At 45.5% G+C, this 144,179-nt stretch overlaps 1 protein-coding gene across 4 annotated transcripts; it reads right to left on the bottom strand.

The window, feature by feature from the left end:
• Positions 1-28,171: 28,171 nt before the first annotated feature.
• LOC147634879 (PROTEIN TARGETING TO STARCH (PTST)) lies at positions 28,172-140,681 on the bottom strand. Of its 4 annotated transcripts, XM_086804093.1 has the most exons (8): positions 140,499-140,678; positions 112,427-112,807; positions 96,371-96,460; positions 95,960-96,028; positions 91,321-91,426; positions 91,109-91,197; positions 28,618-28,730; positions 28,172-28,509 (listed from the first exon to the last, which is right to left on the bottom strand). In XM_086804093.1, the coding sequence occupies exons 2-8, from the start codon at positions 112,787-112,789 to the stop codon at positions 28,407-28,409; spliced, it is 933 nt and encodes a 310-aa protein (XP_086660219.1). In that variant the 5' UTR covers positions 112,790-112,807; positions 140,499-140,678; the 3' UTR covers positions 28,172-28,406. The 4 variants fall into 4 exon arrangements, with proteins under 4 accessions (XP_086660219.1, XP_086660220.1, XP_086660222.1 ...); XM_086804094.1 differs by lacking the exon at positions 95,960-96,028 and having other exon boundaries at positions 140,499-140,679; XM_086804095.1 differs by lacking the exons at positions 28,172-28,509; positions 28,618-28,730 and adding an exon at positions 37,217-37,672 and having other exon boundaries at positions 140,499-140,681.
• Between the last annotated feature and the right edge of the window lie 3,498 nt (positions 140,682-144,179).

The following is a 144,179-nucleotide window of genomic DNA, read 5'->3' as shown; positions in this document are numbered from 1 at the left end:
GTGAGCATACATTCTGTTATTTTTTGCAGGAAAGCATGGGATGAACTGAGTTTTCAACAAAAACAACATCTCTACTTACAAAAATCCGCTTTGAGGTCGAATGGTAGAGTTTATATCCCTTGCTTTCTGAACCGTATCCCACAAATATGCATTTAACTACCTTATCATCAAGCTTACTGTGTTGTTTCTTAGGCACAAGAGCATAAGCAAGACAACCAAAAACATGCAACTAAGCCACAGAAGGCTTCTTGCCATGCTAAGCTTCATAAGGAGTTTTAGACTGCAAGACCTTGGTAGGGCATTTGTTCAAGACATAGTTTACGCACATAGTTGCCTCTAACCAAAAACCATGAGGTAAATCTTGGGCTTTCACCATGATCCATGAGAGACATGTTCTTCCTCCATGAGAGACATGTTCTTCCTCCACCACACCATTTTGCTGAGGTGTGTATGGCATTGTACATTGATGCCTTATGCCTTTTTCAACCATATATGCATGAAATTCCTTGGACATATACTCCCCCCCTCGATCTGAATGAAGGGTGCCAACTTTACATTCACATACATTTTCGGCCTAAAGCACATAAAAACCTCTGACTTCTGCTTTAATGGATACACCCAGCTATATCGGGAGTAATCATCAACAAAAGAGATATCCCCTAATAGATGGTGTCCTCATAGGACCACATCCTCATAGGACCACATACATCACTATGTATAAGCTATAATTTCTTAACAGCTCTCACAGATCCACCCTTTGAAAATGATGCCCGATGCATTTTACCAAGACTACACCCCTCACATACATGTCTAGTAGGGGTCTCAAGAGTTGGCAACTCAGACACCATATCATGCCTTTGAAGGTGTAACAAACTGCCATAATTCAGATGGCCAAATCGTGCATACCATAATTCTGCATCACTCATAGCACGAGTCATAGATGTTGAGATATCGAGCTCATCTAGTGAGGCAGTGGACACTGATGACCCGCCTGGGGGATAGGCCCCACACTTACACCACTGATGACCCGCCTGGGGGATAGGCCCCACACTTACACCATTGGGGGATAGGCCCCACACTTATACCACTGGCATGGTTGGTGAGATCATGGGTGATATGCGGCCAGTGGGATGACAGGCTGTGTGGTGACAGCCATTTTAGAGACTGGCATAGTTATAGCACCAGCTCATTTAGTCGGGTTCACACTATAGAAAACCCTAGTATGTATTTGGTTGAGTACCTTTTCATATTTGGTGTACTCTTATCTTTGTATATGGTGTGTTGAGTGTTGTGTGAAGAAGAAGAAAATTTTCAGCTTCTCACCTTGTGTGTTCTCTTTTAGGGTTTTGTGAGTGTGTGTGTGCTTGCAAGAGCTCAAGCTCTCTTCTCCCCTGCATCTTTTCTTGGTATTAGAGCCTGGTTCATGCTAAGGGCTGAGCTGCAAGCAAGAGAAGCACAGGAAGCGGTACGAGGGTAAGAGCTTCATCTACTCTTCTCCCTATTTGTGTTGGCAACTACACCCTTGTCGCGAGCTCTACGGGAGGCATCGACAAACAATCTCTGATTGAGGAGCTTTCTTCGCGGGAGTAAAGCTATAGGGCAGCTATTCTATCCTATTGGACTAATTTTTTTGGGCCGAAAACGCATTTCGGGTGCGTTAGGACCTCCGTTTTTCAGAAAGCAGCAGGCGATTTCGAGCACTGCGGGGGTAAGTCATTCGATTCTATGCAGAACTCTGTTTTCAGAACTGTAGGAAGACAGATTGGTTGTGCAGACATTGTGTGTGCTGCTGCAAGGAGGTCAACAGTTGCCATTGGGTGTATGTATGCACATTGAGGTCACTAGTTGTGACATTTGAGTGTAGTACAGTACCGCTGCAGAAAATACAGCAGTTTGTGCAAGACAAACCAGAGTGCTGCTTCTGGCAAATTTGTGTGTCTGGCAAGATGTCAAATGATGGCATAAACTAGATTGTTGCTGAGAAGCTTGACAAGAACAACTTCCATGCTTCTTGGAGGTTCAGGTTGACGAATTTCCTGATGGGAAAGGGTTATTGGGACTACATAGAAGGTGAGCATGAAGACGCGCTGGAGATACCGGAGATCAATCCGACTGCTACTGCAGATGTGAAAGACTTCAACGATTGGAACCAAGGAGCTAGAAAGGTTATGTATTGGCTCTCTATTAGTATACAGGACATCATGATTGGGCACATACAGGATGCCAAGTCCCCCAAGGAGGCGTGGGACACCCTGGTAAAACTCTATGAAACGAATACCAAGGCACGAAAGATACACTTGAAGAATGAACTTTATACTGTGGAGAAAAAGAGTATGTATGTGAATGACTATGCATTGAAGATCAAGGGTACTGTGGAATCCCTTGCATCTATTGTTGGCGTTTCAGTAGATGGTGATGATAAGGTGGAAGTCTGTCTACATGGTCTCGGACCACAATACAAGGCATTCAAGACGTCTATTCAGACTTGGGAAAACATTCCCAACTTCACAGATTTGGTGTCTATGTTGATTATAGAAGAGAAGAGCTTGGGTGAAGACCAACAGTCTTCACAAAACAAAAATAGCTCAGAGCAATAGACCTTCTACACAAGTTCAGGAAGAGGACGAGGTACAGGAGGCCGTGGACGCGCCCAAGGAGGTGGCTGAACAGGTAATCAGAAATATGGCCAGCAGCAACAACAACAATAGTCCCAGAATTCACAACAACAATAACACGCAAGTGGAAGAGGCCAATTCACAGGCAGGGGAAGAGGCCAATTCACAGGCAGGGGAAGTCAAAGAGGTCGTGGAAATTGGCAAAGACAGTATAATGATACACGTGGATGCTTTTATTGTGGGGTAAGCCTGGACATGTGCAGGCAGATTGTTATAAGAGGTCGTGGAAATTGGCAAAGACAGTATAATGATACACGTGGATGCTTTTATTGTGGGGTAAGCCTGGACATGTGCAGGCAGATTGTTATAAGAAGTAGAGGCTAACATGCAAAATGGAAAATTGCAGTAAAACAACTATGCATCCTCGAGCAGAAACAATGAGGATAATGAAAGGTTGTTTGTTATGCAGCATGTCGTTAATGCCATGTCTGAAAATGTTGAAGCAGCACATAAAGATGATGTACGTTGACTTCAGGTGCTTCGAACCACATGATAACTCATGGGGAGTGGTTCAAGGAGATGAAAAACCTTGAAAGACCAGGTTTTGTGGAAACAAGGGATGACACTGCTCATCCAATTACCCATGTTGGAGATGTGCCATTGTCTATGCAAGATGGCAAAGTGAAGTACCTTGCAGATGTACTTCATGTTCCGAATATAACAAAGAATCTGGTTTCAGTTGGCCAGATGATTGAGCAGGGTTTGCAGGTTCGGTTTAACCCTGATGGTTGTTATGTTGAAGACTTTAAAGACAAGTACAGGTTGGTTGCAAAAGGCAATAGAGTGGGCAGAATGTTTACATTGAATGTAAACATGCTTGAAGTGAGTGCTGCGATGTTTGCAAATGGGTCACGAATTGTTGCAGACACAAACATTTGGCATAAAAGAATTGGACATGTGAATGTGCAGAGAATGAAGTCTATGCAGACTAAAGGAATTGTGACAGGGTTGCCAAAGTTTAAAGTTGAAGGTATGCAGAAAATATGTGAAGCATGCCAATTTGGAAAGCAAACAAAGCATGTATTTCCACGTGACAAAAATGTGAGCAGAAATGCACTAGATGTTGTGCATTCAGATGTATGGGGTCCGAAGACCATGTCTATGGGAGGCTACAGGTATTATGTGCATTTATTGATGACCACACAAGGAAAGTGTGGGTATACTTCATGAAGGAGAAGGGTGAGGTGTTCACTCATTTTCAGAATTTCAGAGTTATGGTTGAAAAGCAAATAGGGAAATATGTAAAGTGCCTAAGGTCAGATGGAGGGGGAGAGTACTTCTCCAATGAGTTCTTTGAATTTTTGAAGAAGAATGGTATTCGGAGACAGTTTACATGTAGATACACTCCGCAGCAAAATGGAGTTGTTGAGCGAAAAAACAGGCACATTGCTGAGATTGCGCGAGCATTGATGGGAGAGAAGAATATGCCGCATAGCTATTGGGCTGAAGCTGTTTCTACAGCAGTTTACATCATGAACAGGACTCCAACTGCAACTATACATGATGTAACTCCAGAGGAGAGGTTTACTGGCAGAAAACTTGATTTGTCTCATCTGAAAGTCTTTGGATGCATTGCATATGTGCATGTGCCAGATGAGCTGAGAACTAAGCTGGATCCAAAAGCTGAAAAATGTGTGTTTATTGGGTATTCCCTTGAGCAAAAGGGATATAGGTGTTATAACCCTGCTACACATGAGTTGAGGGTAAGCAGGGATGTTGTTTTTGATGAGATGAGCAGCTGGTATGCTGGTGAAAAAGAAGTTGTTGGGGCTGATGTGAGTGGAAATGTGGTTGCACAGAATGCAAGTCAACAATCACAGTCTTTGAGTGGACCAGGAGAGTCCTCATCTAGTGGTTCAGTTGATAGACCATGGAGTGGCAGGTTGCGTCATAATACCAGTCCTGCAAATGTGATTATTCTTTGGATTTATCTTATCCCAACACTTGGATTAATCTTATTGGTCCATAGGAACCTTAATCCAAAATTTTTAGAAAATCTTGACCCCTTAGGCTAAGGTCTTCTAAATCATTTTTAATTAATTCCAATTGCACCTTGGAAAATCTATTTTGATTTTTTGTTTGAGGAAAACATTTTTTTTATATTTGTAGAATTTATTTATCCAAAAATATCCCAATATTGATTTACCACTCTCTAGAAATTTTTATCTCACTAGGCCAAACAAGGAAAAATAATATTTTCTTGCATTCAGAAACATAGAATGATTACAAGGGTTTGAAGTAGAGGCTTAATTGTTATTCAGGTTGAGGAGGAATCTTACATTCTCTTCCACTTGAAAAACGCGAGATGTCCTCATCTCGCAAAGTGGGGGTAATCCTTCGCCAACTCTTCTTCTTTCTCAGGTGGCGTCTTCTCGAGGGAAGAACTTTCACTTTACTAAGAATTCTCTGAGGACTCTGCTCCTGAGAATCTTCTCCCGAACGTCAAGGATTTCCTCAGGTTGGAGTACCATCTGGCTTTGAGTCGGAGAGATCAATTGTTCATCATCAAGCATGTGACTCGGGCTAGGTACATACTTCTTAAGCAAATTGACATGGAATACATCATGTACCTTGAGATGGGGAGGCAGAAGAAGTTTGTAGGCTAGATCGTCCACTTTCTTTATGACAGCATACGGCCCACAATATCTGGGAGAGGGCTTCTTGTACTTCCCTAAGGATAAGGAATTTCTTTTTGGTCATACTCGAATGAAGACCATATCTGACTCTTCAAACTCTCTCTCTGACCTCTTTTTATTTGCATAATGCTTTTGTCTGTCTTGGGCTGCCTTTATATCTTTATGGATTGATTGCATCTGCTGGTCCATGTCATCAAGCATTTGTCTGAACATTTCGGCTCTGATCAATGGGTCAGACCAGGTCAACGGGGTAAGGCAATCTTATCCATACAAAGCTTTAAAAGGACTCATCCCAATGCTCCAATGATAAGAAGCATTGTAAGCAAATTCGACCAGATGTAGATGACTTAACCACTTCTTGGGTTCCCTACCGCAGCATGACCGAAGGATATCTTCTATTACCTGATTCACCCTTTTTGTCTAGCCATCAGTTTTGGGGTGATAGGCTGTGCTAAGATCCAAGAAAGTTCCTACTGCTTCAAAGAACGCAGTCCAAAATTTCGATGTGAATTTGGGATCTCTGTCACTTACTATCCTCCTGGGTAAACCATGCAATCTGAAGATCTCCTTAAGGAAAACTCTGGCAACATCCACTGCAGAGTATGTTTCTTTCACTGGCATCAGATGGGCAACTTTGGTTAGCCTGTCAACTACCACAAAAATGGAGTTATAACCTGATTGCACTGAAGGTAATCCAATGACAAAGTCCATACTGATGCATTCCCACTTCATCTGTGGAATGTCTAGAGGCTGCAGTTTCCCTGGCATCTTGACTCTCTCTGCCTTGACTCTTTGGCACATCAAGCATTTTCGCACATGATCAAGTACATCCTTTTTGAGTCCTGGCCAGAAGAAGCTTTTCTTCACAGACGTATAGGTTTTTATAAACCCTGGATGTCCAGGTATCAGGCTATCATGGGCTTCTCTCAGAATTCTTTCCTTTATTCTCGCATTATTGGGGATACATAGCCAATTATTATAATACATGCATCCTTCATCCAGTTTGTATCCAAGAACTCGACTCATTTCCTGAGAAGTCTTGCTTTCCTGCATCAGAAGGGTAGCAATAGGAGCAAAGAATTTGTCCTGCAAGATTTTCTCCTTTGCTTCATTGATCAATGGACTTGACACCACTGTTATTGCAAGCAAGGAGGCTTTTCTGCTGAGCGCATCAGCAACCACATTTTCTTTCCCCGACCGATACTTTATTTCAAAATCAAATTCCTACAGGGTTTGCATCCATCTCCTTTGACGCATGTTGAGATCCCTTTGGGTGAAGATCCACTTCAGACTTTGATGATCTGTCATCAAGGTGAACCTTTGTCCCAAAAGATAATGTCTCCACAACTTCAGAGCATACACTACTACTACTGAGAGTAACTCCAAGTCATGGACGGCATAATTTCTCTCATGTGTTTTGAGTTTTCTGATTCATAGGCCACTGCATGACCTTCCTGCATCAGAGCACCACCTAAAGCAAACCCACTGGCATCAGTAACTACCTCAAAGGGTTTGGTAAAATCTGGCAATTTAAGGACAGGGTTGGTTACTAAGGCTGTCTTTAGCTTGTCAAAGGCACTCTGACACATTGTAGTCTGTTGAAAAAGTGTACTCCTCTTGAGAAGGTTAGTAGTTAAGGGGGATGCTATCTGAGCATACCTAGGTATAAAGATCCTATACCATCTGGTTAACCCTAGGAATCCTCTGACTTTCTTTACTGACTTGGGTTTTGGCCATTCTACAATTGCTTGGATCTTTGCGGGGTCAAGAGAAATCCCATCCTTTGACACTATGAATTCCAAATATTCCACCTGGTCAACAGAGAAAGAACATTTGCTCTTCTTTGCAAAGAGTTGGTGTTTCCTTAGGATTTCCAGGGCCTTGCGCACATGATCTTCATGGTCTGCAGCATTCTTGGAGTATAGCAAGATATCATCAAAGAAGACAAGAACAAAATCATCCAAGTATTCTTTAAGAATATCTTGCATAAGACGATTGAATGTCGTCGGGGAATTAGTCAATCCAAACGACATGACTGTGAACTCATAATGCCCATAGCGAGTATTGAATGTTGTCTTTAGGATGTCCTGCTCCTTGATTTTGATCTGGTAGTACTCGGATTTGAGATCTATCTTTGTGAACATTTAGGTCCCACTTAACTGATCCACAAGTTCATTAATCCTACAAATAGGATACTTATTTTTAATTGTTAATTGATTCAGTCCTCTGTAGTCAATACAGAGTCTTAACGTTCCATCTTTCTTTTTTTGAAAGAGAACGGGCGCACCCCAAGGTGAGACACTGGGTCTGACAAATCCCTATTCTAACAGTTGTCTTAATTGTTCCTTAAGTTCTATGGCTTCAGGAATTGGCATTTTGTATGCATGCTGGGCTACGCTGAGCTCCAGGGGTTAATTCGATCTCATGATCTACTTCACGAGATGGAGGCATCTCAGTCAGCTCTTCAGGAAACACATTTGCATACTCATAACCACTCTGGTTCTTTAGCCTTGTATTTTATGTCTATTGGAATCGTTTTAACGACATACACAGCTTGCCTCTTTCTGACTAATTTATGCAGACAGGGAAATAAAAGAATGATTACTGCCTAAATCAATCAAAAGTTTGAATTGCCTACCCTGGTACTCTGCTGGAGTCTAGAGGACTGAGAATTGACGGTTATTCCCCTGATGCTCTATTGCTGCATAGATCTATACTTTCTCTTTCGCTACTTCCTCAGCTATGGTGACTGCTTATTGAAATTAGGGTTGCAGGAAAGCACATAAAGCTTGGAGAAGAAGAAGCAAGAATGCACACAACACACTGTGTATTAGATTGTGTCAATGTACAAAAGATAAGTTAGCCCTAGAATGATGGGTGTATATACAAGCCGGGGGAAAAAACCTCCTAAGGAGGGAAAAAGTGCCCCGGTGGTCCTAAGTGTGTTCACACACATCACTGCCTATATATATGGCAATAAATCCTCCCTGGGAGTGATGGTGTGAACGAGAGTTGTCACTCATGTATAGGGAAGTGCCATGCCCGAAGTAGATCAGTCCACAAAGGGGAGCAAGCCCAAAGCTTTGCGAAAAGCTAAAGATCGGCGAGGTTGTCCTATGCTGGCACATATGCCAAGTTGATCTCTCCTGCTAAGAGTCTCTCCGTGACGTAGTGATAATTCACCTCAATGTGCTTTATGCGAGCATGAAAAACTGGGTTTCTCGCAACTGCCAATGTGCTCTGAGTGTCAGTGTAGATAGAGGTGACAGACTCCTGTCCAACACCCAAGTCAGCCACATAAGCCGTCTGAGCCACACACACTCAACCATAGCTGTGAAAGCTGCCCTCCTGTACTCAGCTTCACAACTAGAAGTGGTCACAGTAGGTTGCTTCTTGCTCAACCAATAGTATGCATGAGCTACCAAGCATGAAACAAAAACCACTTGTGGGGACACTCTTGTGTCATAGCAACCAGCCCAATCTGAGTCCAAAAAAGCATGTAAATCTGGCGGCAACGATCCCCCCTTGGGATAAAACAACCCAAGATGTATGGTGCCACTCAAGTAGCGAAAGATGCGTTTAACTGCCTTCTAATGCTGAGACCCTGGGGGCTATGCATAAACCTGCTCACCTGTGAGACTGCAAACTGAATGTCCGGCCTCGTAATGCATACACAAATGAGGCAACCAACAGGTGTCTGATAGAGTGTGACACCAAAGTGATCTCCAGCATCATGAAGACTCAACTTCAAACCTGTCTCCATTGGAGTAGCAATAGGCTTGCAGTCTTCAAGGCCAAATCTCTGCAACAATGTCTCAATAACTTTGTTTAACACAAAGCAATACCTCCATCACACTGCTTAAATTGTATCCCCAAATAATGATGCAAATGCCCCAAATCTGACATCTCAAAAGAGGCATTCAAATCAGCCTTAAAATCAGCAATATGACTCTCATTTGGTCCTGTGAGCAGCATGTCATCGACATAGAGAGCAATGATTAGATGTACATCATTTAACATACAAAGTGCTTTTTGTCGGACTATTATGAAAACCATGTGCAATCAAATATGCATGTATCTTTCCATACCAAGCTCGTGGAGCTTGCTTTAAACCATACAAAGCCTTTTTCAACCTGCACACTTTGTTTTCCTGCCCTCTTTGAACAAAACCACGAGGCTGCGATACATACACCTCCTCATGCAAATCTCCATTCAAGAACGCAGTCTTTATATTCAACTGATGTACATTCCAACCATTATGAGCTACCAAAGCACAAATGCTACGAATGGTAGTCATACGACAAGTGGGAGCAAAGGTCTCATCAAAATCAATGCCCTTTTCTTGAGCATAACCCTTTGCAACAAGTCTAGCCTTATAGCGATCAAAACTGCCATCTGGCTTTTGTTTCAACTTAAAAACCCACTTACATCCAATGATCTTTTTGCCAATAGGCAAATCACACAAAGACCATGTACCATTCTTCATTATAGCATCATATTCACTTTGCATTGCAGCCAACCAATTTTCTGATTTTTATGTCTCATCAAATGAAAGAGGTTCTTCCTCTTCACACATACTAGACATAGCCAAAGCATAACAATCTGATGCATAAGAGGCATGCTGAAAACCTAAACGAGTACGACTAGACATAGGTGCATCAATTTTACTATCACGCAAGGTTTGCACCAGCCATTTGGGCATACCTCTAGCCTACTCATTTTCAGCCCTATGCTCATAAATTACATCCTGTAAATCTACATCAGAAATAGGCTGATCTATGATGTCATTTGAAATCTGCATAGGCTGAATATTTGCCTCATTAGGACTTACATTTGAATTCCCACCTGTAAACAGAGGCAACAACGTATCAAATACATCCCGTGAGCTCACACCTGTCTGTTTGGTACATGATAACAAAGGCTGCATAGCATCTTCCACAAATACATCCCGTGAGCTCACACCTGTCTCTTTGGTACATGATAACAAAGGCTGCATAGCATCTTCCACAAAAACAACATCTCGACTAAGGCAACAACGTATCAAATACATCCCGTGAGCTCACACCTGTCTCTTTGGTACATGATAACAAAGGCTACATAGCATCTTCCACAAAAACAACATCTCGACTAATCAAGATACGCTTTGACTGTGGATGATACAATCTCTAACCCTTGCCCTCAGCACTGTAACTAACAAAAATGCATTTGACAGCCTTATCATCCAATTTTCTACGTTGTTGCACAGGCACTAAAGCATAGGCCAAGCAACCAAAGACACGCAAGTGACCAATAGAAGGCTTCCTGCCATGCCAAGCTTCGTATGGAGTAACAGACTACAAGGCCTTAGTGGGACACCTGTTGAGTACATATGCAGCACACATGACAGCCTCAAGCCAAAACGCATATGGCAAAGCTTGGCTCTTGACCATACATCGTGCCATCTCCATAAGTGACCTATTTTTCCTCTCAGCAACACCATTTTGCTGAGGGGTATACGGCACTGTACATTGGTGTTTTATCCCACGACTAGCCAAAAATGCATCAAACTCTTTAGACGTACTCCCCCCCGATCAGAACGGAGGGTGCCCACAGTACAATTGGATATATTTTCAACCATAAGCAAAAACTGTTTGAAGCACAAAAACACTTCAGACTTTGCCTTCAGTGGATATACCCATGCATGCCTTGAGTAATCATCAATGAAAGTCACGAAGTACAAGTGTTTACCAAATGACGGAGTTTGCATAGGCCCACATACATCACTATGTACAAGTTGCAATTTGCGAGTGGTCCGCATAGAACCATCCTTTGGAAATGCAGAACGCTGCATTTTGCCCAAAATACAGCCTTCACAAACATGTTTCAATGGTGCCTCAAGAGGGGGCAATGAAGCAACCATATCAAATTTCTGCAAACGCAGCAAACTAGCAAAGTTCAGATGAACAAAACGAGCATGCCATAGTTTTGCATCTGAAACTGCCTTTTCATCAAAAACTGCATTTGCTGAATCTTCCACACACTTGTCATAAGAATTGAGCCTATACAGCCCAGGAAACAAGGTGCTAGATGCAATAATCGTATCACCAAAAGTTAAATCATGAACAATACATCTGTCATCCATAAATTTGACTACAAGTCCAAGTCTAGCAAGCGCAGAGACAGACAATAGATTCTTCTTTATTTCTGGCACATACAAAGCATCTGAAAGTGTGAAAGCGCTGCCATTTGTAGAAGTAAGCATAATTTTACCAACGCCCTTCACTGGGTAAGAAGCATTATTGGCACATGTGACAGTATTCCCATTAGAGATAGCCTCAAGACAAGTGAACATATCATGATGCGAGGTAATGTGCTTTGTAGCACCACTGTCAAAATACCATACATCAGAGTCAACAGAAACTGCCAAACATGCATCATGTACAGATGGGTCATACTGGCAATACACGCTAAATGCCCATTCTGTATTCTGCACAACATTTGCAGAATCTGCATTTGTAGAAGCATCTGCTATTGTGGCTGCATTTGATTCTTTCTTCTTTGCCTCTTTAGCCTTTAGCTTAGGGCAATTCTTAATGACATGATCAGTTGCCTTCTTACAATAGTTGCACCTGATCTTTTTCTTGCCTTTATCAAGAGCCTTCTCAGACCTATTGTTTGCTACCTGTGGAAGGAGAAGAAGTTGCAGACCTACTAATAGGAGAAGAAACAATGGAAGGGGCTGCCTTACCACTTCTTCTCTGCTGGGCAGCAAAACAACAAATGCCTGATCAACAACTGCACGCTGCCTAGCCCTATTTTGCCTGGACACTGCGCTTCTTGCAAGAGCTTGTTGACTAAAGTATCATACTTGATAACATCAAGTCTGTCCTCAGTAAAAACAAGTCTCCACGTGGAAGCAAAAGTCTGATATGACTCGAGTAAAACATCAAGAACAGTCTGCACAAGAGAATGATCAGGAATAATCTCACCTGCAGAAAGCAACTGTTCCTTGAGATCTTTAATCTCAGCAAGAAAAACATTCATGTCATCATCTTCTTGCATAATCTTTGATTCTAGCTCTTTACGCAGGTAAGAGATTTTTGCCTCGTTACGACCTGCATACAAACCAGCTAGAATATCCCAAGCCTGTTTTGCTGTTTTAGCTGAACGAATATGTGGAGTGATGTTACGTTTGACAGAAAGTGCAATCAAGGCATGAGCTTGCGCATCTTTACCATCCCAAACGAGCTTGTTTAGCAGTGAGTAAAACAGCAGCAAACAACAGGAGAGCTGCTAAAACTTGCAACATCCCCAACAGATCCTACATCCACAGAATCTGGACGTACATCCATACCCTGCACAATGTTCCACACTCCTTTTGCAACCAAAACATGCTGCATCATGTATGCCCAAAGTGGGTAGTTGCTGTCTCCATCCAATTTGTCTCATCAGCAGAGCAGACAACATGTGAAATACATCATTGTTGTTATCAGCCATGGCCACTGACTGAAGCTGATGCAAAAGCTACTTGTAATGAAGCAAAGATTGAACAAAAAACAACTCGTGCTATGTAGCACGGTCCACAATAGAATACGTATGCCTATTTTGCAGAAAATTACACTGTCAAAATTTCTGCACAAAATGACGAAAACACCTGTACAGAACTTGTAATGCAAAAACGAAGCCCGAAACGACCTCAGATGCAATTTTCGAGAACGCAAAGCCCTATGGGTCTATCTGCAGAGTATAGGGACCTACAAGCGCTCGTGAAAGCTCACCTCAATCAGAGAACGTGAGTCGAAGGGTGCTAGCGACGTAGCCCTGGGAGCTGATGCCTGCTCTGATACCAATTGTTGGAATTAGGGTTACAGGAAAGCACACAAAGCTTGGAGAAGAAGAAGCAAGAATGCACACAACACATTGTGTATTAGATTGTGTCAATGTACAAAAGATAAGTTAGTCCTAGATTGATGGGTGTATATACAAGCCAGGGGAAAAAACCTCCTAAGGAGGGAAGAAGTGCCCCGGCGGTCCTAAGTGTGTTTACACACATCACTGCCTATATATATGGCAACACTGCTCTGGCTGCTGCAGTCTGAGGCGAAACTCTCTCTCTTTGGTTATTCCAATTCTAGGAGGGAGTTCGGAGACTGCTTTGCATGGAGGCTACAGGCTAAGCTGGCACTCTTCTTGGGTTACCTTGATTCTGGCGCGGGGGACCCTAATTGGACTGATAAGAAGGAGTCGGTCTCTGAACTCTGGGACCCTGGCTTCCTTGGCCCATTGAAGGAGATGGGCAATCCTTGAGCTAGTGCCCAAATCCCTGACATCCGAAGCATTTGTTCTCGCTTCGAAGCTCTTCCCTTTACATTCTGGAGAGAGCCGGAGTTCCTAAGAATGTACTTCGAGGGAAAGGTCTTCCTTCATTTCTGAAGCTTCCTGTCTCCACATTCTGGTTAGGACTGTGTGCATTTATCAACTACACAAGAAGCTGTGGGATTTTTAAACGTTAATATTTCTATAAAAAATAATCCCTTGGTGGGAAAGGTGTTTGTTATGCCTGCAGGAACCATGGAAGAAGAGATGATTCTTGGATGATCATGGATCTACGCAGTAATTGTCATATCCAATGGGAAGAGAGGGAAGCACAACTCAATGATGGCAAGGATACCATCACTATGCCATTATGGAGCCCCATAAACAAAGGAAAATAGGCAATGATAGGTGACATGGAACCACAGACACCATAGAAAGTAGCGGTCATACCAATGAAAGCGTCCACGTCAACCCCATCTCCATACAAGAAAGCCACAAAAACAGCAGCAAAAGTGTCCAGTACATCAACAATGGGTTCCCAAAGCCCAACTTCAAGCACAAGAATACTATGATACAAACAAGGTCTCATGGGGATTAAAGCAAAAAAGTCAGGCTATAGGCATGTAACCAAGAAAGTTAACCAAAGACAAGAAGCAGTATTCCAAGCAGAACCGCCATGCTCAAAGTATTCAAAAGCAATGGGTTCAAAAGTATTTACTAGTTGCACAAGGCTATTATCAAGGTAATACAGCAGTATGGGTACCCAAGTTCAACCCAAGATCCAATACTGCATGCACTTCCAGGAGAACTGGAAAGGACCATAAACATAAACAGGACCAATTCCCAGTTAAATCAAGTGATAAGATGATACAAAATTTGGTATGGAGAAAGAGTCATGTTCAGCCAAGTGAATAGAACAGTGCGACATTTCCAATGTTATCCACCAAGGTGAAAAAGCTAAACAAAGTTGTGGATAAGGGAAAGGAAGGTGTGCATTCACAAGAAACAAAACAGGTTCCACAAGATTCAGTGGATGCACTCTTTAATTGGATGAAGGGAAAAATTAGAAGCTCCCACTCTGAAGAACTGAAGTGGGTGAAATAACGAATTCCCAACGAGTTCCAAAGTACCACATTGGTTTTTGTGGCAATAAACAGAGAAGAATTACAAGAGGTATCCCTTCCCTAGAAAATGGGTACGAGGTAAAAGAGTATGATCTTCATGCCGTGAAACATGTTCATTTGTTTCATGTGTATTCAATCCTTCTCTGAATTCATAACATGTGGCTTTGAGTGTTTGAGCATATAGGCAACCATAAGGTATCAAAACTTGCATGCATAAGGGATAAGATAGGTTCACACCATGAACCGGTCAAGGGTACTTCACGACGTGAAACGCGCAGAAATGTTTCACGTCGTGAACTGCCTTAGCACTTCACGCCATGAAATAATTCAAAATGGTTCACGACGTGAACTGCCTTTACCACTTCACGTCGTGAAATGGTCACACCTTTCACGATCCGTAAGCTGACATGTGGCATGCCCATTTAAGCTAGCCACCGTGACCGATGCCTGAATCATTAAAGCTTCTTTTTTCCGTTTTTTGTGCGCTTTTCTTTGTCATCCAACTTGTGTTCATGTTGCATTTTTTCTTCATCGCCTTGCATTCATGTTCATCGCTTGTGAGATTGCGTTCCAGGGATCTTCCATCTTTCATTGCTTGTGACCTTCAATCTCAGGTAGGATCTTGTCCTCCAACTTCGATTGTTTTATTTCCTTTGAATAAAAGAAGTATGGAACATGCAAACAATCAAACACATTCTTATTCCATTCATCTACATATGTTCTTCCTTCTGTTTTTGGGTTGCCATGATTTGTAAACCTTTCATCCATATTCCATTTGCATAACAAAATGTATCATCACACCTCAATCACTTCACAGTAAGGGAAAAGAAGTATCGAACATGCAAACAATCAAACACATTCTTATTCCATTCATCTGCATATGTTCTTCCTTCTGTTTTTGGGTCGCCATGATTTGTAAACCTTTCATCCATATTCCATTTGCATAACAAAATGTATCATCACATCTCAATCACTTCACAGTAAGGGAAAATGCCTTCTTAACCCGTAAAATAGCAGTCTGCTATTTCACGGAATCCATAGCAACCCTTTGGTAAAAATAACATTGCATTTAATCGCATCCCGATGTTTGGGATATGCTATAGCTACACACTCACTTATTTTAACTCAAAACATCACACACAAAACTCTGCTATTTCATGGATTTATAACCTGCACTTTCACGGGCTAATCCTTTCACGGGCTAAGCCTTTCATGAGCTAAGCCTTTCACAGCTTGAGCCTTTCATGGCTTAAGACTTTCACGGGCTGCCATGATTTGTAAACCTTTCGTCCATCTTTCGTTTGTATTCCATTTGCATGACAAAATGTATCATCACACCTCAATCGCTTCACAAGGTAAAATGCCTTCATAAGCCCCATGAAATAGCAGTCTACTATTTCATGGAATCCACACCAACACTTTGGTAAAAATAGCAATGCATTTAACCGCATCCCGATGTTTGGGATATGCTATATCTACACACTCACACTTATTTTAACTCAAAACATCACACACAAAACTCTGTAATTTCATAGACTTATAACCTACACTTTCATGGGCTAATCCTTTCACGGGCTAAGCCTTTCATGGCTTAATCCTTTCATGGGCTAAGCCTTTCATGGCTCAAGCTTTTTAATGGCTAAGCCTTTCATGGCTTAAGCTCTTCACCCGCTAACTCTTCATGACTTAACACTTTATGGCTTAAGCCTTCACACCTGGACCTTCACGACTTAAGCCCTCACGTTTGCAACTTCATGTCTTAACACTTCTTCCTGACTAACACTCATACACGTTGTTATTGGTCACCCGACTAACACTCATACACGTTGTTATTGGTCACCCCACTAACATACTTCTCATCACGCATCACATACACACACACACACACACCCCCAAAAAAAAAACAAACAAAGAAGGGGAGGACCACGAGCTCCTGCCATTCATTTTATGACTGACACTCTTTCCAATGTTACAGATGGCCTCCTCCATTTTACACCAAAACCAGAAGTTGAGGAGACTTTGACCCGTGACCCAAACTAGTACCACAAGGTCACTAGTGGAACGAAGAAAGAGAGCACCATGCGGCACCAAGCTTAGCTATTTGGGGCCATATATGTGCAGAAGTTCCAAGGATCTGTGATCATCAAAGACATCCACACATTGCATGGGATGATCATGCTCTAGTACCACAGCCCCAAGTGTCTACAAATATTGGAGGATACAGAGGTCAAGTGTAAGCTAGAGAAAGTGGGACTTGGTAGAAATTCTGACATCTTGGATAACAGTGTCAACAAACTTGACTTGTTTATGCTAGATTATATACCCACAACACCGGCCAACTACGAGTGGTTACATGCAGCTATTAGTGGATCATCAGCCCCCCACGGATGGTTAAAAGTTTATAATATGCACCAACATCTAAATCTTTCAGAGTCCACTCTTTATCATTCGTTTGATATTATTAAACTTTACCGTAATATCCATAGACATTTGGAGTCAATGATGACTAATGTGGTTTAGAACTTTGATAAACACATATTGAATATCCTAACATAACTACAGAAGATCTCACTGACCTCCAATAATTCATGAAAATTAACAAGCCCACCCACCCACCCCCAAGTTGAGGTGAGGGTCAGGAAGAAACACAGGGCTCATCCATTCCAACTACCTATCCAATGTTCTTTTCTATCCCCATTACATGCTGTTAGCTCCACATTGCCAATGCCTTTAATGGAGTAAGAGGCATCATTGGCACACATGCAACAAGTAAGTTACTAAACCCCTTCCTGAGTGTGACTCCTACTGACAAAACTGAGGCAGATTGTATTTCCTCTTGCATACATTCTATCCCTCTTGATTTTCCCACTAGCACTCTCGCCCCCGAGGAGATGCTGACAACCAATCCATCTCCACCATGGCCGTTTCATGAGGTACGTCCTATTCAACCAACCAAGAGATGAAATTGAACCTTTCACTGACATCAATATCCTGGAGTCCTTGTCATGTGTAGAGTATGAAAGGTTTATAAGGGAAGGCAACCCCTTATTCAAGCTAAAGTTAATGTTCAAAGTGTTGATGTAAATCACACCATTTGTACCAACCCAAAGAATCCTGCTAGACTCCTATTCTACAATGACATCAAGACGGCAACCTTATGTGACCTATCCTCTCCATGCACCAATGCTTAATTTGGAGGAGCTGTTACCAATTGCAGAAGAAGGTACATTATGGGCAAATGTGGCAAAGCATACAAAGCTAACAAACCCCCACTTAGTGGACTTGCTCAAGATCAGAATTGTTACATTCATTGATTAGTTAGTGTTTCCGCCCGCAGAGGTGGCGCAAAGCAAATACCGTTCACACAAGGGGGGTTACACGACCATCACATAACAGATGATACCAATCCCCATATTGAGGATTTTGGTATACAACCAAAATGGCATAAGTAATATCTAACAATTCCTGAATATAGTTAGCAGTACCAGTGCTCTGCACCATCAACCCAAAGGGTTGATCCACTATACATGCCTATCAAGCAAAGGCTGACCCCGTTACAATTCCATGATGCCAAGCACAGGGATTCTCATGTTTTCTATAATTTTATGTAGTTCGCACCTTCAACATTTCCAGATATTACAAGTCAAAGGCAGCAAATGCTAACTTGGATACAAGTTTGGAACCGTATTCCAGATCTAGATATCGTGGACAATAGTCAGATTTCTGAAGCTGATAGTGGTCCTAATAGATCAACCTAAGGAACTATATGATGGATTTGTAACTGAACAGCTTCGCTTCGACATGAACATAGGTCTTGATGAAAGATGCATGATGCTATACTATCATCACCTAAGGTGTCTTCCAGGTTACATGCACATTACATTTGAAGATATGGTCGACATCGGGTTCTGGATGTCACGAAGAACCCTAAAAAAGCTTCAATCACGCCCTACAACTTCTACAAACATGAGTACGGCGACCAGGTCTTTAGAGCTCGGTAACAGGTTTTGAGGATAGAACCTACATCATGTAGGGGGGATGCTAATCCCATTTTAGATTAACAAATATGCTCCTCCATTTGAGGACATTAATAAGTATTATGCAAAGGCACTATAAAAGTTGTACATTATGAGATACTAGCCACCCAATGCCTTAGTTATTAAGTTTTGGGTGCCCAAGTGTGAATAAGAGCCAGTTGTATATAAGGTAGTTTCTCAACACAAAACTCAAAGGCCAAGGAAGAATAAAAGTACTCCACAACATCATCCCACAAAAGCCTAAGCGAGTTCCTCAAAGAACTCCGGCAACTTAACACGTGTGGATACCAAAAATGTTACTTCTGCAAGCTCAAGGGTACTACCAAGGTAATACCAAAGCTTGGATTCCCAAGCACATCAATAAATGCCCCAAGCCTTCTCAAAGAAAGAAGCCTCAAGGGCATCAGCCATCAACTCCTAATGTTCATCAAAGATGGGTTCCTATGAACATGCTTCAACAATAAGGGTATTTGTTAATCCCATTTTGGATTAACAAATATGCTCCTCCATTTGAGAACATTAATAAGTGTTATACAAAGGCACTATAAAAGTTTTACATTATGAGATAGTGGCTACCCAAGGCCTTAGGTAGTAAGTTTTGGGCACCCAAGTGTGAATAAGGACCAATTGTATATAAGGTAATTTCTCATAAATGGAAAGACACAATCCCCCTTTGTGCTATGAGAGCTCTTGTACTTTGTCTTGAGAGAGAGAGAGAGTGTGTGCTCTAGTACATGTGCCTCCTTCATGCATGCATTTTTATGAGGGAGTGAGAGGTTGGTTGCCTTGTGTACGTGGTGTGAGCAACTTCGCGCGGGTAGTGACAGGGTGGAGGTGGTGTTCGGAGGAGTGGAGCTTCCAAAGAGAGCTTGGAGGGCCTCAAGGGACATGAGCTCGAAGCATTGGTAAGTACCCAACAATTTTTGTATCTATTGTTTCTCCCATTGGTGTTTGTGTGGAGTTCCTTCTTGGGAGGTGCGGTAGCCCATAACAATATTATGATGGTAATACCATCATATGGTTGGCAAGATCAAACAAAGTGAAGAAAACCTCACCACACTGACTTCAACCCCAATAGCTTCACCTAAATTTTGACAAGAATGGAGACCCAAGCAACAACGAGCAAGCCATCAACCCTTCTTGTGCATACACAACACATACACAAGAGCTTGTGTGTTTGGTCACCACAAATGGCAACCAACCATTACCTGTACCTACCACCTCGACAACATTTGAGCCAAAAATTCAAGAGTCAATCCCCACATCCAAGACGTATGAGCACATCTGGGATAAATTCACAATTCTCTTCTCACCCCTCTCATGAGATGAAAAGCATGAATGCAGAAGCTACACGATAGACATAAGAACTGATTCTCTAAAAAAGGAGAATAGCCACAAGAACTTGTTGCTTGCAAGTTGGTTTTTTTTTTTACACTTCATGCCCTAACACTTCACGCTTTAAGCTTTTCATGACTTAAATCCCTTCACAGGTTAAGCCTTTCATGACTTAAGCTCTTCATGGGTTAAGCCTTTCACACGGCTTAAGCCCTTCACACCATAACATGTCATGAATTAACATCTCACGCATTAACACTTCACGCCTTAACACTTCATGCTTTGAGCTTTCACGTGTTAAGCTTTCAGGTCGTGACCTACAGTCTACTGCTTCATGGCACAAACTAATTACTCTAGTAATTCCCCACATCACTCCAATGTTGTTATTGCTCACTTTACTAACACTCTTTCCATCACCAAAGAAAAAGACAAAATAAAAACACAAGGGAGTCACACAAATGGTCTACCTAAAAATCGTAGAATATCACAAGAACCTCCCAACGATCTTCAATAGCCAATACATTTTTGTTAAGCTTATGGCTTACTATTCTTTTGGCTAATTTAATGTATCAGCTTCTCCATGAGTACATACCCATACTCATGCACTAAAGGACATTTTCACCATAGCCTCATCATCAAAAACTTTCCAGGTACATCTTTGGATGGGGGCCATGGTGGGCGAAAGCCTAGTCAATGGTACAACCCATCGCCTAGAATTCTCTTTCAAATTACAAATCTCTCCAAATGGAGTGAAGTCTCACAACACTTTGGTCTCTAATCCTTCGTGTGTGTGAAGATGTCTATATTAGCCTCACAAGTCACCGTAATTCTTTCATGCCTCACCAACAAGTGGCTACTTCAACAAGCAGCAGCTCAATAAAGAGTCCGTTTGACTCATTTCATGTACATGTATATCTACTTCATAGAGCACTTAAATATACATAAAAGCATAAAAAGCACATGGTAAGAAGCATACAAGAATAGGTCCTACTTAACAAGATTTGACAAGAATCTTGCCACTTGAAGCTGCCCACGAAGTGCTTTCAATGAGAAGGCAATCCATTTGGAAGTAAGAAGAGGGAGTTTGGTTTGTCTTCCTCACATGTAGACCCTCAAACCGCTTGAGGAAGACCTACAACGCACACTATGTACACACTAAGTCGGAATTCCTATAGAATTTACACCCTATTGTCAGCACTTACGTGCTTCCAAAGGAAAGCTACAAAGGGGAGATAGGAGGGATCTGTCGACATCATTATGCAAAGTAAGCCAGATAGGCACATATATAGAAGTATCATCCCAACTATCATCACGTACAAACAAGCCTATATATACATCTAGGCTTCCCAATCATTGATTAAAAATCCCGATTCTCCTTGTATAGCAACCACCAAGGATGGTGACAATACAGACTCTGATGAATTGTATCCTGATATATATGGCTATTCTTTGATGCCACAAAATCTGCCTTTCTAGTTGGGCTATGGATGATATTCATGTGGTAGCCTTTGAATGAGAATGTATTGTCTTGTAAAAAAAATAAGCATCAAACTACATGAACTGTACATGTATCTATTCCTCAACACAATAAATCTACCCAACAATGCATCACACATAATGAATCTATCCAACAATAATGTACATGTATCTTTTCCTCAACACATAATGAATCTATCCAACAATAATGTACATGTATCTTTTCCTCAACACAAAATGAATCTAACCAACAATACATCACACCCACCTAGTGAATCTATCAACAATATAGTGCATGTATCTTTACCTCAATCTATCCAACAATATATCATAATTTGTGTTATGCCATCCATTAGCAATGATTAAGAAGAAACATTTGGCACTAAGGATTATGAATATATGGACTATGATGAATCATATCCTTGCTATTCTTTGATACCACAAAGTCTGCCTTTCCGATTGGGATGTGGATGATATTCATGTGGTAGCCTTTAAATGAGAATCTATTGTCCTGTAAAAAAAAATCAGCATCAACTCAACTTTACATGTATATTTACCTCAACACACAATGAATCTAACCAACAATACATCATAATTTGTGTTACGCCATCCATTGGTAATTTGTGTATCTTTACCTCAACACACAGTGAATCTATCCAACAATACAATACATGTATCTTTACCTCAACACATAGTGAATCTATCCAACAATACAATACATGTATCTTTACCTCAATATAATACATGCATCTTTACCTCAACACATAGTGAATCTGTCCAACAATACATCATAGTGAATCTATCCAACAATACATCATAATTTTTGTTATGCAATCCATTATTAATGATTAAGAAGTAACATTTAGCTTTGCATTCTGCCTTAATTTGGAGTATGTTTACTGATTGAGCATCCCCCTTTTGCATACATTAGTTTATTTCTTGTGATGACCAAACTTCCCAAAGACAAGAGCACCTAATCATGCCAAATAAAATATTACTTTTTGCTAAATGACCTAATAGATGTGTCCAAGAAACTTTGTATCCAAGTAAGGGAAAAATCCTTATGCTTAGATTTGTCCACATAGGTATGAAAGTATGGCAATTCCAAAATGTGCCAGTTGTATTCTCTAGTAGATCTACACCTAGTACATTTGCCAAAAGCAATACTTCTTTGCTGCATTTTTTGACCTTGAGAGACGGCACAGAGCATAAGAACACTTTGGCTATGGATGATGATTGTCACATATGTGAACAAGCTATGAAAATTAACTCAGACATTCTCTATTATTTCATCAAATTCATATGCATATCTTAGATCAGCAACTTTATTTCTTTTCCACGATCTTGAATGTGACGCATTAAAGTTTTGATTATTAATACAAATATCATAGATATAGTTCATTGTTGTGGTGGATGGGTATACCATTGTCCTCTATAAAGCATCAATTTTCCTAAGATCCATTCTCCTCTACCTTGGTATGGTGTTATCCTTATCTAATTAGAAGATGGGTAGTATTTTCATGTCTTCATCATTTTATGAATTGTTGTGCAAAATTTATTGCCTAAAGAATGCTTTAAGAAGTTGGACTTCCAAAACATCAATGCCCTATTGAAAATGTTGGTGGAAGTGAGGCAAAATTTGTTTTTCAACTGATTCGCCACATACTACTTGTAAATTTCTATTTCCAAAAAATATCTTTAGTACTAATATTACGTTCAGAAACATTCTTTAGAATGAGGTTTATTCGAATCTTTCATGCAATAACCAATCATCTCATGAAATGTGCATATTTTTTTGCACAATATCATTCCAGGCAACAAACCCCTTCTCATCCCATCCAAGATACTTTTGAACAGTTCATTATTTGTTGTGATTGACGTAGCATGAATTCTAAATGACCATTTAATAGTGTAGATGGAAAACTATGCCTTCTCTTTCCAATGAGTGACTTCCAAAAAGGCATTCTTTTGTGATATAAATTCAAAAAGAATTAATGATTAATGCTTCATCAGTATTATGGCAAGATGTTAACCCTATTTTAAGGTGAACTTAGCATCTCTCCATTACATATGAGAGATAGCACAATACACGTCATAAAATGGCACTATAAATGTAATAATTATGAGAATAGCTAGCCATTGCCAAGCCTATATAATTCTTTTAGTCATTTAGTTCATATCTTTTTAAGTTTTGGGCACCCATGTGTGAATTAGGGCCAGTTGCAAAGACACAATCCCCCTTTGTGCTGATTGAGTCTAGTTCTTATCTCCTTGCTCTCTTGTGTCTTCGCTCACCGTGATTATTCTTTTGTTCTGTGCTTGAAACCTCAATATTTGGATTTAAATTAAAATCAAATTTCATATCTTGGAATAGAGAGAGAGAGAGAGAGATAAGGTTAAAATAACTCAACACGAAGGGACAAAAAAAATAGATTAAGCTTTTTGTAAATATTGGCTATAGGCTACTAATGGCTCTTCCTACTAAAAAACATATTTCTTGATGGGCTAATGTTATATAGATTAAGGCTCTTGGTAAATATTGGCTATTGGCTAGTAACTAATGGCTGGTCCTACTATATAAAAAAAAATAACTAATGAAAGCGAGAGAGAGAGAGAGAGAGAAGGTTTAAATAACTCAACACAAAGGGAAAATTATATATAGATTAAGCCTTTTTGTAAATATTGGCTATTGGCTATTGGCTACTAATGGCTCTTGAAAGGGTGCGTGGGTACAAATATTATTCACCAAGACCACGGTCTCTTAGTGTAGCTTGAGGAAGGAAGGGACATTGGTCTTCTGCATGTTAAAATGATATTTTGTTTTGTTCTTCGAGGGAATTTTTCTCGTTATTTATTTTTTAGATATGAAAAAAAGGCCTGTTAAAATGATATTGTTTTGTTCTTCCATGGCATTTCTCGTTATTTGTTTTACTACCAAATATGGAAAAAAAAAGAGCATTTCGGGCATTGCCATCACTCATATTTTAGGTGAATTTTAAAGGTTGAAAAAACCTTACCAAATCCTTAGCACTCTTAAGGTTTTCCTATTGGCATTAATGAATATCTTAAGGTTTTTGCACCATTCTAGATAACCTCTTGAAGTAACTATTTTTAGACCATTCTAGATAACCTCTTGAAGTTTAAAACCCACCAGTGTGCTTGATATTCATTCCTTCCCTTTTGCCATTATCTAGATATATGCATTGTGCACTCAAGGGCTAAGCTTCTTTGTAGCATAAATGACACTTTCTGTGAATTTCATGTGTGGCACGTTAACTACTGATGTACTAAATTAAAGACAAACAGTACACTTCAAAAGGATAAAGACGCGGTGGTGGTGTCTAGTTGGCTAGCTAAGTTTATGGGCTACTTAGAGCCTCACCAAAGGCTAGGTCCGATGCCATTGCCCCAAGGGCATACTAAGAGCCCCATCAAAGGCTAAGTCCAATGCCATTACCTAATGGACAATTCTCATGGTCCTTATTTGGTGCTTATGTAAGCACCAAACATAGGACCTTATAGGTAGTCTCCCACGCATCCATGTACACAATTCTCATGATCATCAACAATAGAGAGACAATTGAACATATCATTGGGCCTAATAACAAAGGATCAACTTTGGGCTTGTCATCATAAAACTCAATACGTTAGTCCATACATCAAAGAGCCACTGCTACTTACCCCAAAAAAAGAGCCACCTGTTTAGATGTGTCCACATTGCTTTGAGAGCAGGGCAGTTCCAAATTTTGCTAACTATCTTTTGTAGTAGATCTACACCTACATTTGCCAGAAGCAATACTTCTTTGTTGCATTTTTTCACATAGAGAAAGAGCATGCGACATAACCTTCCATAAGAAGAATTTTGCTATGGATGATGAATGTTACATATGTGAACAAGACATTGAAACTTAAGTAGGACATTCTCTACTGTTTCATCAAATTCATAGCATACCTTGGATCATCAACTTCATTTCTTTTCCACCTATTGATAAACCACTTTAATCATGAATGCAGAGCATCAAAGTTTTGATTCATAGATATATTTCATTGTTGTGGTGGATGGATATACCATTGTCCACTTTCCTCGCATCCATTCTCCTCTATCTTGGTAAGGTGTTATCCTTAAGATGGGTAGTATTTTCGTCTTGCATTTTATGAATTGTTGTGCAAAATTCATTGGCTAAAGGATGTTCTTAGTTGAACTTCCAAAACATCAATGCCCTATGAAAAATGTTGGTAAAAGTGAGGCAAACTTTGTTCTTCAACTCATCCACAACATACTGCATGTAAATTTCTATTCCCAAAGCAATATCTTTAGCACTAATATCATGTGAAACATTCTTAGAATGAGGTTTATCCAAATCTTTCATGCTATGCATAGTTTTTTGCTTTAACATTCCACCAACAAGCCCCTTCTCATCCCATCCAAGATACTTTTGATGAATTTATGAACTTGCATGAACTCTAATCACCATTTGATAGCGTAGATGAACACTATATCTCCTCTTTCCAGTGAGTGATTTCCAACGAGGCATTCTTTTTTGATAGATTCGTAAAGAATAAATGATTAGTGCTAAACTTAATATTACTCCTGCCTACTCAAATTGTCACACTCAACTCATGAACTTTGAAGTTGACATTCAATTGATATAATCACTAGATAACTTCTTTGGCCAACCATGAATCTTCTTTGGTTCGAATCTTTAAAATTGAGAGAGAGAGAGAGAGAGAGAGAGAGAGAGAGCTTAATTAATTCAATTGCATGTCCAAGCTATTTTAAGTAGCATGCACATTGTTTAACTAATTTTCTTCTCTAGACACAACAAGAGCATGAATATTACCCACCAAGACTACGGTCTCTTAGTGCAACTTAAGGACATCAATGCACCTTTTCTTCTGCACATTCAAATGTTATTATTTTATTCTTCCATGGCGCTTCTCGTTATTTGTGTTTTAGGTATGAAAAGCTGCATTGAGACGTTGCCAACACTCCTATTTCAAAGGTTAAAAACCGTACAAAATCCTTAGCACTCTTAAGGTTTTCCCATTAGCCCTTCTCACACTAACTAATGAACATCCATTTTTTACAAATGTTAGGAGCCTACTCGAGAGTCAAAACTAGGTGGAAAATGTTTTACCTAAATAGACCTCTTTGCTCTATTACAAAAAGCTACATTTACTACTACTAGCAAGCAGACCCGTGCTTCGCACGCCTTTTCAAGTAAATGCGTGCTTCACACCTCCAAATTCAAATTCTACCCAAACTTCCTCAAACCTCCTCCTCCTCCTCCCGAACCTCCAAATTCTTGCCACATGGTAGCTTTGTGAAACTCTTCCATTATATAATATAGAGACTTAGAGAAGGTGTATACAAATTCACATTGTACCATATGAGCCAAGACTAACTCTGTGTACCCCTAGTAGTAGGTACCACGTGTTAATTAACATTAACAATAAAGAGGTAGAAATAGAGTTATACACAAAGATTAGAATAGAGTTAAGGCAAGAATCTAGTCACCCAAAATGCACCAAGGTTTTCTTCATTTTCTATAGAATGCAAATTGCACACAAATGCAAGAGTCCCTAGTTCCTAATCCATTAACGGAGATGTTTACTACGTGTTTGCTAGGTTTTTCTTGTAAGTGTTTTCCTTTGATGTCCGTCTCATTAGATCATCCATTTAAGAGGGTGGTGTCTATTAATCAAGAAACTACAATGTATTGAAACTTAGTTTGGCATTTGGCAAACAGCCCAATGTTGTCGCAGACGATAATGTGGATTGTTAAGTTCATTGGTGGCACATTCTATTGATGCCTATAAAGTTGCCCTTAGGTAATTGTCACAATAGCAGCATTTATTTCATGTTTCAATGTGATCTTCCCTTTTTCATACCATGGCATTTGAAGTATTTAAATCTACAGTACCCTCCGAAGTATTGCCAAAATCCGATGACCTCTTGAAAGGAGTGACTATTTTGACACCATTATAAAGGGTTTTCTTAAACCCACTGCTGATCTCAATCACTCCTTCCCTTTTCCCATATTCTAGATATATGTATTGTGCATTCAAGGGCTAAGCTTCTAGGGGGCATAAATGGCACTTTGTTGTGAGAATTTAAAGTGTGAAACATCAACTACTGATGTTCCAAAATAAAGTAATTGTCCGGCTAAGTGTACTCAATCCCACCAAAGGCTAGGTCCAATGCCATTGCCCAAGAGACCATGCAGTTCTCTACTAGATCAATAAAGTCGACGTTAAGCGGCTCTCTCTCTCTCTCTCTCTCTCTCTCCTTGTAGGCTTACTGACTCAACCACTTTGCCATGCAACTTTTGTTGAGACAATCAAGGCTAATTAAGCTGTACCTTACAATGATAGAACCATCAATCCATGTAAGCATTAATCCCTTTTCACCACCCAGTGTGCTCATTAGCATATCATAGTGCTTGTCATGTATGTGGTGATGTACGGCAATGAGTAGAGTACTGATACTCTCTTCAATTCCCCTTTCTTTTAACTGATGTTCCAATTTCAGTATGGATCTCCACCATCCTTATAGCTCTCCTGAAAATGCTAAAGCAAAATATGACATATAATTTTGACGAAACTTAACATTAGTTTCTATCCTTTCATAACCAACACCCATGAAAGCTTTTGAGAGGAACCGCTCCCTCTCATTTGCAGCAAGTGACCCCATATATAATTTGGAAAGATACGATCTTGTGTATGCATAAAATCATCGTGTCTTGTAAACTTGGACTTTCTTAACAAACATGGCATTGTTACATTTGGAGGCGGCATGTGTGCCTCTCCAAATTCTTTGGAGGGAAATTATTTCACCACCAGCAGGTTATTTACAGTCAGCCCTTCTCCTACAGATGGCAAATCAGGTGAGATATTCCATTCGCCATCCACCAAGAACTTTACCTGGTACCTGCCTTTGCCAGACACCATTCCGTAATTTAAATGGCCCCTCTAAGCTTATGCCAACATTCTGCTACTAAGAATCAAAAGAGAGAAACACTTCTTAGTTTATGATTACCGTCCAGGGCGCAGCTTGATTGTGGTAGAGAACTTGATAAAAGAGCCAGTGTTCTCAGGAGACAGCTGCTGACCTTGAGTCCAACCATCAAAGGAGCCCATTACTTGCACATCCTGCGATGCAATCAAACCATCAAAGAAGCCCATCTTGTGAAGCAATTAAGGTTACATGTGAAGATGGTCTAGATGTGTAAAGGGAAGCAGGCACTCCACGGTGGTGGGTGGCGTGTGTTTACCCTATAGAGAGTGGCGAGGGTTCACTGTTCAAAAAGACAGATGGAGGGTAGCTCCTCGCTTCCTCAATGGTCTCACTCGAAGCCACTACATGGATTTGCAAGTTTGCCAACAAAAAGACCGGCAGATACGGGATCTCTTGCAAGCCACCCTACATCGGATCGAGTTTGACTCATCCACTTTGGCTACAAACACCCTGTCGTTGAGCATACTTGCCGTGTGGGGCTCCCAGGTATACTTTGCGTACTAGTGGAAGTGTTTCCTAAGCCTCTCTAAGAAGTGCCACATGCTCCTCAAAGCAAGGCCTTCCTTGGTCCAGGCTCTTGAGTCCCTCCCACAGCCACAGCTGCTGTTGGAAGGGTAGAAGGGCTCCCATCCCTTCACGTGCTCCTCGCTTCTCCAGAGAACCTCTCTTGTCACGTCACTGTTGCCCAGCTTGATGGTTCACATTTCTTGCAGCGGGTGGGGTTCTCTGGATTGCTTGGGCAATGTTTTGTATGCTGCCAGATAAGTTATCTAGCGTGGGTATGTCCCCATCGGGGCACGAGTATGGGATAGTCTTTTGCGACAGCAATGGGGGCTCTAGTGTGCCGCCTGGCCATGGCACTCCGCGAAACCCTGAAAACCTCACCCCCCCCCCCCCCCCACAAAAAAAAAACAAAAACAAAAACCCACAAAGCCTCTTCCTTGGATCCACCCCTAAAGAGCAAAGACCCGAGACACGCCCCACAAAAGCAGGTGCCAAACAAGCAAGAGTGGCAAACCCCTCACCGGCGAGGTCAACCCTATCATGGTCATCGTGATGGGGCCACACCCCATGGGGCACCAAGCCTGAATCCCCTAGTGGAGCCGGCAGAGGATATATTAGGATACCGATCTAATCCGTGAGATCCAACCGGCATCCCATCTGCCCCAGTTACAAACTCCCACAATTCATAGGAAGACAGAATTGCCTTCATCTTGAATTTCCACAAAGAGTAATTGGTACCATCCAACTTTCCTTCATTGCCAAACGGCAATGGTCGTGCCCGAGGGGCATTTCCTGCACGTTGAGCCATTTTCTTCACACATTAATTTGCCACAAAGCCGTGTTCAGAGCCCAAGTTCTGATACCATGTAAGAAAATCCAAATTTCTTTTTAACACAATAGAAAAACCTTTATAGAACAAGAACTCAGCAAGAAGAGATGGATAATAATTTCAGACTATTGATGAACATTGATGTTACAACTGATGGCAACTGCCTTTCACCCGTGCGCTCCTATGAGGGACTCTAGATGACGATCTGAAAAGAACTAAGACAGAGGACTCTATACACCATGAAAGAAGGGTGCACAAAGCAGTGACAGTAGATCTTAAACTTGGTAATCTGAATATGATGGAAACCTCCAAACCCGTCTATATATAGTACCCATGGACAGTCGTATGCTAGGTCGGCCACCCTGTGTTGAGTCTGACTTGGCCTAGCCGACCACATTACATGACTAGGATAATAATAAACTAAATATAAGACCTAAGATATTGGTCCTAGCAAAGGCCTTGAGTTTGAGGATCCAGCCCTTCCTTGGGGAGTTGATTCATGCTACCCAGACAGGATTCGTCAAGGAGCGCAGTATCCTTGACAACATCTTCACCTTTTGGGAAGCGACGGCCTGAGCTAGATTTCTCGGAGAGGACTTGATCGTAATGCTTCTCGATTTTGAGAAGGCATACGATAGAGTTGATTGGGGCTTCCTAGAGGGCACTATGCTTCATCTGGGTTTTGAGCCAGACTGGATTCGAGGAGTGGTGGCTCTATACTCCACAGCTTGCAGCCAGGTGTTGATAGCAGGAGGACGGGGGCTGAGTTTTGAGTTGACCAAATCAGTCCGTCAGGGATGCCCTCTCCGCCCCGTTCCTTTTTCTTTTCTTTGCAAAGGCTATGAGCATGTATCTGACAGCAGAGGAGGAAGGACTCCAGCTTCCAGTCCGAGGTGAGGACCTACTCGATTTTGAGTTTGCTGATGACACAGGATTGTTTTTGCATGGCCAGGAGGCCAATCTACAGAGGGCAAAGTAGTCGCTACAGGTTTTTGGTGTGGCTTCGGGAGCATAGATCAATTGGCGGAAGACAGTGGCTTTTTGGATCAGTAGCGCTCCGGCTCCGTCATGGAGCCCAGACCCGGGTTTTGGATGGATTCCTCCTGGCACAGCAGTGCGGTATCTGGGATGCCAGATTGGACTTGATTTGTCACCTGAGCAGCAGATCGCCCCGCTTCTTCTGAGCAACAGGAAGAAGCTTTTATATTGGAGTACAGCTCGGCTATCCTTGGCTAGGAGGGTGGTGGTGACAAATCAGGTGCTTTTAGCGACTATGTGGTATATCACGTCTTGCTGGATCTTCTCGAGCTCAGCCAGGTACAAAGGCTAATCAGGAACTTTCTTTGGTTTGGGCGGGATGGTTAGCCGGCCCGGGCTAAGGTTGCTTGGGCAGTTATCACTCTTCCGCTGGCCCAGGGGGGCTTGGGCATTATAGATCCAGCTGATCAGAGTAGAGCCTTGTTGGGGAAGCTTATTGTTCGGGGGCTGCTTCCAGGCGCTGAGCCTTGGAAGAAGGAGCTTCTTTTTCAGCGGCTGCAGGCTAGAGCTCCCTCAACAGGGGGCACTTGGGCACCAGAGATACGGTGGATCTTCATAGAGATGAGGAGGACAGGCCTCAGTAGAGGATGGGAGGACAGATTTGCCTTGAGCATCCTGCGAGCTTGGGAGCTGCTGAGACCGGGGCTTTCTCAGAGACCTCCCACTTGTGATGAGGAGCGGGCCAGACAGCCGCTCATCTGGAGCCCCGTGGTACGCACAGAGCAGGGTCATATGCTGGGTTCTCGGCCTCGTCTAGCCTGGGGACCATTGGTGGCAGGCCCAGCACGCAGTTTTGGAGATTGGCAGGCCTTTTGCAGTCTCCCAGAGGAGATCCAGGCGGAGAGGAAAGCAGTGACAGTAGATCTTAAACTTGGTAATCTGAATATGATGGAAACCTCCAAACCCGTCTATATATAGTACCCATGGACAGTTGTATGCTAGGTTGGCCACCCTGTGTTGAGTCCGACTTGGCCTAGCCGACCACATTACATGACTAGGATAATAATAAACTAAATATAAGACCTAAGATATTGGTGCAACTTCCCAATTCATCCAAGGTCATCAAGACACCTATTCATCCTTGCAACCTCATGATAGTGTGTCTTGGGAAGATCTCCCTCTACCCTTAGTGTAGTTTGATATGGGTATATTATTCCGCACTGTTCAAGACAAGAGCTTACCTTAGCCTTTGCCAAAATAAGTGTCATTTGGTCTTACCTTGGAGCCGCAAATGAAACTTCCCAATGTGGGTGTGTTAGCCCATCCATCACGTCCTCACTTCGTTGTCACACCAAAATGCTTCCATGGCATTGGGGGTGAAGGAAGAGTTCTCTTTGACTAGATGGAGGCCAGAAGAGAATAGACTTCGCAGTGGTGGTCTCTCCCGCAAGAGGTGGTAGAGATGAAGCTCAAGCAAGGAGAAGCCTACATTCAATCCTATCTAAGGAAGCAAACAAGCAAGCAAGAGAGTAGAGAAGAGGGAGAGCCTAGAGGTCACAAGTATCCTAATGCAAGGGAATGAATGTTATTGCTTAGTATCGAAATTGACTTATATACAAATGACTAGCTTTCACACTAGGCTAGACGAAACTTAAAAAAGGTCCATGGCCACTAGTTCTAGTCTTAAGCAAGTATGTATACAAAATTTGTAGCTTCTCTACCAAGCATTAAGCTAAGGGTAAGGCCGCTTCATACATTCTAGCATTTGCTCTATCAACTACTTATTTGTTGTACTAATTCTTTCTATTTGCTACTTCCCTTAGTGCTAGGCTTCATTATGGCTGAGTCTACCCTGCATCTTCAAAGGTTTGACAGAAACTCAGTATGAAGGGCTTTGTGAATATAAGTTCTTACGGGCACGCGCGCGCGCGCGTGTGTGTGTGTAGAGTACGTGTGTGAGAGCATATCTTGATACAGAGTTCTATACCCACTATTGGGCACTGATGACGTTAGTGGGGCAACAAGTAACAACGCAACAACCCAATCTCTATTTCCACCATGAGATCTGGGAAACATACCTTGCTGTGCCAAACAATTAGGGACCACCATCGGTCATTGCCAATCAAATGACGGTACTCATGATGCATGAATCGGCAAAGCAAAGCCACATACTCTCTTTCTTTGTACGGACCCAAACAACTTACAATCCTGAAGATGAGGCCTCGCATCAAACATTTTTACCTCCACATTGCTACACATGCAGCCTCGACAGGCTTCCTAACTCAAGGGCCAACCAAACTCTTATCTCCAACAAGCCCTAAAGCATGTGGATTGGTCTCTTTACTGAGTACATATTTGACCATCCATCCCTCTCTAGAACCTGCAACATCTTTACGACTCGAGCTTGGTAACAAGAGAAAGTGGTCACCATTAGGAAGGGGGATATGTTAACCACTCCGTCGGTTAACATGGTTTCGTCTGTCCGTCACTCCTATCGTAAGGTGCTTCGCCACCTTACTTCTGTGTAACGGAAGCCCATTTCTTGCAAGATGGCGCTAGAATATATATATATATACCTAGTTGAATCCAGGACATGCCCAAATTCACCTTTTGTGGTGGTGAGACGCTTGTTGTGATAGTGAAGGTAGTCAGAGAAGAGGCAAATGGTCCAATGGAGACCGCAAGGAGTTGTGTTCTTTAAAGATTTGTGGAGGTTCCTGCACAATCAAAGAAAAAGATGTCAAAATGTCTGTACAGATTGGCCTTCCAAAAGGGTACCTAAGACCTGACTCTTGACTTGCCCCAAGAATGGGGTCAAATGACCTTCTAAAACCTGGCCTAGCCTTTACACAGGCTCCTCATATGCCCATAAACAGGCCGACCTGTTGCTGGCCAGAAGCTAGGACAAAACCCACAAATAAACATCATCCCTGCTGTTGTCCATGTGGCCGACAGCTGTCCTGACCAAATAGGGAGTCTCCTGCATAAATGTGAGCCTTGCTCCTTCCAAAAGGTTACCTAAGACCTGACTCTTGACCTGCCTCGAGAATGGGGTCAGATGACCTTCTAAAACTTGGCCTAGCCTTCATATAGGCTCCTCATATGCCCATAAACAAGCCGACCTGTTGTCAGCCAGCAGCAACGACAAAACCAACAATAAAGATCATCCCGACTTCATCTGCATGCTCTTGTCCACGTGGCTGATGGCTGTCCTGACCAAATAGGGATTCTCCTGCATAAACCTGAGCCTTGCTAGTGCCCTAAACTAATGTTTTTTTTTCTGGGAAAAAGATCCTTCAATTAGTTAAAGAGAAAACAGCCACAAAGGGCTAAGTACAACCACGAAGGGCTAAATACAAACTCGCCTATAAGGGTGAGAAACAAGTGATCATAAGGGGGAGAGATGCTTCTCCTTTGGCTGGCCGCTCTATGAGGAGAAGGCTATCTCATACAGGGGGAGGGGGGGGGAAACAACCACATAGGTGGACTATAGTGCCAAATGGGGTCACCGCCTCTATCTGTGAGGAAAGGGCCAGGCCTCCAAAGTCTCAAGAAGGCTTCCCACTACCTCCGCATGCAGACAGAACCTCCCTACAGCTTCCCCCACTGACCGCGGAGAGAGCTCATATGTATGTGTGTGAACACTCCCTATGAGTGTGTGTGTGTGTGTGTGTGTGTGTGTGTGAAACATTGTTCCACCTCAGCAAATACAAGTCCCCTAGCTAGGATGGCCTTACAGTGGAATTTTATATTTCTTTTTGGGATGATTTGAAAGAAGTCCTCTTGCAAATGATCAATGTTGCCTGGCAAGAAAATCAGTTGCCGCACCCTTGGAAGCATGCCATAGTCAAACTTGTGCCCAAAAAACATCTGTGTGACCATATGTCAGATTGGAGGCCTATTACTTTGATGCCTGTAGTTTACAAACTCATTACCAAAATGATTGTGCATAGGCTTCACAGGATACTGGATGCGGGACTTCATCCTCATCAGTATGGGTTTGTGCCGCGAAGACAAATCCATGACAACATATCCAATGCATTGACTGCAATTGAATATGCTAAGTATTCGCATCAAGATGTGCTTATATTGCAGGTGGATATTGCTAAGGCATTTGACACTGTTCAATGGGATTTTATCTCTCAAATCATGACCAAGTTGGGCTTTGGTCCCAAGATGGCAAATGCAGTTTACTGGCTTTATTTTGGCTCTACTTCTCAGTGCATTCTTGGGGGTCATCTCTCTCGGTCATGGACATTGGGTCAATCAGTTAGACAGGGCTGTCCTCTTAGTGCTCTCTTATATGCCATTGTGACCCATCCCCTTTTAATGTATCTTGATCATCTTACAAACACAGGACAGATGACTGGTCTTAAAATCCCTGGAGCTGCATCTTTTTTGGCACAAGCATATGCTGATGATTCCTTCTTTATGCCACAGAATTCTTCCCGGGAAGTTCAAATGCTTATGACCACTCTTTCATTGTATGGCTTGGCAGCGGGATTGCATGTCAATTTTGACAAATCTAAATTACTTCCCTGAAACAATGTGACTGGCATTCTATTCTTTGGCCGGGTCAGGTGGTGCATTCCAAAGATGTAGTCAGGCATTTGGGATATCCCATAGGATGGCATATCACCAGGAAGCAGCAGCTAAAATGGATCTTCCAAAGACTTCAACATAAACTGGAATACTGGAAGATTTCTACTTGGCCTCTTCATGTCAGGCTCAGAATAGTACAGTCCATTGTAATGTCCTATGTCCAGTTCTATTTGCCTTTCCTGCATTGGTCCTCCAGGGATATTTCAGCCTTTATGTCTCAAGCTATGGAGATGTTATGGAGGACAAAACTGCTGTGAAAGCATTGAGATTGATGAAGATGGAAATGGTGTGCTCTCCTAGGATGCATGGTGGACTTAATGTCCTCAATATAAGATATCATGTACTTGCAAGGAAGGCGACTATGCTGCATACTTTTTTCCACCACCAACAGCCATGGACTTGTATGCTAGCATCCATGTGTGTCAACATGAGGACTTGTGCTTATGGTCATTGGATTACTGATCATTGGGAGGTTGTCATTGGGAGATTTGCAGGGAAGATACCTGGCTGTCCTTTCTCTACTGCTCTGATACTTGACTGGAAACAAGTACTTTCTAAGGTCAAATGGGCTCCTGATAATTGCTCGGGGACAAACTCCATGAGGAAAGAAAGTATTCATTGGAGTGCCATCTTTGACATTCCACTCGCTTTACAGGAACCTGTTCGGGCATACAATCTCATGAAATTGGGAATTAGATACATACATGATGTGGTAGATGATCAGGGCTATGTCTTATCTTTTCCTCAAGCCACTGCTTCCTATGCATTGGGAATGCATCATAGGTCTATATGGAAGAAAATTGCTGATTTATTACATCCTTTTCTACCTGTTCCTCCTGTGGCTGACACAGACAGGCTTACGGATTGGCAATTGCAACCCTCTGCTACATGCACTCATCCTGTTCCTCTTCCCGTCTTAACCTCCATCAAAGCTTACAGGCTTCTTCAGCCTGCTCCATGGATTCAGCAACATGCTAATTCTCTGTGGCATATAAGGAAGCCCCTCTCATGGTGGCGGAAGAATCTCGGGATGTTATGGAAGTGTAAAATGCCATTGAAACAAAGACTTTTTCTTTGGAGATGTATGACAGGCACATTGTCAGTGGGGGTCACACTTGCTAAACGTCGCATTGCACCATCCACATGTTTAAGATGTCAGGCTCCTTCAGAGACTGTTCTTCATTTGCTTTGACACTGCCCGTGTTCTAGGATCCTCCTCGGGAGAATTTCAGATTATCTTCGGCTCCATTTCCCGAGTCACAGATTTGGGAAACATTTTTGGTTCTTTGGCAGATTTATGAGGTCTTTGTCTCAATACTCATTATTTCTCTCTTGGGTGAGATATTGGGCTCTTTGGACAATCTGGAGTGAGCATAATTTGGCATACTTGGGTCGGCAGATTCACAAGTCATATGAATCTTTCTGAGCCTCATTGCGGCAATCCTTATATGATGCCTGCCATGAGGGTGATATGGATGCTCCTTGCATAGAGCTTTTCTTTTTATGTTTCTGATCTTTGGGATACTCTCCATTTCAGAGACCTCCCATCATGTAAATTTATGAGCATATAAATATACTGCACTGGATATTACCAAAAAAAAAAAAAGTGTGTGTGTGAAACCACACTTAGTGTAGTAAAATATCTAGATATTATTTGAGTTTAACATAAGCAGTAATGCCATTCACTATGGCCTCTAAGGCTATAAATGCATTGTACTTGGTGAAGATTATATAACATCACATCAACCAAATTATAGTCATTGAGTCATGTTTCTATGTTCTTAGTATTCCATGATGAGTTTCCATGGACAGTTTTGTATCACCCCAGTGAGATAGCTATGTTTACATTTTATTTTCCATTCCATGATGAGATATGCCATGGACATTATTGTATCACTTTGGTCTCATAGGCCCATTGGTCTTTAGTAGAAGCTTAATATATCTTTGTTTCTTTATTTCTTTCTTTCTCTCTTCCCACTACCATTCTCTCTCTTCAAAACCCTAATCCGTCTTTCTCTCTCTTCGCTGCCCGCGCAAACTGTCTCAACAACTGTTGCGTTGCCCCTTCTCACGCCTACTTGCTACCAATCAACCTACTCCGCTCCCTGCATTCCCCCTTCCATTGCCATTCCGCATTTTTCTCCTTTTGAAAACCATCCAATTCTACAAAACGAAGAGAATTAGAAAACAAAGGATTAAATCTCTCTCTCTCTCTCTCTCTCTCTCCAAAGAGGGGTTTGGACCCTTATCCAGGATCATGGATTACCCAGATCGGTGGTGCCTGGGCCTCTTCCTACTAGAGCTTCATCGCCACAGAGACTCAATGATTAGGGAGTCGAGACCCCATGGGTGACATCCACCCTAGCCCCAGGCAACCATCGCTCAGTTCTTCCGACCACGAGGGGACGCCCCACCAGCCATTGATGACATACCCACAACCTCATTGAGCCACACATTCTTGAGTGCCCGACCCCTTGCGAGACCCCACTCTCGTGTGACTCTAGACCGTGCCACGGCACTACAACAAGCCCAACGCCCCAGACTCCCTAGACCTTGCCAGCAACACAGACCTCAATCCCAACTTGAGGAGATCTTGCAGAGGCATAGAACCACCTTCCCATGCCCGATGGATCTGCAGAGCCTTCTATAGGCTAACCCCATGCGCGATACCCTTGATGGCTCTCTCCCCCTACCGGAGGGGTTAGCTATAACCGATGGGAAACCCGGAACATAAGATAAACAGTTCAAATATGCAAACAAAGTATAAACACAGCAAGAAGCCACAAAAAATATAACTAGACAGCTCATTGAGCCGGAACAACTACCCCCCCTAGGAACTTCTTTATTCAATAGAAGCTTTACAAGAACTCAAGGTGAGGGTGCAGTCATGCACCAGATTTTCCATAGTATACTGAGCAACCTTGCAAAACTCAAAGTATACTTAGCTTTTCTTTGCCAGGTTCGTCACGAGGCCAAAAGAAAAATCTCCTCATATCCCTGAGATATATCTCCATATAGCTTGCCTGTAAGCTTAATTTATAATCCATATGGAAAAAGTGTTGAACACCGGCACATTAAGCCAACTCCATACTTGGAGCATAAGTTCTATGAATCCATAAATCCTTAGTCCAACTATCTACTGCGCATACTCTTGACACATGACTGCTTCTAGAAGCTCAGTAGTAAAACTGTTGGTTAGTGTGGTCCCCACTTTTGACCTTTTCTCTTCCTCGTTGTTGGAAGGAAGCCTCTGCTTCCGAGAAAGCCTATGCTCAGATACCATTGTAACCGATGGGGAACCCGAAACAGAAAAACACCTCAAATATGCAAATAGAGTATAAACACAGCAGGAAGCCATAAAATATAACTAGACAGCTCATGGCTGGCCCCAGAAGCTTTGCAAGAACTCAAGGCAAGGGTGCAGTCATGCATCATATTTTCCAGTGTACTGAGCAACCTTCCACAAAGCATAAACAAGACTCAGGCGTAGCTCTCTTCCCAGAACCAAAGACAAAACAGTCCCAAAATCAGCGCAAAAACTGTCTGTAAATCAGCCCCAAAATCAGCACAAAAACTGTCTGTAAATCAGCCCCAAAAACAGTCTCAAAACAACCCTGTAGGTGACCAGCTGAAGATAGGAACTTTAGGGCTGCAACCACCACCTTTAAGGCGGCCAGAAGAGAGTGAGAAAGAGAAACCAGCAGCTATACGGCCAGTTCTGTCACACGTGTGGCTGTACGGCTGTTGTATGGCTTTCCAAACAGCCAGTAGATGGCCACAAAACAAGAAAAAAAAAACAGCGCACACAACTGTCGGCCAGCTCAATGGCAGAAGAAGAGAGAACAATAGCTGCTATCGGCCTGTGCACGTGAAAGAGAGAGAGAGATCAAGATAACTGTTGTACGCTTGTATCTGTGCGCATAAGGGGGAGAGAGATCAGCTTCAGTCCGCCAATGCTCCCATGCACGTGTTCTCCAAAAGACAGCCCCTTCCTGCTTTTTTATGGAGTCGACCAGCTCTCTCTTTAGCTTTGCTTTTCCTTTTTGCCAAAAGTGGATGTGTTTGCTCAAAATATCCCACTTATTGCTTGTCCCCAACTTGCTCCCCAAGTTTGTACCTACGGGCCTTCTTTTGTCCAGGGCCCATGCCCAAATAACCCAATGTGTCCGGCCAAACTTTAATGATGTCTGAACACGTTGACTTATAAAGCTTATAAGTAATATGAATGATTAAAATCCTAAGACACATGTTTTGTGACCATCTTTCAAGCCTATCCATGTCAGTGAATGCCTCAACTTCCTTCTATGGAAAATCCTCGTTCTCACCTTGGTTTTGTTCAGTGTGGGCTTGCCCCAAAACACTGATCAAAGCTGGTGAAGGGACCAAAAGGTGACATCTCCTCGTCCGCAACTGTATAAGTTTGATACCACGAACATACTCTTCAAGTGTAGCAAATCCACTGCCAATATGTGGTATCTAAGCACAGCCATACAAAAGAATACTTGCACCTGAAGTTTCTCTAGCTAACAAGCACCTTTCATACTAGGAAATGTCCAGGTTGGTGACATCGTCCCCAGTTTGGGGAAAGTTGTCCGCAACTTTAAGCTTCAATCCATACGTCCAAGAGATAATCATGTCCCCGCGAGACTAGGTGAGTCTCCATAAATCCATAATCATGTGCCAACTTCCGCGAAGTGGGAGACTATACCAGTTACGCTCGGAGTTGGATATCCATCCCTTACTGTAGAGGAAGAGCCGCGCTTAAGTCCAAAATCCAATATATTCATAATTCATGCATCAAAACCATAAATCCAAATCCGCGATCAAAAGTCAGATACAGGCACGAGAGCCAACCATATCGAGAAACAAACTTTGGCCAGCACGATCGGCCATATATCCCGAGTTAGACAAAGACACAAGAGCCAATTGTGTCGTGAATATGTATAAATCCATAAGTAGCTATCAATACCTGCAACAAGAAAGTAGACAGAATACATAGCCACAAAAGCGTTATGTCATGCCATTGGACTGCATAAGGGCACGACCCCTATGATCCATACGCATGCCCAAGTCTAGCATGCTTCACATGTCCATCCCTTCACAGGTAGCTGCGTTCTGCACAAAAGTACAACTGCTTCACCAGGGCAACAACCCTCCTATGAAGCCGATCATGCTCGCCGCTACCAGCCTATGCACCCCTGCGCATGAAAGAGAGAGAGAGAGAGAGATCAAGATAACTGTTGTACGCCTGTATCTGTGCGCATAAGGGAGAGAGAGATCAGCTGCAGCCCACCAGTGCTCCCAAGCACATGCTCTCCAAAAGACAACCCCTTCCTGCTTTTTTATGGAGTTGACCAGCTCTCTCTCTAGCTATGCTTTTCCTTTCTTTCAAAAGGGCTGTGTTTGCTCAAAATATCCCACTTATTGCTTTTCCCCAATTTTGTACCTAGGCACCTTCTTTTGTCCATGGATCCATGCCCAAACAACCCAATGTGTCCTGCCAAACTTTAATGATGTCTGAACATGATGACTTATAGACCTTATAAGTCAAATGAATGATTAAAATCCCTTGACACACATGTTTTGTGACCATCTTTCAAGCCTATCCATGTCAGTGAATGCCTCGACTTCCTTCTATGGAAAATTCCCATTCTCACCTTGGTTCTGTTGTGTGTGTGTGGGCTTGCCCCAAAACACTGATCAAAGCTGGTGACCAAATGATGACATTAGCTCCATAGGTTGTATGATGATGATGATGGTCTCGCGTTGTATCATATGGCTCAGATGTGACATTCCCAGCTCATAGCTCTAGTCTTTGTTTCCTTTTGTACCATGATGAGATTACATGGACACTATTGTATCAATTTTGGCCTCATAGACCCATTGGGTCTTTTGAAGACGTTTAATATAACTCTCTCTCTCTCTCTCTCTCTCTCTCTCTCTCTCTCGTTGCCCATATCATCACCCCCATCCATAGAGCCGGTGATCCCATAGACCCCAACAACTACAGGACTACTATGGTTGGCCACACACTAGCTAGCCAAATTTTATGGCTCGGTACTTGAGCTTGAGCTCAACACACTAGCAGAGAGACATGGGCACAGAGCATCAGGGCACGCAGGCTTTCCGTAGGTCATTCTCTACTTTGGATCACATCTTCACCCTCCGAGCCATCATAGAAGAGGCCAAAGCACGACACCAACAGGTTTATTGTCGCTTTGTGGATTTCCGCAAAGCATTTGATACAATGCCTCAAGCCAGGCTACTACAGAGACTCCAAGATTTGGGGGTACCATCAGACATGATTTGGGGGATCATGGCATTATACGAGTCGGTCATAGGGCAGGTGAGATGCCCAAGAGGATTATCACAGGAGATCTCCAATACCACTGGAGTGAAGCAAGGATGCCCACTGTCCCCCACTCTCTTTGGCTTCTACATCGACGAGATTTCGGCCTTCATTGATAGAGGAGGGGGAGGAGGCGTATCACTAGAAAGCATCCTTGTTTCCATACTACTTTATGCTGATAACATTGTGCTTATTGTAGACTCTCCAGAGGCAATCCAGAGGCATCTTGACACGTTACAGGACTTAAATGCACAGCGGGATCTCACAGTAAACCTTGGAAAAACCAAGGTTATGATCTTCAACACATCCCCTCTTTTCACATCTCAACTGAGTTTCACCTACATGGGGAGCCCAGTAGAGATTGCATACTCATATGTGTACTTGCGAGTCACTTTTATAGGGGCGGTCTTCTCGATGAGCCATGCTACAAAGGCTAGACTAATACAAGGGTATGCTTCTCTTGCTCTCATTGAGAGACAGTGCTTCCACGCCCACTTACAGGAGCCGAGGACCAAGATGTGGCTATTTGATACCTTGGTCATTACCCTTCTGGGCACCTGATCTTCCAGCGGATGAATGGCCGAGGATAGAGAGGCCCCAGATCATGATGCTCTCCCGTATGATACGCAACAAACGATTGGTCCCACATGATATTATCCAGGCAGAGTTTGCTACAGCACCCATGGTCTTCCAGACAGGTACATACATTCACAGGATCAGTGCCATGCCCCCCTGGAGACTCCCGAGGCTCGCCCTACAGTCCTCCCAACAGCTAGCAGCAAATGGGCACAAGTCATGGTATAGCCGAGTATGCACTTGGTTCACAAGGTAGGGACTCAGGATGGATCGCCTCCCCCCACTCTAGTATAAGCGGGACTCCGCATTCATCAGGCTCTCGCAGGATCTCACGCAAACGGAAATACTACATGGATACTTTCATGAGGCTTACAGAGGATGGTTTCATACTGAGGGCCAGATATCTTGACATATACATGTCACATGCCATGCACATTGCAGTGGGCCAATTGCGGGTGTCATCGCCCCGTCTCAGGATAGACAGGGAGAGCCATGCAAATACCTCATGAAGAGAGGATATGCACTATGTGCCAACAGGAGGTCGAATCAGAGGAGCACTTCATATGCAAATGCATCGTATATTATGAGATTCGAGAGAGGTTCTACTGTCTCTTCAGAGAGGGGTTTGGACCCTTATCCAGGACCATGGATTACCCAGATCAGCGGTGCGTGGGCCTCTTCCTACTATAGATTCACCGCCACAGACTCATTGATTAGGGGGTCAAGACCCCATGGGAGACATCCACCCCAGCCCCATGCGACCATCACTCAGTTCTTCCGACCACAAGAGGATGCCCCACCAGCCATGGATAACATACCCACAGCCTCATTGAGCCACACATTCTTGAGTGCCCGAACCCCCCACCAGACCCCACTCTAGTGTGACTCTAGACGGGGCCACAGCACTACAGCGAAGCCGACGCCCCAAACTCCCTGGACCTCGCCAGCAACAGAGACATCAGCCCCAGCTTGAGATCTTGGAGAGGCACAAAGCCACCTTCCCACGCCTGGCGGATCTGTAGAGCCTTCTACAGGCTAACCCCATGCTCAATATCCTTGACGGCCCCCTCCCCCTATCAGGGGGTTAGCTCCATAGGTTGTACGATGATGATGGTCCCATTTTGTATCATATGGCTTGGATTTGACTTTCTTTCTTTCTGTCTCTCTCTCCCAGTGAGATAGCTATGTTTATGTTTTGTTTCTGTTTTATTTTCCATTCCATGATGAGATATGCCATGGACATTATTGTATCACTTTGGTCTCATAGGCCCATTGGGTCTTTAGTAGACACTTAGTGTATCTTTCTTTCTTTCTTTTTTTCTCTCTTCACCATCCTCTCTACCCGCTTTTGCCTACGTGCACCTAGCCCCACCCGTTTCCAACTAGGCCATGCCGGCTCAGTCCGCGCTGCGCGCCTCTTTCTCTACCCACCCTTGCTCAAGCCCCCAAGGCAGCAACATAATCTTCTGTGCCCATTTCCCACCCCCGCCTCGGCTCCAGCCTGCCCCAAAAGCAGCAAGGCAGCCCCTATTGGCCCCAAGGGGATTCTCTTCGAGCTGCAGAATGTGAAAGGCCTCAACCTCTCGACTTCATGCATTGCGTAGATGAAGCGCACACAGGATCACGACTTGGTCCAACAAATGGGACGAATTACAGGGAGATTTAAAGAAAGCAATGGACAAGCTGGGACGCCCAAGCAAACGCGAGTTCAGTACCCAACAGCCAAGGAACTCTTACCATAGAAGTGCTTAAGGCCATCAGGGACATCTTGGTGTTCCAGGGTGACCACCAGGAGAAAGAGACAGATAACATGGCAAGCAGGTGGAAACCCTTGAGCGAGAGATTTCAGCTCTCAAACAAGCCTCCCAAGAGCATAAAGAAGAGGCCCAGAACTTCACGAAAGCAATTCAGGATCTTAAAAAGGAAGAGGGGGAAATCAGCCCATCTCTACTTCACCTGAGAACCCAACTCCATGAAGGCCTTGTGAACACAAGGAAGGAACTCAAGAAAGGATGGGCAGATGTCGTCAAACAGGAGGTGGGGAAGGAATGGACAGAGGTTGTCAAGAAGCAAAAATCAGCCCCGACCCCCAACACCAACACTATCATGAAATCCAGGAGTGAGGAGGACAAGCGTCGCAATAAGAAGGCCCTCAATGTGAAGGTAGAAGGTAGAAGACTTACAAGGCTGAGGGTAGAAGACTCACCGATGGAGGATGGTGAAACCTTATCCAAAAAAATGGGAATACTAGGTGCCCCCCCCTTCATGGAAGCCTAGCGCATGGGGAAGGACCCTACAAAGGAGAGGCCTCTCTTTCTAAAATTTAAAGATGGAGAAACATACACATACTTCTTGCAAAAAAGGGCCACACTGAAAGGAACCAAGATCTACCTAGGAGATGACCTCACGAGTCACACCCATGCAGGTACAACACAGACAGGCGGGAAAGCCTTCAACGATTGGAACGGCTCGCTGAAGCTTCCACTCCTGCTCGCGCTGCTCGCGCTGCTGCCTGCACGCCCTCCCCCCTTCCCGCCTTCGCGTCTGTTCCCCCCCGCTTGCCCTGTGTTTCTGCCGCCCGCGCGTATGCTCCCCCCCCCCCCGCCTGGTTTTCTTGCGCCCCCTGCCCCAGCGCTGTAGCGCCCGCCGCCCCCTGCTCCTCTCCTTCGTGCCCCCCTCCCTTCTTCATCGCCCCGCCCCCCTCCGCCAGCCTCCGACGCCCTCTCTTCCCCCCCACCCCCCTTTCGCGTTGCTTCCGCACCCCCCCCCCCCCCCCCTCGGGTTTTTTCTTCGCGGCCGCCTTACCCCCCCCTCCCCTTCTTTCTGTTTTTTTTCCGTCCCCTGGGGTTTTTTTTGCCTTCCGCCTTCCCCCTCCGCCCTTTGTGTGCAGCTCGGTTCTTGCAAGACTCTCCGCATTCGCTCCGCCTTCGACATAGCTTCAGACTCTGATGGAGGCTCCTCCCACCCCACCTCAAAGGGACTCTTTCGCAGCCCCCTCGCCCGCCCCTGAGGATACCCCCATCAGGCTTTCTCTTTCGCCAGAAGAGGAAGCGAGCCTCGCCGCAGAGGTGGAATGCCTCTAGGCACATTCCACCATCTGCCTTATAGTCGGCACTCGCCCTAGCAGAGGGGAGATCCGGAATCTTCTCCAGGCCCGCCTTCTTGCAGATGTGGGCAAGATCCTGGACGTGCAATTACTGGGCCGTGGACACTACCAGATTGAGTTCGAGACAACCTTGAGCGTGGCCCAGGTCCTAGCCATGAGTCCCCTTGACATCAGGGGCGTTCGGGCATTCTTCAGACCTTGGCAGCATGGCTTTGACCCAGCAGCGGCCGAGCAGGGAGAGCGCCTATTTCATGTTACAATTTGCTTCCCTGGACTCCACCGTGAGTACCTTCCGCTCCTTTCTAGGCTAGGAGCATTGGTGGGCTCAGTGCTTGAGACTGGCCCCACAGCAGCTTCAGTGGTGGCTAGAGCAGCTGGGCTACCTTCGGTCAGAGTTTTGGTTCCTGACATCTCCTCCCTTCCGAAGGTCATTCAGCTACCTAGGATAGGGGGGGATGGATTGATCAGAGACTGGAGTTTTCGGGGCTCCCGAACCAGTGCTATATCTGCAGGCAGGTCGGCCACATGGCCAAGGCCTGCCCTCGCAGGAGACCCCGACCTTCACCGCAGCAGTAGGCCCCCGGTGGCCCGCCCACAAATGCGGCTCGGCAGGCAGCCTTCGGGACACCTGCTCAGCCCACAGAGACCTCGGAGTGGCAGCCTGGACAGGGGCGCCGTCGAGGGAGACAGCCACAGCAGCACGCCCAGAGACCGATGCAGCAGCAGCCACAGTCTCAGCATCACTGGGTTCCCGTGAGGAACAGCTTTGCTCCCCTCCAGGAGGAGACCCCAGCGCCGACTGAGGACCAGGAGATGCCAGCACCCCCTCCTTCGCCCCCACCCCCCCCTCCCCCGTCCCGCCCTCCCGCCTCGCTTCCACCTTCACCTCCTCCCGTTCCCGCTCCGGTTTTGGCAGCACCCCCTTCTCCCCCCCCCCTCCTCCCCCCCCGCGCTCGCCTCAGCTCCCCGGGAGGCCCTGGCAGTCACCTGCAGTCCGGCGGACACTGAGCACCGACCTTGCTCGAGCACTGTAGAGGAGACTTACCATGCCGATTCGGGCTTCACGGATATCCTCTATCCGCAGTCGGCTGAGTCGTCTCGACACTAGACAGCGCTCGGAGGCTTTTGATTACTCCTTCACACGGCTTTTTGGAGCGGAGGGCCCCCATGAGCCAGCACCCATCAGAGTTCATGTAGTGATAACTCCGGCCCGAGGGGAGGAGGCACTTGATTCAGCGGTGGCCTTCTCATTCCCTCTCTGTGACCCTAGCGACCGGGAGTGGACTCTGGATCTCGCTCTTAGCATTTTGAAGACTCAGGCAGTTGAGTTTTCTCACCATGTGAGCGATCTGGAGGTGACAGACGTGATAGGCCGACTATGGGAGTCGGCTCATTTTTTCTTTGATACCGGGAGTGTGGATGCCTCCGGGATTCGACATTTGGTGGTTCGCATAGTGGCAGACTTAGCACGCGACCCTGGATATGTATGCATACACAAGGTTGCTCTGTCTGAGCGGGAGGCAGTCGCCATGGGACACAGCCACTGGCACCTGATCCGCGATTCTTGCAGCACACCAAGTGGGCAGATTCGTAGCCACTCGGACGGGGACTATTCTCCATCCAAGCCGCTTGCGAAGGCCCGCCGTACAGCTGAGACAGCCTCCACCTCAACAGGTCATCCATGAGGATCATCTCATGGAATGTACAGGGCCTTGGCGGCGCACACTATATACGTTATCGTGGTTGCTTGAGGCAGGAGCTTCAGAGATGCCTAGTTGGAGGCAGTATTGATATTCTGATGATGCAGGAGCACCATTTGGGTGAGAACAGGATCCGGAGATACGGTTCGGTGATGCCTGGTAGATGGGACACATTTTGGTCTGCAGGGTTTGGCCCCTTGGGTGGGCATGGAGGAGTATGTATGGTCATTGCGGATGTATGGTGGCAGGCCATTGTGGATCGCGGGATCATTGTGCCTCGTAGAGCACAGTATGTCATTCTGAGGATGCATGATGAGCTCTTTGGCGTGCTCAATGTCTATGCGCCCAACCATGCTAGTGCTAGAGCAGAGTTCTGGACCCAGGTTACGGATGCATTGCCAGAGGCCGCACATTGGTGTGTCGAGGGAGACTTCAACATGCTTGAGGACCCGGCCGATAGGGTGGGAGGCAGTCATGTTACAGTGCACGGCACGGAGCTTGCAGCTTGGGAGCGATTTTATGATAACTGGGGAGTTTTTTGAGATTACTGGACCTCGCCATGCTCGAGCAGGAGTCCGCCAGCTCAGGAGGTAGGACGGATCGGTAGCCACTGAGCCCGGGGAGATCAGAGCCATTGCCACTGAGTTCTATAGAGACCTGCTTTCAGTGGAGCCAGCCACTGAGGCTCGGGATGCTTGCAGACAAACAGTGTGGGCCCATGTGCAGAGGAGGGTCACAGATCGTATGCGCACAGTTCTGGGTGAGCCTCTTTCAGAGGTTGAGCTTGCTGAGGCCTTGAGGGTCCTTCCGCGCCATAGTTGCCCTGGGGAGGACGGATTGACGCCTGCCTTTTTTATGCACTACTGGGACCTTTTGGGGCCAGGACTCCGCAGGGGCTTTCAGTATGTTTTGGACACTGGGGTGATGCCACAGAGCTTTTCAGAGGGCTTGATCTTTCTTATCCCCAAGGGGGAGGGAGTATCAGATGATATTCGGCATTGGAGACCGATTACAATCCTCAATACTGTCTACAAGGTCTTAGCAAAGGCCTTGAGTTTGAGGATCCAGCCCTTCCTGGGGGAGTTGATTCATGCTACCTAGACAGGATTCGTCAAGGAGCGCAGTATCCTTGACAACATTTTCACCTTCTGGGAGGCGACGGCCCGAGCTAGATTTGTCGGTGAGGACCTGGTCGTGATGCTTCTCGATTTTGAGAAGGCATACGATAGGGTCGATTGGGGTTTCTTAGAGGGCACTAAGCTTCGCCTGGGCTTTGAGCCAGTTTGGATTCGAGGAGTGGCGGCTCTATATTCCGCAACTCGTAGCCAGGTGCTGATGGGGCAGGAGGACGGGGGCTGAGCTTTGAGTTGACCAAATCAGTCCGTCAGGGGTGTCCTCTCGCCCCTTTTCTTTTTCTCTTCTTTGCTGAGGCTATGAGCATGTATCTCACGGCAGAGGAGGTTGGTTTGAGAGGACTCCAGCTCCCAGTCCGGGGGGAGGACCTGCTCGATACTGAGTTTGCTGATGACACGGGTTTATTTTTGCATGGCCAGGAGGCCAATCTTCAGCGGCGGGCAGAGCAGTCACTTCAGGTTTTTAGTGCAGCTTCGGGAGCATTGGTCAATTGATGCAAGACAGTGGCCTTTTGGATCAGTAGCGCTCCCACTCCGGCATGGAGCCCAGACCCGGGTTTTAGATGGATTCCTCCTGGCACAGCAGTGCGGTATTTGGGATGCCAGATTGGACTAGATTCGTCACCTGAGTAGCAGATTGCCTCGCTTCTTCTGAGCATTCGGAAGAAGCTTTTGTATTCGAGTACAGCTCGGCTATCCTTGGCTGGGAGGGTGGTGGTGGCAAATCAAGTGCTTTTAGCGACCATGTGGTACATCACGTCTTGCTGGATCTTCTCGAGCTCTTGCATCAACCAGGTACACAGGCTGATCAGGAACTTTCTTTGGTCTGGGCGGGATGGTCAGCCAGCCCGGGCTAAGGTTGCTTGGGCAGTTATTACACTTCCGATGGCCCAGGGGGGCTTGGGCATTATAGATCCAGTTGATCAGAGTAGAGCCTTATTGGGAAAGCTTATTGTTCGGGGGCTGCTTCCAGGCGCTAAGCCTTGGAAGGAGCTTCTTTTTCAGCGGCTGCAAGCTAGGGCTCCCCTAGCAGAGGGCACTTGGGCACCAAAGATACGATGGATCTTCATAGAGATGAGGAGGACAGGCCTCAGTAGAGGATGGGAGGACAGATTTGCCTTGAGCATCCTGCAAGCTTGGGAGTTTCTGAGACTGGGACTCTCTCAGAGACCTCCTTCTTGTGATGAGGAGCGGGCCAGACAGCCGCTCATCTGGAGCCCCGCGGCACGCACAGAGCAGGGTCATATGTTGGGTTCTCGGCCTCGTCTAGCCTGGGGACCATTGGCGGCAGGCCCAGCACGTAGTTTTGGAGACTGGCAGGCCTTCTGCAGTCTCCCAGAGGAGATCCAGGTGGAGAGGGTGAGTCACTTCAGAGGGGGGCTGATTATGAGGGATGACATTCAGGAGGCACTCATAGAGGAGTGGTTCACGCCTCTCGAGCCAGTGGCCCCACGGTGGATGGGAGCCTTTACACAGTTGGAGATCCTGATTGCTATCAGAGCTTGCACTGAGGATGGTAGATGCCTCTACTATGAGATCCAGGATGAGGGCAGACTTCAGAGAGTGGAGGCGGAGTCGCCTTTGGTTGCAAAGTGCATCTTTCAGAGGATACGGGTAGTGGCCGCCGCTTCCCGGAAGTGGCATATTGATCCAGACCCTGCAGATGTGGACTCTGATTGGCGCATATGGGCATATGCAACGCGCCCCTTGGCCCGGCTCCAGTGGGACCCTGGCGAGTACGAGTGGCATGATCCTTATGCATCCCCCGAGGCCACAGGGATCACCTTTTTCCAGTACATTGTTCGGTTGGGGGAGAAATATTTTGACGGCGAGGAGGATGGTCTTTCCAGCTGCATTGGAGCATTGGCGGCTACAGGGACTCTCACAGGAGTTCCTGGAGGATTTTTGGACCAAGCTCTGGGCTAGTCAACAGGCACGCAGGATCTCGACTTTCCAGTGGCTGGTCGCCCACAGGGGCTCTACAGTTGGCACCTGGCTTGTCTACAGTGGTCTTCCGGCAGCCTGCGTCCGATGTGGCCACCCTTTGGAGACACAGAGACATTGCCTCTGGGACTGTCCTCAGGCGCAGCAGATTTGGCTGCGGATGCTGCGCATTCTGGCCCCCCTCTCTCCAGAGGGCATGTATACGTGGGGTGCCGCTGCTTGGTCGACTTCGTCAGGGCCTGCTATGGGCTATGAGACGGAGCAGGACAGCCACGCCATCAGATTCATTAGGGGCCAGCCTCGCCTTGTTCCTTCACCGGATTTCTCGTCCGCCAGCTGGACACAGGAGAGGGATATACGATGGGAGCTCCTCAGCAGCCTCACCATCTGGTTCACCTAGAGAGCCCGGTGTTTCGGGGCCTTTGAGGGGAGACCGGAGCCACCAGCAGAGACTGTCCGGGGGATTTGGCAGGAGTTGATGCACACCCTGCGAGGACAGTATGACCGCATCCGGGGCGACTCGGATGAGGTGATCTTGCAGCGCCAGGCCTTTCACACCACTTGGCGCAGCGGCCCCTTCTATACCCTACACGCGGGTTCCCCCCGCTGGCACTACAGGCCACCTATTTGGCTTTTCCCCCCTCCTATTGTATGATATAGCCCCTCAGTTCGTTGTGCTGATATTTGTACTTTTCTGCACCTAGGGAGAGTCTCCCTAGCTGCCTTGCTTGGATCTCTGCTCTGTTTTCTTATGAACAGGAAAGAGTCTTTTGTAGCCCTACGGGCGTTTTTTTATATAACTAATGAAAGGATCTTTTCTGGAAAAAAAAAAACACAGACAGGCGGGAATGGTACAAGTGATGGAGGCCCAGAAAGCCGGGAAGTGGGCAGTGTACAGAGATGGGCGGGTGATTATCATAGTGCGGCGCTCTACATGACGGTGCGCGACTTATGGGACCACACTAGAGATTGTGGTCTGAAACTGCAATGGAACTTTGCAGACGGATGCACGTTTGTTTGAGGACACACTTAGAGGGCGTGACATGATTCCTTTACACAGCGACACACCAGTGCCAAAGAAGCTGGGTACCTCAGGTGAGGGGATATAGATGGGAGTCCGTCCACCGTCCACATTCCCGTACGATAGGAGGCACTAGAGGCTCGGGAGAAGTGGCTATACTCTACAATGGAGCTCAGATACAGGTTTGTTTGAGGGCATGACATGAACCTTTACACAGCGACACCAGTGCGTGCCAGAGGAGCCAGGTACCTGAGGTGAGGGGATATAGATGGGAGTCCATCCCACCATCCACAATCCCGTACAATAGGAGGCACTAGAGGCTCGAGATGAGTGGCTATACTCTACAGGGAGGAGCTACAGCATGTGATACAGGTGATCAGACGGGATGAGGATGCACAATTCCTATGGGTCAGGATCAGTACATGGAGAGCCCGTAACATCTACCATGTGGTGTGCTACTTTGCACTATCTTCATCCAGATATGCCACCAGTGGGGAGTCCCCATACCTGCCACTATATGATGATATTATGAGATTCTCAAAACTAGAGGATATCCTCCTTGCTGGAGACTTCAATGCCCGTCCTGCCAGTGGTGGACAGCCACCCCTCTTCGAGACAGATGATCCCATGTATCACGAGATGGACATTGTGGGCACGGATCTGTGTGGCCATCATACGACATGGAGACCCGCACAAACTACAGGGAGTGCTTTCTCGCCCTTGGTGGGGCTCATGGACTAGTCATTTACAATGACCTAGCACAATGGCTTGGTTCCAGCTGCTCCACCCGCTACCCCTTCAGACATGGAGCCAGTACAGTGGACTACTTGTTGGGATCCCTCTCTTTAATATCGCAAATTTCAGACTTCACCATCTTGCCCTACCCCATTGGTGTGGCAGCTAATCATGCCTACCTAGCCTTCTCCCTCACATGCCAGTACACCACTAATCCACCTACCTTACCACGCCATCACCACCCACCCCAACAACTACAGGACTATTATGATTGGTCACACATTGGCCAATCGATCTTGGAGCATGAGCTCAGCAATGGGCCGACCAGCAGAGACTCAAAGCACAACGGCATACAGGTTTTTGGAGAGGACACTCCACATTGGATCACATTTTCACTGTACAGGGCATCATTGAGGAGGGGAGAGCTCATGGGCATCACATGTACTAATGCTTTGTGGATTTCCGCAAGGCTCTTGACACTGTCCCATGGGCCAGATTGATGAGGAGACTGCAAGATATAAAAGTACCAGCAGATATGCTTTGGGGGATCCTCACAATGCACAAGTCCGTCATATGCTTTGGGGGAACCTCACTGGCAGAGAACGGGCCCCGGGGGGTGACTCAAATGTCATACACAGCACTATCGGAGTGAAACGGGGCTGCCCTTGTCACCTACTCTCTTTGCGCTATACATTGATGAGATATTTGACTACATAGATAGACAGGGCGGACCAAGAGCACAATTGACAGGAGTCTTGATACCTATCTTATTGTATGCAGATGACATTGTCCTTATCTCTAATTCGCCAAAGGAGCTGCAGAGGCACTTGGATGCAATACAGGCTTTTTGCGAGGATCAGCACCTCACAGTGAACCTTGGGAAGACCAAGGTTATGATCTTTAACACATCCCCACAATAGGCAAATCCGCACCTCAGTTACATATAGTGGGCAGCCCATGGAGAATGTGGCCTCTTATGTATATCTTGGGATCACTTTTGCCAGGCCTCAATTCTCTATGCGGAAGGCAGTTGAAACCAAATTGATGCGAGGATATGCAGCTATGGGCTCACTCGAGAGGCATTTCTCACAGATACAGTTTCAAGAGCCAAGGACAAAGCTATGGCTGTTTGGCACATTAGTCACACCTACATTATTGTATGCATTATTGTATGGAGCTCCCATTTGGGGTCCCAGTTTATACCACGGGAGGAGACGGAGAAGGGAGTCATCTATGACAGATACAGGAGACGTATATGATGGGTGAAAGCCGATGGAGAGGCTACTAGTGATGATGATCTCGCACATGATCAGGAGTAAGCCTTCAGTGCCACATAAGATTGTACGAGCAGACATGGGGACTGCCCCTATCGTGATAGAGGCTCTTTTCCATATAGTGACATACTGGCACAGACTATGGGAGCTCCCACCAGATAGATACCCCCAGCTTGCCCTAGAGTCCTTGAGACAACTAGCACTTGATGGAGACACGCAATGTTGGTATGCACAGGTGAGCACTTGGTTTGGTATGCATGGCATGCAGATGGTGGCACTCCCACGATTTCAGTACAGCATAGAGGCCCCTTTCTTTGGTGTCAGCTGCATAGAACTTAACAGGGCAATTAGCAAGGACAATATGAGATTGGATACTCAGATGACCTGACATCCAACCCTGCAACCCCTAGGGAGGAAGATGGCTTTCTTCAGAGACCATCTTCTTCACATGACTGAGGACAGCTTCATCATACACCCGCACTACATGGATACACATCTCTCATTCAGGGTGCGGTGTGCGACTGGACAAAACCGCACCTCATCCCACCAATTGAGAGTGGAGACAGCCAGATATGGGCCGAGAGCAGCTGCACCAGAGAACAAGACATGCCAGCTTTGCCATACAAAGACTGAGATTGTGATATGTAGCGGAAGTTTTTGTATTGGAAGATCCTGTCACGCAAATGCTCACACCATCTTCTGTATCCTGAGTTTCGTTAGTTTAGCAATCCACTTTAATACGTCAAACTTTAAAGAGATGAGAGAGAGATATGAGAACTGTACACCAAATTGGGTCCCGAATTACCCACTGAAGGGCCCCCTATCCCGATAACGAGATAGTATTTGCTTTATTTCTTTAGAGAGAATGACTGTGGACTGTAGATAAGCCAAACGCAAGATCTCGAAGGATCCGAAGCCTGGCTGAACTGTACACAGCTATAGAAACACCTCGATGAACTGATCTTGAGCCTATGCACTCTTCCCAAGGGCATGAGGAAGGGCTGCACACCTGAGGCTGAGAAAAGAAGGCGGTGGACTGTTCTAAGCTATGTTAGAATGCTGTAAATGCTTATGAATGATTGAATACCTTTACCAGATGACTGGTCTATGCCTGGATGATGCACTGAATGCTGGATACTGATGTATATTGATGAATCTAGGCTGAAACTGCTGGAAAACTGCAAACGCAGGGCTGTAGACCTGATTACTGGTGTAGGACTGATGCTGGACTGAAACGCAGACTATAGGGGCTGCTGCTGGATAGAAACGCAGACTGTAGGGGCTGTAGATCTGTAAATGCAGACTGTAAGGGACTGAACTGCAGGCGGCTGGTTTATATGCAGAAAACGCAGGTGTGTTTGCTGATTCAGGCCTGTAGATGTACTGTATGGCTGCGCTTATGGCTGTAGGGACTGCTGAACTGCATGCGTTGGAGAACCAGGGCTGGCTGAAGCAAACTCAAGCACTCCAAGGGCTGGATGAGACTAGTCTAGTGCTGAAGGCAAGGGTACTCCTAGGGCTGAGGAGGAAAGCTCTTAGCACACTGAAGACTGAATGAGAAACTAAGCCCTATGCAAGCCTATTTATACTAACTAGAGGCTGGTCAGGTTGGCTGGTCATTTATTTAATAAAGTTTATATTTATAAATGACAATAAATGCTAAATAAATACCAAAAAATATGAAAAAAAATACCAGATAAATCCTAGTAAATTCCCTAAGGCTTCTGGGAAGTTCTAAATGATGCACAGGCATATGAATGCATATTATGCAGGATGCAGAGTGCTTTCTGATGCAAACCCTAAGGCTTCTACTGACTCTACATGTATGAATGATTCTCTCCAAGTGGGTTAAGGGACTTGACTGACTAACTGACCTGCTAAGGCTGAGGAATGACCTACGTAGCTCGTGCCTGACTTATCCTGGACTGAGGATGTACAATGGGGTGACGACGTACGACAAATATCATCCTACTGGGTTCTAATACTGTACAACTGTTGCACTGCTGATGATGAGCCAGTTTGTCACCATGCACTACTGTTCATCTGAAACATCATACACTTCTGGACCAACATATGGTTTTAGGCAAGAAACATGAAAAACATCATGCATTGTCCAACTGGTAGGCAACTTTAACTTCATGGAGACATCACTTAACTTCTTAACTATTGGAAAAGGGCCAAAACTACGGAATAAAAGCTTGGGACAACATTTGCCCACTTGTTTCAATCTCTGTTTCATGATACGCAAATAGACCCAATCCCCTTCCTTGAAGTGGACATCTCGTCTAGACTTATTTGCCTGTCTGCTATATGCTTCCTGAGCTTTGGTCAAGCGGTCCTTGACTGACTCAATGATCTCGGAAAATGCTTCCGTGGTTTTATTAGCCTCTAAAGATGGAGACACCATTCTTGTCAAAAGAGAAGAAAAACGGCAACCAAAGGTTGCTTCATATGGAGTCCGTCCGACACTGGATGAATGAGTGTCGTTCAAGATAGCTTAGACCAATGGAAGATAATGTTCCCATTTGGAATGCTGGTCATGAGAGTATGACTTGAGAACATCACAGGCCAACTGGTTATAAATTTCTGTTTGGCCATCTGTCTACGGATGCAATGCACTAGACAACTGCAACTTAGTTCCGAAGTTTTCAAATAATGCCCTCCAGAAATGCGAGGTAAACTTGGAATCTGTATCTGATGTTATGGTGCTAGGCAAACCACAAACTGGATACCAATGCTTGAGAAACAGACCTCTTGTGTACAATGCCAATGCTTTTCTCCCCCTATCTTTACCTTACGTGTACCATATCATCACTGTTGTGCCAATGCTTCATTATATTCACCATATGATCTTTAATCTATCTAGGATGGACCTTTTCACTGCTTGGTGCTGGCATAAACTCACTCTTGATTTGATTGATGACTCGATCCTTCTTTGCTCTATCAAGTTTATGCCATGTAGTCATCAAGTCATGGGCAAAGACAATATGACATAAGTCACGGATTTGAGACCTTATCTCATTGCCAACATCGTTTAGGACCACATTTTCATCCACTACTTGATATTAGGAATGAGCCAGATTGGGGGTAGAGGGGTTTGTGTCGAAGCGGCGGGATGAGTGTGAGCATGGTGTTCCCTCACAACTGGCAATGGATGGGCGTTTGTGCTGAGGGGAAGAGTCTGTGGATCCACCACCATGGCAACAACTAGTCAAGCAATCGCATCTTCTAGGAGACTGGAAAGTAGTCGAGCGAGCCGTGGGAAGGATTTGTGTGACGTGCCATGGTGGTGGGCTATGATGGTTGTGCAGAAGTGCCAACACCTCCCCCAAAGTAGGCTTGAGCTATACCCCTTTGCTCGGCACTCATTTTCATGATGAAATGATAAAATTGGTGTGGGGACATTGCATGTGGTGTAGGCATGGTGGAGAAATTAGGGTTGTATATGCGGGTGTGTCATCTGGTGTGCGATTCATGGTGTACACACATACAATTAAAGGTGGTTATGCACATGGTTATGCAAGGGAGCCAGTGTTTAGGATTTGGGGTTTTCCCAACAACATGCCCATGCTTATGCCATGACTCTAATAAGGAGAGGAGCATGGGCAACATCAAAAGCAAGAAGATGCTTTTTAAAAAAAATAAAGACAATGAGATTAGGGCACTTACCAGAGAGATTGTAAGCTAACTGGAATCTTGTTGAGCATGCAGAATTTACTAAAGCGATCCACAATGGTAAAACACTGAGTGTTACCAGATCCGGTGGATGCTGGTAGAGGCCCTACAAAGTCCATAGATATGTCGATGAAAGGTCCGTCGGGGATAGGCAAAGGTTGAAGTAAACCTGCCTTCTTTGTATGGGGAACCTTGACTTTTTGACAAATCTTACAGGCTTGCACATGTGCGTAGACATCACGCCTCATCTTTGGCCAATAAAAGGACCGTTCTAATTTCTCGAGGGTACTGTTGATACCCCTATGTCCTCCAACTAAGGAGTCATGGGCATCGTGGAGAAGAGCGGAACGCTTTTCCCAAGTAACACAGAGACGGTTCTTGTAGAACAACCAACCGTTCTGTACACTGAATAATGGCCAGGCTCAGAATTGAGAGCCAAACTGTCCTGAGTACCAAACTCAGGGGAGTTGACATATTGGTCTTTCATACTATCTAAGTCCTTCCCCGTGATTTCAAGAATGGTAGATTCGTGGACTGCCTGGATGCTGGATTTTCGACTAAGAGTATCTGCTACTCGGTTATGCTTACCAGGGATGTATTCAATCATACCTCCAAACTGTTGGAAGATTTGACTCCACCTAGCCTGTCGATCACTCCACTGGGCACTTGGCATAGTCTGAAGCCACTTAAGTGCTTGGTGGTCTGTTTTCACTGTGAAAGCCTGTCCATAAAGAAAAGGCTTCCAATGCTTGAGCGCTGTGATCACACCCAAAAGCTCTTTGTCATATACCGAATAATTCTTTTCGGCAACATCCAACTTTCTACTGTAATATGCCACAGGTCTATTGTCCTGCTAGAGGACTGCACCTATGGCTACATTGCTGGCATCGGTGATGACCTCGAAAGGTTCGTCCCATGATGCTAACTTTAATACAGGTGCTTCTGAGGCAGCTTTCTGGAGTGCACGGAATGCATCAAGCGCCTTGCCTGTAACTGAGACTTTCTGCTTGCGAGTCTTCACCCCCTTGAGCAAGTCGGTAAGAGGTGCTGCAAGGTTGGAAAACTGATGTACATGGGTACTATAGGCTTGACAAAGACCTACGAATAAACGGATTTCTTGGGCGGTCTTAGGAATGTCCCAATCTAAGATCTCTGGATCCAGTCTAATCCCATCCGAAACGATGATGTAACCCAAATACTGAACTTCCTTAACACCAAAGACAGACTTCTTGGCGTTTATGTAGAGCTGATTATCTCGCAAAAGTTGCAAGACTTTCTCCACATCTTTCTCATGCTGCTCCGCAGTGGCTGAGAAGACTAGTATGTCATCAAGGAATATGAAAACACACTTCCCAATGTGGACTGCGAAAATCCTAGACATCATCTTATTGAAGGTTGCGGGTGCATTTGTAAGCCCAAAAGGCATGACTACGAACTCGTAGTGACCACGCTCTGTCCGAAAAGCTGTTTTTGGAATGTCAGCTTCAAAAATGCGGACCTGATGGTAACCACTCTTGAGGTCGATCTTAGTGAAAAACTTAGCACCGTCTAAACGCTCCAAAATGTACTCTATCCTTGGCATAGGAAACTTATTCTTGATAGTGAGTTTGTTTTAATGCCCTGTAGTCTACACAAAGGCGTGCAGACTTGTCCTTCTTTTGGACAAATAGGATAGGTGCAACAAATGGGGAGGAAGAAGGCCGAATGAAACCGGCTTGGAGAAGCTCTGATAACTGCTTTTCTAACTCGCCCTCTAAAGTCTTGGAAAGACGATAGGGAAACCTCCTAGGAGGATCTGATCCAGGGACCAAATCAATGTGATGGTCCTCAGGGCGAGAGGGTGCGAGATTGGGCGGGAGATCATCCCCAAGCATAATGTCCTCATGTCTGCATTAGGAGGTCTGCTAACTGAGGGACTGAAGATGTAACGGATGCTACTAAAGAGGGAGGGGTTGTTTGAGCACGAACATAAAGGAGTGCTCCTTCTGCTCCCTTGCGGATAGCTCGTCTGGCCTGGAGATGCAAAATCAATGGGATGCCAAGAATGCTTCTATCCCCACGAATCATGACAGGCTCAGGAAAACCTTTACAAATAGTAAAAGTGTCCTGCCCCCAAACGGGAATAGGCTCACACTGACGGAACCACTGAATTCCTAAGATCATGTCACACCCCAATAGAGGTGAGACGATGAAATCTCGTTGAAATGAGGCCTTCTGAACTTCAAAGGCAAATTGATGTGCCTTCTAGGAAGAAATGTGGGTGCGAAGACGAGGTGTAAACCCGTCCACATCCAGATGATGACTAATGTGCAGTTCAATTTATTAGCCAACTGGGGAGAGATGGCGTCTTCAGAACTACCATATCGAAAAGGATTATGAACTGTCGACCCTGGGCAGAGCCATAAGCTCGGATGAGACTCTTCTGAGCAGCATCGCTCTCACCCTCCTGCTTAGCATCAAATACCACGGATGGCATAGGATGCATAGAAGGTAAAAGTTGAACTACATTTGAGGTAGTGGGTGGGGCTGGAGGAGCTGGGGAGGCTATGGCAACTGTAGCAGAAGGAGCTTTGGCGGCTTGTGCCACTTGCCATTTGTGGCAATCCTTCTTACCATGCCCTATAATATGACAGAAAAAACATCTATTTTCTGACTAGTACTTCCTTTGCTCCTCTGGAGGAAGATAACCTCCAGTAATGCCTGTGTTAGCCTTTTCATCAGGGGTTTTCTTAGGTTCTTTATCTTCCTTACCCCCTGAACTAGAGCTATTACTGCCGTCCTTCTTAGCATCTTTAGAAGACGTGTTACCTTTCCCTGTCTGCTGATTGGCTGCTGCTGGGGTTTGGTACTGGATGGAGATGAATGCTTGGGCTTACCCCCATTGAGCTTCATTTCTTCATTCTGAGCGAGAGTCAGAGCCCGGTCATATGTACTTGGTTCAAAGTTACGAACTGTGAACCGAATGTTAGAGTCCAATCCATGAATGAATTGCTCCATCTTAGCCTGCTCAGATAACCCTAACTCCTGTGCTAAAGTAATAACCTTACCGGAAAACTGAAGCACTGGGGATCCGTTCTGTTTGAGTCCATAGAACTCATCTTTCAGACCGGTCATGTACTTGGGCGGGAGAAATCTGGTCTTCAGGTCATGGACAAAGATGTCCCAGTCAAAGGCTGTGACACCTGTGGCCTGGTCTGTATGAATACTAGACCAATGTTGCCACCAAGTGACTGCCTCACCAGTGAGATGGGGAGCCGCTAAGTGGACTTTATCTTGTCGATCTGTGATCCAAATCTAGTCGGGTCCTCTGAAGCTAACTCATCCAAATCTAGTCGGGTCCTCTGAAGCTGGCCTCCCTCTCCCACCTCCCTCTCCCACCTCGAAGTGAGTGGGGCGACTCTCTCTGCTGAGCCATAGACCGCTAGAAGGATCTCATGCCGAGTAAAGACGCCCATCCACTGTGGAGGTGGAGGGTCCTGTACTGGAGTCCGCCACTCTCGGGGGATGGCCGCCTCAATGTCCTGCCTCATCAACTCTCTGCCCCTCATCCCGCTCAGTCTCCTCTCCTGAGCCTCTAGAGGCAGCTGCTGAAAACATATCCAGTTGTCTAGGGAGTGGGCTGGGCCGGAGCTCAACGGGCCCCACGACACGTGAGATCGCGATCCAACCATATGACCACTGGGAAGTCGGATCAAGGGGTTCCAGATCAATGGCTGCCTCAGGCGCTCCTCATCGGTGCCCGGGGGAGTCTGGAAGAGTAACGGCCTCAGATGCTCCCAGGCCCTCAGAAGACTAGCTGCAAAACGCTCCTCGAAGCCAAGGCCCACTCCTCTGGATCGCTGCTCTGTAAAGATCCACCTGATGCTGGGGGTCCAGGGGCTGCTAAGAGAAGGAGTGCGGCTGAGAATCCTGGAAACAAGAAACTCCTTCCACGGCTCAGCGCCTGGTAGGAGGCCACGAACCACCAACTTGCCAAGCAAAGCTCGGCTCTGACAAATAGGATCAACTATGCCCAGGCCGCCTCTCTCCCTCGGCTGGGTGATCACAGCCCATGCCACCTTGGCCCTAGCGGGCGGCCCGTCGCCACCGGACCAAAGGAAGTTCCTGATGAGCCTCTGCACCTGGCCAATACACGCCCGCGAGAAGGCCCAGCAAGAAGTGATGTACCACATGGTAGCAAGCAGAACCTGGTTGGCCACAACCACTCGGCCAGCCAGAGATAAACGAGTGGTACTCCAATACAGAAGCTTCTTCCGAATGCTCAGAAGAAGGGGGGCTATCTGCTGCTCCGGAGATATGTCAATGCCCACATAACATCCCAAATAGCGCACTGTAGTGCCGGGGGGCAGCCACTGAAACCCATCAACTGGCCTCCAAGTCGGGGGGGGCACAGAACTGACCCACAACCCACACGACTTGTGCCAGTTGATCAAAGCGCCCGAAGCTCTGCAAAACCTGTCCATGGCTGAGGTGAAGCGGCGGAGGTTCTCCTCCCCTCCCTGAAGATAGACAGCAGTGTCATCCGCAAACTCCGAGTCTAGGAGCTCCTCCGAGGTGCGGATGGGGAGCTGGAGGCCCCGCAAACCTGTATCCTGTGCCGTCAAGAAAGTGCTCATGGCCTCCGCCACAAAAAGAAAAAGAAAGGGCGCCAAGGGGCACCCCTACCGCACCGAGCGCGAGAGCTGGAACCTCTCTCCGCGCACGCCCTGTATCAGCACCTGGCTATGGGCCGATGTGTAGAGTGCAGAGACCCCACGGATCCACTGAGGGGGGAAGCCCATCCTCTCCATAGTGCCTTCCAAGAAGGCCCAGTCCACCCGATCATATGCCTTCTCGAAGTCGAGAAGGAGCACTGCGAGATCCTCCTGCCGAAATCTAGCCAAAGCCGTAGCCTCCCAGAAAGAGAAGATGTTATCCAGGATGCTCCTATCCTGGATGAAGCCTGTCTGCGTGGAGTGGATGATGTCCGGAAGGTGAGGCTGAAGCCGCCTGCTGATCGCCTTGGCTAGGACCTTGTAGGTCGTGCCTAGCAAGGTGATCGGTCTCCACTGTCTAATCTCCAGTCTGTCTCCTCCCTCTTTGGGGATCAAGTGAATCAACCCCTCTGCCATGCTGTCCGGCATGTCTCCCGACTCCATGATCTCCTGGAATGCCAATCTGAAACCCCTATGCAAGAGACCCCAGTACCTCTGGAAGAAAGCCACTGAGAGACCGTCCTCACCAGGGCATTTGCCCCGAGGAAGTGCCTGAAGAGCCTCCTCCAGTTCCGTATCCGAGAAGGGGGAGAGAAGGGAGTGCTGCAAATGGGCCGGCACAACCGGTCTCATGAAGCTCCAGACTGCCTCCCGAGCCTCTCTCACCCTGTCATCTGCTGGCTCAGCAGAGAGCAGATCCCTGTAAAAATCTGTGGCGATCGCCCGAACCTTGGGGGGATCCACCACCACCTGGCCATCAGCCTGCCGAAGACGCCTGAGACCCTCTCGTCTGAAGCGAGGCCTTGTCGCCTCAAAGAAGTCTCGAGTCACTCTGTCTCCAGCCTGTGTCCAAAAAGAAGCCCGAGCATGGAATCGGAACTCCACCCTTCTCTCCTCGATGGATCTGATCTCTGTGCGAGCTGACTCCATCTGCTCTGAAATCCAAGGGCTCGTAGGCTCCCTCTCCTGAAGTCTCTGAAGGGAAGCTAGACTCCTCCGCAGGCTCCTCTCCTGCTCTCTGAAAGCCTCCAGACGGTCCAGGGCAGCCTGTCTGAGCATCCTACTGATCTCCTGCAAACCCCTGTCAAGATCGCTGGCTGCCGATCCTCTCCTGTACTGAAGCTCCTGCCAAACCTGCTCAACTTTGGTCGCAATCTCGGGCTCCTCTATGAGACAATCTGGAATCCGGACGCTCTGGCCTCGCTCTCCTCTCGTAGGGTCATCGATCTGGAGAAGCACTGGAAAGTGGTCTGAAAACGAGGAGCCTGCAAGTATACCCACAGTGCCACCTCTATCGCAAGCCCACTCATCAATGTAAAACCTGTCGATGCGGGAAAGGTTAACTCCTGTGGCCCGTCTATCCGAGCGCGAGAAAGATAAACTCCCCTGCAACCTGCCAAACTCCGAGAGAGTCCACGGATCCTGGCCTCTCACCTGCAGCACTAGTTCCTCCCAGGCATCGAGCTCCGGCCCATGAATGGTCTCCTGGCTGCCCCCATCCTGTCCTCTGCGTCCTCCAGCATGTTGCAATCCCCCCCTAGGCACCAATGGTCTGCCATGGGGAGGGACTGCCTAATGGTGCTCCAGAACTCAGCTCTCCCGGTCGCCCCATTAGGGGCGTAGAAGTTGAGGAAGCCAATGCGGTCTTCCCCAACCCGAAGGATGATCCACTGCGCTCGACCCTGGACCAGAGTGCCAAAATCCACAATCTCGGATAGAAGCTACTCGCTGACTGAGATGCATACTCCACCCTGGTTCCCCTGGGAGCCATATGCCGGTGACCAAAAAGTGTGACTCCTGCTTGGCAAGATCTTCCCGCAGGTGCGGGTACGCCCGGCAGAAAGGTGGTGCTCCTGGATGAAAAGGATATCTATGGGTCCTCCAACGAGAGCCCTCTGGATCTCCTGGCGAAGTCTGCCCCGACCAATGTAGCAGCGAGGTCCACCAAGACCCTGGATGTTCCATGAGAGGATCCTCATGGATGAGCTATGGCAAGTGAAGCAGCCGCCACTGGCTCACCCCTCTCAGCCGGCCCGGATGAGCTGCCCTCCACTTTGGGGGTCTTGGGCGCCGGCTTGGAGGGAGAATAGTCACTGTCTGTCCGGGTGCGGAGTCTCTCCAAAAAGAGGGTGACCTGTCTCTGTGTCCAGCCCCACTCCGCCTTCGCCCTGTCCAGGGCATAGGCGTGAGACCATCCTCTGCATATATGTATCTAAAGGTAGGCTGCACCCTCGGGGTGGCGTGGAGGAGAATTAGTAGCACCGCCTCAACTGAGGTGTGGACCAGATCCGCCCGCCAATCTCCTATACCAAACAAGCTCATGCGGGCTGAGTGTAATCGGGTCTGCAATAGGTCCGTGAGCCCCAGGTCACTGAAGTGGTGAGAAAACTCCAGTATCTGATCACGCAAAACTTCCTCTATAGAGTTGCAATCCCATGCTGTGTCTGGAGCAACACTGAGAGGAAAGGAGAAGGCCACCATGCTGCTCACCACTGAAGGAGAACGAGAGGGATGGCACACCACGCAAACTCGCAAGGGCGCGACAAATGTCTCAAACGGGCCAGCATCTAGCTGGAGACACCTGAAAAAACCATAATCCACTGGGAGCCCCATCACTCGCGGGGGCCCCCCAGGGGAGGCTGGAGAGAACTCTGTGGTGGGCGAAGCTATGATCGCCATCTCCACCGGCCCGGAGTGGCGGTGGAACAGCCACTGAACTGAACTTTGGCCTACCCAGCTTCGCTGCCCCAGGGCAGTGGGTGGTCTGGAGGAGTATCCTGGAGAGGCCGAGGGAGGGATGGTGGCTCGCGGAGAGGAGGGGGGAGAGCGAGGAGAGGATGGAGAGACATCTGCCAGAGGAGAGGTGTCAGGGGGGGCCGCCGGGGTAGGCGGGAGGGGGGGGGCTGGGGGGGGGGGAGAGGGGAGAGGGGAGAGGGGAGGGAGGAAGGAGTGCTCTCCGAGTGAAGGGAAGAGGGGCCGGGGGTCGCAGAATGAGGCCCGAGATCCTCATGAATCTGCTCCATGGAGGGGGCGGGGCCCCCCGCGGGGGGAGGCGGGAGCGGGGTCTCCACGTGGGGGGCTCCACTGGCGGCCTCAATGGGCACTGAGACTGAATCCTTGTCCATCGGGGTGGGACTTGCTGGCCGCCTATCCCTGACTGGAGCATAAGTGCGGGTAGGTGCCTGGACGCCAGCCGGGGTCGCCTGTCCGCCAGCCTGTGCTGCTTGCTGGCGTCTGCGACGGTCCCTGCGGGCCGGGCGTTTCCGCCGGCGAACCTCCTGCCATCCGCCAGCCTCCTGGGACTGCGCGGCATCCTCCGCCGGGGCCTGCTCGTCAGATGATGGCGCCTGCTGAGACGAGCCAGGGATGTCCGGTCTCTGAGGTGGATGGCAACCCCTCGGGCCTCCTGAAGGGGGTCCAGAGGCGGCAGAGCATGAAGGATGAACCCCCTTGCGGGGACAAGCGCGTGCGAGGTGGCCCATCTCCCGACAGATGTAGCACTGGCCGGGGAGGCCCGAATACTCCACGCGCTGTATCAGATGTCCTCCAGAAAGACAAGGGAGGAGGATCGTCTTCGGGAGGGACTCCGATGACGGAACCACAACACGAATGGCCGGGAGTCCTGCTGCCCGAGCTATCACTGAGGCCGCTGTCTGAGGCGTCTCCGCCACCTGCCCGAACGCCTTGCCAATGGATGACAAGAGGGGCAAGTACTCCCTGCGGAGTCCAGGAAAGCAGATAGTGATGGGGAAACCTGTCGCGCCTGCTAGCGGGTCAGAAGCGGGGTCGAAACCGTGAGCCCATCGCGCCAGGAATGCCCAGGATGAGCGGAGGGCAATGGGGCTCCGAGCCAGCACCGTCTGAGCTGCCTGGGGGGACTCGAAATCCACCTGGTAGTAGCCACGTCCCAAAAAATCGACGCTGACGATCTTGGCAGGCACGCCAACGAGGCTGCCTTGCAGAAGGTCGCGAAGCTCTCTCCGCATCGGACGGCTACCCACTATCTTGCAGACCAAGGAGGAGGCCTCAAGAGCGGACACTGTGGAAACAAACAACTGCTGATCTGCAGCTGTGAACTCCAGACGGAGACCGGAATCGGCAGGGGTAGTCGGAGCGGCTTCCATGGAGTCCTCCAGAGGGAAAAGGCCAGAGACCGGGGTCACCAACGGGAGGGACACAGCCCTACGAGGAAACGGAGAGGCGGAAGGTGAGAGGATAGCGGGGGCGGAGCGGGGGGAGGGGGGAGCTGAGGCAGGGGGGGAGCTAGCGGTGGGAGGAAGGGCGAGACGGAGGGGGAGGTGAGGGAGAAGGCGGGGGGAAGAGCTGCGAAGCGGAGGAGAAGGCGGGGGGGGGGGGGGGGGGGGGGGGGGGGGAGAAAAGGCGGGGGAGAGATGGCGGGGGAGGAAATGGCGGGGGAGAGATGGCGGGGGAGGAAGCGAGGAAGGAGGCGGGGGGGGGGGGGGGGGGAGAGATGGCGGGGGAGGAAGCAAGGAAGGAGGCGGGGGAGGAGAAGGCGGGGGGAAGATGGTGGGGGAGGAAGCGAGGAAGGAGGCGGGGGAGAGAGGCGGAGGAGAGGCGGGGGACAAGGGGGGGGGGGAGAGGGAGGCGCGCGACGGCGAGGGGCAGCAGGGGGAGGGTAGACGGGAGGGGGGGGATGGGCCGTAGCTCGCAGGAGCAGCTCGCGCAGCTTCACTCCTTAATACTTCAAACTTTAAAGAGATGAGAGAGAGATATGAGAACTGTACACCAGATTGGGTCCTGAATTACCCACCACTGAAGGGCCCCCTATCTCGATAAGAGATAGTATTTGCTTTATTTCTTTAGAGAGAATGACTGTGGACTGTAGATAAGCCAAACGCAAGATCTCGGAGGATCGGAAGCTCGGCTGAACTGTACACGGCTGTAGAAACACCTCGATGAACTGGTCTCGAGCCTATGCACTCTTCCCAAGGGCATGAGGAAGGGCTGCACACCTGAGGCTGAGAAAAGCAGGTGGTGGACTGTTCTAAGCTATGTTAGAATGCTGTAAATGCTTATGAATGATTGAATACCTTTACTTGATGACTGGTGTATGCCTGGATGATGCACTGAATGCTGGATACTGATGTATACTGATGAATCTAGGCTGAAACTGCTGGAAAACTGCAAATGCAGGGCTGTAGACCTCACTACTGGTGTAGGACTGATGTTGGACTGAAACGCAGACTGTAGGGGCTGCTGCTGGACAGAAACGCAGACTGTAGGGACTGTAGATCTGTAAACACAGACTGTAGGGGACTGAACTGCAGGCGGCTGGTTTATATGCAGAAAACGCAGGTGTGTTTGCTGATTCAGGCCTGTAGATGTACTGTATGGCTGCGCTTATGGCTGTAGGGACTGCTGAACTGCATGCGTTGGAGAACCAGGGCTGGCTGAAGCAAACTCAAGCACTCCAAGGGCTGGATGAGACTAGTCTAGTGCTGAAGGCAAGGGTACTCCTAGGGCTGAGAAGGAAAGCTCTTAGCACACTGAAGACTGAATGAGAAACTAAGCCCTATGCAAGCCTATTTATACTAACTAGAGGCTGGTCAAGTTGGCTGGTCATTTATTTAATAAAGTTTATATTTATAAATGACAATAAATGCTAAATAAATACCAGATAAATCCTAGTAAATTTCCTAAGGCTTCTGGGAAGTTCTAAATGATGCACAGGCATATGAATGCATATTATGCAGGATGCAGAGTGCTTTCTGATGCAAACCCTAAGGCTTCTACTGACTCTACATGTATGAATGATTCTCTCCAAGTGGGTTAAGGGACTCGACTGACTGACACTGACCCGCTAAGGCTGAGGAATGACCTACGTAGCTCGTGCCTGACTTATCCTGGAGTGAGGATGTACAATGGGGTCAGGCGGCGTACGACAAATATCATCCTACTCGGTTCTAATACTGTACAATTGTTGCACTGCTGATGATGAGCCAGTTTGTCACCATGCACTGAGTGCAGAGTGCATGTGAGAGAGATTGAGGCTCATTATATATGCAGATGCCCAGTATACTATGAGATCAGGGGGAGGTTCCACTGCCTCTTCCGAGAGGGATTTGGACCACTCTAGGATCATGGATTTTCCAAGCCAGAGAGCCCGAGGCTCTTTCTTCTAGAGCTCTGTAGACACAGGTGAATGGGAGAAGGAAGAATTAGGGTTAGAGTAATTCATGTGTGGGAGACATACACAGAGAGAACAAGGGAGAGAGAGAGAGAGAGAGAGTTGTGGGGATAAGTCAACTCATAATGTGAGTGTGTGACTCCCCTATCACACATGTATATTGCACTAGTACACATAGTGCACTTAGTACATTAAAAGTACTAAGTGTACTATGTACTATAACTTATGGGCTTGTACACACTATAAGGGTGGGCATAACGCCTTTACCCCAACAACCTCCCACTTAAAGGCAAAGCGCCCTTAAATGAAGGAAAAGAAAAAATCAGCATGTACATGATAATATACAAGGCCATATCAAGGCTGAAACTGGCCTCATCCATGCCCATCAAGTGTCTGCAATGAGCAAACCGCTCCGGAGGCAAACTCTTTGTCAACAGATCAGCTGGGTTGTCATCCGTGTGAATCTTAACAAGCTGAATTTGCTTGTTCTCTATCACCTCTCTGATGAAGTGATACGTCACATCCACATGCTTCGTCTTTGCATGAAAGACAGGGTTCTTTGCCAACTGGATGGCACTCTGACTGTCACAATGCAACAATGGAATATCCCCTGTATAACCCAAATCAACCACTAACCGAGATAGCCATAGTGCCTCCTTGCAAGCCTCTGTGGCTGCAATATACTCGGCCTCTGTAGTAGATAAGGCAGTGCACTTCTGCATCCTGGATATCCATGACACAGCACCTCCTGTGAATGTAAACACATAACCGGTAGTAGACTTCCGGTTATCTGGATGACCGGCATAATCCGAATCCGTGTAACCATGCACTAATGCATCCTGTTTGCCAAAGCAAATGCACATATCCTGTGTGCCCTTCAGGTATCTCATGACACCTTTCACTGCTTCCCAATGCTTCTTGCCAGGGTTGGCCATGTATCTAGAAACCACTCCCACTGCAAATGCAATGTCCGGCCTAGTAGCAACCATGGCATACATGAGACTGCCACAAGCTGAAGCATACGGAATCTTGGCCATATCAGCCCTGTCTCTATCTGACTGTGGGCTGTCCATAGCACTGAGTTTCACATATGGAGGCAAAGGAGTACTAGTCTTCTTCCCCCCGTCCATATTGAACCTCTGCAAGACTTTGCCAATGTATTCCTTCTGAGACAAATACAACACATGCTGATTTCTGTCCCGAAGTATCCGCATACCCAAGATGTGATTTGCATCACCCAAATCCTTCATATCAAAGGTTTGATGCAGCCTCTGCTTCAAGGTATCCATCTCCTTACGAGATTTCCCGGCAATCAACATATCATCAACATACAAGATGAGGATCAATAGACTGCCATCCAAAGCTTTCTTGGTGTACAAGCAGTGATCTATGTCACTTCTCCTGAATTTCTGGGATTTCATGAATGTATTAAATTTATGATACCATTCCCTTGGTGCCTGTTTGAGCCCATAAAGACTCTTTTTCAGCTTGCATACAAGCTTCTCCTTTCCACTTACTGCATAACCCTGTGGCTGTTGCATATATATCTCCTCATGGAGATCACCGTGAAGAAAAGCAGTCTTCACATCCATCTGAATCAAGTCCAGATCATCATGCGCAACCAAAGCTAACACGGCTCTAAGTGTGGTCATTTTGACCACTGGAGAGAAGATCTCCTCAAAGTCCACACCATATTCCTGCTTGAAGCCCTTAGCCACTAACCTGGCTTTGTATCTTGGCTTTGCATCTGGTGCAACTTTGAGCCTGTAAACCCACTTGCATGGCAAAACCTTCTTGCCTGCAGGCAAAGGCACCAACTTCCATGTTCCATTTTTGTGCAGAGAATCCATCTCTGACTTCATGGCACGCTCCCAAAGAGCCTTGTCTGCCCTCTGTAAAGCCTCCTTATAACATGAGGGCTCCCCACAGTCAGTGAGCATCAAGTAGTCAACCCCTGGAACAAACCTGTCAGGGGCTCTGGAGGGTCTAGTGGACCTCCGTACCCAATGACCATCATTTGCAGGTTGCTGTCCAGCCTGCATATCGCCTATTGCTGGCTCCTGTTCCATGCCATAAGGCTGAAAAATCATGCCCGGTATCTCCTCTAACTGTGGTATATCCATAGGGATATCTTCTGCCATGTCTGGCTGTCCATTTGGACCATTTTCAGCACCATTTAAGGGCTGGTTTTGCTGCTGTAATGGCTGATTTACATCCCTTGGTTGTTGTCCATGATGTCCATCATCATCAAAGATGACTCTGCCAGGCTCCTGTTGCCTTGCAGGCTCCTTATACATGCATGTTTCATCAAAAATGACATCATTGCTGCGTATAATCTTTCTATTCACGGGATCCCAAAGTCTATACCCCATTTCACCTCTGTCACCATATCCTAGGAATATGCATTTGTGAGACTTAGGATCAAGTTTGGTGCGCATTTCCCTGCGTATGTGCACGTACGCAACGCAACCAAACACTCTCAAGTGCTTGTATGACGGAGGCTTCCCTGTCCATACTTCCTCTGGCACTTTTCCACCAAGCCTCGTGTTAGGTGACCTGTTTATAAGATGAACGGCTGTCATAACAGCTTCAGCCCAAAAACCATGAGGTAACGCAGCATGTGACAACATAGAACGGACCTTCTCCTGAATGGTCCTGTTCATCCTCTCTGCTGTTCCGTTTTGTGGAGGATCATAAGGAGTAGAGAGCTCCCTCTTGATGCCTTTAGCATCACAAAAGTCCTGAAACTGTTTGGACATATACTCTCCACCATTGTCGGAACGCAAAGCCTTCAGTGTTTTGCCAGTTTGATTCTCAACAAGAGCAACAAACTTCTCAAACACTGAGAATGTATCACTCTTCAAACGAAGAGGATAAACCCACACCTTGCGTGTGGCATCATCAATAAAAGACACAAAATATTTTGCCCCTCCCAAAGAAAGCTGAGGCATCTCACATACATCTGTGTGCACAAGCTCTAACTGAGCATCTTGCTGTCCAAGAGCTTTCTTGTGGGGGCACTGCAGTTGCCTGCCATATATACAATGCTCACAAAACTGAAAACTTGAAAACTTTAGAGAAGGCAAGTAACCCAAACGAGACAATTGCTCCATTCCTTTGACACTCATGTGTCCCAACCGGCTATGCCACATAGAGATTTCCGGCAGCTCGGTTGCATTTACATTAGCATGGTGACAAACACCTGCATGCATGAAATAAAGAGTATCCACCTTAGAGCCTCTGGCAACAACCAGTGAGCCCTTACTAATTTTCCACTTTCCACGACCAAATGTGGTAACATAATCAGCATCATCAAGCTGTCCAGTAGAAAGCAGATTCTTCTTGATCTCAGGCACATGCCTGACATCATGGAGCATAAGCTGTGAGCCATCTGAAAATACAAGCCTCACATCACCTCTGCCAAGAATCTTGCATGCATGGTTATCACCCAAATAAACCACTCCTTCATTGCCAGCAGTATACCTGACAAACAAGTCTTTGCAACCTGTGACATGAAAGGAGGCACCTGAATCAATGATCCATGAGTGCATACCATGACCACCTGTCAGAAGTGAATGGGCATCAAGTGAAGACGTAAATAGGACCTCATCCTCACTGCCACCTGCATGTGACACATTGATTTCTTCAATCTTGACTCCACTTTTGCCCTTTGGCTTTACATCTTTGGCTTCATCTTTCTCTTTGTCTTTGCCTTTTCCCTTTTCCTTTTGATCATTTTTCCATTTGTAGCATTGCTTTTTAATGTGTCCCTTCTTGCCACAATAATGGCATTCCAAATCCTTTTTGGAGCGAGACTTGCTCCTTCCCCGTTCTTGGCTTTTTCCCCTTTGCTGGGATCTCCCACGTGCATTCATTGCATTGGACTTTCCAACAGAGTTGTTTTTCCTGTTCATCTCTTCTTGAAGAAGAGCACCCTCAACATCTGCATATGACAGCATAGCATGTGAATTGCTAGTGGCTGTTCTGAATGTGTCCCAACTCTCTCGCAAAGTGCATAACAGAAAAGTGGCTTTGAACTCATCGTCCATTGCCAACTTTTGATTAATGACCTGGCTGACAATACCATTAAACTCATTTAGATGGGCTGTCATAGATGCCCCTTCCTTCATCTGAAGACCTATGAGTTTCTTCAACCAATACACTTTGCTTGAGGCACTTTGCTGGGCATACAAGTCCTGCAATCTCTGCCACATTCCCCAAGCTGTCTTCTCTTCACGAATGCTGAAAAGTAATGAGTCTGACACAGACAACATGATAGTAGATCTTGCCAGCTCATCCATATCTTCCCACTCTTCAGCAGTAAGAGAAGCGGGCATTACACCCCTTTCTTTGATAGGCTTGTGCTGCTTTTTCTGGAGCAACACATTATAGCACTGGGTTTGCCAAATATCATAGTTACGTGAGCCTTCAAGCTTCTTGATGTGAAGCAATGAAGAGCTCTCACCTGTGGTTGCCATAGCAATATGCAACCTGTCAATGCCTGACTCCCTGCAAGTGTGCAAACACTACACCAAAAGCACACAAAGTGCTCACAATTGTTCTCCCAAGCTTTATCTCCCACTGCGGAAGCACAAATGCAACTTTTCTCCCACTTTATGTGATGAAATCACCAAAATCTGGTTGCTGCAGATTTAGGACAGCACCTTAAATGTGCTCTGTTGCCCTTCCAAAGTATTGTACAGCAGTACTAAGTGCTCACCTGTGATGTACCAAACCTGTACCGGCAAGTACAGCAGCTGAAATTGAACCTTTTCCTCACTCAAATCAGTGTATAGCCATGCCAAAACTTGCACAAAGCTGTGCCAAATCTGTACCAGCAGGTACAGTAGCAATAAATGCTCTCCTGGCTGTCCAAATGAGTGAAAATCAGACTTTTACAGTCCCGTACACTACATACAACAGTCCCGAACAGAAATTGGGCAAAAGCCCCTTGACTGCAAGCTGATTTCTGAGGATTTAAGGCATAAAAGTCTTGCCTGCTGCTTTGCCAAGCTTAACAAGCATAAAATCTTGAAAAGCCCCTTGATTTAAGATCAATTGCTGATCATACATGGTACATTGACGCACATGAAGGCATCCAGAGTCTTCACGATGCTTCCCCCTGGCCACATATACATCCAATACATGAAAGCCCCTTGATTTACAGGCACATTGAGTGCTTGCCAGGCATGAACACATTATCCACAGCATCAAATGCGATTGCCTGCATGCAAATCAATCCAATCGGCACAAAAGCCCCTTGATTTGCACTGCAATTTGCTGCAAATTTGCCCAAATGTGCGATTTCTCACATCATACAGCATGTATGAGTGCTTAATTGCACAATTACATCAAAAGCCCCAAATTTCGACATCCAATTTCCTGCAAATTGATCCTGATTGTGACCAATGTCACCCAATTTTGCCAATTTTGCTCAGAAATTGAGCAATTCGGCACCTGTACCTGCTCAATTGATTGAATTGATAAGAAATTCCCAAAATTGAAGGCAAATACCTCTTAATTTTTTTGAATTTCTCTGATCTGCAGGCTGAATTTCAGTTGTTGCAGGAGAAAGAGGGTGATGATGCTGCTGTTGTGCAGGTGGGCAATTGAAGGAGCTTGGGCTGCATGGAACATTAAAAGACGATTGATGATGGAAAACGTGTCGGACAAGCCAATCCTCCTCTCGATCGGGCTGCAGGCATCTGAATAGCAGAATGCTGGGGTGCTGAATGGGCGCCGAGGAGATCGGGGGCGAGAGAGAAACGGGAAGCTTTCGAATAGCGAAGCGGGGAGTTTGATTTACGAGTTTTGAGCTGCCCGCCGACGACTTGTTGACGCCTTGTAGCCAGCCGACGACTTCGCACGAATGGATGCACGTGTTTTCGTTTGTTGACGCCGCCTTGTGGCTAACGCTCGCCAGCCTGCACCTTCCACCGACTCAAAGTAGCGCCGTCTTCGCCTGTAGCCTTCTTTCACGAACTCTTCTCGTCTGTCCTCGTTGCCGATAGTGAACAAGGGCCAGCGCTGCCTTCGCCTAGTGGCCAAGCGCCTGTTGTTGCAAGCTGCTCACGCTGAAGGGCCAGCGCTGCCTTCGCCTAGTGGCCAGGCGCCTGTTGCAAGCTGCTCACGCTGTAGAAGAAACTCAGCTACAGAGGATCAAGACAGCAACCTATGCTCTAATACCAGTTGAATGGGAGAAGGAAGAATTAGGGTTAGAGTAATTCATGTGTGGGAGACATACACAGAGAGAACAAGGGAGAGAGAGAGAGAGAGAGTTGTGGGGATAAGTCAACTCATAATGTGAGTGTGTGACTCCCCTATCACACATGTATATTGCACTAGTACACATAGTGCACTTAGTACATTAAAAGTACTAAGTGTACTATGTACTATAACTTATGGGCTTGTACACACTATAAGGGTGGGCATAACGCCTTTACCCCAACAACAGGGGATCCCTACTGCTGCCCAGATCAGCTGCACCTGCCCGAGGACCAGCATATAGAGCTCTCATTGACTTCTTCGAGACTAGAGCCCCAAGAGTAGATCCACCCACTCCCCCCGACCTCTAGGGTGATGGAGGAGCCCGGCCGAGAGGAGTGACATTACACATGGCCACCGAGCTATGCAGAGCCCGAAGCCCTTGACATAGTGGCCGCCGCCAACACTCATGTCACCTCAGGAGGATAAGAGTCATCATTTCCCTCCACCGCAGGACTTTCTCATGCCGGCTTGCTGGCTCGGCCTTACTACATTGGGTACCATGTTGCAGCGTCCTATGCGAGATATTCTTGGCTAATGTGAGAGCTTGAGGCTCTTTGTTTTTTTTAACGGATGTTTTCTTTTAGTTTTACTTTCAGTACCATGATGTATTCCATGGACATGATGTGACATTTTGGTCTCATAGGTTATTTTGGTCTTTTGAAGACGTCGGCTATGGAGGATCCAGATTCACAGATACACATAGCAGTTTGGAACTGCTGTGTATTGTGAATCTGGATCCTCCATAGCAGTTTGATACACATAGCAGTTTGGAACTGCAATGGAGCACTTTGGACACATCCTGGGAGGATGGAGGAGGTCATGGAGGGACGGGACATCATACTACTTACAGAGACGCACCAGAGCCCAAAGAGGGGGCTACCCAGAGTAGAGGGCTATCAGTGGGAGTTTACATACAAGGGGACCACACGACAGAGCACATCGAGAGGATTTGGAGGTATAGCGGTACTCTTCAAGCGAGAGCTACAAGAACGCCTACAAGTGGTAGCACGTGACCAAAAGGCTAGACACATGTGGATCAGACTGCAGCTCTCGGCAAATAGTGTGTTATGCATTGCTTCTATGCTACTTCTCTCCTAGAGGATCGAGATATGCCATGACAGCAGAGGAGGAGAGTAGAGGGGAGGAGGAGGACACACGGCCATTGGGAGAGTCACCATATGCAGCCCTTTCAGATGAGATCATACACTACTCCAACCTGGGGGACTTCAATGCACAGACACAGAGCCGACAGTGCGACATTTATGATTTCGAGCACCCCAAGGTGATGCACACACTAGAGGTGGAGGACACGGGAGCTTGCAGGGTGTCAGAGGACATGGGGCCAGATAACACTAGATATGGCCATCACTTACTTGAGCTCAGAGCGTGACACCATCTCGTTATTTATAACGGGATGAGACAGTGGCAGGATTGAGGCGCACTGACATGCTTTCCACGATCGGGGGGGGGGGGGGGGGGGGGTGGGGGGACCATAGTGGACTACATCATGGGGTCCATGGAGACCACACAGGCAGTGACATCTTTCACCATCCCCCCCTGTCCTATTGGTGCGGATCACACGTACCTCTTACTGTCACTTGCGAGCTCCACACCAGCACCCACACAGGCATCGCATACAACTTTCTACTTCACCCATGACTTGGCAAACATATATGAGCATCATGTATATGATGGGCTATTCCAGATGGATCCCATGTCACGTCTAGACACATTCACCACCCAGCTATCATCTCTACTACATACGGCTGCCACCCGCAGCTTCCCCCATCATACACACATTGCACACACAGATAGATCTGGGAGCATGCCCCAGAATCGGTGGTAAGATGATGAGTGCAGAGAGCTATATAGACACCTCCGTGCCCAGAGAGCACTGGGGACCATTACACAGAGACAGGCGAGCCGACAGATGAGGACCCTCATACGCCATAAGAGGCGTGCATATGAGGAGGCACAGTACTGGGATATATACCACCTACTCAAGAAAAAAGATGCAACCACTGCATGGCGCACGATGAGAGAGCCTCACCCTCGTACCCCGATTGAGGATCCACACACATGGCACACATATGCAAAGAGCCTCTACCATATCCCTCAGCAACCGCCCATACCACAGCCACAGGAGTCCCGCCCTACCACCTCTACTTTCTTTACTGCCTCAATGGTAGAGAGAGCTATCCGCCGGTTACAGCATGGGAGATCGACTGACCACACAGGTATACAGAGTGAGCATCTTATTTATGCAACTGACACACTAGGACCCTTTGTTGCTCACCTCTTTAATAGGGTAGTGGAGGGCCTACCAGCTAAGTGGACTAAGCACACCATCGTGCCTCTCTACAAAGCGGGAGGCATGCTAGACCCCAGCAACTACAAGACTACCATGATTGGTCATACATTGGCCAAACTTTATGGCGCAGTGCTCGAGGCAGAGTTGAGCTCATATGCAGAGAAGGAGGGACTGCGAGCACCAGGGCAGGCTGGATTCCGACGAGCTTTCTCCACTATTGACCATATATTCACTTTGAGATGTCTGATTGACCAGGCTAGTGCGCGGGAGAAGAGATTATACTACTGCTTTGTGGATTTCTGCAAAGCATTTGACACGGTGCCACGAGAGAGACTCTTCCAACGCCTACAGTCATTGGGGATCCCATCAGAGATGGTTTGGGGCATCTATGCTTTATATGAGCAGGTCCTCGGGCGCATACGATGCCCCGGGGGGCTATCTGATGTTATTGTTAGCACCATAGGTGTGAAGCAAGGATGCCCACTCTCTCCTACACTATTTGGGCTATACATCGATGAGGTGGCTGACTTCATTGGTCACGGTGGTGGGGACGGGGTAGACATCTCAGGTACCACAGTCCACACTATGCTATGTGCAGATGATATTATTCTGGTCTCTGAGTCGCAGATGGGACTACAGCACCATCTCCATGCACTCGACGACTTCTGCACACAGAGGGAGCTTACAATGAACCTTGGGAAAACCAAGGCCATGATTTTCCACACCTCAGGGCCGGTTCGACGACAGGCCATCTTCACACTAGCAGGAGGACAAGTAGAGGTGGTAGACTCATATGTGTACCTGGGGATTACATTTACGACTCCGCCAGGAAGATTTACTATGGCACAGGCAGCCAAGGATAGACTCACACGAGGGTATGCAGCTCTGGCCATGCTAGAGAGACAGTGTCACCAGGCACACTTCCAGGAGCCCCGCACGAAGGGGTGGTTGTTTGACACACTAGTCACCCCTGCTTTGATGTATGCTGCAGCAATATGGGCTCGCCACCTCCACATGGTCTAAGATAGAGAGGCATCAGATTCTCATGCTCTCACGGATGATCCGTAGCAAACACTCCGTCCCACATGACATTGTCCGAACGGAGTTTGCTGCACCTCCTATGCTAGTAGAGGCCCTCTTCAAGACGATCTGCTTCATACAGAGGATCAAAGATATGCCATCAGATCGACTCTCACATAGAGCTTTTGAGGCCTCCAGGCAGCTCACAAAGAGTGGAGATGGAAGATCATGGTATTCACAGATGATACAGTGGCTCACTCAGCATGGTCTTGACATAGATCACCTGCCACCTTTCCAGTATGATATACATGCACCACACATCCAGCTCTCTCACAGTGAGAGGAACAGAGTCCTTCAGCAAGATCTATGGCAGCGATACACTCAAGAGACTTCGATTACACCCAGTCAGCCTCTACTGCCGAAGATGCTATACTATAGAGATCAGTTTATGCGTATCTCACTGGATGGATTCATACACAGACCTGGATACATGGATGTGTACAGGCCTCACAGTGCCTGAGTGGAGATTGGCCAGCTCAGAGTGTCATCACACCAACTTGAGATTGAGGCAGGTAGGGCAGCACGGATCCCCAGAGCAGAGAGGATATGCAGACTATGCCAGGAGGAGGTTGAGAGTGAGGAACATTATATATGCAGATGCAGAACATTTAGTGTCATTAGAGAGAGATACACCACCATCTTCAGTGGACATCCCTCACTCCGCCAGATCATGGAGTCCGCAGACCAGCGCCGCAGATTTGGCCAGTTCTTGCTAGAGACACAGAGAGACACTGCTACGGACTCATACCATAGGGAGAGGTGGGCGATAGCTCCAGCTCACTGATTTCTTCCAGTAGTGCCTATAAAACCGGTCAATGGACACATAAAGCGGTAATTCATTCACAAATAACCTGGACTTACTCAGACACACAATCACAGAATCCTCGCTCCCTCGCTCAACAACACATTGACCCCGAAGTCCGGCGCCCCTTGCGGTATTTCTTTATTGTTAAAAGGTTGGAAATTACAAAGCACAATTGCAACAAAGCACTCTACTTGCATCAGCTGAGTTTTACAAATTCTGGGAGAAATTTGCCAACATAACTGCACTAAAACTGTTCCATAACATCTCAGAATGAGTCCCAACTGATAGGCTCACTTCCATAGGCATCAGGCTACCCAATGGAGTCCAAAACATCACAATTCAGCTTGCTGTAATTTTCTGCACAGACCTGTTTTCAGCTCTGTTTTCAGCCCAAAATAACCCTTGTACTGTCCTGGAGGACTTTAGCAAAGTCCTACTGCATTTTGGCATCAACCAGGCAACATAACAGCCCAAAAACAGCACCTAAACAGTGCTGAAACAGCATTGTATTGAAGAGGTTATTACCCTCTTCCGTCCCTGCTTTGGTGTAGGAACTAACTACACCGGTTCCTGTTCAAGGAGGCAACTAGCCTTTGCATATAAGCATGAAATTCACACAACTGTACCTGATTTTATCTGATGAGAGCATTTCCATAGTCTGCAAGAGAAAGAAAGAAAGAAAGAAAGATTTTATTAACGTCTTCCAAAAGACCGAACTCGGCCTATGAGACAAATCGGAGTACCTGTATGGGGTATCCTCTGTCATCCCAACAAAATGAAAAAGTACTGAATAAAAAAGCTGAATCTGGGTGTGCAGGGGATGGAGCTCTATTACTAGGAGAATGCAAAGCTATATGCATGGAGTATACAATCATGATATGCAACCTAGCTAGCTCCATCCTGTACCATACTGAGAGAGAAAGAGAGAGAGAGGCTGTGGGGAGCAAGCTCAACCCTCAATTCATGAGTTGTAGGGCAAGGGAGTGCACCACAAATGCTGGTTTTCCTGCAACAATCCACCATGATGGCTGCAAATGAGCCTCATTCAACCCAAATTCCCACGCTTCCCTCTTCTCAATGAGGAAAATGCACATAAATTTGACACTTGGCACATTTTTAAGCCTTTTCCACATGCAATCTTCCAGGCTAAAAATCTCCTGACTGGTTCACATTCTCACAACAGTCCTTTGTCAGCTTTTGGTCCCCTTGACATTCCGCACAAACTGACGTGAACACTTTTCAATTCGGACACTGCCAAAAATAGCAGTTCCCTAGATTTTAGGGATGATGTCATCTGCATTCCTTCTGGTCTCCTGACCATCTTTGACCACTATGGTCACTTCAGAATTTGCTTAGAATTCAAGATACATTCACATTTCGGTGGCGGCCACTTACTAGTGTAAACTGGCCTATACCCTCATTCAGTGGCCATGTCCTGGACACTGTCATTCATCTTTCAGTGCAATTCTTAGGCTTAGCCAACCACTGGTCCAAAGTCCCACTGGTTGACCCATTCTGACATTGCAATGGTCCAAGCCCTTCCAAGAGATCCCGAGGGAAAGCAACAGCAACCAAAGAGAAAGAAAAGAAAAATATATATTTATAAAGAAATGTAAATAAGGAAAACAACTGCAAAAAGTTTCACCTCCTGGTGACATACCCCCCTCTTGAAAGAAGCAAGCGACCTCGATTGTAAGTCCACATGCAAATGGATGGCACAGGACGATCACCAGATTTCCCAGGTGATTAGTGTCATCGCATGTATCTCCTGCCAACGGATGACACGGGGCGATGATAGGAATTCCCCACTACCATTTGTGCCATCGCAGGTTCAAGCCTTTCAAATACATGTTTCCGGATGCAACACAGGGCGATAGCATATATCTTGTACTATTAGTGTCACAACATGTAAATCATTCATTTGAAGCGTAACAGATACAACTTCAAAGCACTGAAAGTTCATTCATTGATTAAGTCATTGACAACAAATGTCAAAACTGCACATTGCCAAACATATAATACAAATGTATAGGTCATTTAGAATTCAGCTTCAAAAAGCATATTAAACCACTGCAGTTTTTAACAGGAAGGCTTCCTTATAAAGTTGCATCAACTGAGGTGAATCAGCCAGTTCAACCTCATCCATCCATTTAGCATCCATTGGTGAATAATTTCTGAATTTCACCAAGTATCTTCTTGCAACTTGTCCTTTCACTTTTCTGCCTTTATGGGCCAGAATCTGCTCAGGAACCAGAATTTCATCCAATTCCTCCACTTCAGGCTGTTCCTCTGGCATTATATCTTCTGGCACATTGCCAATAAAAGGCCTCAAAAGGCTCACATGAAATGCATTATGTATCTTCCAGGTTTCTGGCAATTTCAGCCTGTATGCTACATCACTTATCTTCTCTGAGACTTGAAAAGGACCATAATATCGCATACTCAGCTTAGGAAACAGACGTTCCTTGCCCTTTCTTTTTCTCATTCGTGCCTTTTCAAAACGCAATAAGACCTAGTCATTCTCTTTAAACAAGAGCTCTCGACGATGCATGTCAGCAGCTCTTTTCTGCTTAGCTTGTGACTTTTCCAAGGCATATTTGACCTTCTTATACGCTTCTTGCCATCCCTCAACATACCGATCTGCTTCAAATATCTTATCCTTTGTCTGCAGAATGGGAGGTACTTTCTTGCCACCTTCAACAATTTCAAAAGGCGCCTTGCCAGTAGAGGAATGCACTGTATTGTTGTAAGCATACTCTACTAATGGCAAATAATGCTCCCAAGCTGCCTTATGTTCTGACACATAACATTTCAGCAGATCCAAGACAGTAGAGTTAGCCTCTTCAGACTGCCCATCAATTTGAGGATGAAAAGAAGATGAGAATTTCAAGGTCGTGCCCATATTCTCAAACAATGCTTTCCAAAACAAGCTAGTCATCCTTGGGTCTCTGTCACTGACAATGGACTGTGGCATACCATGGTATTTAAAGATATTCTGCATGAAAATCTTAACCATGTGCTCGGGCTTTATCTTCTTTCTAACAGGAATGAAGTGTGCCTGCTTAATGAATCTACATATTATAGTCCAGATTCCATCATTCCCTGTCGTTGTCCTTGGAAGATCAAAAATGAAGTCCATGGCAATACTTTCCCATGGTCTCTCTGGAATAGGCAGTGGTTGCAATAACCCAGGTGCCTTCTGTCTAACAAACTTGACCTTCTGGCATACTAGGCAAGATCTGACATAAGCATCAAGATCACGTCTCAAAGCTGGCCAATAAAAGAAAGTCTCAACCGCTTTCACTGTAGCATCAATGCCTCGATGTCCAGCATACGGTGGAGCATGACTTTCTAGCATTACTTTCGGCCTTAACTGCTTAGTCACACATAGCTTTCCATGCATCATGAGAAAGCCGTCTTTCAGAACATAGTGATCATGATGTTGATTATTCATTAGCTGCTCATAGATTCTGGAAAAATCTTCATCACTGGCATACTGCTCTTTCATATCATCCAATTCCTGGTGATAAGAAATAGAAATAGCTGACACTTGTGGTTTGCGAGACAATGCATCTGCAACCACATTCTTCTTGCCTTCCACATGCACTATCTGAAAATGGAACATTGACAGAAAATTTGCCCAGCGCATGTGTTTCTCTGACAACTTTGCCTGTGTGAGAAAGTATCTGAGCCTCTGATGATCCGTTTGCACAACAAAATCAGCACCAAGCAAATAGTGTTTCCAACTGGTAGGTGCATGGATCACAGCTAGCAGCTCTTTCTCATAAATCTGATAGTTCTTCTCAGTGTCAGAGAGTATTCTACTCTCATATGCCACGACTCGGCCATTCTGCATCAAGACAGCACCAATGCTGTTCCCACATGCATCACGCTGCACAACAAATGATTTAGACAAATCTGGCAATGTCAACACAGGATCTGTAGTCATTTTCTGTTTCAGGCATCTAAATGCTGATTTCTTTTTATCTGTCCATTGCCATTTAATGGCCTTCTTTTCAAGCGCATGTAACGGTGAAGCAATCTCTGCAAAATGCCTTACAAATCTGCGGTAGTAAGAGCATAGGCCAAGAAAACTGCGAACATCATGCAAAGTCTGTAAATCTGGCCATGAAACGATTGCTTCAATCTTAGCAAGATCCATTGTGACACCATCCTTTGATACAATGTGCCCAAGGAAGTGAATTTCTTTCAAAAAGAATTCACTCTTCTTGCCATTAATGAGCAATCTGTTGTATTTCAGCTCATTAAAGACTGCTGTCAGATGGTCTCTGTGCTCCTCTTCACTCTTTGAATAGACTATCATGTCATCAAAGAATGTGCCCACAAAGCTTCTGTAAGGACGGAAAATTCTGTCCATCATTCTGTTAAATGTGGCAGGAGCATTTGTCAATCCAAAAGGCATGACTAAGAACTCATAGAGACCAAATGTAGTGCGAAATGCGGTCTTGTGCACATCCTCGGGTCTGATTCTAATCTGATGGTACCCACTCTTCAAATCTATCCTGCTAAACATTTCTGCTCCTTGCAAACGATCAAGAATATCATCTATGCGCGGAATCGGAAATCTATTCTTGATCGTGTTCTTGTTCAAGGCTCTGTAGTCAATACACATTCGCCATGAACCGTCTTTCTTCTGTACTAGTAACACAGGTGAACAAAACGGGAAACTACTGGGCTGAATTAGTCCCTTCTCTAACAGCTCATTAACCTGTGTCATAATCTCTTTCTGCTGGGCTGCACTAACCCTATACGGTGGCCTATTGGGCGGACTAGACCCTGGAATAAGATCTATGGCATGATCCTCTGGCCTCTCAGGGGGTAACTCTCCTGGTAAAGATTTTGAAAAACAATCTTTGAACATATCCAAGAAAGCTTTTCTACCTTCGTCTAGTGTAGACAAATCAGTTTCAACTTCATTCATTTGCTTTGCAAAAACCAAGTACGCAGAAAGATGATTTTTCATTACTGAAGTTATAGTAGAAGCAGAAATAACTGGGACAGACTCTCCTTTCAGCTTCACATCCAAAACATGAGTCTTGTCCCTATGTACAATTGTGATTTTCCTGTTGAAAGCATCCAACACTGCATGTTTCCTATGACACATGGAATTCCCAACAAGACATCACATCCTTCCAAGGGCATGATAAGAAACTCCTCTGTGTCCACATAACTCTGTATATGCATGCGAAGTTTGCCAAGTATAGGAGTGACAGGAACTGGATGCCCAGGGCATGCCAAATCAGCCTGTCCAACTGGTCCCATCTCTTCAGCACGAATTCCCAACTTGGCTGCCAATGCCGGTGAAATAAAGTTGGCTCGAGCACCAGGGTCAAAGAAAATCAGCACTGTAGCATCTCTGATTTTACCCCATGCTCTGCACAATTCTGTAGCATTATCACATGGCTGGTCACCAACCATGTCAGGTACCAATCCTGCACTCGACATTGTCTTCTTCTTGAGTGGCCCTTCTTTATCCTCGGCATCTTTTGCTGGCTGTTGTGGACATTTTGCAGCCATATGCCCTTTTCTGTTCACAGATGAAACATTTCCCAGCTTGCATCAATGCCTTTCTCTCTTCAAATGACTTGCCATATAGTGGCCTCTTCTGTCCTTTGCCTTGACCAACACTTTTCTGAGGTTGTGACTGCCAAGTCTTCTTCTCAAATGGCTTCTTTCTATAGAATGGTTTAGGTGGGAAATCCCTCTTCACAAGTGGTTCCTGTTTGCCCTGAGGTTCCTTGTTCACTGTGTTCTTAAAGCCACGTGAACCTCCCTGTAGCAATGCATTAGCCATGTTTGCATTCTCAATGAGCCGAGTCATATTAGAAACATTGGTCTTAATGCAATAATCCCTGATTTCTTTGGGCAAACCACAGCAATACTTCTCTATTTGCTTTGACAATGGCACTGTTCTGTAGGAAGTTACTGGCAAGAGTGCATCCCAAAACTTCTTATTATACTCTTCCAAATTAACACAGTTGGCTGCATCAAGTTTGTGCCATGCTATCATAACATCCACTTCAAAAGTATTTGTAAGCCAGGCAAAAGAGAACTACTGCTTAAACTGAACCCATGTAGCAGGTGCTTGTCCTTGCATCAACAGTGAGGTCCACCACTGCAATGCATTACCTTTCAAGAAAGTAGCAGCCTTCCGCACCTTAGAAGACTCTGTAAAGTTACCCCCAGCGTATGCTGCATCAAACTGCTGAATGAAAGTCAGCGCTTTCAATTTGTCCTGCATCCCACTGAAAGTCTCAAACTTTACTGCTTGACCTCCTTCTTTGTAATCCTTTTGCACCTTTTTTGCATCAGTCCTTACTGCTCTTTGTCCACTAGGTTGAGAAAATTCAGCCACACTGACAGGTGCTGCGGGCCCCAAAGCTGGACTAAAATAAGTTTGAAATCCGGGCTGCACACCTATATTGGCATAAAGAGGGTTCACAGCTTCCACAGGCATCATTCCTGGTGACCCTCTTGACATCAGTCCTGGTAAAACTGTGGGCGGCCTAGCCATGGCCTGGAAAACAGACCCACCACCAAAATAGCCAGGCTGGAAAGCAACGAATGGAGGAATGGTCGGCATGACCCTTTGCACATTACTTTCCTAGCCATTAAATGCATGTACCTGTGCCTGTGTAACATGCTGCACTGGATCAGCTGCCACTGCTGGTGTCTGCTCTACATGTTGTGGCATCCTTGGCATTTGTTCCTGTGCCCTCTCAACTGCATGCTGAGATGATTCAGCCTGGGAATCCCCTGTCCTTGACTACAAATACCTCTTCATCCTGGGATTCTTCACCAACTATTCAAGGTACCAACCATGCTCAGGAGCTGCGCATGAAATAAATCCTCTTGTTTCTGTTCTTCCTCTAACAAGGCTCGCTGTACTACTGGCTCCATCCGAGCAGAGGCTGACACCTGGGCACCTGTCACCTCTATATGCTGTCTGCGAGTAGAAGAGGAACTCTCTTCGGCAGGGAGCTTGCCTTTCCCTTTGTCTGTCATACTGTCAACTGAAAGTTTAAGGGAACCTGTATCCAAAGAAAGAGACCGTACTCTTTCTCACCTGTAATCAGTTGTACCTCACTATGTGTGTCTCCTGCTCACCCAATCCAATCCGTGTCCGGGCTCTTGCAGGAAAGAGGACCCTATCCCGGCAATGGAACCATAAAACCGGTCAATGGACACATAAAGCGGTAATTCATTCACAAATGACCTGGACTTACTCAGACACACAATCACAGAATCCTCGATCCCTCGCTCAACAACACATTGACCCCGAAGTCCGGGGCCCCTTGCAGTATTTCTTTATTGTTAAAAGGTTGGAAATTACAAAGCACAAGTGCAACAAAGCACTCTACTTGCATCAGCTGAGTTTTACAAATTCTGGGAGAAATTTGCCAACATAACTGCACTAAAACTGTTCCATAACATCTCAGAATGAGTCCCAACTGACAGGCTCACTTCCATAGGCATCAGGATACCCAATGGAGTCCAAAACATCACAATTCAGCTTGTTGTAATTTTCTGCACAGACCTATTTTCAGCTTTGTTTTCAGCCCAAAATAACCCTTGTACTGTCCTGGAGGACTTTAGCAAAGTCCTACTGCATTTTGGCATCAACCAGGCAACATAACAGCCCAAAAACAGTGCTGAAACAGAATTGTATTGAAGAGGTTATTACCCTCTTCCGTCCCTGCTTTGGTGTAGGAACTAACTACACCGGTTCCTGTTCAAGGAGGCAACTAGCCTTTGCATATAAGCATGAAATTCACACAACTGTACCTGATGTTATCTGATGAGAGCATTTCCATAGTCTGCAAGAGAGAGAAAGAGAGAGAGAGGCTGTGGGAAGCAAGCTCAACCCTCAATTCATGAGTTGTAGGGCAAGGGAGTGCACCACAAATGCTGGTTTTCCTGCAACAATCCACCATGATGGCTGCAAATGAGCCTCATTCAGCCCAAATTCCCACGCTTCCCTCTTCTCAATGAGGAAAATGCACATAAATTTGACACTTGGCACATTTTTAAGCCTTTTCCACATGCAATCTTCCAGGCTAAAAATCTCCTGACTGGTTCACATTCTCACAACAGTCCTTTGTCAGCTTTTGGTCCCCTTGACATTCCGCACAAACTGACGCGAACACTTTTCAATTCCGACACTGCCAAAAATAGCAGTTCCCTAGATTTTAGGGATGATGTCATCTGCATTCCTTCTAGTCTCCTGACCATCTTTGACCACTGTGGTCACTTCAGAATTTGCTTAGAATTCAAGATACATTCACATTTCGGTGGCGGCCACTTACTAGTGTAAACTGGCCTATACCCTCATTCAGTGGCCATGTCCTGGACGCTGTCATTCATCTTTCAGTGCAATTCTTAGGCTTAGCCAACCACTGGTCCAAAGTCCCACTGGTTGACCCATTCTGACATTGCAATGGTCCAAGCCCTTCCAAGAGATCCCGCGGGAAAGCAACAGCAACCAAAGAGAAAGAAAAGAAAAATATATATTTATAAAGAAATGTAAATAAGAAAAACAACTGCAAAAAGTTTCACCTCTTGGTGACAGCCTACCCTGACACAAGAGGGGGTTACACTTCAGCGCGCTGCGGACCTCCAAGCCAGACGGAGACCGAGAGCACCAGGCTACCAGACTCCCAGACTGCATCAGAGGGAGATCACAGAGACACGGGCTCGACATCAGCACCATATCCAGGAGCAACTAGCTCACTTACACTCACACCCGGAGATTATTCTCCGAGGTATTTTTGCATCGCCATCGCCTATGTATCACATATTACACCCCCATTATAGTACTGGTTGGAGCTAGACAGATCTGCATTGCATTCTTGTATATGCTACGCATATAGGTTGCATACTGAGCCTCTAGCAATAGTGCTCCATCCATCACACCCCCCCACTAGCTCAGTAGTTTTATAGTTTATTTCATGTTTATTTTGTCCTTTTTTTTTTGGACATCCAGAAGACATTGACAGTTGTACATTGATTTGTCTCATACGTCGAGTTCGGCCTCTAGTAAACGTTAATACAGCTCTCTCTCTCTCTCTCTCTCTCTCTCTCTCTCTCTTTTCGTAATAGAAGATATATTACCAAAAATTACTTTACAAATGGCCACATGGCTGCCAAGTGATGTACTAGCTTTCCCTCACTAATTACTCCGAACCACAGTTGTAGCTTGGAGTACCCTCATCCAATATATAGTCGTGTCATTCTCCACCAAATGAGCTGACCGCAAGGAAGAGACTTGCCACAATAGTAGCCCTTTTATACGACCTATGTGAGTTGTAATACCAACTTTTGCATCAAATATGAAGGCATTCCTAATTAACTAGATATGCCACAAACCTGTCCACCTAAAAAAATGAAAGAAAGCTAAATGTTCTAGGTTATCCGGCCCATTCGGAATCTTGCCAAAAATCGAGTCTTTCACCTTTATGGGCCTATCTGTCACAACAGAATCCATACACGAGAAAGGAGATCCCACACCTTTACCACCGAACATGAAATGAAAAGATGCGGACATGTTTCCAAGCATGTAGTACAAAACACACAATTACCAAAAGCAATCCGCCGCTTTCGCAACTAGTCCCCCAATGGTAGACCTCCAACTAGCAACACCTTCCCTTGATATGGAATCTTAGACCACCAGCCCTGTAAGATTACTTCCTTCCACCAGGCCCTGCTTTTCCTGATCTTCCATACTCTATTAGCCTTCTCAGTGATCTAACGCTTATCTTCCACCATCATATGGTACGTTGTACGCTGGACAATGTTCTGAGACTTTCGAAATGCCCAATCTAACCAAGATTGCTAATCCTCCAACTAAGGAATATCACCAAGCGGTGTAAGTCCTACCCTCACCTTCTCCCATAATTGTACATATCCACGTGAAACTCGAAAATATTGACGGATTTTCCAAAAAGACAATAAGCGGCCTCTACGTGGCAACAAAGCATCCATAATTCGCACTAGTCCCAATCAAGCCATTCTATTGAATTTTGGCCACTCAACACGTTTGTCAGGCCACTCCAGAAGTTGTGAAGTAGCCAACACCTCACCTGCCATAGAATTCAACTGCAACTGCTGATCTGAAGGCTTCCATTTATTATGTGCCAACACCTCCTTCCATGAGATCATCAAATGAGAAACGACAGGTGAAGCCACCACTCGAACTTGTTGGGATCCATTTACTACATCCCACCATGTACCATCAATTCTGGAATTACCATGCACGAGTGCGACCTCCTCTATAAGAGCCTTAGCCATTACCACCCATGGCTCTTGAGATACATACATATCTTGCAATAAAGGTCATCTCCTAGAGACCATATGTAATTTGACATCTACTAGGGCTGCCCCTCCACTCCTCTTCGGAGTAGTAACATATTCCCAAGAAATCCACGTCTGCCCTGGCTTATTTCCAACTCTTTTTCATAGCATAAATCTAATTGACTATTGTATCTGATGCAAAGCTTTGCACATCCATGGCAATAAAGGCAAGAAAAAAGATATCATGCTAATCATAATGGATTGTGCCACTTTGAGCCGAATATGCATAGGCCAACCCTGAGATTTCCAATACACAAACTTATCATTTATCCTTCCTACAGAAATCCATGCCAACAAAGCCTGTGAATCAACATCAACTCCAATCGGATAACCCAAGTGGCGTGTGATGCATCCCCTTTGTATAACCTGTCCATTCCATCCCAAACCAAGCAAATTGCTCTTGGTACCACTTATCATAGCAAATTTCTACATATTAATGTATAACCCTGAAGCAAGACCAAAAGTATCCCAAAAAGCCATAGCCTTATGAACATTATCTCTTTGAGCCTTAAGGAACATGAAAGAATCATCTGCCAATGCCTGGCCGACTGTCTGCTCTCCGCTTGGAAGAGTAAGCCCTACAACTTTACCGTCCTCCACGAGCTTATCCAGTCGAGACAAGACTGGATGTGTAACAATTGCAAACAAAAGAGGGCTAAGTGGACATCCTTGCCTAACCGATCTCGTCAAATGAATGGGCTCAATCACCCCATCATTAATCATAAGCCTAATCATCCCATCATTAATCATAAGCCTAGCCACTACATGCTGGCTAATAGTATAAATCAAAGAAGACATGCGAGGGCCAAATCCCATAGCCCATATAAGCTATGAAAGAAAAGACTACCTAACGTGATCATAAGTTGGCTAATAGTATAAATCAAAGAAGACATGCGAGGGCCAAATTCCATAGCCCACATAAGCTATGAAAGAAAAGACTACCTAACGTGATCATAAGCCTTTTTAATATCTAGTTGAATCATAACCACCTCTTGCCTCGAGGCCCTTGCATAATCAATTCCAATTTGTACATTCAGTATATTATGCAAAATATTCCGACCTTTAAGAAATCCATATTGCCTTGGATGAATCAAAGTAGGAAGATATCGCTACAACTTGTTGGCCAAGACCTTTGCAAATATCTTATACATGGCCCCCATCAATGTGATTGGTCTCCATTCCATGATGAGATATGCCAAGGACATTATTGTATCACTTTGGTCTCATAGGCCCATTGGGTCTTTAGTAGACACTTAATATATCTTTCTTTCTTTCTTTCTTTCTCTCTCTCTACACCCACAGTATGAGTATCTACTATCCACCTTCGGCTAGATAGCTTCTGCTAACCCTAAGTGCAACAGTAATAGCCTTATCTTCAAGCAGATGCATATAAAGTCGATAAAAGGTACATGCCAATTGCCCAGATACATATAGAAGAAATTGTATATTACATCTGTAGTGTGCTTAGAAAGAGAATTACCATTGGCCAGTTGAGGGTATCCTCCCACCGCCTTCAGATTGAGACGATAGGGAGAGAAAAGGATATACTGCGGGAGGAGCACATATGCAGATTATGCAGAGTGGGGGAGTTAGAGATAGAGGAGCACTACTTGTTCAAATACCCATCATATCATGAGATGCAGGGAGATTCAACTGCCCCTTCAGAGAAGGTTTTGGCCCTTCGTCATGGGTGATGCATTACATCAACCAGAGATCCCTAGATCTTTTGTTGCTAGACGTGTGCCATCAGCAGAAGACTCAAGGATCATGCAGCCATTACATGACACCCCAGATCACTATCATTGATTTCATTTGCCTGCACCCACTAGCAGCTAGAATTCCAAGGAGGAAGCCAGCTCTTGGCATCCCCAGCCCACACAAGTACTGTCCACTCACACGCGTGGTGTCATGAAAGAGCACAGACCCTCCAGAGAACTTGACGCACAAACCCCAAGATCTGGGCCCTCCTCCCACCAGCTCCAAGCATACAAGGACGACATAGTACGGCATCCCCCCCCCAACACACACGCACACCCCTTCGGGTGGTGGAAATTGCCTCCACATATACTGTAGTAGAGGAGGATGACAACTGATGTATTCCACTAGTCTCACTAACATCACTATTCATTGTACATGTAGGGCCCGTTTAGTTTGTGGGCCTATTTTGTTTTATTCACTTTCTGTCCCCATGTTATGATCTTTAGTTTACACATGGACCTTTTGTGACACTTTTTGGTCTCATAGACCCTTTGGGCCTTTAGTAGGCATTAATTTAAATCTTTCTTCTTTCTCCCTTTGGGTCTTTAGTAGTTATTAATTTAAATCTTCCCTCTTTCTCTCTCTCCATGCATCTTGAGAGTAACTGGTCAATACCACAAACTTATATGCAAGAAATGATAAATGCAACTACCTCTGCCATCCCATACCAAACAAGCGGCACATCCCGATAGCATACTGCATCTATATCTTTCACTTGCAAAAGCAAGCGCTCATGCAATTCTGCAAAAGTTGCAAAAGACTGTTAAAATGCAAAGCTATGATTCCAAAGTTAGAATTAGAGTATGAATCATAAAAAACCGAGGCCTTCTTTCCTAAAGAATCATATTCACATGGGCAAATTACCTTCAAGCCTCAGAGCAAGGTGAGACTGGATGTATTTTCCATTTATTTTCCTCGAGCCTGGTTTTGCTCCCTCGCTTGCAGCTTCTTGAGCCAAGCCCACAAGAGCCTGCAAATTTCCCAAAAAGTGAGGCTTGAAAACATGAGCAAAGAACACTAATCCCAACGTATATGTAGATATATATGGATCTTCATTGTCGTCCTCATCATGGAGGATCACCATTCTCATCATCGTGGATACAAAGTGGGTATAGAGGATATGGGGGTGTGAGTGGAGAGGGAGCTATCCATCGATGTATGGTAGGGGGTCCATAAAGGATGTCTAGTATCGATGAGGGGGTAAGGGGGGCTCCTAGATCTGCAGGGCCGAGGAGAAGCTGGGACGAGGTAGCACCTATAGATGCTCTGTGGCAGGCAAGGATCTCATCAATCTAGGGCTAGTGAGCTTGGGGTGTTGGAGGTCCACGAGGGTGAGGCCATCTGGCTCTCCAAAGTGCGGCGGCACGAGGCAACGTAACTCCAGTCGAGGGGCAAGATGGTGGGCCCCTCGTCGGTACTGTGGTGGCCTCATCCGTCTGAGTATCCTCCTCCTGTGGTGGGCGGGAAAAACTCGTGATGGTAGACTCAAATGAGTGCCGGGTCGAGGATCTGTGAATAATAACTCTGTGTCATCGGATCTCCGATAGGAAGAGTTCGAGACAACGCTGATCCGGATACTCCATAACCTGAGATAACGGCCCAAACCCCTTTCTAAATAGGCAGTGGAATCTCCCCCTGATCCATAGTTGCCAGGAAACGCGTTTCCTTCAAGGAAGGAAACATGGAAACGTTTCCTTGTAGGAAACGCGTTTTTTTCAGGCAATTTTTTTACTTGTTTTTTTCCCCCAAAACCAACGTCGAAATCCATGCAACTATTTTGATAAAGTATTTTCTTTGTTTCTGTGTGCCACTCTCCCTCATCGTCAACATCGAAATCTGTGCCGCCCCCAATTTGCACTTTTCTTCAAAAATCCGCCACTCCTCCCTCGGGTCGCGTGCCTGCAACCAGGTGTGTTTTTTTATCACATTTGCTCAATACCAACTTGCTCATTTGGGCCAAATTGGGGCAAGATGGAGATGCTGAAAATTGGGGGTTTTCTTCACACTGAAAATTGGGGGTTTCTCTGCAGGCACATTCCTTCAACAAAATGCCTCGCACAAGAGATGCTATGTGGACCCATGTGATCCAATCGGCCTCCTACAAGGGTGGAGGTGCTTCCAAATGGAAGTGCAAATACTGTGGGTTGCAGTCCAGTGGCAGCATAGACCAAGTGAAGGCCCATTTCACAGGTTTAGCGAGGAAGGGGGTTGGCCCTTGTCCACTTGTGCCGGATGCTCTCAAGGCATCATTACAAGAGTCGAAGAGAGTCAAATTATTAGCCCAAATGAAGTTACCGGCAAAAAAGAAGAGTAATGAAGATGAGGAGGAGGAAGATGTGGATGTCTCAGTTATATTACAGGTAGTACCAATGTATCCAAGAAACAAAAGGTTACAAAAGGTAGCTTTGCACCACGGGCACAAAGGACTCCCATCCCCATTGGCAAGGCCTTGCAAAAAGGGAGTATCAAAGCCAATCTACAGATGCAGGCAAAGCAAGAGGCCACATGAGAGCTGACAAAGCTCTTCATACAATGTGCTTTGTCTTTCAATATTGTGCGCACCGCACGATGGAAAAAGGCCATGAGGGCAATCAGCCACATAGGATGTGAGTGGGAGGGGCCCTCTTATGAGGCCTTGCGCACATGGGAGCTCAGAAGGGAGAGAAGCTATGGAGATGAAGGTAGCGCCGCTCAAGGAAACATGGCAAAAATATGGATGCACTCTTCTATGTGATGGATGGTCGAATAGGAATGTTTATAACATCCTCGTCTCAGCATGCAAGGGCACAATGTTCTTGCGTGCCATAGATGCATCCAAAGCAGGAACATTGGTCATAGGTGAGTACATTTGGCAACACATTCGAGAGGCTGTCATGGAGATTGGGCCACAGAATATAGTGCAGGTGATCACTGATGATGGCTCAAATTGTCTCCATGGGAAGGATTCTTGAGGAGTTTTTTCCTGCCATTCTTTGGACTCCATGTACTGCTCACAGCTTGGACCTCCTCATGGAGGATGTGGCAAAGATAGGTTGGGTGTCAGACATCTTTGAGACCTCTCGCATGCTAGTAAAGTTTGTGACAAAGAGGCCGAAGGTGCTTGCTATGTATCGGGCACACGGCGACTTAGAGCTTCCCAAACCTTCTACCACTAGGTTTACATACACATTCATTGTGGTTGAGAGGCTGGTGAGAGTCCGCCATGGACTCCTACGCACAGTGGTTTCCACAGACTAGACAGCTTGGGATGATCGTGATAGTCCCAAGGCCGTTGCGTTTGTATGCGTTGTCATGAGGGACACTTGGTAGCAAGAGGTTGAAGCTCTCATAAAGGCCCTTCAGCCTATTTATAGTGTTCTTCACATCACGGACATGGAGGACAACACTCTTGGACTTCTGTATGAGTTCATGGATAGAATTGGTGAAGCTTTGAACCGCTGCACTGTCTTATCAACAAGGAGGTATGCTGCATTATGCATGCACTCTTATTCTCTTAGTCTCTTTGATTCTTCAATCTTGTATAATATTAGGTTTATGACATTATACATTTCATGGCTGTTTTTTTAGGATTCATGACATCCGAGTCGTGTGGAACACACGATGGGATTGGTTTCATAGACCAATCCATGCAATTACTCACATATTGCATCCTCTTTGGAGAAATGAGGAGCTTGAGAATGGATGGCAGCAGTACATCCAGAGTTACATAGGAGGGGATGTGGACCAACTAAGGCAGTTGGAGGATGAGCTGCTTATTTTCCGAAATGGTAGCTTTAAATTTGGTTCAGTGACGGCCAAAATGCAGGGGAGACAGCTACAATCAGTGTCATGGTGGGAGAAATATAGCATCAGCACCCCTCACTTGGTGAGTCTTGACTCTTGACTCTTGACTCTTGCATAAGAATCCACTTGTAGCATAATTATTACTAACAGGGGCTTGAACTTCTTTTGTTGCATGCATTATGACAGAAATCCCTCGCCGTTCGAATCCTATCACAGGATTGTAGCTCGGGTCCTTGCGAGAGGAATTGGAGCACTTGGGCCCTCTTCCACACAAAGAAGAGGAATCGGTTGCCCACTGTTCAATTAGAGCGGTTGGTATTTTGTCATTGCAACCTCCGCCTGATTGAGTAGGTAAGCAATCCCATCGAGCCTCGCGAAGTCAATGTCGATAAAATCGACATTGAGAAAGTGAAAGAAGTCCCAAAGATTCCTTGAGAGGAGCGTAACATTTATGCCATGCTATATGAGGAGATCACGGCACCTACACATGTTATTCGTGCACATTCATCTACAGCAGGTGCTAGTACCAGAGAACCACCTGAGGCGAGTGCAGCAGCTAAGTCTTCCTCCACATCCGATTTTGAGTCTGACGATGATGAGGGCAAGGAGATTGAGGACTTGCAAGACTAGCTACTAGCTAGGCTGAGAGCCTGAGCCATTGTCCATGAGCCATGTGGCTTATCATGATTTATTTTGTATTGTTTATGCCATATGGACATTGGGCCATGAATGTTGATTCATCATGATTCATGTGACATGAACACTTCAAACTTTAAACCTATGTAGTGTCATGTATGATTTTTTTTTGTCGCATGGAATGATGGATGATTGGATCATGGATCATGGACGGTGGACCATGGTCTATGAATCATAATCATTTGACATTGATGATGGATGATTGTATGGTTTTTGTTATTTGTGATTCAAAGACTGTAGGCTTCAAATTGATGTTTTCATGTATTCCATGCATTCAGTGTTTGTTTTACAGTATATATTTGAAATTTTGTACATGCAAAAACCTGTAGGTAGGAAACTTGTAGGAAACTTTGGACTGATTTTGCGAAACCCATTTGAAACTTTTAGGAAACCCGTTTCAAACAACCCCCTAGACTCTTTCCTAATTGATAGGCTAACTTGATAGAGCTAATCAACTTGATAAATATATTAGCAATTTTGCATGCCTTCTGAGTCAATTTGCTATAGAAACATCAGTCATGGAGAAGTCAGCCACATTGTTAACCATCAAACACCTTATAACTTGGATGGAAAATTTTGAGTGTTGACGCCTTGCAACGTCTTCTACAGCTAGCTCACAAATTAGGCCTCTGCATGATTTGTGATCAGTTGACCGACTAAAAAACATCGTGGCAATGGTAGTGACAGTGATAGTGGTAGTGGTAGTGGAAGTGGAATGGTAGTGATTGTATTCTCAGCCATTGACGTGGTTAACAATAACTATTTGATGGGAACAGAAATCTCATCGGTGCAAGAGGTTTTGACTCTCAAAATGGCACCAAAACTGCTAGTGCTTTAGGCTAATTATGCATACTGCAATAAAAATTTGATCGAATTTATCTGAGTTCGTTTAAAGCATATGTCAAATCAGCCTTTTCTGGAAATCCAAAAATTAAAAGCAAGTCTAGCATACTTCCAAGATGGTGGAGCAACAGGAAAGAGCACAGTAGCCAAACTCAAGAAAGTGGTAGCAACACACTTATACCTGGATTTCAGTCTCCATGGTTGCCAGTTCACTTTTGCACTTCAACAATGCCGATTCTTTCTCAAGTAACTGATAAAATTTGAGGTTCACGACATTGGAAACTTAGAAGAAAACTCCCCCTCATGTTAATGTAAAACTACCACTACATCATAGAGCTTCATCTGATATATGATGATGATGACATCGACGAGAACAATGACTAGGAGCATGAGGATGTGGTTAGTGATAATGACGATTAGTGATGATGATAATCATGATCATGACGATGATAGTGATGATGATGATCACATTTACAATGCCACTTAAGCATGCAAAAATTGAGCTGAATATTCCCAGAAAGAAACAGCTGCTACAATTAGCAAGGCATGTACATTGAAAACTCAGATTAAGTTTGGCCACAGAAAGACAGACCTGTCTTTGTATATGTCGCCCATAAAGGTTTGCTTCGCTTAGCTTTTGCAAGAGTTTAGAGCGCAAAGCACTTTCTCGTATGGCTGCCAGCTGTACCACAGCTATTACAGTTTCAAAAAAGATTGCTTCGACATTTTTTTTTTAAAAAAAATTGTTATGAATGGGCAAACATAATGGGACCTATTTGTTGGAGGCAGACCACTTGCTTTCCACAGAGAGGAGCATAAACATGAGCAGAATTAAGTTGATGAATGCCCAAGGTTGCAACATCAAAGAAAGTCAGTTGAAGGCACACCACAATTGTCAATGGCGTTGGAATGTATCCATTGACAAGTTGGGATGCAAACGTCTAAACAGGATTGCCAAAACAGTGAGAAGGGGATTGAGACCTTGCCGACACTGAGTTTTGACAACCAGCCCTCACAAAACATGCAGAGTGCCAAAAGATAACGTACATGAGTGCAATTCATTCTTCAAGCCCCCCCCTTATACAGCCCAGCCCAGCCCATCACATGTCTACATTCCCCCAGCGCCTCACCCCTGCACCTTGTTGTTTTTTCCCAACATTGCCTTCAGCTCAGCATGTTGCTTTCTCCCTAGAAGCTCTGGACCAGTCTATGCCTGCCTGTTACCATTTCCAGCAGTGGCTCAGCAAATTTTTCTTTCTTCTATCAGTATGTAGCTAACAGCACATTGACCTATGGATATATGTACACACACATATATATATAGATATATTTATACACACACACACACACATATATATATATATATCATAGTCACAAGAGACAAGGGACGGGAACAGGAACGGGAACGGGAACGGGAACGGGGACGGGGACGGGGACGGGGACGGCCATAAGTAGGGAACAGGGACGGGGGAGGGAACGGCACTTAAAAGAGTGTGTGTGTGTGTGTGTGTGTGTGTGTGTGTGCATGTTAGTGCACACATGGGTGTGTGAGAGTGTTTGAGGCCGCCGAAGACATGCTCGCCTGCTGTCGACTTGCTCCCTTGCTCTGTCGACCTGCTCGTCTGCTCCCTCATCCTGTTCGCCTGCTCGTGTGAGAGAACGTGTGGTGAGGTGCTTGTCCCAGGACTGTATCGGGAATTGGCGATGAGAAAAAAGAGCATCTGGGTAGCCTCAGAAGGTCGCGTAGATTACTGCAGGGCTGACACAGTAATGCTCTTCTTCATCTCTTCCTCGACCTGTGTGCGTGTATAGGAGTGTGTGTGTGTATGCGTGTGTGCTGTGCCTCGCTACAGGTCTATTTTTCCCCTTCTGTATAAGTCGCTTCAGCTCTCTGTTTTTCCTCTCCTTGTAAGATTGCATTCCAATAGTGCTGTTCCCCCTTTTTTCCCTGATCTGCGTCTTCCTGCTGAATCGATTGGTCTCGATGGCAGAATCAAGCAAGTACTATGTCAAGAGAGCTCTTTCTCCTGAACCTAAAAGACAATCAAGGGAATCTCTGCCCCCCATAGCTCCTTCATCTGAAGATGCTTCCTATGTGTTTGACATGTTGAATGAGGATTTTCAACAAAGTAGAAGAGAATGGATACTACCTGCTCCGGAACTCACTTACAAGATGAAGTTACCTTCTCTTGTGCATCCTCTGAAGAAGCTCTCTCAAACTGCAGTCATCATCTTTTTTCCAGGTAAAATACCCTCGGCTAATGATGTGGGACAATGGGTGAATTCTCTCCTAGGTGGATGCTATGTAGAAGGAGTCTATTTTGCCTCCAGAGGATTTTATGAAGTTCATCTCTTGGATGTATTGACAAAACAAAAGATGCTGGAAATGTCCCCTTTATTTTTTGGTCGTCAAATGGTGCACGTCATGCCCTGGTCTCCTAACAAGGATTATCAGAATCTCATCAAACATCACTGCCCTGTATGGGTTGAAGTTGTTGATTTCCCAGATTATATGAGAACAGAGCTTCCAGGCTTAGCGATGACTTTGGGACAAGTGATTTGTCCCCCTCGTCCCACAGGTAACAAAAATCGTTTTTGCATTTTATGGGATACTGATAGACCAACCCCCTCTTCTATTGCAGTTGAGATTGAGGGTGTTAATTTGGGAAAGAAATATTTCACTTTGAAATGGGGCATTTTTGCCGGAGCTTGTTTCTCTTGTCACAAGTTCGGGCATCTAGCTTCGGAGTGTCCCTCAATCCTTCATCCGCCTCCTCCAGCTGCCATTCCTCCATCATCTAATAAAGGAGGTCAAAAGACTTATGTGGAAAAGATTGAAGCTAAAGGAGCAAAGCCTTCACTTCCTACAGGGAACCAAGCCAATTTAGCCCAAAATAAGGATAAAGGAAAAAGCAAGCTAGTGGAAAATATTTCATCTTCTCACGAGGGTTGGCAGAATGCAAAGAAGACGGTGCCTCTCAAACAAAGACCTCTCCAATCTCGCAATTGGGATGCTTCTGCTCCGTCTCCTGGCCAACCTTCTACCTCTTCGGACAGCCCCATCTCAAAAGCATGGGTCAATGCAGTTAAGAAGGGTATTCCACTTTGTGAAGAAGATGATTTAGTCAGGGAATTGGATTTTGAGGGTCAGCAAGCATAGTTACCACGGAACGGGAACGTTCCGGGAACGTCGGATGCTAGAACGGGAGCGGGAACGGGAACGGGAGCGGATCGGGAACGTCGCAGAACGCCACGTCATATGACATGTCAGCATATGACACAAAAAAATGTAACTTTTTGTATACGGATAGCCAAATATGCTTCCTAATATTTGCTCCCCCAAGACATGAACATACATTTCTGCAAGCAAAACAAACGTTCCGGCAATAAAAAAATAAAAAAATAAAAAATTGCGGAACGATCCGGCGTTCCGGGAACGTGCCTTCGCCCAGAACGGCGTTCCGGCGTTCCAGGAAGGCGGAACGACGTTCCGTGGTAACTATGTCAGCAAGACCCTGTGGCAATGGCAGAGGCTTGATGCCTCCCTTTCTCTTTAAGGACTGCTCATCTCTTGTACATATTTTCATGCGTACTTCTCTTAAATGTTTTTCTTATAATATACAGGGCCTCTGTAATCAGCACAAATGGAGACTCCTATGGCATTATATAAACAATACTCATCCTGATGTTGTGTGTCTGCAAGAGCATAATCAGCATTCTTTTGCTGGCCAGCATGGGTTCTTTTCAGGCTATGATATATTTTATGCAAGATCTGGACGATTCTCTGGGCTGTGCATTTTAGCCAGACATGATCTGCAGCCCTGTGTAGCATTTAATGATCCTTATGGCCGATGGATGATTATCCAATGCATGATCAATGGAGAGATTTTTGAAATAGGCTCCTTGTATGCTTATCAAATTTCAGCTTCCAGAGCTCAAATGTGGGATTCCATTAACCAATATCCTTGGTCTTCAAATGCTTTACTTTGTGGTGATTTTAATAATTCCCCTCACTGGAAAGACAATACCACACATAAATCCCATATGATTCCCTCTGAAATCCAGCGATGGGAACATATGAATTCTTCTCTTCATACTGCAGATTTATGGACAACAATTCACCCTTCGGTTTTGGGATTCACATATCATCATAATGCTTTTACAGAATATTGGGCCAGGCTTGATAAATGGTATCTTATTCATGCTCAGCAATATGATGATTATACATGTCAAATGTGGACTGATTATTCTCAACAACTATCTGATCATACTCCACTCTGGCTCAACCTTTCTTTTGGTATGCCTCTGGACGACATTCAGCTCTCTTTAGTCAGACACTTGCAGGTTAATCAATTATATCTTTCTCATGAAAAATTACAGCAAATGATCAGATTGGCTTGTAAGCCATTGTTAGCTCATGCTCAGGAGGATCTGGATTTTGCTTGGAACTCCTTTGTACATCGTATTCAAAATGTCATTAAGGAATATGGAAGATGGTACATGGCAGAAACTAGACAGCATATCCAGTGGGCAAAATCATACAAGCAGTCCTTGGTACAGATTAGCCATCAAAGGTCTCTTTCTGCTTCTGAACAGAATTCATTGTCTTGTGCTTCTTCCATAATTGATGCTCATGATAAACGCAAGCTTTCCAAATGGCAGACAAGGGCTAGAGTTAAACCTATGCTGGATAAGGGTTGCTCCTCGAAATCTTTCTTTCGAAATTTACACATGTACAGACAAAGTCAATCTATCATGAGAGTCAGGAAATCGGATGGTCTTTGGACCCAGTCTTTATCTCAGTTAGAAAAACAATGTCTGGATCATTTTCGGCTTCTTTTTTCTCTACCATCTTCTTCTACATCTCAGGCTGCATTGGCTCGGAGCAGATTTATTGAGCTTGTTTCTCCTATTGTTTCTTTGCAAAAAGCTTCAATGCTGGAAATGTCCTTTTTAGATACAGAATTGGATGAAGCCCTCAAGCATTTGGGTAAACATAAATCCCCTGGTTGGGATGGTTTGACAGTTGAATTTTTTGTAGCCTTCTGGGCTGAATTGAAGGGTCCAATCTTGAAGCTCGTTAATGTAGCCTGGCAGCATCAACATCTTCCCTCAGCTTGGAAACATGGTCTGGTTAAGCTTCTGCCCAAAAAACCTCTGTGTGAAACAATGGATGACTGGAGGCCTATCACTTTGATGCCTGTTATATATAAACTTATTGCTAAAATGCTGGTACACCGGATAAAGGATATCCTTCATGATGGACTTCATCCCAGGCAATATGGTTTTGTTCCAAGAAGGCATATACATGATAATATCTCCAATACTCTCATTGCAATGGAATATGCAAAATACTCTGCTCAAGATGTCTTGGTCATGCAGGTGGATGTGGCAAAGGCATTTGATACGGTGCAGTGGGATTATGTTTCTCAAATCATGTTTAAACTTGGTTTTGGGCCAAAGCTAGTTAATGTCATATACTGGCTTTACTCAGATTCCACTGCTCAATGCTTTATAGGGAAACATTTGTCTGAGTCTTGGACTCTAGAACGATCAGTTCGACAGGGATGCCCTCTCAGTGCTCTGTTCTATGCTATTGCTTCGCATCCTTTGCTTCTTTACATGGATCATCTGGTTGATACTAGACAGTTAGAGGGGCTTCAGATTTCTGGTTCACGGCCTTTCATTGCACAGGCTTATGCAGATGATTCATTCTTCATGCCAAAGAACAGTCCTGTGGAGCTTCGTCTATTGATGGATACTCTTTCAGATTTTGGGTTGGCAGCTGGTTTAAAGATTAATTTTCAGAAATCAAAACTCTTACCTCTCAAGCATTGTGATTGGCATGCTATCCTGTGGCCCAGCCAGATTATTTATCCGGAAAGCATAGTAAGACACTTGGGCTATCCCATTGGCTGGAAAATCAGAAATAAGCAACAAATATCTTGGGTGCTAAACAAAATTAAGGACAAACTAGAATATTGGAAGATCTCCACTTGGCCATTACATGTACGGCTTCGAATTGTTCAGTCCATTGTTCTGGCTTATGTCCAATTCTACCTTCCTCTATTACACTGGTCATCTCGAGATCTTTCTTCTTTTATGTCTCAAGCCATGGAAATTTTTTGGAAAACTAAGCTTCATAAAAAAGCTTTAAGGTTGCTCAAAATGGACCTGCTTTGCTCGCCAAAAATGCATGGTGGTTTGAATATTATAAACATCAAATTTCATGTGCTGGCAAGAAAGATCACTATGCTCAAAACCTTCTTTCAGCAAGAACAGCCTTGGTCTATCATGTTGGCTATTCTGTGTGGTCGGATGCGCACAAATGCTTATGGTCGCTGGTTGGTTGATCCATCGGAAGTAGTGCTTGGCAAATTTCAAGGTAAAATCCCTGGTTGTCCATTTTCTACTTCCTTGATTCAGGATTGGAAGAAAGTGCTCTCCCGCATCAAATGGTCTCCCCATCCTGCTTCTATAGCTTCCTCGCTTCGAATGGAAAGCATACATTGGAGTGCTGTTTTTTACTCTCCCCTTGGTGTACAACAACCAATCAGAGCTTACAATCTTATGAAATTGGGCATCCGGTTCATCGATGATGTAGTGGATACTACAGGGCAAATTCTTTCTTTTCCGGTAGCTTGCCAACAATACAATCTTGGGATGCATCATAGATCTATATGGAAAGCTATTGCAGATCTCTTACACCCTTTCATTCCGATTCCAACATTGGATGTAAGAGACAGGCTTCAAGATTGGCATCTTCAGTCTTCAGGCTCAAGATTATCCTCTCAATCTTTGCATCAGTTGACTTCTATACAGGCTTATCGACTGATATTACCTCCTCCATGGATTGCTCAACATGCTAATTCTCTTTGGCATCTGGATAAGTCTTTAGCTTGGTGGAAAGCAAAACTGACTTTGATATGGAAGTTGAAAATGCCATTGAAACAGAGACTCTTTCTCTGGAGATGCATTGTTGGTATTTTTCCAGTGGGAGTGAAATTGGCTCAAAGAAGGATTGCCTCTCCTATTTGTCCAAGATGTCATCATACTACTGAGAGTGTTCCGCATTTATTGTGGTCTTGTTCATGTTCCAGAATCCTTCTAGACAAGATCTCCTATTTTTTCTCTCTCAGATTTCCTGCACACAGATTCTACAAGTTTTTCTGGATGTTTGGCACCTTATCAGCTTCATTGTCACAGTATTCTCTTTTCTTCCATTGGATCAGATACTGGGCCTTGTGGACCCTCTGGCTACAGCGAAATCATACATATCTGAATTCACCCCTTTAGCAGCCTTATGAGTTCTTCCGAGCCTCGTTGCGGCAGTCTTTATATGATGCTGTGCATGAGGGAGATTTGGATGTTTCTTGTATTCAGCTTTTCTTTTACTGTTTCTGATAGATAGGGCATAGGCTCTTTTTTTGAGCACTGCCCTGCTCTTGCATAGAACTTTTTTACTGCTGTTTTTTGAGTTCTAGGGTTTAGACATCCTCCTGATGCCTAACCCTTTTGTACATTCATGATATAATGCAATTTCAACTAGTTTTACTAAATAAATAAAAAAATGTTAGTGCACACAGCTCCCAGCAGGCTGCCCATGGCTTGCCTTGCTCTATAAATGCATATGGACATTGGATCATCAATTATGATGATATAATCTATGGGCATTTACATGATTGTATTCCAGGCTCTCCATATTCGACAGCTCTCATTTGGTATTGGCAAGCTATATTGTGTCACTTGTAATGGTCTTGTAGGCCTCCAAATCAAGGAAACTCACTATTGTTAAAGAGTATTAATTGGAGTAGGGTGTTTGATCCACCACTTGCTTTGTCTCAACCAAGAAAGGCGTACAATCTTTCTACATTGGGAATTTGTCCCGTACGTGACATCGTGGATGAAAATGGTTGTCTCACTTTCCCACGTGTAGTTTAGGGATGCATCAAAAGCCAATCTGGAGACTTGTTTCAAAATAATGCAGCCCTTTCAGCTAGAGGCACCTTCCAGGATACTCCTATACCATTTGGCAATTTTTCTACAGCTAATGCTTATAGGTTACTCTTACCACCTCCATGGATTGAGGATCATGCAAAGCGCCTCTAGCATATGTCAAAATCTCTTGCTTGGTGGAAAGCTCCATTGAAAAGAATTTGGTAGAGTGGATTGCCCCTCAAGCAATGATTGTTTCTGTGGAGATGTCTAGTTGGGGTATTCCCAATTGGATCTCTTTTGGTACGAAGGTGCATTGCCACTGCTTCTTGTAAACGGTGCTCTCATCCTACAAAGACAGTGCCTTACCTTCTGTGGTATTGTTCACGCTCGCGATTTTCTTGATGATTTGTCTGCACATCTTTGGGATTGTTTTCCGGGGAGGCATTTCGGTCGAATGTTCTGGCTTTTTGGTTGCCTTTCTCCTCTCCTACCAGACTTCCTTGGCTGGACCAGATTCTGGGCAGCATTGTGAACTATCTATCATGCTTGGAATCAGTTGCTCTTCTCTGGAGATTATATCCGGTTGTTTGTTTATTTCTGGAGAAGCCTTTTCCAATCCCTCCTAGATTCTCATGAAATCAGGGGAATTTCCTTCCAGCAATTAGAAGTGTTTTCCTACTGTTTCAGAGCTAAGTAGTAGCTATCCTGATTTGGGACAGCTATGAAAGTATATTTCTTTTTTCTTAATCAAAAACTGGCCGCAACTCGGAGGAAAACTTCACAATGTGAAATCTGCATGTCCGCTAATACGGCTGAATTATATGCCTAGATGAATCCAGGAACATGTCCAAATTCACCTTTTAGAAACCTGCACGTTATATACTCATGGTAGTCAACCCACAAGACTATATAACTATCAACTCCATTATATACTCATGGTAGTCAACGTGAAATCTACATGTCCGCTAATACGGCTGAATTATATGCCTAGATGAATCCAGGAACATGTCCAAATTCACCTTTTAGAAACCTGCACGTTATATACTCATGGTAGTCAACCCACAAGACTATATAACTATCAACTCCATTATGCATAGTATGGACTAGATACTACGACATCCCCACTAACGTCATCAATGCCCAATAGTGAGTGTAGAACTCTGTATCAAGATATGCTCTCACACACGCACTCCACACACAAACACAAACACAAACACACACAAACACACACACACACACACACACGAGCATATATTCACACAGTCCTTCGTACTGAGTTTCTGTCAAACCTCCGGAGATGCAGGGCAAGACTCAGCCATAATGAAGCCCAGCACTAAGGGAAGTAGCAAATAGAAAGAATTAGTACAACAAATAAGTAGTTGATAGGGTAAATGCACCACTAAAGATACAAAGAATAAGTACAATATCAACTGGCCGCAACTCGGATGAAAACTTGACAATGTGAAATCTACATGTCCGCTAATACGGCTGAATTATATGCCTAGATGAATCCAGGAACATGTCCAAATTCACCTTTTAGAAACGTGCATGTTATATACTCATGGTAGTCAACCCACAAGACTATATAACTATCAACTCCATTATGCATAGTATGGACTAAATACTACTACATCCCCACTAATGTCATCAGTGCCCAATAGTGGGTGTAGAACTCTGTATCAAGATATGCTCTCATACACGCAACTCCACACACACACACACACACACACACAGGAGCATATATTCACACAAAGTCCTTCGTACTGAGTTTCTGTCAAACATCCGGAGATGCAAGGCAGGACTCAACCATAATGAAGCCTAGCACTAAGGGAAGTAGCAAATAGAAAGAATTAGTACAGCAAATAAGTAGTTCATCGGGCAAATGCACCGCTAAAGATAGAAAGAATAAGCACAATATCAATTGGCCGCAACTCGGACGAAAACTTCACAATGTGAAATCTGCATGTCCGCTAATACAGTTGAATTATATACCTAGATGAATCCAGGAACATGCCCAAAATCACCTTTTAAAAACGTGCACGTTATGTACTCATGGTAGTCAACCCACAAGACTATATATATACCTAGATGAATCCAGGAACATGCCCAAATTCACCTTTTAGGAACGTGCATGTTATATACTCATGGTAGTCAACCCACAAGACTATATAGCTATCAACTCCATTATGCATAGTATGGACCAGATACTACGACATCCCCACTAACGTCATCAGTAGAACTCTGTATCAAGATACTCACACACGCAGTCCACACACACACACACACACACACACACACATAAGAACATATATTCTCACAAAGGCCTTCGTACTGAGTTTCTATCAACCCTCCGGAGATGCAGGGCAAACTTAGCCATAATGAAGCCTAGCACTAAGGGAAGTAGCAAATAGAAATAAATAGTACAGCAACTAAGTAGTTGATAGGGAAAATGCACCGCTAAAGATAGAAAGAATAAGCACAATATCAACTGGTCGCAACTCGGACGAAAAATTCACAATGTGAAATCTGCATGTCCGCTAATACGGCTTACATGCAGATTCCACATTGTGAATTTTTCGTCCAAGTTGCATGTCCACAAGACTATATAACTATCAATGCCAATATCATAGTATGGACTAGATACTACGACATCCCCACTAACATCATCAATGCCCAATAGTGGGTGTAGAACTCTGTATCAAGATATGCTCTCACACACGCACTCCACACACACACACACACACACACACACATAAGAGCATATATTCACACGGAGGACAACCAAGACACGGTCAACATTTTCTTACAAAAGTGGTCAGACTTGCATAACCTCAAGCATATGCCAAAGGATGTAAGGCCCATCGAGACAAGATTGTCCTTGATGAGCAAAGCATATAAACCATGGATGAGTTTGGCCCGGTAGCGCCAAACGTCCTAGTAATTAGATAGAGTTCGAGACAACATTCCGCAAAGAGTTTTTCCAGTTAATGAGCTTTAGAGGTCTTGGCATGAGTGGGACAAATACTCTATGCGTGGCATTTCACTCACCCACTATATCTCGAACTATCGAGAAACAGTAGTGAAGTTAAAGGGAATCGATGCGTTTCAAACTTGTCGTGGATTCATGCGAAGTCTTGATCCAGATTACGAGAGTTATGTACAGCCTAAGGAGCCTAAGGATTTTGACGAGGCAATAAAATATGCTCAGATATTCGACGATATATCTCACAAGTTGAAATCTGGTCAAACGAGAGTGGGGATACAAAACTTAAAAGAAAATTCTTTCGGGGCGACAAGAAACATGGTGTCACCAGCCTGGACATTTCCCAATATGAAAGGGGTCTGGTGGACTCCACAATGTCTAAATATTTGGAAAGTACAAGCTTTGGGAATGGGAGACTATTCTGGAATACAAAGGACCACACTCCTAAAATTTAGGAGAGTTGCTATTTTTGGCCCGATTTCGATGGAAATTCTGTTCGCGTCATTACATCTGGAATCGAGCAAATACCAAGAGTTGGCAAAGTGCCTATGACAGAATGTCTACTAGTTGGGATATTTTTAGAGGTAAGGTTTATGGAAAGACCCACGTCTTAGATTGGGACATGTGGCAAGAAAGTGGACCAAAGTGAGACAAGTGGCCTGACACTTGTTAGAAAGTGGATCAAAGTGAGACAAGTGGCCTCACACTTGTCACTTCAGCTTTTGTGTGGCTCTCCACTTGTCATCATAGCCTTATCTTTCCATTTTCACTCATGGGAGCCCCAAATCTATAAATTGGAGTCCTCTCTCTTCATTAATGGAGGCTCTCTTGCTGCACACTAGCCTCTACCACCGTTACAAGCTGCCCGAATGATGGCTACTCTCTTTCTCTCTCTCTTGAAGGTTGCCCATGAAGAATACCGGCTGTTGGGACTGTTTTGGAGGCTTCCATCGCGAAGAAATACTGAAGACAAGGGTATTCAATCATTTATTATGATTTCTAACCATTATACTTGTTGTACCAGCCCTTGTACCTACTATACCAGCCACTGTACTGGCCGTACTAGTCCTTGTACTTGCTTGTACTAGCCACTGTACCAGCTGTACCAACCATTGTACCTACTGTACCAGCATTTATACTTGTACATGTTGTACCAGCCATTGTACTTGCTGTACCAACCACTATGCCAACTGTACCAACCACTGTATTTGTTGTACAGGCTGAATGGAGAGTTGTACTTGCTGTACCAGCTCTATTACATGAAGACCCGTGGTTTTTGGGGCAGAATCAGTACCCACACGGAGGTATATGGATTATATTGTTGGTTCGGCATTTCTGCAGCCTGTGTTCCGGCTTGGTAGCCTCGTGTTGGGCTGTGTTATGGCATTTGTATATGGATAATCTAGCATCTCCCGTGGGGAGAGTAAGGCCCCCAAAGCTTGCACATGATATTATTCTCCTTGGGTAATAAAATACTCCAAAGGGGGGGGGGGGGGGTCGTTACTTTCAGCTCTGTGGATTGTTTAATGGCTACGATTTAATGCCGAAATGTTTAATTATGCTCATGGTCAAAGTGATGCACGCCCACTCCCGTGCTTCCCGGGCAAGTTACACATGGTCAGGGTGAGCAAGGGAAACAAGGGGGACGGGGCATAGTAAGGTGGCTTGTCCCAAGCTATGTGCTAGAGCTAGAATTAGTTCTAGTGATGCCAAGAAGAATGGTAAATCCTCTCGGCAAGTTCACAGTACAGATGTTATCTCTCCGATCCACAGAGTTTAGAGAGGTGGCAATCTACCATACAAACAGCAACCATGCCTATTGTGTTTCACACACTCTATGGCAGCCACGCACAACTTTCTTAACTACTCGTTAGTCAAAAAGTTGAAGCTGCCCAAGACCAAGAGTGACCATAAGTACACAATTTTGCTGGTGATGGTTACGACAGAACCCTTTGTGGCACGGTGGTTTTGGGAGTGTCACTTGCCATGCAGGTCTACGAGGCTACGCTTGATTTCCAAATCATGCATTTAGCTAGGCAGATGTCGATTTGTATAATCTAGGTCCTACCCTACGTCATAGTCACCAGGATAACAACCTAGAGTGCATGCATGAGGGTACATGCATTACTTTGCATGGTGAGCATGATGTGCCAGCTATACCTTTGATATCATCCATGGTGGTGTTGTTGAGATTCGTAGCTTCCCGTGAGAACCATCTCATAGCCCAAACTTATCTCATTATGTGTCACACTCTCCATCACATCCTTTGTATGTTGGTGTCATACTCCCCATCACATACTATGTACACCTATATAGAGATGTGCTCTCTTCCATTGTACTCACCCAACATCATTAATCATTTAGTCTCGTCATTTGAGTCTAGCATTGAGTTTCTCTTGGTCTCTTTCTCTCTCTATGTGTAGCCATGGCTATCACTGTCCAAGCTCTCCACCCGCCATAGCCAACAGTTGTGCCATGCCTATGAGCTCGACGAGATTCAGCAAATATACATTTGTAACCTTTTGAATAATGTGTCCCACCATCTAGAGCGGTAGACCAGTCCATTGATGTTTGACCTGGTTCTAAGCCTATAAGCACGCCTACTTATCGATCTAGCCACTCCGAAGCACAGCACATGGAGCGGCAATTGGCCGATTATGCGAGAAAAGATTTCATAAAACCTAGTTCTTCGCCATGAGCTTCATCCATTCTTTTGGTGAAAAAGAAGGAAGATTATGTGCGTATGTGCATGGATTACCGTGCTCTTAATCAGATTATGATTAAGAAAGTATCCAATGCCCCACATCGACGAGTTGTTTGACCAACTCAATGGTGCAACTTATTTTTCTAAAATTGACCTTAGACCAGGCTACCACCAGGTCAGGATTAGGGAACAAAATGTTCCCAAGACGGCATTTAAAACTCGATTTGGACATTAAGAGTTTTTGGTCATGCCGTTTGGTTTGACTAACACGCTATCGACACTTATAACACTAATAGAGAACGTTTTTCATCCATACTTAGAAAATTTCGTAGTAGTTTTCCTAGACGACATACTTGTTTACAATAAGTCGAGAAAAGAACACGTAGAGCAATTACATTTAGTATTCAAATTACTTAGAAAGAATAGGTTATTTGCGAAGGAAAGCAAATGCAAAATCTTTTCTAAGAAAATTCATTATCTAGACTATATTATATCCACTGAGGAGACACGGATGGATCGTAAGAAAGTGGATGCTATTCTCAAATGGCCTAAGCCAAAAAACTTAGAAGAACTACATTTTTTTCTAGGTTTGTTGAGGTTTCACCGACAGAATGAGACTACCCGAAGAACAGAGTCCCCTTGACAGATCACCTAAGAACTAAAGGCAAACTATCTGTTGGGAGGATACGCAAAACGAAGTAGTTTTGAGAAAGTCAAGGTTACAATCGCAGTTGCACCTAACTTGAGTATACTTGAGTATAGTGGACCCTAATGAGCCGTTTATCGTAGAAACAACTGCTAGTGGAGAAGCCATTGGGGCAGTTTTGATGCAAGGGGAATGCCCGATTGCATTTGAAAGCAAGAAGCTTGCCCGTGCCCAGCGTAACTACTCGGCCTATAAGCAAGAGTTACTTGCAGTAGTTCATGCTCTTAAAAGTGGCGATAGTATTCATATGGTGCGACTTTTGAGATCCGCATGGACCATGAAAGCTTGAAATGGCTTTCAAGTCAAAATGAGTTGAAAGGTAGGAAAGCTAGATGGACAGAGATCCTGCAAGAGTTTGACCTTCAACTTTGTTCCAAAGCAGTAAATTTAACGTATGGTGAATGCGCTAAGCCGTATGCCAATGGTGAACGAGCGGAGCTTCACCATATTCAAGAACAAGTTCTTGGATTCACTACATGGTTTATGTGAGCATGATCCATCTTATTCAGAGGTTTGTCTTACTGTATGCACACGCACTTGCCAATAGCCATTGCCTTCCTTGACAGAAAGGAATGCTAGTCTCAAGCGATTAGCCAAGGTTTCTACAAGAAGAAGAGGGAGTTGTAGTCCAGAGAGACTAAACGAGTCTCTTGGGTTATGTACCAAGACGGAGAGCTCGAGGATGGACCCTTCACAACCATTCGACATTGTTTCAAATGAGGGTGAGAAAGTTCGTCGAGGGGAAAGGTTTAGGAGCTTCTCTATCGACGATGGATACTTGCTTTACAACGGTAGAGTTTGTGTACCATCTACTATTGACTTTCAGCACCAAATTATTATTGAAAGTCACGAGTGTTGGTCACCCTAGGGTACAAAAGACCTAAGCACTAGTTAAAAGACAACTCTACTGGCCTAGTTTGGAAATGCCTCGTGAGCGACCAAGGCAACACATGCACCATCTGTGTGTTGAACATAAGAGGGGACATCTCGAACAGCTGATTTTTTGCATCATTGTCCCTAAGCAAGACCATATAAAACCCATGAGCACCAAAGAAAACTCCTTGCACAGCATGTTTTTTCAGGACAGAGACTATCCACTGAGCCACATCTTGGGCTGAAGGCATCTTGCCAGGGAAAAACAAAATGACTGCATTTTGCACATACTGCTTCATTGGGTCCATGAGATCCTGCGCTGGAATCTGAAATTTCAGGTTTGGCAAGGGACCCTCCCATGTCTTCCTTGCTTGAGTAAATTCTTATGACGAACTCTTGTGCAAACATCGGCCATCTTCATCTACCTGATTCCTCATGTCTTTCCTGCGTTTGTAGGAGAAAATCCACTCTGAAGAAGTAGACATAAAAGGGACACTGCTTACACAGAATGTACACACCACACGAGTATGTGAAAGAGGGCAAAAAGAGGGTGCACACACACACACACACCGCACAAGTATGTGAAAGAGGGCAAAATGAGGGAGACTGCTTACACAGAATGTACACACCACACGAGTATGTGAAAGAGGGCAAGAAGAGGGTGCACACACACACATAGCCGCACCCAGAAAGAAGAGAAAAGGTAGGTTTAATGAACAGCAGGAGAGGGAGCAGGAGACAGACATAAAGGACATGCAAGAAACTGCAGAGACAGCTACTGGCGGGAGGAGGCAGGATATTTGACGTTGGAGAGGCAGCAGACGTGAAGAGTGCAACCAACACTGCAGAGACAGCGAGGGATGACAGGAGCCAGCGCTGCACAGCAGTGAGCAGTGACGGACAGCAGCCAGAAGGCGGCGCTGCACAGGGAGTAAACAGCATTGCAGAGCTCCACAGATTCGCGAACACACACACACACAGACACACTATCATTTGACTAGGGCAGAATATTCCTAAAAATCCAGCCTAATATTCCCTCTTTCAAATATAGATGGATCCCCTTAAATTTTGGTCACCAAAATAGGCAGTTTTGAGAGGGACTATATACAAAACAGAGGGGAGGGAGCGTTGAGAAGAGGGGAGGAGAAAAAAGGAAAGTGCTTGGAGAATGGTGGAGGATCTCAAGCCTTGGTGATGGATTTTTAGGGAGGCATTCCAACGCTCAAAGCAGAAAAAACAAGCAGGAAGAGCAGTTAGTAACAGCCTAACGCAGCAAGGTATAGGCAAGAAAACCATGTTATCAGTTAGTAACAGCCTAAGGCAGCAAGGTCTACGCAAGAAACCATGTTATTAGTTAGTAATCAGGTTCAAGGTTGGCTAAAATATGCTGACAACAGATATTATTGAAGCAGTTTCTTTTATCCTTGGGCAGTAGTCTTTGTACCTCTTCTCTATCTGTAGCCTGGCCAAAATATAGAGCAGAAGCACCATCTCTAGGGCCGGTGTCTCCATGACTTATGTAAGATGGGGAGTCCTCAGCAGAAATACTTGAAGTAGATCCTGCTGCACCACCATTTAAACTTGATGACCACCATTTGCAAGCCCCTATGTGCCTGACATGCAGCTTCTTTGTGAAGGATGTTCGATAAGCGCTGTCACCTTCCATATCTCTTGCCACTGCATTACCCTTCTCTAAACATTTTACTTTATTCACAAGAAAATTGCCCCCGTGTATTTGTCTGAGTCCTTGAAAAGCACCATCTGGCTGAGTGATATTGCATCTATTGGAAAATTCCATTGAGTACATTCTTTAGTTTACTAAATCCTGCCACAAGATAACAAGAGAATTATTTAGGAAGAAAGCTAAACACCTTCATTGACATAGAGAAAAGCATAAATAAGCAAGGGGTGCAAACAAATTGATTGATCTAATTGAAAAAATCCTGAACCCGACCAAGGTGAGCTCGAGAGCCCCCAAGCTAGCACCTAGTCCTGCCTTTCCCCCTTTTCTCAACATCCACTTACCTCTAGCAGCTCCTGCAGAACATACACATACAAACCAAGATAGATACGGTACTAGTGGCTCACCACCAAACCATAACTCCATATAGAGAACCCTAAGCAATGAGGCTAGACCAACACCGTGGCCATGCTCGACCCCCGAATCCCCATGTCTCATACCACTGGAAGCCCACCCATCCTAGTGTGTGGCTAGAGCCATGGCCAATGCCTCACTTCGTACAGGGCTCGGGCTAATATTAAAGAAGGAATACCATTCAATAATAAATAGTGCTAAATATGGTTTTTCGCATTAGCTCTTACGCCCTAAGAATCCCATCTTGAGCCGTGCTAAATATAAGCCTAGCGTCAAAATACATGCCATCCACGTTACGACCCCAAAAGGTCGTAACATATTGCCTCCTCTAAACTAGACCCCTCACTCATCCGTTGGAGTCGTAACTAGCAAAAACACCAGGGAGCTACCTCTTAAGAGATTCTACAATCTCCTAAGAACTAACATCTTTGAGTATGAATTGTCTAGTTGTGTAACATGCGGAAGCTTAAAGATGAGGGTTATAACTTGATAAATACTTTCAGCCCTTGGTTCTTGACAATGAATAGCACAATGTAGAGTAGATAAGAGTGCCGAGAGAGAGAGAGAGAAATGAAATGAAATGAAATGTTATATTAACGTCTTCAAAAGGCCAAAGTGACCTATGAGACCAAAGTTACAACCATGTGACATCTGATACACTATCTGGAAAAGAAAAGAAAGAACTGAAGGTAAGTATCTAGCCTCACAATACATCAGTAGGGGGCATCCGGAAGCAGCAACTAGGGAGAGTGGGAAGCTAATGCTACTAGTCAAAATGGGGTACATGAGTACATGGATACATGAATACATGAATATGGGGGAGTACAAAACTGACAGTGAGTACAACAGTGTATGGCTGGAGTCATAATCATCCTAGGAGCTCTAGCATGGGTCTCTGCCGGATGGCCTGGATATCTGCTATAGTGAGATGCCTGGTCGGACGAGCCCGATGCCTCGCAATGATGCTCTGAATCCTCCGGTGTAGGCACCGTCTCCGATGTGAGGATCCGCGAACCCTCGAGCGTCTAGATCTGCCCAACTGGGTAGCTCTCTCAACTAGAGTCCCACGGGGTGCCCACTGCTGGGCTGTCGACTGTGTGTCCTCCCGGGTAGTCCCTCTAAAGAAGTCAGTAATCTGTCTCTGTGTGGAATCCTTGCGAGTCGGGCGTCTGCTCCTGATAATGGACTCTCTGAGCCTGCGGATCTCCAGGAGATAAAAACCCAAACATCGCTGATCACAATAGTCCATGACTCTAGCCAGTGGTCCAAATCCCTCTCTGAAAAGGCAATGGTAGCGCCCTCGAATCTCATAACATGCTGTGCAGCGACAGATGTAGTGCTCCTCCGTCTCTGGCTCTATCCAACAAATCTGACAAATCCTGTCCCCTAGAGGTATGCCTCTAAATCTGCCTGTCTCTATCTCTAACTGATGTGAAGAGGTGCGGATCTGCCCGATGGCGCACCTCAATCCATGAGACAGATGGGTATCCATGTAGCTCAGTCTAAGTATAAAGTCATCCTCAGTGGTGCCGAGAAGATGGTCTCTATAGAAGGCCATCGTCGTCCCCAACTCCTGTGAGGGCTCTAGCCATGTCCTCCTAGTGTCCAACTGAATGAGGTCCTGTCTGATGACTCTACTAATCTCAGAATGTGTAAAGGTGAGAGAGGGTGCCTCCAGAGAGTACTGGAAGGGTGGAAGTCTGTCTAAACTGAAGCCGTGGAGCTCAAACCAGGATGCTATCTGCGCATACCAACATGAAGTGTCTCCCTCCATGGCTAGCTAATGAGAGGACTCTAAAGCAAGTCGTGCATACTGGTGTCGGGGAAGCTCCCACGTGCTATGAATTAAGGACACTGATCTCGCAAGAGCCTCGACTACGATCGGTGGTGCTCCCATCTCGGCTCTAATAATCTCATGGGGTACCGAGGCCTTAGCCCAAATCATCCTGGAGATCATGGACACAAGTGGTCTCTCCATCGATCTCCATCCATCGTATGTGCATCTTGATCGACTGTGATGATCTAGGCTAGGCCCCCAGATCTGTACTCCATATAGCATAGCCGATGTGTCCAGCATGTCAAAAAGCCACAGCTTAGTGCGTGGCTCCTAAAACTGTACCTGTTGCTGCATATCCTCTAGTCAATCTGGCCTCTCCTGCCCCCCTCATGGAAAATGTGGGCCCAGTGAACACCACTCCAAGATATGTGTATGAGTCAACATACTCCACTGTCTCCTGCCCATATGTGAAAATAGGCGCTGATCTCCAAACCCACTGAGCTGTAGTGTTAAAACACCATAACCTTGGTCTTACCAAGGTTAACTAAGAGCCCACTGTCCTGTGCATAAGCATGTAAAGTATCCAAGTGCCTCTGCATACCCTCTGGTGAGTCTGCTATAAGCACAATATCATCAGCATATAAGAGCAAAGATATCCAAGTGCCAGCCAACTGGGCTCCTCTGTCCCCTCATGTCCCAATATAATCAGAGATCTCATCAATGTATAGTCCAAATAGAGTCGGAGAGAGCGGGCAGCCCTGTTTCACCCCTATAGTGGAGTATAGGGGCTAGGAGAGACCCTCTGAAGTCCGCACCTGCCCTACTAATGTCTCATAAAGTGCCATAATACCCCAAATGAGCTCACATGGAACCCCCAAGTCTTGCAGCCTACGCATCAATCTAGCTCTAGGCACTGTGTCAAAGGCCTTGCGGAAATCCACAAAGCCACAGTAGATCCTCCTCCCATGTGCTCTGCCCTCCTCAATGATAGCCCTGAGGGTAAAGATATGATCCAAAGTAGAGAATCTCCTCCTGAAACCGGCCTGTCCCTGAGCTCGGACCCCTTGTCTCTCTCCCCATCTGCTCAACTCCTGCTCAAGAATAGAGGCATATAGCTTGGCCAGCGAGTGACCAATCATAATGGTGCGGTAGTTAGTCGGCAGGCTCGGATCTCCAGACTTGAGTACTGGCACAATCGTGGAAGTACTCCAAGTCCCAGGAAACCCCTCACACATGGTTCTATTAAACATGAGAGCTAGCAAGTCTACAATCATATCTCTAGCATGTATGAAATGCTCGGCTACAATGCCCTCATGATCCTGTGCCCTCCCTGTATGCAATCTGTTGATGGCCCTCCTCACCATCTCTGCTGTGAAGAAGGTAGAAGTGGGTGGACAAGGCTATGGAGGGTTCGGTAGTGGTGGCTGCTCTGGTACTGTGTAGAGGGAGGCTGCATACTCGCCCCATGTATCTAGAGAGGTAATGGCCGGAGGCGGGGGGTGCTCTCTAAGCAATCTCCAGGCCTCCCCAGAATCCTGACTCAAAAATAGTTGATAGATGTCTCTCTCCAGCCAAGCTAAGAATGCTCTCTTCTTCCACCGAATGAGGGATCGAAGATGATGCGTGACTGTCTATATGTAGTAACACCTATGGCCACCTCTCTCTGTAGCCAGGCTCTAAGCTCCCTACAGTCATCATCATACCAACTATTCTGGGGCATGCTCCCAGGACGTGGTCGTACTGTGGGTTGCGTGTGTGGGAAGGCCGTCGCTGCAGCTTTATGAAGGAAATGAAATGAAATGAAATGTTATATTAACGTCTTCAAAAGGCCAAAGTGACCTAGGAGAGAGAGAGAGAGAGAGAGAGAGAGAGAGAGAGAGAGAAATGAAATGAAATGTTATATTAACGTCTTCAAAAGGCCAAAGTGACCTATGAGACCAAAGTTACAACCATATGACATCTGATACACTATCTGGAAAGGAAAAAGGACTGAAGGTAAGTATCTAGCCCTACAATACATCAGTAGGGAGCATCCGGAAGCAGCAACTAGGGAGAGTGGGAAGCTAATGCTACCAGTCAAAATGGGGTACATGAGTACATGGATACATGAATACATGAATATGGGGGAGTACAAAAGTGACAGTGAGTACAACAGTAGTATATGGCTGGAGTGGTAATCATCATAGGAGCTCTAGCATGGGTCTCTGCCGGATGGCCTGGATATCTGCCATAGTGAGATGCCTGGTCGGACGAGCCCGATGCCTCGCAATGATGCTCTGAATCCTCCGGTGTAGGCACCGTCTCTGATGTAAGGATCCGCGAACCCTCGGGTGTCTGGATCTGCCCAACTGCATAGCTCTCTCAACTAGAGTCCCACGGGGTGCCCACTGCTGGGCTGTCGACTGTGTGTCCTCCCGGGTAGTCCCTCTAAAGAAGTCAGTAATCTGTCTCTGTGTGGACTCCCTACCAGTCGGGCGTCTACTCCTCATAATGGACTCTCTGAGCCTGCGGATCTCCAGGAGATAAAAACCCAAGCATCACTGATCACAATAGTCCATGACTCTAGACAGTGGTCCAAATCCCTCTCTGAAAAGGCAATGGTAGCACCCTCGAATCTCATAATATGCTGTGCAGCGACACATGTAGTGCTCCTCCGTCTCTGGCTCTATCCAACAAATCTGACAAATCCTGTCCCCTGGAGGTATGCCTCTAAATCTACCTGTCTCTATCTCTAACTGATGTGAAGAGGTGCGGATCTGCCCAATGGCGCACCTCAATCCATGAGACAGATGGGTATCCATGTAGCTCGGTCTAAGTATAAAGCTATCCTCACTGGTGCAGAGAAGATGGTCTCTATAGAAAGCCATCTTCGTCCCTAACTCCTGTGAGGGCTCTAGCCATGTCCTCCTAGTGTCCAACTGAATGAGGTCCTGTCTGATGACTCTACTAATCTCAGAATGTGTCAAGGTGAGAGAGAGTGCCTCTAGAGAGTACTGGAAGGGTGGAAGTCTGTCTAAGCTGAACCCGTGGAGCTCAAACCAGGATGCTATCTGCGCATACCAACATGAAGTGTCTCCCTCCACGGCTAGCTGATGAGAGGACTCTAAAGCAAGTCGTGCATACCAGTGCCGGGGAAGCTCCCAGGTGCTATGACCCCAAATCTGTACTCCATATAGCATAGCCGATGTGACTAGCGTGTCAAAAAGCCACAGCTTAGTGCGTGGCTCCTGAAACTGTACCTGTGAGCACATCCTCTCTAGACCTCCTAGTGCTACATATCCTCTAGTCAATCTGGCCTCTGCTGCCCCCCTCATGGAAAATGTGGGCCCAGTGAACACCACTCTAAAGACAAAATCACAGTATTGGGTCCCAAATACCTAATCAAGGGCCCCCACCACGTATGGTGTATTTGCTTTATTGAACAAGTAGAATGATAGAATTCTAGTTGTAAATAGCCTGAACTGACTTTGGACAGCTTCCCTTAGCTGAGACCTTTCAGCCTGAAGACAATCCCTTGATCTGGATCCCTAGCTGACTTGTCCCATGCTCACAAAGGGCCAGCTACCACACTAAGACTTGCACCTATGGCCACATGGCATCCAAGTGCGGGATGCACACGACATCCCCTTCTGCTTAACCTCACAGAAGCTGCATAGCCTCCAAATAGTCCGTCATTTGGGGATGGATTTGTACTTAGCCATTTTGGTTGTTTTTCTCGATAACTGTCTTTTTCTTGGGAAAAAAAGAAAAGGACCGAAAGCATCTATAAGACCAAAATGATGTATACATAGTGTACATGAAATCTCGTCATGGTTGAATTAAGAAAAATATAGTCTTGGGTTCCAAATACCCTCTAGAGGGTCCTCACCACGTATGGTGTATTTGCTTTATTTTTATTTTTTTTGCAAAAAGGAGACTTCTATTAAGTATGAAAAAATTTGACAAAATGGAGATTTCACACCAAGCAAGGTGGAGATCTCAACCATCAGAAGCCCTGTGTTGCCAATATAACCTAAAGAGGAACACCTGTCCCAAAAAAAACCCCAAACCAAGAATGACGACGGCCTTCCAAGAAAGATCCAGTAATCCAGTGGTTGGGAATGGCTGCATCAATATGTGCAATCCTCCGGCTAGAGCCTCTCAAATGCTGCGTGAAATCCAATCTCTGCGCCTCAGTGAGGCTCTAAAGCCTCTTCCAAGCCAGCATTGTGGGGCATAGGGTCTCCCAGCCAGCCCAAAGAATATGCATAGCTGCCCCAAGAGGCCTACCATGCACATCTAAGATCAAATCATTCCACAAAATGGGCTGTCGGTTAGCTTCTTCCACTGAACGCAGGGGAATGTGTACCAAAAAACTCCTCAGGCAGTAGGAGGGACCTAACAAGGGGGGATGAAGGGGAGCGGTGAACTGCATCCGAAAAAATAAAGCGTGAGCTGAGAGTCCAATCACCTCCGCGAACAAGGACATACGTCGTAATCTGCTGCATGAGAAAGTCCTTCCACGGCTCAGTGCTTGGAAGAAAGCCCCTAACAACAAGCTTACAAAGCAAAGCCTTACATTGCACCTCAGGGTCAATGATATTCAATCCCCCTTCCTGCTTGGGCCTGATAATGGTTTCCCAAGCAACTATGGCCCTGGTGTGTGCATTTCCATCAAGCCCTGACCAAAGAAAGTTCCCAATAAGGCGACGAAGCTGGCCAATGCAGCCCTTATGAAAAATCCAGCACGAAGCGATAAACCAAGCCATGGCTAGCAAAACTTGGTTAACCACCAAAGCTCTAGAGGCCAAGTCGAGGTTCCTCCTACTCCAGTGATGAAGTTTGCTTTTAATGCTTAAGAGCACTAGAGCAAACTGTTGTGCAGGGGAAATGTCAACGCCCACCTAACAACCAAGGTATCTGGCAGAGCATCCTCTCTCAATCCAAGTAAAACCAACATCTGTACCCCAATCTGCAAGAGGAGAATCACTAATCCAAAAACCAATTGACTTATGCCCATTGATAGTAGCTCCTGCTGCCAAACAAAAGGCCTCCAAGGCTGTCCAGAAAGCACATAAACAAGCATGTGAAGCCTCAAGGAGCAACGCCGTATCATCTGATAACTCACAGTCCAAAAACTCTTCCTCCGTGCATAAAGGTAGCCTCAGACCCACAACACCAGGGGCAGCCCGAAGAAACCTGCTCATAGCCTCAGCTACAATGAGGTACAGTAAAGGGGCCAGGGGACAGCCCTGCCTCACTGAACGGGAAATCTGAAAACGCTCGCCACCCCCCCCATAAGCTAAAACAGTGCTATGAGCCTCCCTGTATAGGCAGGACACCCCTCTAATCCAGTTTTGGGAAAACCCCATGTGTGCCATAGTGCCCTCCAAAAAATCCCAATCCACTCTGTCATAAGCTTTTTCAAAATCAAACAAAAGAATGGCAAGAGGCTGCTGACTAGACTTTGCCCACTCGACAACTTCCCAAAAAGAAAAGATGTTATCAAATATACTCCTTCCTTGGAGGAACCCATTCTGTGTATCATGGATAGTCCTTTGGAGAATCGGCTGCAACCTTATACTCAAGGCTTTAGCTAAGATTTTATATGCAGATCCAAGGAGGGTGATCGGCCTCCATTGCTTGATGTCAGTCTTGTCCCCACTCTTGGGGATAAGGTGAATCAGCCCCTCCGTGAGGTATAGCGGCATCATACCCGACAACCACATTTCCTGAAGGGCAACAGTGATAGCATCTCCAATATGATCCCAAAAAAGAATAAAGAAGGCAGGAGAAAGACCATCATCCCCTGGGCATGAACCACTTGAAAGAGCATAAAGTGCATGAAGGAATTCATCCTTCGAGAAAGGGGCATCCAGGGAAGAACACACAGCATCTGTAATGAGCCTAGGCATGCACTCCCAAACTTTCTGCCGTGCCACATCTCTCTGAGGAGAGGGCACCTCTGCAGTCAACAAAGACCGATAAAAATCTGAAGCAATACCCCTCACCTTATCAGGCTCAATCTGAACCTCACCTTGTGAATCCTACAAGTACCTCACAGAATCCTTGCTATGGGAAGGCTTGTGTGCTGAGAAAAACTCTTTGTTGCATCTGCCACCCATCTGAGTCCAAAAAGCCTCGTTCGCATGAAACGCGAACTCAGCCCTCCTGTCCATGGCCAACTGCAACTCTACTCTAACTGTGGTCAAGAGGTCTATAATCCAAGACGCATGTGGATGCTTTTCATGTTCCCTCTCAAGAGCAGTAAATCCTACGTCTAATAGCTCTCTCCTTCTCCAAAGCCTCCTTCTTCTTGGACAAGGCAGTGCTATGATAATGATGGCTGGTCCTCTCAAGAGCTTGCACAATATTATGACGAGGATCAAGACCGTCACAAGATCTCCATATCTCTCTGATCTCAAGGGAGATGTCAGCATCTAGATAAAGAGAGTCAGGGATACAGACACGGGGAGAGGCCAAGCGAGCCCCAAGCTCCCTGAGACAAAACGACGGGGCAATGATCGGATTTGGTGATGCCAGGCATAATAGCAATGGTGCCTCCTCTGTCCAAGGACCAATCATGAAGGAGCTCAGCTGTTAGGGTTAGGGTTTGGAGGGTACTTCAGCAAGAAACGTGAGAAGCAGAGAGAGAACACGACTGCTCATGTATTCAGTAGTGATAAAAGTGAAGTGCAATAGCCACATAAAGAAGTGACCTAATAGATGTGTTCACATGGTCCGGCCATAAAGTGTGCCAAGTGGACCAACTCACTTATAAACTATTATAAGTGAAACTAAGCTAAAACTGGGGGAAAAAACCTCCACTAGCTGAAGTAAAAAGTGCCCCACTAATCTACTGATGATCACTAGCACTCCTCTGGGTGCATACACAGCATAAAACCCAACAAACCCCCCTGGAGTGATATGTGATCACTGTACATCATCCACCAAAAGAAAACAAATTCAAAGCAGTGCGGAATGCTTCGAATTTCGGACGTGGTAATGCCTTGGTGAAGATGTCTGCCACATTCTGATCTGTAGGGTAGTAGATCAGACTGATATCACCTGCCTGGAGTCTCTCCCGAACAAAATGATAGTGAATCTCAATGTGTTTCGTGCGAGCATGAAACACAAGATTCCTGGCCACAGCAATGGCACTCTGACTATCAGTATAGATAGGTGTAGGCTCCTCCACTGAAATATCCATATCAGTCATGAGACGACGCAGCCAGACACACTCAACGGTAGTAGTGGCTCTGTACTCTGCCTCACAAGACGAAGTGGCCACTGTGGTCTGTTTCTTGCTTAGCCAAGAAATACATGAAGAGCCAAGAAAGAAACAATTGCCACTAGTGGAATGTCTGGTATCAAAATCACCAGCCCAATCTGAATTGCTGTAAGCATATAATTGCATGTCACCCCCCTCAAGATAAAGCAATCCAAGAGACAAGGTACCCTGCAAATACCGAAATACACGCTTCACAGCTTGCCAATGTGACAATCGCGGGCTGTGCATGAATCTGCTCAACTGAGATACGGCATACTGAATATCTGGCCGTGTAGTACACAAGTAAATAAGGCACCCAACAGCCTGAGCATATGTAGTGGCATCAAAAGAAATACTGTCATCGTGTAGTGACAGTTTCATCCCAGGCTCCATAGGAGTGCTAATAGGCTTGCAATCCTAAAATTTAAACTTCTCCAGAAGTTTAGCAACATACCGAGATTGCAACAACCCAATGCCTCTGTTATCCTGCACAAACTGTATGCCCAAATAGTAGTGTACGAGTCCCAAATCAGACATGTCAAATGTCTGTTGCAGTATCTCTTTAAAAGCCGCAATTTTGTCATCATTTGATCCCATAAGCAAAAGATCATCTACATAAAGACTGATGATGACCAGCAGATCTTTCTCTTCTTTCTTTACATACAAAGTGGCTTCTGATGGACTGTTCACAAAGCCTTGAGTGAGTAGGAAAGCATCTATCTTTGCATACCAAGCTCGTGGAGCTTGTTTAAAACCATACAAGGCCTTTTTCAGCCTGCATACTTTCCCTTCATGACCATGTTCTGCAAAACCTATGGGCTGATGTACATAAACTTCCTCCTCGAGGTCCCCATGTAGGAAAGCAGTCTTGATGTCCAACTGGTGAACAACCCAACCACGATGTGCAGCCAATGCAATGACACACCTAAGTGAATGCCCTTCTTCTGTGCATAGCCCTTTGCAACTAGACGGGCTTTGTACCTGTCATCAATGGATCCATCTGCATGTCTTTTCAACTTATAGACCCACTTAGTACCAATGGCTTTCTTGCCTTTGGGCAGATCAACCAAATCCCATGTTTGATTCCTTTTAATAGAATCAAGCTCATCCTGCATGGCTTTATTCCAATGCACATTGTCTCGTGCATCCACAAATGAATCAGGCTCATCATCATCCTGTAAACTGGCTGCCATAACCATATTCAAATCCATGATGTGTGCATGCTCATTGGTCCGTGTCTCCCTACGAGTACGACCAGCAAGAGGACCCTCTAGATGGCTGTCCGAATACCATCTAGGTATGTGTCTGACCTGTGGAGCCTGCTGCCCCATATTTGGTTCAACTTCTGGCTCAATTTGCTGCTGAATTTCTGCACCACCTTCATGATTGGCTGGCTGTCTTATACCCTCATGGGTTGGATCACCAACTGTGGAATGAAACTCCATAGGTAGTAGACCTTCAAACACATCATTTTCAGCCTGATTTACATCATAACCAGCCATGGATATTTCTGATTTTTCATCAAAAATCACATCCCGACTAGTGAATATCTTCTTGGATAGTGGGTCATATAACCGGTAGCCCTTGCTCTCACGGCTATACCCAACAAAAATACATTTTGTGGCTTTATCATCCAACTTCCTCCTCAACTCTTTGGGTATGTGTGCATATGCAAGACACCCAAAAGTACGAAAGTGTGATACCGAAGGCTTGCGGCCATGCCAAGCCTCAAAAGGAGTAATGGAAACCAATGCCTTTGTGGGACATCGATTCAAAATATGACAAGCACACATTACAGCTTCCACCCAAAAGATATGTGGTAGCTTCTTTGCCTTTAACATACATCTGGCCATCTCCATGAGTGACCGATTCTTCCTTTCTGCAACCCCATTCTGCTGTGGAGTATAAGGAGTAGTATATTGATGTTTGATACCTCTACTCTCAAGAAAGGAATTCAACATGTGTGACACATATTCCCCCCCTCGGTCAGAACGGAGAGTTTTAACCTTGCATCCTGACTCTGTTTCAACAAGTGCTACAAAGGCCAAAAATGCATCATATACCTGTGATTTCTGTGTCAACGGATAGACCCAGCATATACGAGAGAAGTCATCAATAAATGTAGCAAAATAGAAGCAACCTCCTAATGACTTCGTCTGCATGGGACCACAAAGATCACTGTGTATAAGCTGCAACTTTGCAGTTGCTCGTAGAGCCTGATCACGTGGGAAGGAAAACCGATGCATTTTTCCCAAAATACATCCTTCACATATGTGATCTGGAGGCTTCTCCATAAGAGGTAGGTCTGTCAACATGTTATGTCACTACATAAGCATAAGACTACCAAAATTTACATGCCCCATGCGAGCATGCCATAACTCCGCATCAACCATAGCTGGAGTAGAGTGAATGCATTATAAGCAGACTGATCCACTGGCTGAAATGCATCCAACTGATAAAGTCCATGACATAATGTACCAATAAGCATCAAGGTCAAAGCATTAGCTTTGTCTCTGACCATGCATTTGTCATCATCAAAGTGGACTTGCATACCACACTATGCTAAAGAAGAAATGGACAACAAATTCTTCTTTATCCCTGGTACATATAAGGCATCTGTAAGGCGAAGAATAGAGCCATCAATGGCTGTGAGCTGAATCTCCCCAATGCCACGAACTGGATATGAAGCATTATTGGCACACTGAACAGTTTTGCCAACAGGGGCAGGGCCTACATGACAAAACAAATCCCTGCGAGATGTGATATGCTTTGAAGCACCACTATCAAAATACCAAGTACATGCATGCTCTGTCATACTGAGTGCCTGTGAAGACCAAGAGGCATCATAGCTGCATGTGTAGAAACAGTAATCCTTGTCCTCAACAAAAGAAGCAGTCTCCGGAGGAGCTTTAGAAGCATCATTTACAGACATCCCAGATTCCTTTGCCTTCTCTTTGGCAATCCTCTTCCTACACTCTGTGATGTAGTGACCTGGCTTCTTACAGTAATGGCATTTGCCCTTCTTCTTGGGCTGTCCATCACCTTTCTTGGTATCCTGAGATGAGCCACCATCACCTGAATTCTGATTTGAACTCTTTGGCTGAGATTTGCCTTTCCCTTTTTGACCTGTAGTAAATGCTTGTTCAACACTTGTGTTCATATTCATGTTCTTCCTGATTTGCTCTTCTTGTAACAAGAGAGCCACAAGTTCCTGATACTTAAGGGGTTCAACAGCATTCCTCCTGCTGAGGTTCAAAGAGGTATGAAAAGCCAAGTAAGATCTTGGCAAAGAGTTCAAGATGGTGGACACAAGCTGTGTCTCAGGAATAATCTCATCCACATTGATGAGTTACTCTCTCAAATCCTGCAGCTTGTTCAAGTGGCTAGACATATCATCTCCTTCATGCATTTTCTGATTTTCCAGCTCTCTTTTCAAAAACGAGATCCGAGCCTCATTACGAGCAGCATACATCTGCTCCAAAGTCACCCATGCATTCCGTGAAGAGCCAGCTGAACGAATATGAGGTATGATAGACCTCTGTACTGACAATGCAATAAGTGACAAGGCTCGTGCATCTTTGGCATCCCATGTCTTCTGAGCATTTGTTCTTTGAACAGGCAATGGCTGACCTGGTGCCTATACCTGTTGTCCTCGTCCACGAGCACCCCCTTGGGGAGGAGTCTCTGGAGCCAATGGACCTGGACGTGGTTCATCACCACTAACAAAATCCCAAAGACCTTTTGCCACGAGCACATTTCTCAGCATAAAACTCCACCAGGAGTAGTTCATGCCGTCCAACTTGTCTTCCTTAGATAAATACGTGAATACATCACTCTGCTGTTGATTTGCCATTATGCCAATGCACAATGTTGTACCTGTGTATCAAAAAACCCAATAGCAACAACCCTGAAAGCAACTGTACTCCACTGAATACAGCTAACCCAAATATGCCTGCACTCTCAATCCTCTGAATGTGCAACACAATGCACCACTGCAGCAAAAATGGCTTACATAGTGCCAAAATGCCCAAAAATGCCCAAAGTTACTGCACCCAAAACCTTGCAAAAAACCTGTAGAGATTTCTTTGCAAGAAAATCTGCCTGTATCTGCCAGAAAATTTTCACAGAGAAAATACCCAAATTTCTAAACTTGTAAAGCTTACCACAAATGTGACTTTTGCAGGTACAAGTCGACTGTTTGCTGTACGGAACAGTAGACAGGTACAGGGCGACTGTGCGGCGACTGTACGGAACAAGTACAGGTAGCAGATGCAGTACGGAAACAGCTGTCAACTAGTCAGCTGGCAGGTGTGCGCAACAGGTACTGGACTGCTGTACGGAGCAGGTACGGTCGACTGTACGATGGATGTACATATGTACAGAACTGCAGGTACACGTAGCAGGTACAGTACGGAAACAGCTGTCAACAAGTACTGTACGGAGCTGGGCGAGCAGGTACACAGCAGCAGGTACTGTACGGAGCTGGGTGAGCAGCTGACGGCGAGTTTAGGTCACCTGCAGGTACTGTACGGGGCTGGCGACTGTGTACGTGCAGTTGACGGGTACAGTACATAACAGGCGAAGAGCCTGTACGTTTGGTACAGCTGGTGGCGGGGACCAGTACGTAGCAGAGTACGGGCACTGATGGCGTGGAATAGTACGGCAGGCCACGTGGAGCAGTACGGGCAGGGCAGGCCAACCTAGAGGCTCTGATACCAAATGAAGGAGCTCAGCTGTTAGGGTTAGGGTTTGGAGGGTACTTCAGCAAGAAATGTGAGAAGCAGAGGAACACGACTGCTCATGTATTCAGTAGTGATAAAAGTGAAGTGCAATAGCCACATAAAGAAGTGACCTAATAGATGTGTTCACATGGTCCGGCCATAAAGTGTGCCAAGTGGACCAACTCACTTATAAACTATTATAAGTGAAACTAAGCTAAAATTGGGGGAAAAAACCTCCACTAGCTGAAGTAAAAAGTGCCCCACTAATCTACTGATGATCACTAGCACTCCTCTGGGTGCACACACAGCATAAAACCCAACAAATCATCCACATAAAACCTGTCCAGACGTGCAAAGATGCTCTCATCCCCGCTCCTGCGGCGGTTATGCCAAGAGAAAGATAAGGAATTTGGCTTTCTCTGGAAGTCATCCTCAATCCAGCAATCCCTGCCAAAAAAAAGAAAGCGTGAACCTCTCCCATGAGGTTCGCTCCAAAGGGTGTAAACCCCCTTCGCGTCCACCCTTCTTGTCAGAAGGTTGCTCAACCATATTAAAAACTCCTCCCACTATCCAATGATCAACCTAGGGAATGACATTTGTAATGGTGTCCCAAAAGGCCACCCTTTCACCTCTCACGTTAGGTGCATAGATATTCAAGATTCCCAATTTTTGACCCTCATGCATGATCAAGATCCACTGCGCTCTAGCAGGGATGATAACATCGTGCCCAATAACATGAGGCATAACAGATGTTGCCACTGAAATGCAAACACCCCCTCTAATCCCAACTGCCAAGGACCAAAAGGTGTGGCCAGAAAGCATCTTACCAGTTTTGCCACACTGAGATCTATCCAGTTTGTGTTCCTGCAACAAAAGTACATCCATAGACCCTCCTGTAAAACAGCAGGGTGAAGCTAGTCCTTCAGAAGGCGCTTCCTACTCCAAGGCCCTTAACATTCCATGAGATGATTCTCATGGAAGAGAGGAGGGTTTGACCGATCTATGAAGACGATGGGCAGCCTGAGGACACCTCTCATAATGTTGGAGGACAGGATAATCCACGGGGCAAAGTCCACTGACATGCCCTTGTCCGAGGCCCTGCATAGTACCTGCATATGTACGAGAAACCTGTTCGCCCTGCGGGGCATCAAGGGCAATGGCATCATGTTGAAAATCCTGCAATACATGATCCCCACTGCGCTGAACATCCTGCATATCTCCCCCTCCAAGTAGAGAGGACTCAACAAAATCATCCTGATCTGAGATATCATCTCTCTGCAAAGATGCATCAGCTGACACATCCCTCTGACCAGAAACATCATCTATCTGTACATGATCCGAGGAGGCCTTCCCATCAATCGCACCAGGGGGGCGGGCGTGAGAGAGAGCTCGCCACACCTGGCAAACTGAAGGACAGGAAGGAACCAAGGGAGGTGGCGCCTAAGAAGCACGCTTGCGAGGCCTCCTACAACCCCGAGCCCAAGGGCGATCTCGAGCAAAGTGACCCTGTTGGTGACAAACCTGGCACTGATCGAGTTTACCTGCAATCTCCATACGTTGCTTCGGGCCACAAGGGCCCGGAAGCAAAACATAGTCCTCAAAAAGCTCAATGTCATGGGCAAGAACCATGACCCTGGGGACAACATCCGCCGAGGCAGTGACCACCTGGGCAGAAGATGTCGGCAAGGCGTGGAGGGGGGGCACTTGAAGAACCAGCCCAAAGGCGGACCCGATGGCCTCTAACATAGGCCAATATGCGCGAGGAAGACCTGGGAATCTGAGAGTAATCGGGAAACAGTTCCAGTCTTCCTCAACAGGGTCAAAATAGCTAGAGTAGGGAAGAAAGAATATCTTCCTCGGGCCCAATGGCTAAGGGCTGCCCTTCAAAACCTCTGAGGTTGCGTCCTCAGAATCAAAATCCACTTGGAAGAAACCTCTTCCAAGCAACCTAACATCTCGAAAGTGTGAGGCGAGGTCGTAGGGCAAAGCCGCCAGGACCCAATCCCGAGCCTGGAGACGGGAAGGGTGAGATCCAAAGATTCTAGCAATGAGGGTCGTTTTGGAGTCTTTCTCGATTTCGGCATAGAGGACCGCGAGCTCGGCTTCAGATAAAACAATGGTTCACCCGGCAGAGGGAGACTGATTAGCCATGATGCTAATCGAAGAAAAAGGCCGACTTGAACCCGGATAAGGAGCAATCCGAACCAAGGGGAAGAGGCAGGCAAGGAGGTGTATTTGCTTTATTGAATGAGTAGAATGACATTGTTCTAGTTGTGAATAGCCTAGACTGAACTGACTTGACTTGGATAGCTTTTGGGTTGAGATACCTTTAGCCTGAAGACAAATCCGTTGATCTACACCTTTCTCAAACTTGATACTCGTGGTCATCCATGTGCTATAAATCCCTCAACCTGTTTGTCTACCAAAGTTAGTGGAAACCACGTCCACCGAGCAGCCTGTTCCTGATCACACCCTCCGCATTGCCGCTATCAAACAAGACAACTCTTTGGCCACCTATGTAGCCAAAGGTCTTGATGACCAACTCATTGCGCTCACTCTTGGTCCTCAGTGCCCTTCGGCTTATGTTCGAGCTCCCGGTTGATAATGGTGCAAACCATGGGATTTGAAGAACAAGAGGCATCTTGGGTGGTTTGTGTGGGAGCCTGTCTCACCACTGACGCGGTCAAGGTTGGTGGTGTCAGAAGAGGGGGTTTCTTAGGGCACGCCCTATTGAATGACAATAAAAGCATCACCGCTCCTTGTATTGGTTTTTCTCATCCTGGCTAAGCCTACCACTTGTCTTGCATGCTTGCTTGCGCTTTTTGGTCTGGAATAAATTAGTCTAGTTCTTGGAGCCAAAGGTTTCCAAGCTCTATCCTAGAGAAGATCCCGCCTGGTTCTAGCCCTTACCACCAATAGGAGCTGCCTTGGGTACTATGGGGCTAGTAAGTCTTGAGCTTTCCAATGTTGTACTTCATCTCAGAACTTTGCGCAAGCGCTAGTACCCATTCAAAGGTCGAAGGTTCGAACATACCCATATCCCACTGGATTTGGATGTCTAAACCATAAAGGAATTTCCCTTTCTTGCCCTCCTTGGATTTTTGCAATTGTAAAGCCACGTGAGTGACTTTATTGGCAAATTGGAGGACCAGTTGCGCATTCTAGCACAATCCCCTAAACTCATTCTCGAGTTGCTCAAGATGATGAGGCAGTAGAAACCACTTCTTGAGATCGCTTGTCCCATTCATAGGCAGCAACCCCAAATTGGGAATTTGCTTGGGCCCAATGAGTCCACCAAGATCTCGCTTCCGCTTCTATATAGCAGCTAGCTAACACAACTTTTTCCACATCTGACTTTCTATCAACAGCAAAGTAAGCTTCAATCTGATGAATCCATGAATACAAAGATGTGGGATCAAGTTTACCAATATAATTACTAGAATTCACATTTTGATAAAGATGACTCAAGGAAGTAGCCAGTACCACCCTTGCATCAAGAGCTGCAAGGAAAGCTCGTGCTCCACATGTCATCTTTGTTCCTCCTATGCGGCATCACCAGTTGCCGCCTGCGTCTGAAGCTCGAACTCTTGTACTTGTAAAGCACAGGATTGCTGCATTAACTCTGCAATGGAGTTAGCCGAGGTAGGGATCTGGGAAGGGATCTCGATGAGAACCAGTGGTGAGGGGAGGGGGGGGGTGGATGACAAGGAATTTTGAAGAGGTAACCGCTTCTCCAAGGCATGAATCAAAGCCTTTCGCTCAAGCAGTTGTTCCCCCTGTTGCATCATGACAGCATAAATTACTGGAACATTGCTTGCATGTCTCCACTAGAAACATGGCTTCCTGATAAAGTTGATGTAGAAGTAACAGTTTCTTCACGAATCTAGTGTTCTTGTTGGTCATGACCACTCCCGGCTAGTTCAGGTGTGAACACAGCTTACTCACGGGCCTTTTTTCCCTGTGGCTGGACACAATTTTTTTCCCCGTGTGAACACACTTATGTGTGTTGAGCACTTTGCCCTAGGCTATATTTTGTACCAATAGTACTTTTGTACTATCATTATCATTAGTACTTTCCAGCAACTAGCTCTCTCACGTGTGTTGTTCAAGCTTAGTGTGTTTGTGTGTGGTGGTATACAGGCAAGCTCTCCCCAACCCCAACATTGGTATCAACGCAATTTAGGGTTAGGGTTTCGCCCACCTGCTCTATCAAGTTTAGGGTTAGGGTTTCTTCAGCCTGTTGTTTTGTATTAGGGATTCGTGTTGCCCAGCTTCGAAATCAGCGCCCCTCTCTGGATCAGACAAGCACTGCACTTGCCCAACGCCGCCTGGCCTTTGTCGCCTCTCCGACGACCTGCAACGCTCTGCGTCGCCTCTTCGCTGCCCTGGCTGCGCCATCCGCCGCGCCTGTTCATTGCCCTGCGCCGCCTCTTCGTTGCCTCGCACCGCCCCTACGCTTGCCTGTTCTCTGCTCTGTGCCGCCTCTTCGTCGCTCTGCAGCCCGACTGCAACCGTCGTACAGATCTACAACCCCAACATTGGAGCAGATATGTAACCCCAACATTGCCCAACTGTACCTGGTACCTACTACAGTTCTCCGCCGTATAGATATGCATCTTCTTCTGTCGTCTCCTCGAAATCAGTGCCACCAGTAACCAGTAAATTTTCTTGCTATTATTTCTAATTTCTGTCAAACACTACAGAAATTGCTATAAAATTAGCAAATTGACAGCATTAATTTTGGGGCTTTTCATCATTGAGCCTAAAATTGCAACATTGGCATTGATTGCTTCAGATCTAGTGCATAATTGCACTAAAAATTTGGGGATTTTGCATAAATTAACACTATTTGCAGGGTTATCAAAGATATTGGCAGGCATTTTTGCTATTACAAGTACATTGCTTTGGCATTGGGGCATTTCCCCCAATTTTTTGTGTCTCAGCATTGGATTGCAAATTTTTGCCTTGATTCAGTCATACTACCTGTTTGTACGCATTTGTGACAACCATGTCTAGGAATACTAGTGATTTGTTTGGTATGCTCTCCATTGATGATAAGTTGGATGGCACCAACTATCCTATGTGGGCATATATGATGAAACATGTACTAGTTGCAAAGAATTTGTGGGTCTATGTATCAGGGGCTGATGTCAGGCCTATTGTACCTGCACGAGCAGCAAGTACTTCAAGGACTATTGATGCAAGTAATGATGTATTTTCAGGTGGTGCTACATCTTCTCCACCTTTGCCACCCACTCCAGAACAGCTCAGATGGGATGCCAAGGATGCTCAGGCACATGCTTTGATTGCCCTTTCATGCAAAAGGCAAGTTATACCGCACATTCGTTCATGCATTTCTGCTGAGGGTACATGGGATGTACTTGCTTCTTTATATCAGGTTCGCAGTGAGGCTCGTGTTGCCTATCTTCGCAAGAAGATTGAGTCTGAGCATATGGATGAGGGTGATTCAATGGACAAGTTCCTTACCCGCATCAAGGATTTGCGAGAGCAGCTCATCGACATTGATGAGGTCGTTCCAGATAGTTCACTTGTATCTACAGTGCTTCAAGGTTTGCCAGAATCCTATCAGGATTTTCCTACTACTCTTCGTCTACTCATGAAGGGTAATCCAAACTTGTATACCTTTGATGAGTTGGTGACTCTCTTGTTGCAGGAGGAGCAGTCTCATTCTAACACGACTACTATGCTTTCTGTTGATCAGGCATTTGGTGCTTTTGATCGAAACAAAGGTAAATCTGGGACTACATCTAGTGGTAAGCCTAAGGGCAAACCACATGCCCATTCAGATTCTACCTCGTCTAAAGAGGGTGAAACCAAGAAAAAGAAGAGATGTAACTATTGCAGAAAACCTGGCCATCTCATTGAGGAATGTAGGAAGTGCATTGAGATTGAAAAGAAAAAGAAGCAGCAAGGTTTGGCTGCTACTGTGGACACTAATGAAGAGGCTAACTTTGCTCATGAGGGCTTTGCAGTAGTGGTTACATGCAGTTTGCTTGATAGCAGTGCTTCTAAGCACATCACTTCTTGCAGAGATCTATTTGCCAATTTACAGAACTCACCTCCAGGTGGCATAGTGGATAGTTTTACTCTTTGTGACACTTTATATGTACCAAGCTTTAAGAAGAATCTCATTTCTATTTCAGCCCTTGCATTATCTGGGTTTAAGGTTCAATTTTCTGACCATTGTTGCTTAGTGTATGACAGCAGAGATTCAGCTTCTCTTATGCTTTCTGGGACATTATGCAGTGGCTTGTATAAGGTTGACATGCATGACAAGAGTACTTATTCTCATGATGCTATGATTGCATCCACCTCCCGTGTGTTGAGTGACACTGAGTTATGGCATGCTCAGTTTGGTCACTTGAATTTCCCATCTCTTGTACGCTTGTAGAAGCAAGGTATGGTGCATGAGCTTCCTCCTATGCAAGTTCCCTTCAAGCATGTATGTGAGGGATACATCCTTGGAAAGATGCACAGGAATTCCTTTCCTAAAGATGGTGCTAGGAGGGCTGTCCGTCCATTACAACTCATTCATAGTGATCTTTGTGGCCCCATGAGGGCTCCGTCTTTTGGAGGACACTTGTACTTCATCACGTTCATTGATGACTACACTCGGTTTTGTTGGGTGTATGGTTTAAAAGTGAAGTCAAGTGCCTTTGCAGCTTTCAAAGACTTCCGTCCCATGGCTGGACACAAGCTTGTCACATTGCATACAGATCGAGGGGGGGAATATTTGTCAAATGAGTTCACATCCTACATGCAATTACATGGTATTTCCCATCAATGTCCTACCCCCTACACTCCTCAGCACAATGGAGTTGCTGATAGACGTAATTGTACACTTATGGAGCTGGCACACCTTGCATGCTCAAGAGCAAGAATCTGCCCAGTAAGTTTTGGCTTGAGGCGGTTATGTGTGCCAATTATGTGCTTAACCGTTGCCCCATTAAAGCCTTGAAATCTATGACTGCCTATGAGACATGGAATGGTAGGATTTCAGTGGTGACTCATATGAGAGTCTTTGGGTGTTTGGCATATGTGCATGTGCCTACACAACAAAGACATAAGCTCGATGCAAAGACAATCAAATGCATTTTCATTTATTGCAAGACACATGGCATTCGGAGACAGCTTACTACAGCATATACTCCATCACAGAATGGAGTTGCAAAGAGGAAGAATAGGACCATTATGGAGATGGCCCGTGCTATGCTTGAGCATTCTTCATTACCCCAACATTTCTGGGCTGAGGTGGCTTCCATTGTTGTCTACATTCAGAACAGGTCTCCTACTGCTGCTCTTCCCGATAAAACTCCATATGAGGCTTTCCATGGTGGGAAGCCCTCCGTTGTTCATTTCCGGATATTTGGGTGTCCGGCGTATGTTCATGTGCCTAAGGAGCATCGCTCCAAGTTGGACTCGAAGTCTTAGCGCATGACTTGTCTTGGATACGACACTATGTCCAAGGCATATCGTCTTTATGATCCTCAGGCCAGCAAAGTTGTTGTGAGCCATGATGTGGTGTTCGACGAGACTCCTACATCTTCAGAGGGGGGTGGTGAGCTTCTTCTTCCTCCACCTCCGTCTGCGCCTTCTCCTCCTCCTCCTCCTCCCGCTGCTTTTGTTCCGCCTCCAGTGTGGATTCTCAGTCAGATGATGATGACTCTGCTCCTCCTCCAGCGAGTTCGAGCAGATCTGTGCCTGGATGGTATTATCAGACAATTCGCGATTCTAGGTTACATGAGCTTCCTTCTGCTCCTCGACCTGGTTCTCTCCGGCGTTCTTCCAGAGTTACAGGGAAACAAATTCATGAGGGCAACATGTTTGTTAATTATGCTCTTATGTCCTCTATCATTAATGGTCCTTCTGATCCCACTTCTGTGGACGAGGCTCTTTCACATGAGCCTTGGCGTCGTGCTATGCAGGCAGAGCTGGATGCTATCGAACGGAATGGCACTTGGATTTTGGTGCCTAGACCTCTGCAGCGTAAGATGATTGGATCTTCAAATCAAAGTTCCAAGCTGATGGCAACTTGGACAAGCACAAGGCGAGGTTGGTTGCCAAGGGTTATGCTCAGCGCCCTGGAGTCGACTTCGATGAGACCTTCGCTCCGACGGCCCAGATGACTACCATTCGCACCGTTCTTGCTCTTGCAGGTCATCATAGATCGCCCGTTTTCCAGATGGACGTCAAGTCGGCTTTCCTGAATGGGGAGCTTACACAGGAGGTTTATGTTGATTAGCCGTCGGGATTTGTTGTTCCAAGAAAACAGGATCACGTGTACCGGCTGAAGAAGGCTTTATATGGTCTGAAGGAAGCTCCGCGGACTTGGTACCAACGGATTGATGAGTTCTTTCAGAAGCTCAGCCTGCGTCGTTCTCATGCAAATTCGAACCTTTATATCCTCCTTGAGAGGGGGTTGATTGTTATCATTGTGGTCTATGTTGATGCCTCTTGTTAGCCCTCCTCTCCGTTCCTCCATCCATAGACATCTTGGTGCCATCATATGACTCGGAATTATCTTCAACTCTGTGTGCCTCCAACTGGCACTCACCCCGCTTTTCAAAATCATCTGTATCTACAAGAAAAACAACAAGTGGATTCCAACTTGCTAATCAAAGCCCTAAACAAAAACCTTCTGATCCTCTATGGAGGCACCAAAGCATGTGAGGTAGCTGGGTGATGGCCTCTATAACACCACCAACAGACACACAAGAAGAAAACGTAAAGGGATCAGGACTGGGGGACACCAAGATCCCAGCTCCAAGGGCACCAATCAGCTCTGTTCTTGTCCTCAGTCCTCCAACTAACACTTTCGGACATCTATACACACCTGAACACTCTCCAATCCGATCCAACTGACTCCTCCAGCTGTCCTCCTGAATCAAATCTGACCTACAAAAGCTCTGACCTTCACTCCTAATCCCTCAGCTGATCTCAGCCGACACCCTCCTGGAAAAGCTCCTAGCTGATCCTCAGCTTACTAATTGCTAACTGTGACCTAAGTAGGACGCATGCTGCTGATTCCAGTCATAAAAATGTCCGCCAAGCTCTCAAACTGTCCTCCAAGCTCCAGAAAAGATCCCCAATATCAGTAAACTTCAACTCCTTGCTTCAAAACTTCCCCTACATTATCACCTCTCCCCTGCTGACCTTTTGCTGACTCAGCTAACTTGGATCCACCTCAAACTGATTCAGCGGATTCCTCTAGATATCCTCCCAAGTCAGACCAGGCCTCCTACAACCCTAATCTTTACTTCTCAAAACACAAATGACCTCCTCTAACCATCAACTGACCTTAATAGCTCCAGTTGACCTTCAACTGACTAGAACCTGACTCGGAAATCTTCCACTTGCTCTCCAGGATCTCCAACCTTCCTCCAACATCAACTAATCTCAAGTTCTTACCCTCAGAACCTCTCTGAACTAGTCAGTTGCTCTCTGTTGACCCAAATCTGGCGCAGCTGACACAACTGTAGCTGACTCAAAACTCTTCACTCTATTGTCATCTGACACCACCTATACTCTCAGACACCTCAGAACTCATCAAGACCCAACACAACAAACCCACAGCTGACTGCCTGCTGCTGACTCTGTGAGGCCTTCAGCCCACAACTCAAAACTGACTGCTCCTGACAACTACTGACAGCCTTGACTGTCAAACCAAACCCCAAATAGGTACCTCTCAACCCAAAAAGACTAGTTTTCACCCTCTACACACACAGCTAATAAGACTTGATGTTTAACCGACTCTGTAGCCTCTCAAATGAAGGTGACCGACCAGTTCTGACACGGCAATTTATAGATTTTCACTCACAAGTGTTCCTCTCCCATAATCTCAATCAAAACAACACGAGTATAGCACCATAGCACAAAATCTTATCAATTCACACAAAACTCAAACTCCACACACTCTATTCTTCATTGAAACAAAACCAAACAGTCTCAACATCCTAGAGACTTGGGGCTCAAAGAAAAAGAAGAAAATACAGAAGGGGTCCTCCACTGATAGACCTCAGCAACAGCTCTTCACAACAACATCTACATCCACGACTTAAAACTTCATAGAAATCAGCATTCAGCTGACACTCAGTAGCTACAGTTGAGGAGTACTAGAATAAACCAAGTCTCTAACAGAGGTGATGCACAGAGATCCTAGGGAATACACCTCCTAGCCGATCCTCTAGTCTTCAGCTCTCCCTCTGCTTTGATCCAACCAAACCTCACATAGGATCTCCAAACTGCAACCTTCAGCAAAAACAAACAAACCTGCAGGACCTCTCCACTACAGACCCTCGACTCCTCGTCCCTCTTCTCTCTCTCTCTTTGGTGGTCTCTCTAGCCACCCCTCTTGCATCTTCACAACCCTCTTGTGGTCACACTAACCACTGCTCCTTGAGAGTCTCTCCAAAAGCTTCCCCAATTCTTCTTCTTCAATTCGTCGCCACCTTGATTCCTTCTGGAACGTTGCACCGCCCGACTTCTTCTTTGCCCATGCACTTTCTTTTTCATCGCACCTGCACAAATCCTCTTAGGCACACGTTGCCTTTGCCATCTTGGATCCATTACATACCATCTTATATACATTTTATTTATCTACACACCATGCTTAGACTGGGCTTAGGATTCTCCTCACAACGTCTTGGTGGAAAACTATCCAATCCCCAAAAGCCTTTGTTTTCATTGTCGCAATCAAATGTGTCAACATCAAAGTCCAAGGTTGCTTTTGGTGAAGGAATTCAAGAAGTAGAGTTGCCTTTCTTGCAATGACATGGTAGCAAATATTGAGTATTTGGGAGAGCATACAAGTTCTTTTTTGAGCAATCTAACATATATATATATATACCTAGATGAATCCAAGAGCATGCCCAAATTCACCTTATAAGAAAGTGCAATTTATAACCCCATGGTAGTCATCCACAAGACAATATATATACCTATATGAACCCACGAAGTTCTGTCACCACGAAACGTTTCACTATTGAAATGAAACAATGCTGAAATGATTTATTTTGGAACAAAACGTTTCAACACTATGTAGTTGGACAGTGAAGACCAAAATGATAATATACATAAAATGTGTTAGCATATTTATCACCAGTAAACAAAGAAGGCATAAAAAAACAAAGAGAAAAGAACATATAGAATGAAAGAAGAAAAGAGAAAGAATTATAAAAGATAAAAAGCACACAAAATCACAACCTTTTTTCCCACATGAAACGACATGGTTTCAATGGGCACATGAAACGTTCCAATACTGAAACGTGAAACGAGTTTCAAAGCCACCGAAACGAGTTTCATGGTGACCATGCTAGGAACATGCCCAAATTGACCTTATAAGAATGTGCAATTTATAACCTCATGGTAGTCATCCATAAGACAATAAACCATCAACTCCATCATGCATAGTATGGACTAGATACTACGACATCCCCACTACCGTCATCAGTGCCCAATAGTGGGTGTAGAACTTGGTATCAATATATACTCCCACACACACACACACACATAAGAGCATACATTCATACAAAGGTCTGCGCACTGAGTTTCTGTCAAAGCTCCGGAGATATAGTGCAAGACTCAGCCATAATGAAGCCTAGCACTAAGGATTATAACAAAGCCTAGCAATCTGACAGCCTTTCTATCTGTTTTCGTCCACCATAAACATTCCAAAGCTTTGGACATGAAACTGTCAATATTTTTATTTGACCACGGCACAAGAGGCAAGTGGAACTGAACATAGGCCATGATGATGGACCGGACAATATGCAACCGTACATGCAATGGCCATGTCAATAGTTTCCAATACTCAATCTTGTGATTCACCTTATCCATAACCCATTGCCTTTCTTGCTTGAAAGACACTTTCCATCTAATAGGATATCCAAGATGCCATACTATCTAGTCTGGAGGCAATATGAGTCTTGGCCAAAGAATGGAATGCCAGTCGCATTCTTTAAGAGGCAACAGCTTCAACTTAGTAAAATTAACCTTCAATCCAACAACTAATCCATATAGCTTCAATGCATCCATGATTGCATTGACATCATGTTGAATATGCTTGACTAACAAATTGACCGGTTCCTTTAATGTCAATACTATGTAGCCTCCCTTCTACAATCAAATTGTCCATGTAAAAGAGCAGTGGTCACACACGCACATGCTCACCCACCTCATCATCATTGTGATGTGAAGACCTGCAAACACTCAAAACTAGTGGATAACAAATGTAGGAGAGTAGTATGCTACTACAACTCCGTTTTTCTAGACCCAACTCCACTAGTGGTGAACAGTGGGTATTAATATTAGGGATGCTTGAGAAAAAAGTTGGGGATCCCATTATATAGTCAGCTTCCCTAAAGCCTCCTCGATGAGGAAAAGAAAGAAAACCTCTTGACTTAGGCCATCTAGACATATATATACCTAGATGAATCTAGGTACATGCCCAAATTCACCTTATAGGAAAGGGAATGTCCTAAGGAGGGAGCGTGGTTGATAGTACCCTCAAAGTCCTTGACAAGTATCTCCATCATGGTTGATAGGTATCTCTAAGTCCTTATTTCAGAGCCATGCTTGACGAGTATTTCAATGCAGATCTTCCCATGTACAAAAGGGAGATGTAGCACCTTTAGGAATCCTTGGCAGGAAGAATTAAACTAAAGAGGCTGGTTTTACAGATGATGTCGCCCAGATGATGTCATCCAGACAAATTAGATGTAAGCCTTTTGTGCCACACATAGGAGTGCCTTTGCTCAGCTTCAAGCCTATGCACCTCAGAGCATACCTGATAAATGTAGATCAGTCAAAAATTGTCTGTCTAAGGACCTTTGTACAGCATCTCACCCAGTATTACCATGGGCTGGAAGATGGTGTTGAGAATGTCTGACAGCACGTTCCACTAGTGCGCCCAGAACGCCCACAGCAAGCAGCTACCGATTTTGGCTAGGTGGAACAGCCTTGCCCAATGCTGTTCATGGGGAGGCTGGCATGCTGATTGAAGAGCAGTACTGTATTTAATGAAGAATCGCACCAGTATTGAAGCCAGGCATGCAAATGCAGACATTCTGATTAGCTCCTTGATTGAATACCATTCTGTTGGAACTCTTTGATCAACCAACAGCTGGTATCTGTCAAGCCTCAGTGATAACCGTCAGGTTTTCATGCCAGCATAGATCCCACCTTTCCAAGAAGCGGTGGAGAATTGCGTGCAATGACTGCTTCTATAGAGCAAAAGGATTTGCAAGTAAGCACACCACCATTCAACCTTTTAATTTAAAGCAGGGAGAGGAGATGATGGGTAAGTCAGCTGATGTTGCACATTGAAGGGTGTAGTATCCTTTTTTTTTTCAGAAAAAAATTGTTCAGAGAAAAACCCAAATTTCACAAGGACAGAATAAAAAGTAATTTTAACTGGTGGGTGTAACAAAAAATTCCATCTTCGAAGAGGAGGAGGAAGGGTAGGATGGGGTGGGGTGGCTGGGCGAGGGTCACAACTGTGTTAAATTACCCATAACCTGGTGCAGCAGTTCTAAATATCATCAAAAGGGCATTCACTGCCATAGCTCGTAGCTTAGCCATTGCAGGCAGAGTGGGTGCATTTGTCGTGGGTGCAAGCATCAAAAAACTTGTATGAAAATGCAATGCAAGCCAGACCTTGTTGGATCCGCGCGAGCGCAGGTGTAAGAAACCCAGTGGCCCCAATTGCAGAAAGATGGGCTCCCAATGTTGATTTTTGTAGCTCCGCAAAAAGTAGCACAGTGAGCACAGTTGTCCGAAAGACAGTTTAGCCTATCCGCACAGAGCCCACTCCACAACTTTCATCACAAAAATGCCACATGCCTAAAATGTCATTAACTTGTGGTTCAAATTTTCTAAGGCATTTTCCAAATTCTAAATCATTTTCATACTCTGGTTGCAATTACTAAGGTTGAATTCACAAGCGTTGCCTATACCATTTGTTCAAGAACAATCTTCACACACTCCCACTCTCATCTCTAGCTTTCACAAAGCTTCCACATGGTAAGAATTTGGAGGTTCTCGAAGAGGAGGAGGAGGTTTGAGGAGGTTTAGGTAGAATTTGAATTTGGAGTCTCAAAAGACATGCGAAGCACTGGTTGCCCACTAGTATGAAGCAAGGTCCTACCACTTACTTCAAAGAGAGATCATTCAATCGGAGATACCACATATAAGGAAATAGTTGGTGTGCCAACACGGCAAATAGGACGGTTGGATAGATCGTTTGAGTACCTAGCAAGTGATGCGTGTTCGAATCGCACTGGCTATAGTATTGTACAAAAATGGTGGGGGTATATTGATGCCAACGTTTTTAATGGGCTCTGATGAGATTTGAACCCCACACTTCATGAAGACATGAGCTTTAACTGCTTCGGCGCACCAAGCTTGTTGAAAAGTTAGGTGAACTGATTAATGATAGCATGTGTCATCCATCATCGCTTGTGATGAATAAGGGAACGGACAACTCCATAAGGTTGTTAGATAAGTGCTATGGCATCTTGCCAAGGGGTTTCACCTCCCCCAAAGGCATTTACATGGGTGCAATAGGCATTGGAAATAGATGGTAGGGATGGATAGCAAGATCATAGGTGAGTCTCTAACCTTAGTTTGCAATTTGCTAACCAATCCATAAATTTCACTTGCTTGCACTAGTTTGAGTTTGTGCAAGTTGTGAAGGGCCAATTAAAAGAAATCGTTAGGAGCATAATCCCTTAAAATGTGCCAAATTCTTGGGAAAAATGTTATCGTTGTTGTTGAACATGTGCACACATAGTTTAGAAAAGTTGAAACTATCATATTCCTTGAAAAGCCATGAATAGAGATATCTAAAAGCAACACATGCAATGGGGGGTGAAGTTAAAGCATTTGAAACTTGTCCATGTTAATCTTCATCTAGACCTTGTCAAACTTGCTAAAGACCTGCTAAAGATTATCTGAAAACCAATCTCCCTTTTCCTATTAGTAAGCACAAATGAATGATAAGCAACTTTACATAACATCAATAACCAATTTTCGGTTTCCTCCTTCCCCATACATTAACTCATTCCTTGAACACTATACGTCCCTTAACATTGTAAATCTAATTAAGACAAAAAAAAAATGACTCCTGAGCAGGGCCAACTTTCTTGCCTAAAACCCAGTGAGACTGAGACACTCTAGTTTGCAACATCTAGGAAACATATATGTTTGCCTTGGACCAAACCCATCTAAGAGTTGGGCATCCCCAAAACAAGTTCCAAGTATCCTCTTTAGGAGTCAAACATCAGGAAAATCTTCCAGCCCATCTCTTGTTACATAATTTCTCACAAGTAGGTAGAGCACCCATTAGCATTTCCACAAAAACACAATGTACTCTCAAGAGGGATTTGCAAGCTCCACAGTTCCTCCCATCTCTCCCTACATACCTACTGTTGAAATATACAAGTGAATAGGGAGTGTGCGGGAACAAGCCCTTGGTTAGAGGCTATAAAAGAGAATCTGTAAATGTGAGAGAACCTGTGAAAAGGTGAGAAGAATCTACTGGGAGAAGAATAAAGGGTAGCATGAGAAGATTTAGGAAGTGTGGAGATATTCTGGGAGAGGTGGAGAGAATCAAGCAAAAGAGGTGGAGTGAATCAAGGAGAAATCAGTGGGATTAGATGCTTGGATGTAAACTCTATAAATTGAGGCATTGGCCTAATGAGAATTTGCTGGTTTTTGATTATCCATGCCTACATTAAGCTATAGTTAATTACTCACTAATCGTCTAATCACTTTGTTAATGATATTAATTCTAGCATTTGATCCACCATAGCTCATCACATTGTTGTAATTTTAACATGGTATCAGAGCCAAGCCTAGAATCCATCAAGTTTATGAGCCCATTATCTAGTTAATTAGGATAATTAGAAAATAATCAATTTTTTAGTTATTTTCAACTAACCCTCTGTACCCCCAGCTAGTGGTGGAGGAGCTCCCTCCTCCTTGCACACATCAAATTAGCCCAAACCCTTCTAGCCATAGATAGCCACTTCAATGGTGCTCTAACCAATCTAATCAGAAGTGCAAACCGCCGCCTAGAACTCAAAAAATTCGCAGTTTCGCTGGCGCCTGTTTTTTGAGTAAAAAATAAGATCTCTACTTCATCCAATCAAATGGGTCTAATTCCTCTTAGCCCCAAGGGTTTTCAAGCATGCTCTACAAGCTGGTGAAGTCAGAATTTGATTTGATCAAGTCTACAATGAGATCCAAGCTCTTCATCAAATCTGCAGGTGACTGTGGTAAAACAGAGATTAAGCATTCAATGTTTGGTCAAATCTTGTGTTTCTTGGCTTAATCCTGTACTAGACTAATTGCTATTGATGGCCTTGAAAGGATTTGAGCTCATTTGAAGTCTAAGGCCCCAGATCTGGGCTCCTCGCATACTCTGTTTTCTGCACACAAAACAGAGGATTAATTTGCCAATCAGTGATTAATCAGTACTAATCACTATATTTTGGTGCAATTGAGGGTTCAAATTAACCATTAGGTATCTGATACAGATCTCTATAAGTTTAGATTGCAATTCGGAGTTGGTTTGATACTCCAACCATTCCGTACAAATTGGTTACCCTTGATTTAATGTAATTTCTGGTAAAATTATGCTGATAAATTTATGGTAATCATCATTTTGCACTTGGTTAATGCCTGCAAATCACACTCAAATTCAAGATTATTCACAGCCAGAGTTGCATTTGGAATGTGCATAAGAATGAATGCTATACGCATTATGTATTGGGCACTTACATCAGTGTAAAAATGGGATCAGACACTACCCTTGTCCAAAATAAGGTAAGAGGTAAGACCTCCCGCATAGATTTGGGTTTGCATTGCATAATGATACAAGATAAACATCAAAAGCCAAAAAGAATTGTCAAACAAACATTTAAACATGTTACTCACATGGAGCAAGAAGACCTGACAGACAAGCTCATGGCCCCAGCCATGAAAGAAGAAGAACATCTCTTTCCAAGAAGAGGATCCACACCGAGAAGAAGATCTAGAGGAAGCATTGAAGGAAGACATGGACACAAGAAGAGAAGCTGCCACAAGAAGACTAAAAGAAGAGGAAGACACGGACGCGTGAAGAGAAGCTGCCACGACAAGAAGACTGAAGACAAGAGAAGATGTGAGGCTCCAAAGAGTGAGGAGCCATGTGAAAATCTCTTAGAGAGAGAGAGAGAGAGAAACCCCACAACCCAATGTAACCTGCCCCAACAAAGTAAAACCACCTCTGAGCCACCGATGATGTAGGCCACGTGGTAGATGTATGTGTGAGCACTTTAGTCAAGGTCGCGGGCA

Source organism: Cibotium barometz, chromosome 10, assembly GCF_041138505.1.
Source record: "Cibotium barometz isolate CiBa-2024 chromosome 10, ASM4113850v1, whole genome shotgun sequence".
Classification (NCBI taxonomy): domain Eukaryota; kingdom Viridiplantae; phylum Streptophyta; class Polypodiopsida; order Cyatheales; family Cibotiaceae; genus Cibotium; species Cibotium barometz.
This window is presented reverse-complemented; position numbering and strand designations above follow the sequence as displayed.

Coding starts and splice junctions, on each gene's coding strand:
- LOC147634879 (XM_086804093.1), bottom strand. CDS start 112,789: ATGTACTCAATGGAATTTTCCAATAGATGCAATATCACTCAGCCAGAT. Junction 96,029..96,370: donor GGCGACATATACAAAGACAG/GTCTGTCTTTCT, acceptor AAATTTTATCAG/TTACTTGAGAAAGAATCGGC. Junction 91,198..91,320: donor CCTTGCTCTGAGGCTTGAAG/GTAATTTGCCCA, acceptor CAACTTTTGCAG/AATTGCATGAGCGCTTGCTT.